Source organism: Lissotriton vulgaris, chromosome 1_1 (assembly GCF_964263255.1).
Source record: "Lissotriton vulgaris chromosome 1_1, aLisVul1.2, whole genome shotgun sequence".
Lineage (NCBI taxonomy): Eukaryota > Metazoa > Chordata > Amphibia > Caudata > Salamandridae > Lissotriton > Lissotriton vulgaris.
In genome coordinates this window covers 1,322,907,177-1,323,051,355 of record NC_141685.1, presented here as the reverse complement: position 1 = coordinate 1,323,051,355, position 144,179 = coordinate 1,322,907,177, and the positions used below count along the sequence as shown (strand labels likewise).

The 144,179-nt window shown below is 48.4% G+C and overlaps 1 protein-coding gene across 1 annotated transcript; it reads left to right on the top strand.

The window, feature by feature from the left end:
- Window positions 1–40,504: 40,504 nt before the first annotated feature.
- On the top strand, window positions 40,505–125,764 carry LOC147749085 (retinol dehydrogenase 7-like). The gene is made up of 4 exons (XM_086965949.1): window positions 40,505–40,933; window positions 43,059–43,317; window positions 105,826–105,989; window positions 125,190–125,764. Exons 1-4 carry the CDS (start codon window positions 40,597–40,599, stop codon window positions 125,393–125,395), a joined length of 966 nt encoding a protein of 321 aa, XP_086822075.1. The 5' UTR covers window positions 40,505–40,596; the 3' UTR covers window positions 125,396–125,764.
- The last annotated feature ends 18,415 nt before the right edge of the window (window positions 125,765–144,179 follow it).

The window sequence follows — 144,179 nt, the reverse complement described above, 5'->3', positions numbered from 1 at the left end:
TGCAAGCAGAGGTGACATAGTCTATGCCACTCAGGAGTGACCAGAAGGCACAAAGACGAATGGCCACCGATGTCGGGTGCTGCAGGAGAGCTGACGGTGACCTTGGAGTTGCAGCTCTGCAGACCAGGCAACACTGTGGAAGACATTAGTGAGCTGTCCCGTTTCAGATGTCAAGGGTTATGGGGTCGGTGTCCGTCGGGAGCACCAACAAGCCTTGACAACTGCAACCAATGTGGAAAGCAGAGAAGGTACAGTGTCTGGACCAGCAAGATCCAGGTGACTCGCCACAAGCAGGTGAGTCAGAGCAGTCCCCAAGCAATCAGAGGAGCTTACTAAATTTGAAGGATACCCTCAAGAGGACCCACAGGCTGGGGGCACTGGAATCGCAAGAGGACCTCGAACATCTCACCAAAGATGCAGGCCCACAATGCAAAGGAGGCTGTGAGGATGAAGATCTTGGTCACATGAGATGCTTGTGGTTGGATTACATGGAGTCTGGATATCTTGGTGGAAGAAAGCCAACAAGCCTTTGCAACAGCAAGCCGAAACAATGCACAGGGGTTCAGTTCCTACAGCTCCGACGAGGGATACTGACCTCAAACTTGGCGAGAGGACAGGGCAGGCCTCAAGGGTTGTGAAGAACCACCACCTGTGTTGCTGAGCCTTTCGGAGTCCGTGGGAGCCCAAGATCAGCAGACTGGTCATATCGTTGCAGTGCCTGCAGATGCAGGGAAGTGACTCCTTCACTTCAAGGGAGATTCCTTCAGGTGTTCTCGTTGTCCGCAGGCCTTGGAAGGTTCCTGTATGGATCAGAAGCACTGACATTGCAGCAGGTGAGCAGGACGATGAGACCAGGAGCAGCAGGAGTCTTCCCAGTTGCAGTCTTGATGCCCAGAGTGAAGTCCACAGTGCCCAGACGGTTGAAGTGGTATCTTTATATGAATCTTGTCCCATGATAAATCTAGGGACCCACCTACAGGTAAACCCTTAAATACCTTAAGGAGAGGGTTTGGACAAATAAGGGTTCCCTCCCAGGGGAGGGGTCGGACAGTGGGGAAGATACACCCATGTCCTTTGTCCAGTTTCACACCAGAGCAGGAGCCAACGGCTCCCTGAGTTGTTTTAAACTAGACTATGCAAGGAGGACACCAAGTGTGCCCCTCAAGCAGAGTGAGTGGCGCTGGCAAGCGCTCCCATATAGCCCCAATACGCTAAACCCTGTCTGAGAGGAGGTCACACCTCCCTGTGACAGGATAACTATTGTTCTGTCTTCCCATGCTTGAGCTTGGCTCAGCAGCAGGAGGGCAGAATTGTGTCTCTGGTCAGCAGCATCCATGTTGTGCTGTCCGGGACTAGAAGACTGGTACAGGAGCACTGAGGGCCTCCAGGAGGAGCTTTACAGTGCATGGAATCATAGCTCCCACATCCTTTATGGTATGGGGGTATGATTCCAACATGTTTGATTCCAAACATGACTGGGTTCGTTACAGCCAGTTTAGAGATGGTCATCACGAAATGACGCAAGGCCACTCTATTTATCATAATGGTTGATGCACTTACAAGCTGGGAGAATGGACTCCGAAGGTTGTAGGGGTGTCCTGCTCATGCAGGGGCACCCCCAGACTTAGAACCAATCACCCTGCCTTCAGGTTTGAAAGGCCTGCTTTAGGGGTGACTTATAGTTTTTAAGTGCATTGACCTTAGATATAGGGAAACCTATATCTGTCATAAGTGGTGCTAGCACCAACTTACACAGGCTGCAATGGCAGGCCTGTAGTTACAATTTGAGCGGTCTTCAATGGGTGGCATAATAGATGCTTCAGCCCACGGGGGACCCCTGGTGTACCTATGCCTGGGCACCTCAGTAGCATATACTAGGGACTTATAAGGGTACACCAGTATCCAATCTGGGGTGTACCTAAGTACTTACCATAACCAATTTAGGGGAGGAAGCACAGAGACTGTGGTCCTGATTAGCAGGATCCCAGTCAGACTAGTCAGAAACAGCACCAGGCAAAAAGGGGGTAACCATAAAAAGAGATCCTACTTTCCTATAGTACCAAACATACAAAAACAAACAAATTAAGGCTTTGTTAAGACTTTTGTAAAGTATAAGATCCAGAGAGGTTGCACAAGTTTGATAATGGGGCATCTCTGAAATCTCTAACATCAAAATGGAAGAGGAGCTTAAAAAAGGAGAGCCTTTCTCAGCTGGGCACATATTTGAAGAATGGGATAACATCTGGTGTATGCCAGTAAGCAATATAGCTGGAAATACTGTAATGAAGAACAGAAGGAAAAGTTAAAAAGAAATGAGAATCTGTATCTGCACAAAGGTGTGATGTCAAGTGGGAATAAGCAAGTACAAGTGAAAGAAGATAAGACAAACAGGGTCGGATAAGATATTCACAACTGAGCACTGGGTTACCCCATAATGGAGAAGAAAAGTGCTAGACAACAACATATTTGTCCGTGTGCAGGCAGTAAGATGCAGTAAGAGCAATTGGATAAGCAGCATAACCAAGATAACTCTGAATCTGTGAGTCCGAAGGGTGCCAAGCTTCTATGAATTGAGTGACCCACCATGTTAATAGCAGACAGAAGATAAACTACAAAGAGAAGAAAGACAGTGTGTCAGGAATAGCGATATTAATTAGTAAACACAAGGAGAGAAGTTCCAGCTAAATGAGTTAAAGTGGAGTCTGATTGTGCAGGTCTTTGAGGACGATGAGAATCAAGGATAATAAATCATAAGGGACTAGGTTCTAAATACAATGAACAAGGTGGAGCCTGAGCCTGTTTATCAGAGTCACAATGTATAAAGTGGTAGTGACAGCGTTCAGTGGTATGTGAATCAATAAAGTGACCAGACCTTTTTTCTGTGTCAAGAAGAGGAAATCCTAAAGGATCATTCTAGGCAAAGTTCAGCTGTTATGAGAAAACTAGAACCTTGCAATGATTTTCCGTGTACATGCTGAGTGCATATATGTACTGTGAATGTGTATTGCATTTATGTTAGTTGATTCTGTCAGTTTAAGTACTGAGCCCAGTGTGATCAATTTTTGGGGCCCCAGATTTAGCATGGCATAAGACTGAGTATGAGGACAGCTTCCCCAGAGAGCATAAGTGTATTTTTGGCATTCCTGTAGCTGGAGGAGGAAGAGTCAGACACTGAAGACTGGAGGATGCGGAAACGGCTACCTGTACGACTTCAATGAGGGCCTTGTTAACATTGGGCTACTGATTATTCCTGAGTGCTGCCATTTTGTAGATGGTGCGGGTCAGTTGTGGGACAGCAGCTTCTGTTGTTCAAGGTAAGTTTCCAGGCATGGCCTGCCCTTCTCTCTGCTGCCGATTACTTCTTCAGGAAGGACGATGACAGCCAAGTGCAAATATTTCACACCACTGTGTCCTTAGTTTGGATACTCCATCTTGGAGCCAGCCCCATTGCTATCACCTTGCACAAAGGCTGTGTCTGAGGCACAGTTGAAAATGACATTGAAAGAAAATCACCCATAACCGTTTCTGTAGCCTTAAACATCGATCCACATTCCATGGCCAGAAAATGTGTATAAAAGTGGGGTCCAAACCACCCCACTTTTTTCCAGGTCCAATTATTTCATGACCAAGAAAGGGACTGCTCTACGGGGTACTTAAACGGCGGCTATGTGACGCAGGCTTGTTCTGCCTGACAGCCAGTCTCCCAGTGGGATGGGACATCACCTGAAGACTGCACTTTCTTCTGGTGGAGCTAAGGTTCTGCCTTGAGCCCTGTCTTTTGAGAAAGAGAAGGAGGGAGACTGGTCGTGAAGAAGGATACACGATTCAGAAGGAAAAGTCTGATGTGCTTCCGGCATGAGGAAGACCCTGTGAAAGTGGACTGTCCGAGAGAAAGAGAAACCAGGAGTGATCTATGATGTTAGAGGTTCCCTTGGCCTCCTCTGGACATTTCCTGAGTGAACTGCACCAAGGCTTTACAACTATGAGTACCACTGTGCCATCTTATAGCCTGCCATGGTTCAGAGAATGTTCACTGCTGCTTGTACCGTCAGAGCGGGGAGGAGAGGGTCAACCTAAGCCACAGAGTGGGGCCTAAACTGTTACCACAGAAGACGCGTGATACTAGCTGACAGTTAAGGGCCGAAGACCACGAGCGGTCTCGCGCCCGTTTATTTATCCCTGAGGGCGGTCCTGCCCCCAGGGTGCGTGCTTGCATGCATGCGTGTCTGGACGGGCCGGGTGGCTCCGTCAGTACATCCCTCCAAACTCACGGATCAAACAGTCCAACCTATGGGGATTCAGCAGCTGCGCCAGGACCCCACTCATAGTCTTTCAATCTCTGATTGGGAGTTGGGTTAGGTCGGAGATTGAACTTCTGGCACTGGGGCCTCTCTGCCAGTCTCTCTTCTCCAGACTGGATTGGTGGATTTCTGGTTTCTTCAGGGGGCCTGTCCCGGTGAATGTTCTGTTCTGCTTCAGGTCTCAGCAGGGGTATCTCCCCTGTGCACTGGCTTGTTGGTGTCTCGTTGTTCATTCCGCCCCAGTCTTCACACTCCGCCTCTTCTGACATCTGCTGTCCGGCACTCCCTCCTTTAGGTACACGTTTGAACCATGACACGTTCCTTGTCACTGCCCTCGTGCCACGGGTCGCAGATATCATGGTACCTTGGACATTCACGTTCCCACACCTCGGGTTCATAGGCAGTACGATATTTCCAGTTGGGGTGTCTGTTTTTGAGAACAACTTTGTCGCCGACCACCAAAGACCTTGGCTGAGCTCTTCTGTCTCGACTGGCTCTTTCATTAGTGCGTCGTCTCCTCTCTTGAGTGGCATGTTGGTCGTGCACTGGTGGGCGCCACGATGGGCCTGTTGGCACGCAGTCTCTTGGCACCATTCAGGACAGCAGATGAGCTGGGGCGCACTTCGTGGTGCAATGAGGCGTTTGTCTGTATGCGCCCAGGAACTTAAACAGGCACTCTTCCGCCCCTTCCCCTTTTCCAACTCCGATCTGCAGGGCTCTGTTCATCGTTTGCATGAATCTCTCGATCTCTCCGTTTGCCTGAGGCCACTGCGGGGTGATTCTTCTGTGGCAGATGCCACTGGCTGCCAGGAAAGTCTGGAAGTCCTTTCCCTGAAAGGGTGGGCTATTGTCTGACCGTATTTCATCTGGGAGGCCCATCATCGCAAATACTTTCTCTAATACCACCTTGACATGTATGAATGCAGTGGAAGGTACCACCTCCACCACTGGGAAGTGCGAATGTGAATCAATTATCACTAGGGTGTGTCATTCATCTGGGAAAGATCCGAAGTCAATGCTCAGTTTGGACCACGGGATGTGGCATGGGTCTTCGGTGATAACTGGATGCGGCACGGGGTCTTGACTCGTAATGGTGCATGAGTGGTAGTTGCGAACTTCTTCTTCCACTGCGGAGTTGAGGCCGGGGAACCACACCTTGCTGCTTGCAACCGCGCTTTTGTTTTAGATGCTCCTTGGTGGCCTTGATGGGCGAGCCGCACAACTTCTCTTTGGAGGCTCGATGGGATCACGATGGCCGCGCCGCGGAGGACCACACCATTGGGTCCTATACTAAGTTCACTTTGGGCCCTCCAGATCTGTTGTTGGAACGCCTGTTCAGCAGTTGTGAGGGCGCTAGCCCCATCGAGGAAGTTTTTCCAGTTGCGGTTTATCAGTGTGGTCTTCACCCGACTGAGACATTTGTCTTCCTCTGTGGCTTTCCCAATATCTTCTAGTGTGAGGGCGGCTGGGCACGCTTCTTGTGACATCATTTTGACAAATTCCTCAACCTCCTCCAACTCTTCCCGGTCCTGAGTATGGGACATAGCGCTTGGGTGGCGTGACAAGAAGTCCGCCGGGTTGTCGGCTCCGGGGCAGTAAATGACCTCAAATTAATATGTTTGTAGCTGGACGGCCCACTTCTCTATGCGCGGCGGGGCAAGTCTCGCCTTCCCAGCGAACAGCGGCACCAGGGGTTTGTGGTCTGTGACGACTTTGAATTCATGGACGTATAAGTATAAATGAAAATGCTGACATGCCCATTTAATGGCCAGAGCCTCCCTTTCGATCTGGGCATATCTCATTTCTGTGGCAGTCAGTGCCCGACTGGCGTAGGTGGTGGGCAGTGCACCCACTCGTGCGCTTCCGTTTCCTGCATGAGGACAGCCCCAAGTCCTACTGGGCTCGCATCCACGACAACTTCTTTGCGTCGGAGAGGTCTAAAGTAGGCCATGATCTTGTCGTTGATCAACGCGTCCTTGACGGCCATAAACGCCTCGTCTTCTTTCGCCGTCCACGTCCATGGGTGTCCTGTCTTGGTCAGGACGCGCAGGGGCTCAGAAAGAGACGCCAGATTCGGGATGAAACGACCAAAGTAGGTGTCCATTCCAAGGAAACTTCTGACCTCGGTTGCTGACGTCGGTTTGGGTGCGGATCTGATTGCCTCTGCTTTCTTCGGATGTACCCAAAGAACTCTACCGACTTTTGGTAGAAGGAGCATTTAGCTTGATGAAGTGTAAGCCCATGATCGGCTAGGCATTGCAAAGTGGTCCGGAGGTGGAAGTGGTGCTCCTCGAGGGTTTTAGAGAAGATTAAGATGTCCTCGCTTAAGTTTATGACACCCAGCAGCCCAGAAAGTGTTTCCTTTATGGCATTCTGAAAAACCTCTGCAGCGGAGGATACGCTAAAACTCAAGCGTTTGTAGCGTCGAAAAGGTGGTAATGTTGCGGCTGTCAGGATGCAGCTCGAGCTGGTGGTAGCCTGCATTGAGGTCCAACTTTGAAAACCACAGAGCCCCATTCAAGTCCGCTACGATATCGTCCATCGTGGGCTTCAGATGCCTTTCTCTCTTGACTGCCTTGTTTGGGAGGCGCATGTCTACACACAGACATATGGCACCGGGTTGCTTTGGTTTGGGCGCGACGACAAGAGGGGAGACCCATGGCATCGGGCCTGACACTCTTTCAATGACGCCGAGTTCTTCAAGTTTTCGCAACTCTTCTTCCACCTGCGGTCATAGGTGAAATGGCACCCTCCTGTGCCTTAAGGCTGTTGGTCGCACCGTGTGGTCTATATGTAGTTTGAAAGTCTTTCCTTTTAGGCGTCCCAGCCCCTTGAAGAGTGCGGGAAAGTCCTTTAACATCATGTCGGCGTGAAGTTCGTGTACTTGATTTGCAAAAAACACCAATTGGAGGTCTTCTGCGGTGTGGCAGCTAAGTAAGGTGCCACGTTTCCCTCCAGTCACATGAAACTTTGTCTTCACTTCCTGGCCGTTGCAGGCCACCGCCACTTCCATAACTCCGCGCAGGGGAAGCGGGTCATCGCTGTCATAGGTGTAAATCTTGGCCTTTGATTGGGTAAGGGGTGGACGTGGAGAGAGCTTGTCATACTGGATGCTGTCCATCACATTCACAGATGCTTCTGTGTCAATCAACGCCTGATTTGGAGAACCAGCGATGGTGACTTCGCACATCGGCGGTGGTCGTCTTCTGGAACCTTCTCTGCCCACGAATGAGACGAAGTAAATTTCGTCATCGTCATCTTCCAGGTGAAATGCGGACCGCGATGCGTCACTGCAGGGTCCAGGATCTTCGAGCGACAGTTGACATACAGCTTGGGTTGCGCCTCTCACGCTTGACCCGGGCTGGCGACGGCCACTGCTGCGGCATACTTTTGCGAAGTGGTTAAGCTTCCCACAATTTGAGCATGTTCTGCCTTTTGTGAAGCATCTTCCACCAGCTGAATGTTCGATCCCACAGTTGCCACACACGGGGGTTGGTGTCGTCGGGGGTGTTCCTCCTCGGCACTGGTGTCCGCCTGCGAATGACATCAACCTTTTCCTCCTTAATGACCGGGGTCCGAGCTGTTACTTCAGGCCGGTTCAGGGCAGCCTGCATTTCATCGGCCAGTGCATTGGAAAGCTCAAGTGACCGGGCTAGTACTAGGATTTCATCAAGTGTGATGCGCGGCTGTCTGAGGATGAGGCGTCTGAGCTGTACTGATCTGCACCCTTGGATAACCTGCGCACGTATTTCCAGCCGTTGATATGGCAGTTCGCAGGCCGTCGCAAACTTCCTGAGTCTCGCATAGAAGGTGTCGATGGACTCCGTCTCTCCCTGGCGCGCTTGGCGCAGTTTGAACCATTCGTAATCAGGATTGACGCGGGGTCAAAGTGGTGATTTAGGGCAGCAACCGCAGCATCATAATCGTTGGCATCACCTCTATCCGGCAGCATCTCAAAAAGCTCGTAAAGCTCATCGCCCCCATAACACATCAGAAGCGAACGTTTAACCTTCCTGTCCGTCTCTCTTACACCCACGAAATAGTGATTGAGACGACCGATCCACAGGCACCATTTCGCCGCCGCCGTAAAAGGGTCTGACAGTTCACTGAAAGGTGGGAGAGGGGCAGCATTGCCATGACCAGGGGGGGCATGCACGTTGATTGTGTCTGGGCCAGGTGCACGTATGCCAAGCTGTGGTGTCCCGACGTTCAGTGGTCCGGCTGGCTGTACAGTGGGCGCCACTACTTCTCCGACATCATCGGTGGCGTGTGTTTGGTTCATCCTGCTTGGTGCTCTTGCACGTGGTTATGCGTGGTATCTCTGAGTGCGCCGGTCCGTCACCCGTGAGAGTAGTGGCCCGCACTGATATACTTGATGTCCAGCAACGGTAGTAGTGCACCTATTAACCACCTATAAAAACGCATGGAACCGTGGGCAGCGTGAGGTAGGCTGCGCGAGGACAGCTGGACATGAGCTTTGTCCTTGTGATTTCCGATCCGACTCTGTTCCCTTTGATGCAGGGAGAGAGACTGCTAGGGAGCACGTGAAGGGAGGCTGGCCCTTTGAGTATGTTGTCACGTTTCGCAACGTGTGATTTCCCTGGCGCGCCTGTGTGTGCTGTCGCTGCAGTCTTGGTGATTGAGCTGGCAGGCAACGCGCTGTGGCAGGGGCAGGCCTGCGCACTAGGCCTGAATTGTTGCTGCGCTTCTCTGATCCACGGGGGCCGACTTGTCCCCCCGAGTGACACAGTGTGTGACTGGTGTGAAACTCCGATGTGTTTCCAGCACTTCGAAAGTGTACTTTGTGGAGCGGGCAGCCTCTGAAGTATTTTTTTTTTTTTTTACCACATGAATTTTCGTTGAGACGCCGCAAGTGCCGACCGTTACTGATTTTCTGCGACGAAACACTCCTCTGGGGGGGCTCACCTTAGCGCCAGGTAGGCGCGAAGACAGTGTCGCTGCGGCGGACAAACCGCCGAGAAGTAGCAGCGGGGTAAGCACCCGCAGCGACTCTCCTCCTGCCACGAACTCGAGTGAAAACGGGCAGGGCTGCTTTTTTTTCCTCTCTGCAGGGGTGAGGTGTAGGAGATCCCGACCCTCGTCGCCAATTGTACCGTCAGAGCCAGGAGGAGAGGGTCAGCCTAAGTCACAGAGTGGGGCCTAAACTGTTACCACAGAAGACGCGTGATACTAGCTGACAGTTAAGGGCCGAAGACCACGAGCGGTCTCGCACCCGTTTATTTATCCCTGAGGGCGGTCACGCCCCCAGGGTGCGTGCGTGCATGCATGCGTGTCTGGACGGGCCAAGTGGCTCCGTCAGTACACCGCTGACTCAGAGGAGCAGCTGCATCATCGCTAGACTGGGAGCCTGGAAAGCCACAATTGCCAAAGACCCATTACCGCTGACAAATCGGTCCGGGGGCCACAAATGCCACGGCTGGGTACCGGTCTGCACTTGACTCGAACCACTGCAGCTGCAGTGCCGAAGACATTGTGCCGCTGAGCAGGACCGGCTACAATGAAACCATCCTCTGATTCTTATTCCAAATGTAGGTAGCTGCAGAGGCCCCTGCAGTGAGAAGCTGCCGCTGGCCAGAGAGGGGTTGCGATCTCCACTACATTTGCAACAACCACTAGCCAGGGTAAGCGTAAGCAACCTAATAACAGATAAAAACAGAACAAGTCTAATGTGAGAACTTTTGTCTGAGTAAATGTCTGGGGTAAGAAACACTGAACTGAGTTCAATCTATGCCTGCAATCTATGCCTGCAATCTATGCCTGCATCATCCTGAGGGACGGTAGACATTATATATATCCAAGAACAGGAAAAGGCTACCGAATGTAGTGTCTTAATGAAGCTCGTAACTAAGATTACAACCCTGTAATCGCGCAAGAAATCACTGTCCACACTTCTTCAAGGAGCAAGAAAGGCCACTTTATTTTAAGACAGGTGCATAATACATTTCTTGAACACATTCATTATTTATTTATATCATAAAATTCCAATCTACACATTATGCCTAAACTCCCTACCTAACAGAACCCGAAACTAACTCTTGACTAATACCCCCAGGATTACCCAACGAGCTACCCTTCAGGATGGCCAACCCGCTCCAGGCTGCCCACCCCACTAGCCAAAACCGCCTCCTAAAAAAAAACAAAGACACCTGTCCTAAAAGTGGCAAGGCCCGAAGACCAGAGCAGCGCCTAGAGCACCGTGAAGTAAAACCTAACTAAGGAATAAAGGGAGGGTGGGTGGGGCAAAAAGAACCTCCCTTCCCTTGCCTCCCTCTAACGCCGTGCCCAACCGCCAGCCTGACTTCCCTTTAATACCTCCCCCCAATCAACCCCACCTGCTTACCTGATTCTCGCGCGAACAAACCCAGGGAGAGACCAGCTCGCGCATGGCTCTCCCTGGGTCCCCCCTTGCGATTCCTATTTGAATTGTGTAATGTTTCGTTTTGTCTTGTTGTGAGTTTGAAGTACTTTTATTTATAAAAAGATAAACACTGTGCTGTTATTACATTTGTGTGTATATTGGCTGACTGTTGAGTTCTGAGCTCTTGTCCCCCCTTCCACCTCCCTGAAAAGTATTTGACTGGTTGCCCTTATATCCCTGGGAGTCTACTGCAGAAATAGTTGCACTGAACCCAGCAGCCGAGCCAGTAAGACACGGGTTGCCTACGATCCAAACACCAACCCACAAGTCGTAGGCGGACAGAGTATCCCTACTATTTTTAAAGAGAGGACTCTGTTCCCCCACCAGAGGACTAAAGAGGTTGGAAAGTGCCACCCTGTGCAGCTGCGTGTATTTTGATATTTTTTAAGGATGTAACATGGCAGCAGGGCGTTTTCAAACCCCCTTGCCACTTGTAGCATCTCCTTTATGTGTACGGTGGTGGACTATTTTTAAATGTCTTAACTGAGAGCGATCTGCGAACTGTACAACATTAATCCCTTTGCCTTCTGATGAACACCCATCACATTTTTGCTCTCTAAACACAGATTAAAGGTTTAATACATTTTTTCACACGTCTTTTTAAAAAGCAGAATTCCTTGCAGCTATTTCTGAGGTGTACTACTAATTGGTACTTGTAAAACTAATGCATGATTTACAAAATCGAAAAATAAACCAAAAATGTTCCTTTAAAATCTCTTTGTGATTATGCTAAGTGCTGTTTTGTAAAATAGGCTGGTTCAATTCTAAGTGGGGAAAATTACATGTGGTTAATAATGCATTTATTTATTTATTTTTTATTTTATTTTTTACATTTGTATGGCGCTCAGCTACCCAACAAGGGTTTCCCGGCGCATATTGTGAGGTCATTGTCTGTGAAATCATGGTGAAGTAAAAATGCTAATTAATTGTTTTTCCCAGGACATGTGCCTCGCCAACACTATGTTTGGGGCCCAATTGCCTCTGTCAGTCAAATCTGAAAGGGGTCTGACACAAAATATGGAAAATCTAAACCCAGAGAGATGGGAATTTTCGAAAAGATAGTTTGCCCTGGAGCAAAAAGGTTATGCAACATTCTTTGAAGTATCCCACAAATTACTACTAAGATGGGAATGATATTAACTAACATTTTTGAGTGCAAAGCCTTTCAGTAAGTCTAATTAATCGCACTCACAAGCTTGCGGGACCAAGTTTATGGGATTTAGTTTATTTTCACAACTTTCACTCTGCTGAACCTGCTTCGATGTGAATGACTAACAGCACTGGCCAAGCAGAGCAGTATGCAGAGATCCTTCTGCACGTTTTATTCATCTACAGTTTGAGTCATGGGGGGAGGTTAAGGATTTCTCAGTAGCCAAAGCCTTAGCTCCCACTTCCATATGCAATGATAGTTTCTGGTTTCCCTGGGACAAAAAGGAAAGACTCAGCAGATTTGCACAATGAATGGAGGAGGAAATGATGTGGTCGAGGTCACGAGACTGCATATACCTTTCCCCACCCATTACACCTGTGCTAAGCAAATTAGAGCTACAGGAGGAGACAAGATAAGGGTTAGTGAAGCTGTCTCTCTCTTCAGAAGCAAGTTCAATAACTTCTATGGAGAGGAAAGGAAGAAAAAAACTCTTTGTAACACACACATCCATTATGCCCCTGGGTCTCTCCGATCCTTCCCTGGTCCAACTCAAGCTGCGCCTTTAGACACGTAGAGCCCCCTATCGATGGTGCATGTCCCCATGGTTGCTTCGAGACGCCGACTATCAGGAGATGATATAGCAGGCAATCGCGGACTATCTCAGTTTCAATGCCGGAACTTCCCCGTCACCAACCACCCTCTGGGAGGCTTTCAAGCCCATGATCAGAGGTGCTGACATCAGTTATCACTCTGGGAAGAAACTACGGCACTTGGCGCAGGTGAGGGAGTTGGAGGATCGTTAGGTCCAACTGCAATCCCAAATGGTGGAGGGCTCTGATTTCAGCGCCCGTCAGAATCTGCTGCATGTTCAGCAACAGCTCCATCAGCTGCTTACAGATAGCGCTAAAGAGGCCTGGTTGGCAACCCAATACAGGATTTATCAATGGGGCGACAAGTCCAGCCAGATGCTCCATAGGCTATGCCAGGCCCGAACGTCCCTGATGAAGGTCCCCCTTCTGAGGACCCCAGATGGTGATATGTGCGCCTCCCCCGAGGCCGTGGTTCAGGTCTTTGCCAATTTCAATGCGGCACTGTATGAAGAGCGCAAGGTAATTGCTGAGTCCCTTATAGATGACTTCTTCACAGATATCCCTCCTCGCCGCCTATCAGATGATCATCGCGACGCCCTGGACAAACCAATCTCTTTAGATGGACTCCGGATGGCGCTGTCCAATACTCACCCGGGCCATGCTCCAGGCCTGAACGGGTTCCCGTGCGACTTCCTGCGCCCACATATGGGAACCCTAGGTCCTCATCTGCTTGAGACGCTTCATGAGGCCTCAGGGCAGGGCATTCTGCCTCCGGATTGGTGACATGATGAAATTGTACATATTTACAAATGGCAGTGGTGGTTTAGTTGGTAGCAAATCTATTCTCTTTGTGCATCATATCTATAGAACCAAGTATTGGTGGCCCTCAAGGTTCCGCTAACTGCACCCCACTACCTAAGGTGCCAATACACTGGTGCCCGTTTGGACCCAGTGAAAACGTGAAATAAAGATATGTCAACCTCAGCACTCTAGTACAATTATAGTATCAATTCATATTATTATTTCGCAAATTTCAAAATACCAGCAGGACATTGATTCTGTTCTGGCTATGACAATTTATTGTAAATATAGCACACAAATTATTTTTCGTTTTTAAAACATGAATTTAAAGTGAAACCACAGTAGCAATGTGATAGGAATAGACAGCTTGGTGTGAAAATCCTCCATTTTAGGCGTTGAACCAGCAGCAGACACGTGTTTCGTTTCTTTGAAACTTTTTCAAGGTTTTAGTTATCATGTTGCATGTGCAAGCACAGATTTTATATAGAAGTATCCACGTCTCTGGTGTTTAAACCCTCTTTGCACTGTAGATTATGTAAAGCAGAAGTCCGAGTCACGCATTGTGCTTACAATGTCCACTGATTATATGTTCATTTAAGTCATCGCACAGTTTTGGGCTGTGATATGCCCTTTTTATGTTTAAATATATCTTGTGGCGGCGTCTTCCCTGAGTTTTGTCATACATACGCCGAAAAAAGAAAATTGTGCTATATTTACAATAAATTGTCATAGCCAGAACAGAATCAATCTCCTGCTGGTATTTTGAAATTTGCTAAATAATCATATGAATTGATAATATAATTGTACTAGAGTGCCGAGGTTGACATATCTCTATTTCATGATGAAATTGTAGTCTTCCTCAAGCCTGGCCGCCCTCCTGACGATCTGGGCTTATATCGCCCCATCTCCTTGCTGAATTTCAAGCCTAAAATTTTGGGGAAGATCCTGGCCGACCACCTTCAGGTATGCATTCAGGATCTGGTACATCCGGATCATTCCGGTGTCATGCCACAACGCTCCACCAGACACAATATCATACGGGCCCACAACGTTGTTGCGGAGGCTCACTGTCTGGGTCGTCCCATGGAGGTCTACTTGGTGGATATTGACAAGGCGTTTACCTTGCTGAGTTAGACCTACCTTTTTAAGCTTTTGGAGGCTGTCAGCCTGGGACCACAATCAGGGCCTATGTGAAACTCTTACATACAGATCTCACCGATTCCATCCGTGCGGCCGGGTGCAGCACTGCTCCCTTCCCTATCCGCAGGGGTACGAGGCAGGGGTTCCCCATGTCCCCTCTGTCATTCGCCTTAGCGGCGCCAGGACTCGGTCCTTCGTGGGCTGGATTGGTCACTAGAGTACTCAGACAGGATTGCGCTATACACAGATGATGCCTTGTTCTTCATGTCAGACCCTTGACCCTCCGAGCCCCGTGTGCTCCAAATCCTGAAAATTTTCAGGGAGACTTCGGGGCTGTGCGCTAACCAGTCCAAACCTATCTTGTTCCCCATTTGGAGCTCGCAGCGGAATCAGGCTTGGGCGTCGCAATTGATCGTCGCAGACATGTGCTTCAAGTAGCACGGGGTATACATCACACGGTGTCCCCAAGCTGCGTGGACGCATAATATACCTCCCCTGCTCTCCGCCATCTGAGACAAGATGACGATTTGGTCCCACGTTCCCCTGTCGCTATACGGCAGATCTGCAACTTTCAAAATGGTATCTCTGCCACGCTGCCTCCATAGGCTACAGAACTATCCTTATCCTATTCCCCCATTGTGGTTTCTCCAAATAAATGCACTCCTGAATAGGTTCCTCTGGCAGGGGGGTGTGATCCGGGTGGCGTTGGCGACGTGCATCCAATACACGTACTGCGGTGGTATATCGGCAGCCGACGTCCGGGCGTACTATTGGCCTTCGCACCGCCTGGTGATTAATGAATGGTGGTATGGTTCTCAGGCAGATCCTGTCTATGCTGTGGAAAGGCTCTTTATGGCAGATACTCTGCTGCTTCATCTCCTATACAGTTGCTTAGAGGTGTTTCCCCCGGCCTGCCGGACAGTTATTCAGATATGGAGGCAGGTGGTTCGGTCCCTGGGGTGGTGGGGTATGTTGACCGGCGCCACTCCCCCCTGGCAGGGAACATGTCTTCGCCCAGTCCAAGCACTAGTGGGGTTTCGCAGGTGGGACGATATTGGGATAGCCACTCACTGAGACATTATGCACGTGTCCACACTTAAATCATTCCAGAGACTGCAGGCGGATTTCGACCTTCATAAGCGCAGTTTTCATTGGTATCTGCAGCTCCGACACGCATTGACCCCCTGAAACGGCATCTTAAGTCACTGCCCGAGTTTCACCCGCTGTAGTGTTGGTTGCTGATCTAGATCTAGGGGCCCACAAAATTCGGCAAATTTATCAAACCCTCACTATACAGTCCAAGACCACTATGCACCGGACCCGGGTGGCGCGGGAGGCGGACCAGCCCGCCTCGACGGATGATGATTGGGCCGATACCCTAGCGAGCCATCTCTATAAGATATAGGCTTATCCAATTTAAATACCTCCATAGAATATATTACACGTGTCTCCGCCTCTGGAAAATGGGGGCTATTCAGTCCCCCACTGGCCTCTGTTGTGGCACGGACGAGGGGTAATTCCTGCATACGGTGTGGAGTTGCGTGGCTTTGCAGCTCTTCTGGTCAGACGTATTATCTTGCATAGGGAGGGTACTGGCATGGGACCTTCCAACGGACCCTAGACTGATGCTCTTACACAGCACAGAAGACACTGGGGGAAACAGATATAAAAGACACCTTCTGTTCTTGGGCCTCACATTGGCTAAGCGAGACATAGTGCAGCATTGGAAGGCTACGTCCCAGCCTAGCATAGGTACTTGGAAAAAGGCCATGGATCTGTGCATGTCAGCAGGGATTGCAGTGTTTCAGGCAAGGGGCTGTCCGTAGACACATGGTATGATCTAGGTTAGGAGGGTCATGTACAGGGGTATCAACTTTTCCTTAATGGTGCAGCCAGTCACCGAGTCCCTGTTGAGAGACTAGTGGTTAATGACTTGCCAGTTTAACGTGCTAATGCTACACAGATGTAGACAGAAACTAATTTGATGTGTCTATATCATGTATTTAAACTATGTAAGGTGTGCATTTACGGGGGTGTTTCTAAGGTCTGATGTTCCGCAGACCTCATGGGTGGGTAATTTACAGTACCTAGAGTTTCTAAACAGTGCCTTTCAAATGTACGTTGCTTGCTGGGCACGGCCCATCTGGTACTATGTAAAATCAATAAAATCTGTTGTTAAACAAAAAAACTCTTTGTAAGGTGTTCTATAGAAGCTTTATGATTTTGAAAAGAAAATAAGCCTCACACGTATCAATCTTCACCAAATTTACAGTTAAGGTACTTACCCCCCACTTACAGATACAGCAGATTCACGGGCCACAGAATTAGGATCAGATTTCATCATGTTTAACCCACAATCGCAGAATTACCACCCACAGCATTATAAGTCTACTTGTGACGAGCTGAGCTGGTGAAAGCACGGTACGTTGCCCACTTGCAGGTATTCCTAATGTTAACTAATGCATCTTGAAAATGAAAGTGTTTGACCTGAAAATACCATCTGTAAGTTGTCTGCTATCGAGGATTACTAATACCAATAACTATTTAGAAGAGATGTCAGATATAAGCAACTACCTAATGCTGGTTTGTGAGTGTTGAGCTACAAGCTGGGCTAGTGTGAACATGCTAAGACCCTATAGAACCTTGGCAATGCCCAACTATCTCATTACCTGGAACAATAAGGTGTTTTGAGCACCAAATCATCCTTCCCGGAAGACTCCAATCACATAAAGATCATCCTTGATGAGGGGGAGGATGCAGCCCTAATCCTTTTAGATTTGTCGAATGGTATCAATACTGTTTTCTTCCTCTTCTTCATCGTCTGTCTGAGTTAGGTATTTGTGGCCTAGCACTTAGATGGGTTTCAGTCTTTTTTGTCAATCAGACAAACAGTTTAGCCACTTTTTCTTCAAGTAATAAATGTCTCACTTGTGGTGTCCCCAAAGGGGTCTTCATTGAGTCTCACCCTGTTCAAAGTTATGTCCCTCTTATATTTTTGATGCACTGATTGAATTGTTTGGTATTAAGGTAATTTCATGTGCTGATGATACCCAGCTGATTTTCTCGCTGGACCCCTCTACTAATGTCTCTACTAAAGTTTCTTTCAAAACATCCCTTAAATGGTCGTTGAGTGGATGCATAACATCATGCTTAAATGCAACTCTGATAACACAGGGATTCTACTCTTTGGCCACAAAGAGAATTGATCTAACTTTTCAGTTGTTGATTGGTAGTCTTAAGATCTGCCTACTCCACGTGCTCCTGTATCCATTGCCAGAAACGTAGGTTTTAAGTTTGACAACGAGCGGTCTAATCGTCCCCCGAGTGCTGGCAGTCCCTGGTCAAATTTTTCTGTCCCGAAAACCCCCAAAAGATCTTGGATATTCATCTGTTCAAGTTCATAAATCAGTGGTACATGCTTTAATTGCCTCCAGACTTTATTTTGCTAATATCTTGTACAGGTTTCCCGAAAGTCTTGTTAAATCGCTTGCATATCACTCAAAAGAATGGCAGCACATCTAGTTCTTGGATTACACTGACACTGATCGATATATCCTCATAACGGATAGCTGCGCTGGTTACAAATAGTGAAACGCATCAAGTTCAAAGCTTTAGTTTTGGCTCAAAGAGCCTTTTATGGCATTGGTGTAGAAAGTTGGCTCTGTATATAGGCCAGTGGAACCTCAAAGGCTTACAGAGGTAAAAGTATATTATACCTTACTCTCTATTTGTGGTAGTGTGGGCAAGCAGTAAGGCTCTATCAGAGGGTAGTGTTAAGCATTTATTGTACACTCAGGCAAGAAATGATGTCACACACTCAAAGAATAAACTCAGACCAATTGTTTGTATCAAAAATATTTCTTTGTTATATTTTATTTTTTAGAACCAAGCCAGACTTGATGCAGGTAAGTAAAATAGTTTTTTTTCTGATAATTCAGTTGAATGCAGTTGAATGGATACTGGCAGGTCAAATGTTCAGAAACTGTTGAAATTATGTTTCAGTTACTTTGAAAATACTTTGTGATTACTTTTTAAGTATTATCTTTTTCTACTCAGTGTGATATGCCTAGATATCGCAGTGGGACATTTCCAGGAATAAAGGTGAGTAAAACAATTTTTATCAAAATACAGGTTATAATTTTTCCATACAAAACACCCTCAACACTTCGAAGTTTTTGAGAGGAAAACAGTCAATGCAATCCTATGGACAAATATGGGGTTATTGTTTTGCAGGTAATTAAACGATCTTGAGTGTTGAGTTTCTGGGGTTAGAACAAGGGTACCCCAGGGCCTGGGATGCACTCAAAAATCACCCTCAGTGGCACTAGGGCAGCTGGGTACAAAGTGGTGAGGACCAATGGGGGATAGGGGGTCTCCGGTTGGTGGCTGCTCATGACCAGGCCACAAGGTTGAGGGAGCAAAGCTCCTGGGGTTAAGCTCAGGGTAAAGAGGGGGGGGAGGTCAAGTTAGCACACAAGGTACACCCACAGCAGCACAGGGGTGGCCACATGCAGTGTGCTGATTTGGTGTTGGGTGTCCTGTTGTTTTCAATGGGGATTGCCATTTTTGGTTTTTAGTTGCAGGCTTGGTCCAGGAAGTCGTCTGGGAGGAACCAACAGCTGTGCAGGAAAGTTGGAGGGCTCGGGGACATAGGTGCACCTCAGGTCCTCTTCTCCAGGGTGCAAGGCGGCCGGATGTTGTGGTGCCTTTTGAGGTTGATTTCACCTTACTGGGCCACTCACGGTTGGGGGTATCTCTGGGCAGAGGCTGCAGGCAGCCGCGATCCGTGCAGGTAACAGGTGGAGCAGCGTGGGAGGGGGGATTGTCAGGGACGATACCAGGGGTATCGACCCTCGAAATCCCCCCCGTACGCAGCCCCAACGCTGTTACCTGCATAGACCGTGGCTGGCTGTTGGCGATGCCAGGGAGTCCTGGAGGAGACAACCCATGGTGGACTCAGAATCTGGAGCCCTGGAGGACCTCACTGGGATGGCTGGGCCACTCAGACTCGGGCCGTAGGCGTTGGGTGCAGTGGTGGTTCTAAGCATTGGGTTTCTTTGTCCTCAGAAAGGCTCGGAGTCTTTCTTTAGTGATTCTTTTCGACAGAGCTGTTCACAGGAGTTCTGGTCTTTGCTGAAGGCAGGCAGTCCTCGCAGGGGTTCTGGAAGTCCCTGGCTGAGAGACAATGTGACTTTTGGCGCAGGATCTCTGGAAACTGAAGATGGGCCAGTAGGGCTGGGCACAGGTCAGCTCTCCTCTGCAGTCCCCTCTGCTGTACGTGTTCTTTCCTCCTTCTTCTTTTCTTCATCGTAGGTTGCAAGAATCTGCCTTCTTGGTTCAGGGCTGCCCCGAATTACTGTATTTAGGGGTGGTTTAGGGATCTCAAGGTTAATGGGCTACTGACCATAGGGTGAATACACCCTTGGTGTGCTCACCCCACGTGGGGGAGAGAGCACAATCCCTAATACTGATTGGAGAGTGCCTGCCATCTGCAAGATGGCGTGTACTGAAGAGTAGGCTTCACCTCGCCTCCCCCACCTGAGGGGTGGGGTTGACAGAGGTGGGCACACCTTCTGGGCTACTCTAACTTGTCCCGCCAGTCTTCCCGCCAAAAAAGTGTTAAGACAGGAAGTGGGCCTTCTCCTGATAGCAGGAGAGGGTGGGTGTCATGTTGCAAAGACAGCAAGGCATTTAAAGCTCCACTGCCACAGATGGCTCTTCCTGACCTGGGGAGGCTTTGTTTCTGGGCCCAGTGAGCAAAAGCTCCCACCTCAGGGGTCCATAAACATGTCTCTTGGTGGAAAGCTAATGTGTACCAGTCAGGGAACCCACCAGAGGCTGGTCATTTTTCAGGGGGCACCTTAAAATGCCCTTTGCGCACATTGTGTAATAAATCCCACACTGGCATCAGTGTGGGTTTATTATGCTGAGAAGTATGCTATCAAACTTCACAGAATTCAGTAAACCCATTAAATACTGACCAAAGCAAAAGTGATTGTCAAAGATAGACCACATGGGCTACAAGCAGTACAAACTCTAATACACTCAATCTGGCAACAATGAGCACCAAACATTGCCCAAAGCAGAAGTAATCCCCAAAGACAGGCGAAAAATGCTAAAAGCAGTGCAAATCCTCAAACTCACCATCAAGTAACACTAAGCCCCAAACATTGCCCAACAGATATCATTCCCAAAGACACACTAAGCCAACTAATGCAGTCCAGAGCCAAAATAGTCCATTAAGCAAATCTTAGCATTTGCAACGCCCATAACTCAAAGTTTAACTAAAGTGAAACCTAATGCATTTTAAATGCTTGTTTAATTTGTCACTTGTGTCTGCCTCTGAAATAGCCATCAAAGCAGTAGTGGGAAGTTGACCGTTCCATGAGGTGAGGTGTAACTAGTTCAGGTGGAGGAGGTGCCTGCCACGCCTGATTTTAACAACAGATGCACACCGTAATGAGCATGCTCTGACCGGGCGCTCAAACAAGACTGACTGTGCTAGCATGCATGAATGAGCAGGCTGATTTTTAAAGAGCAAATAGCTGTCCCTCAAGGTTGACTCAGCACAGAGCCGATAGTTTTGGGATTTTGAGAGCAAGTCAATTACACTGTGGTGCATGAGCACTGTACCCCTACAGTGTCTAAATTCATTCGTAGACATTGTAATACAAAAAGGGCTGCCTTGATCCCAGACAAGCATGACCAAGAAACAAACTCAACGTGACGTCACACAGGAACAGTACATGTTAGAACCAGATTCTGGCTGGTCGGTGAAGAGCCTGGGCTGCTGCGCTTGGCTTTAGTGTGGCCAGTTCAGGCCAGGCCAATGCCCTGCAAGGATGTACAAAGCCATTGCCCAAGAGCACCATAACTGTGCACTGGCGAATGATTAACTGCACATGGAGAGCCGGCCAGGCAAAAATATTTGCTCTGCACTTCCTCCACGAGCAGGGTTTGCGTGTTGCCATTTTGTGCACACCTCTGCTGGCAGAGCTGCAAGGTTACTAGCCTGGGCACAGATGCCCAGGATTAGAGAAACAGGACTAGGACCTGCATCTTGCAGCTGTGCTGTTAGTCCTGCTTGCTACAGCTTTACTGTTTATCACCCCGTAGCATCCATGCTGTGCCGTCGGTCTGTGCTACAGCATGCCTGCTGGCAGTGAACTCTGTGGCTCACAACACTGTGGTGCTGTTTTACTGTCCATGTGATGCCTCCCTCCTCTACCGTGTACCCAGGGCAGCTCAGCGACATGCATGCTGTCACTGCTCTACTGCAGCATGCCTACTGTGCCGCCTATTGGCTCTGCAGACTGCTGTTGTGCTGTTTGATAGCTTTGCAAAACACCCCCATAAGAAAGAGCGAAAACAAATATGGCTTCATTGCTGAGTGCACCGCCCTTCAAAATGTGAACATATTCCAACTCACAAATTGGTCTTGGGCAGCATCCCCACCCCACCCTTTCATTCCCTCAACACGACCCTAGTCCTACTCAAACTTACAATTATGTCTTCACACTGTGTTGTCACTGCCACACTCAAGTGACTATAATTTTGATGATTCTGGCCAAAACCTTGGAGAGGCAGAAACGTCCTTCTTTGTAGTTATTTACGAGGCATTGCATTTTGTTTTAAAGTAAAAACCACCTAAGCAGCTACATTGCGTGTTTCTAGGAGCTACACATGCTAAGATGGCAGAGCGTATGGATCAGTATTTTGCCGCTGCCATGCTGCCTCCTTTTGCCCAATTTCAAAGAAAAGCTGCCTGCCGCCGCTTCAGCCAGAGTCCAGTCTGCCACCATGCCCAGGGAGCAGGGTTGGATTGGGATTAAAAATCGGCCCGGGCACACATAAAAAAATCGTCCCACATTTGAATAATGCCTTCCCTCAAATCACTGCAGCGTAATTTTACATAAAAAGGGGGGGGGGGTAAAAAAAAAATATGCACGCATCAGTTTATACTGGTGAAACACACCTGAAAACAAGTGAGGTCACTTCTGCTCAGGCCCCCGGCCCAGCTCTGTATGCCTACATTAATGGGAGACCCAGCGAGAGAAAAGGGGTGACACCTCTACCTGTTGCTGCTATACGGGAGGTAATGAGCGCCCATCTCCCTCCAGAGAGGCCACTTAGACACCCACTGGCTCCCCCTCTTTTCTGTTAAACAAGCTGCAGCTTATTCAGAATGCGGCGGCAAGACTTCTGCTGGGCATCCCTAGACACATCAGTATAAGATCACAACTGGCCACACTCCATTGGCTGCCAGTGGCCCAAAGAGTGCAATTTAAGGCTCTGGTTCTCACTCACCGAGCCCTACATGATGCTGGCCCGGCGTATCTGAAGAAAAGAGTAACATTTCACGTGCCCAGCCGACATCTCAGGTCGGCTTCTCAACGCAGGCTGGTAATACCACGCTTCAAGCGCTCTAGACTGGGTGGCTCATCATTTTCGGTTAAAACAGCTACCCTCTGGAACGCCCTTCCGTTCACTCTCAGGGACACCAAAGACCTGAACTGCTTCAAAAAGCTGCTCAAGACTCACCTTTTCAATCAAGCCTACTAATACATTGCTGTGCTCTCTCTAGGATTTCTCTGTGGTTATGATCCGCGCCAGGATACTCAAGAGTAGTCGTGCGCGTAACAAATACCCATATAACATAACATAACATAACTGGTCCGCTGGAGGTATAGTCGAACAACAGAGACACCGCCCAAATCGGCCCCCAAGGCTGCTCAAAAGCAGCCCTCAGGTGGAACTGGGACCCCGGCCCCTCGGGAATTGCCCGAATGCCCCCATTACCAATCCGACGCTGCCAGGGAGTTGAGCACCAACACCAAACATGACATTTCCCAGACCTAATTAGGGTGATCAACCATCCATAAATTTCACGGACCGTCCGTAAATTGAACCTCACATCCGTTGTCAGTGAGAATCCCTTTTACAGATGCCTTTTGTCTGTAATTTTGAGCCTTGCAGGAAGCAGAGCTGTCCCCCTGTGAGAGGCCTCGGCTCCCTGCTGGGGTCGCCTCGCATTCCTCCTCTTAGCATAACAGCAGCCCTACACGCCCATTGTCATTCTAAATGAGTAGGGCACTAGGTAATAAAAAGACCAGATGGAGATGCACATAGGAACACACAAACCACTCCAGCCTGGATGGTGCCACCAGCACCGCCCCAGCGTCATCCACACGTACTTTTCCAAGAGCATGGGACAATGTCAGCTTTGCAATCAGGTGCGGGAGAGGCACAAGTTGAACACCCGCAATTTAAAATAAATATATCACGTTTCCATTTGAGGGAGTGAAGCATACAGATCTGTTGTTTATTTTGTGTTTGTTAGATAATGACATTTCTTCTTCACTATACTTCAAAGCTCTGGAAGGGAATTTTAATACTTGTTTTAGGATCCCCTTTGTAAAACTCATGCAAATGCATAAAACGAAATAAAAATAAAACCATCAAGAGAGAACTGAAAGAAGTATGAAAAGGTGGGACAAAAAGCCATGCAGTTAACATACTATGGGGCAGATTTACAAGCCCCTTGCGCCACATTTGCGTCACTTATAAAATGGGAAAAGTGAAGCAAAAGTGGCGCAAGGGGCTTGTAGATCTGCCCCTATTTGTTTATGTTTGATGGTTTTATATAGCGTGCGTTCGACCCAAGGATATTGGAGCACCACATTGCACAAGATCAGTTGATGGTTTTTTTAAGTCATGGAGATTCTATGTGTCTGAACCTCAATACAATTACGTAGCAAAATACTGATGAATTGTTGAATGTCGGTGTCCATTCAGCAATTCATCAGTAACTATATAAATATAATAATAGCATATGAAATACCACAAAAAGACCTGCACAGTTGCTCAAAGCTGCGCGCATACCGAAAAAACGTGAAGTGCATGATTGTCTCAACCTATTATAAACTTATTTTGACTTGCACTTAAGTAGTTGTCTATTTACTTACTTACATAATATCACGCAACCTCCTTTGATAGGTCTACAAAACTTACCTTTTGTCCCAAAGTTTTGTCCTGAATTTTGACCTTCTGTCTTGATTTTTTATCCTTAATTTTGACCCTTTAACCTGAATTTTTATTTTTTTTTTAACTTTATTTTTGGTGCAGACAATGATAGCATAGAACAGTTGCGTCAACAGTTACAAGAAAGCAACGACATTATGCAAAAAGCATACTTCTGTATACACGGCCCATCAGCCCACAACCCAAGGGCCGGGCGGCGGTAGTTGGTAGCATGTAAGCCAGGTCATGAACCCAGCCCTGTAACTGCACGGCAGGATATTCTGATCTGCTTTTCCTTTTTTTTTTTGTTTCTTAAGTACATGTTACCCCCCAACTCCCCAAAGGAACCCCTCCCCCCAAAACTACGGCATTCATGACTAAACATGTGTACACAGGTCGTTCACCTCATTATGGCACTCCTATTGGCAGATATAGCAGCGGTCGCTACGTAAAGTAGGAATGTCGCCTTGAGATACAAAACACAATACTTCCCAGTTGTAACCTACATGTGCGTGTGCGGTCAGGCACTCCCCCAACTCACTGTTCTCCCCCACCCTCCCCTCCGCCCTCACCACCCTCATCCTCAGACTCTGTGTCCCCAGGGGTGAACAACTCCGCACTCGTACCATCCGAATCTTCGGCTTCCTCACTCACCACTCGCATCATTCTCCACGCAAGCAGGTCATCCTGCAGTTTTACATCTCTACGCACGGTCTGCATAAAGGTTTCCTCCGCCAGGGACCATTCCCCCACATCTCTAAGCCAATGTGACATCTCCGGGGCCCTCTGTCCCATCCACGTGATGGCCACCCTCCTCCTTGCCAGTACTAGAAGCAGCTGTAACATCTTGTAGGGCAGAGTACACTTCCTGGGCTTGGGGACTAAGGCTAACAAGCAGTGAAGGGGGGTCAGCTCCATCTGGAGTCCAGTAACTCTACAAATGTGTGCCACCACTGACTGCCAGAAGGCGTAAACCAGTGGGCAGTCCCATGCTAGATGAAGAAAGGAGGCCCCCTGCGCGCCACACCTAGGGCAGTTATCGCGCTTGTCCGGGGCAATACGCCTCAAGGCAACCGGAGTCACATATGTTCGGTGTAAGAAGTTAAAGTGTATCAATTTGAACCGTGCGTTGCACGACACCTTCCGGGTGAGGGTACCAATGCGTTTGCGCTGTGTTGGGTCTACAGCAACCCCTAGGTCAGCCTCCCAGGCCGCCCACGCCGGAGGAACCGGAGGGGTGGAGTCCTGCCTCATGGCTGAATACAATAGTGTTATCAGCCTCCTGCCCCTACCACAGGAAAGGATAATATTGAGGGTATGGGACACAGGGGGCGCATCAGGGAATTGCGGCCAAGTATCTCGTGCCATTGCACGGAGGCCCCTGTAGTGTAGGAACTGTCCCTCCCCGAGTCCGAACGTCTCCGTCGCCCGTTCGATAGATAGGAACGTGTCATCCGGGTAGAGATCTGCCAACAGCTCGCATCCACCCGCTCTCCAGTCGTGGAAAGGCATGTGTACCTCCATGTCCACCACTGGGGCCATGATCCAAATCGGCAACTCCCTGTGAAAGGGGGCCCTCCGTAGGATTTTTTCCACAACACGCTGCCAAATGGCTGCGGTGTGGAGCACTATGTACGGCAGCGCCGCATCCGCGCCCCTGCCGCGCATCAGGGCCATCTGCACCGTCCGTTCATCCGCACTCCCCGCAAGGAGCCGTAGTTCCCAGGTGTCCGCATCCGCGAACCACCTGGCAGCTGGCAACAGCTGAGCTGCATAGTAGTAGAGGTCGAATCTCGGTGCCTCCAATCCCCCCTCCTCCCAGCTGCGGACCACCGTGTGCAAGGCGACTCTACTACGCCTGCCCGCCCAGAGTAAGGACGTAAGGAGAGTATTAAGAGTGCAGAACATCCGCGGGGGAAGAGGGCACAGCGAATTCTGTAACACATACAGTACCCGCGGCAGCATCACCATTTTCGCCACTGCCAGACGTCCCATCAGTGAGAGAGGCAAAGTGTTCCAGAATGCCACTGATTGTTGTAGGGAGTGCACCACCCTATCCGCATTGCGGGCTAGCAATTGTTCGTCCGACGATGCTACCTGCATCCCTAGATAGCGGAAGGCCTCCAGTTCCCACCGCAGACCCAGGTGTGGCAAGTCCCCGCGCGCGTCCCCATTACATCCCGCTAAGGGGAAGATCAGGGACTTCCCTGCATTGATACGCAGGCCCGAAGCTGCGCCAAAACGGTCCAGCAGCCGCAGCAAAACCGGTAACGCGTCCTGTGGAGATGTTAAATAAAACAGCGCGTCGTCCGCATACAAGGACACCGTGTGGACATTACTACCCACTTTGATTCCCCATTGGTCCATTGTGGTACGGACTTCCACCGCCAACGGCTCAATTGCTAGGGCGAACAGGAGCGGCGAGAGAGGGCATCCCTGCCGGGTGCCTCTCTCCAACGCCCAGTCCTCCGAGCGTGCGGCCCCAAGTCTGACCCTGGCTCGAGGCGCCCGATACAGTATCTGGATCCACTTGCGAAACACGGGCCCCAATCCCACCCGTTGAAGCACCTCTGATAGGTATCCCCAGCTAACCGTATCAAATGCTTTGGCCAAGTCTATCGAAACCAGGACCTGGGGATCCTCTCTACCGCGCACCTCATGCATAACATGGGTTAACCGCCGCAGATTCATCGCGGTGTTGCGTCCGGGGATAAACCCACACTGGTCCTGATGAACCAACTGGGCCATGTACGGCGCCAACCGAGCGGCTAAGAGTTTGGTCAGGATCTTGACATCCGTATTAATCATTGTGATAGGGCGGTATGCCGCAGGGTCACACCCATCACCACCCGGCTTTAGAAGCATGCAGATCTCGCCCTGGTACATCGTGGGCGGGAGAGCTCCAACCTCCAGCGCTGTACGGAAGACCTGGAGGAGGAGGGGGCCGAGGACGTCCCCGAATGCGTGGTAGAACTCGGAAGGAAACCCGTCTCCCCCTGGGGATTTCGACGTCGGTAAGCTGGCCATCGCCACTCGCACTTCATGGAGGGTCAAAGCCCCATCTAATTCTTCCGCCACTTCGCTCGGAAGGGCCGGAAGGGTCACTCCACGGAGGTAAGACTGATAGGATGCTTCCGTGACCAGTGGGTCTGCCGTATATACCTGCTGCAGGTGGGATTTGAGAACCCGCAATATACCGGGCTCCGAATGCACCATGGTCCCGTCAGGGCCCCTCAGGGCCAGTATCCGAACCGGTGCCGATTCTTTCCTCAAAATCCAGGCCAATAATCGGCCGGATTTGTCCCCCTCCCTGTGGAGACGCTGTCTGAATTGACCCAGCGTGTATCTGTCGAGGCGCGTAAGTATATCGTGGACTTGCTCCTGGGCTTCCCGCTCCAGGGCCAGTTCCGGCTCCCCAGGATTTGGTGAGGCCTGGCGAGTCCGCAGGGTGTCTTCAGCCTCCCTCAGTTCGCGGGGCAGCTGTCGGCGGACCCCATAAGTAAGAGCCATGCATTCCCCTCGTACCACCGCCTTCAGAGCGTCCCATTTCGTTGACAGAGGCACGTCGTCCCCATCCCAGTTCAGGTCGACGTAGTTAGTGAGTGTTGTCTGCACATGATCTCTACCCAATGGGTCCTGCAGTAAGTCCGCAGGCATCCGCCATGTACGGGGTCGGCAGGGCTGGTCGATGTCCTGCGTAGCACACAACACCGGGGAGTGGTCAGACAGAAAGCGGGCCAGATGGGTGACCTTTAGGGAATATGACGCGTCCATATTCGCGGCGAGGACCCTATCCAGTCTGCTATGGGTGTCGTGTGTAGGAGTGTAACAGGTGTACAGTTTCTGCGACGGGTGACTCTGACGCCACACATCTACTGCTCCCAAGTTCGCCATGACCTCGCGCAGTCTCGCCGTCATGCGAGGTTTCGTCCCCGCTCGGGAAGGATGTCTGTCTAGGACCGGGTCCAAGACACAATTAAAGTCCCCGAACCACAGGAGAGGGCTGTCCACGTCCGACACTAAGACGTCTTGTATTTGTGGAAAGAAGGTCGCATCATCCACGTTGGGTGCGTATGTATTAAGGAGTGTAAGGTCCCTGCCATTCAACTTCACCCTCAGCAGCAGGTATCTGCCCTCGATGTCCGCTTCTGCATACTGTACTGCAAGGGGGACCCCGGGCGCTACCCAGATCAAGACCCCACGCGCATATGTTGAAAAGGAAGAGTGAAAGACCTGACCCCGCCATTTTTTAGCCAGCTTTTGCGCCCCCTCCTCATTTAGATGTGTTTCTTGTAAACACGCAATCGAAATGGCATGCCTCCGGAGGAAAGACAGGACCCTATACCGTTTGGCACAAGTGCCCAACCCCCGCACATTCCACGTTAAGAATTTGTATCCCATTTTTCCAGTAAGTGCCCTGCCGGGCCATGTAGTCTGCCGCCAAAATACCGCCTCCTAGGGGCCTGAACAGTGATACACATGATGCCTATACCAACATTTTTAAACAGTACCCCCCCATCCTCACCCCCCCTCAACGTTGCAACATTTGCAGAACACTCCCCCCTCCCCCCACCCACGAGCAGGATAATGACAACAACCCAACCTGTCAACCCACCCTTCCCCCGCTGGTGCCAGGACGTGCACAGCCTCCCCACATACCCCTCACAACCCATCACACACTCACACAACAACGAACTGCATACACCCCCCCCCCCCCCCCCAGCTCCCCGCAAGACCCAATGCTCACATTGTATATGCCCGGCTCCGGCCCAGCCATAGTCGACCATGCAGGACCAAATCCGACAGTAGGACCCCCGCCTCCCAAATATCAATCAACACCCACATTGCAAATTTACCAGCCCCCGTCTTCTCCCCATTATGTAAAGTCTGGTGGCTCCGGGCACAATGTCACTCCAGTGTCCACCTACAGCCCTCTCCACCCCGGGAGCCACCGCAGCCATCCAAAGACAAAGTACATAGGGCTTCTACCTCACCTCAGGGTGGGCCATTCGCCTCCAGGGCCCCCGCTCCCCCAGTCTCCTGAATCACCAGGTCCGACGGTGCCATGTCCCTCACCGCAGCTTGTATCGTGTCCGGGACCAGGATTTCCGCAGGTTCCAGCGGATTTTGAGACTCCGCCCCGATCCCCCGCAGCAAGGGTTCCAGGAGCATTCCGCCATCAGCCCCAACCGTGACTCTAGGTTCCTCTATGTGTTCCGACGTGGAGCGTCGTCTCCGTCCGCCCCGGGGTCTCCGCTGCCGCTGGGGACGGCTCCCCCAAGTCTCCTTGGACCCACCACGGGCCCCCGGTGGAACCCCATCTCCCCTGACCTCCAGCCATTCCCAAACTTCCTCCGGAGATTCAAAGAAGTGTGCCTTACCCTGAGCCAGCACCTTGAGTTTGGCGGGATATAGCAACATATATTGTAACTCCATCGCCCGGAGCTTCTGCTTAACCCCCAGAAAGGATTTCCTCATCTCCTGAACCTGGTGGGTATAGTCCGGGTATATTGAAATCCGACTATTTTCAATGGCCAGGTCCAGGTTCTCCCTTGCAGCTCGCAGGATACAGTCTCGATCCCGATAATTCAATATCTTGGCAATCAGAGCTCGCGGCGGGGCTCCCGGTTGTGGCGGGGGGACCAGGGCTCGATGAGCTCTCTCGATGACAAACACTTCTGAGAGCCCCTGCGGGCACAGCTTCGCTCTAATCCATGTTTCCAGAAAGCGTTCAGGGTCTCCAGCCTCCAGTCTCTCCGGGACCCCCAGGACTCTAATGTTGCTGCGACGCGCCCTCCCTTCTGCGTCCTCAGCTCTCCGTTCCAGGGCACCAGTCGTTGCTGTAAGATGTGTGACCGTCTTTCGGAGAGAGGCCACCTCCCCCTGTAGTTGCTCGATATTGGCCTCCGCATCTGTGACTTTGTCCGCCACCTTACGGAGGTCTGTTCGCAGGAGGTTGACGTCGATGGAGACTGTTTCGATTTGCCTCTCCAGCGCGGAGTGGGAGCCCTGAATAGCCTTTAGGAGTTCCGCACGGGAGGGCTCACCGGGGTCCCCGGGCTCCTCGTCCTGGCCCGATTGGCGCGTAATCCTTTGGGGCGGCAGTCTTTGCGTGGTGTACTGGGTGATCGTATTGGCCTGTGACGATCGGGACGCCCTGTCTTTACGCATCCTCGGAATGATCCCAATGCGGGGATGGCCCGCCCGTAGAGTAGCAACCAGTCCACCTCTGCCTCCACCCAGCCGGTGGAACGTTCCGCGTGGAGTCGCGCTCGAGCTCCCACCCTTGCACAGTCAGCTGGGCGTCCCCGCTCTCCCAACACTCCCGTCACAGGCAGGGACCGCAGGCACCGCCAGGAAGCTTCTTGCACCGGCAAGGGGGGTTCCGGCAACCACACCCCACCAGCGGGGCGGCGCGATCTCGTCGAGGGTCCCCGTGGCCGCCAGCGGGGACGACCCTGTACCTCTCCGTCCAGCCGGGTCCCACCGGAAGCAGGCCACTCTATGCTTCGCACCCGGCCCGTGCGGGCGGCGTAGTTTTTATGCCCCGATCACCCAGCCAGTAGTTAGGTAGGGGGGGGGCCCTCAAGGCGCTCCACTCCGGCGCCCCAATCAGGAGTCCAGTCTGTACCCCGCAACCAATGTTACCTCCAGCGGCCCGGGGCCTCCGCCAAGAGTCAATGGGGGGATCTCGCCCCCTCCTCCCCGCACTTCAGGAGGCCGGTAGGCCCGGAGCAACCGGGTCAGCCCCACGTAGACTGACCGGGGCTCAGTGGTGGTGCCTGCGCTGTCCGCACTGCTCGCCTGTGCACCTCTGGGCCCCCAGCCTGCTCCAATCCCACTGTCTCACAGTTTCTGCTGGGACCCCGATCGGCCGGCGCCGCCGGTCACTCACCGTCCCCACAGCCCGTAGGCCGACCTCAAGATGGCGGCCCGGTGGGGGGAGGGGCACGCTCCGGCCCTCAGCTCTCTCGTCGCTCCTCCGTTTCCAGGATAACGGACCCTCTCCCAGGCAGGGGCCGGCACAGCTGGTCAAGCGCACTGCAGGGCGCCCTCACGGGTCCGGGGCCCTCTAACCTCCTCTTGGTGCCCGCGGCCTGTTTCTCCGGAGCCGAATCACTTCCCGGGGCGTCCCACGGTCCAGCGCCGCTTATCACGCCCTCGCACTCGGCGTCGTCCCCCGGGTCAAGGTCCAGACCCGAGGCAAGCTCTGTAATCGCCCCGCAGGCCCTCCACAGCAGTCCAGGATATGGCCTCCCCCGGCCGACCAGGCCCAGACCGCGGCCTCGCGTAAGCGTGGTGGCCGCCACCTGACCACCGGAGCTGCTCCTCGGTCACTCCTCTACTCCCGCCGGGCGAAACTCGGCAGGGACGATCCCCGCAGCTTCAGGAATTCCTCCGGTCCATCAGGGCTGCTCACCGGAGCCTGGGCAGGATGTTGCACAGGATTTACGGGTCCGCAGGACGGGAGCCGGCAGAGCTCACGTCCTGTCGGCCATGCTGCTTGGCCACGCCCCCCTTTAACCTGAATTTTTAAACTCACCGTCCTGAATTTGCCCCGCCAGGTGGTCCCCCTAGATCTAATGGACATTTTTAGTTCATCCATCGAGACCTTGTGGTTACAGCACTCCCACAGAATCCGAGCAATTACCCTCTGTGACGGGCGGGTGCTTGCAGAAACAACGGGACCCCCTAAGCCTAACAGAAAATGAACCCACCGTAACCTGGGCCTTTATTGTTAGTAAATACCATAAATGCCTATCTTTAGAGGCAATCAACCCCGAGCTGTGACCCCGGTGGATCATAATGAAAGATAAAGTGTCTATGGCATACTGTGCTTGAAGTGGTGTGTCTCATTGAGCGTATCCTGCCTGCTACAGGGTTTGGCATAGTGAAAGTCACCCTGTGAGCTGTGCGGCCACCATAATGAATGATAAAGGACCTCGGGCATGCCCTACTCTGGGTGCTACTGAGCCTGTCCTGCCTGCTTAAAACCATTTAAGAAATGTGGCTGCCTGAGGCCACCGCAGGAGGTCACTCAAGAGGGCGGCACTTTAGTGCCATCGAGCATTCCACACCCCCATTACTTCCCAAAGGGGCAGGGACTCTCGGGGAGTCCCCGCCTGGGCGCGGGCAGTGCCGCGTCATGTCGGGTGCGCGAGGCGGGGTGAGGGGTATATATTTCCACCTCACCACGCTGACGACCTCTTTGTCGTCGCACCGGACATGCGCGGCCGCTGCCTCGAGGGACACTCCGTCTCCCCGTTTTGCGGTTTGTGATTGCCGTCCGAATTGCCGCTGGGGCACGCGCTGATTGCCGGTGAGTACGCCCTTCCCCCCGACCAATTTCGCGGGGGTCCCGGGCTCAGCTGGGAAGTATGATTGAAGCAGTAGTAGTGGCCTGGGGTCGGGTGGGCAGGTAGCCTCGTGGGTTCCCGTTCACTGGGCGGCCCGCTCCCTGTACTCCTTGCCGGTGAGGGCGACTAGCCCCCGATGGCAGATAGAATAATGGGCTTTGCGTGGGGGGGAGCGCTGGGTGGCGACCCTGTAGCATTTACCCCAAAGATGAGGGACACAGCGTAGGGGGTAACCAAGTGTCTTTATTGAGATCCGTAACTTCAGACACAACAACCTCAGACACAGCTGGCTGTCACAACCGGTGACAGTCGCATTCCCTGCCGCGGCGCTCGCCTTAAAATCCTGGTCGCGGTGACATTCTAAATGATGTCACCGCGAGCAGTGCCATCACGCGCAGTGCATAAAGAGGGGGGGGAACACAGTGTGTGGAAGATACCACACATCCCCCTTCCCTACGAACAAAGGAACAACAAAAGAACAAGGTATGCAGCAAAAAGTCACATCATCACATATTGCTCCAAATGTTTCGGTGGCCTAGTCACTCTCCGGCTTGTCCTGCTAACCGGGTGAGGGATCGTTGCGTGTGCCCTGGGAGGGGGTTCTTTGGCCACCCATGATTTGTTTTCACTCCCTCCCTCCACACTGCTATCCAGCTTAGGAGGAAGATACCTCACCACTCTTCCCAGGTTCCAGATCTTCCCTTACTGGGTTTTTACAGCATTTCTGAACAATTTTACTATCTTTGTGGGCCTGCTGTGTTCTGACCAACTCGCCTTGCCAGTGGGTGTTCTGATTTTAATGTCATCCCCAACTTTGACCCCAGCCTCTTGTGTGGAGTGCAGTCTATCAAACCTTTCTATTCTCTCTGCCATGGTTATGCTCTGTCTCACTAGCCCCCTCGATTCCTGGGAGTGGTCTCACCATCCCTTGTGCCACCCCATCCTACCTGGTGATAGTTTTGTGTTCGGTACCCTCGCTCTGAGCAACTCAAAAGGGGTGACGCCCGTCGTCTGGTGTGGCGTGAGCCTATAAGCTTCCAACCGTTTCCACACTTCTTCCTTCCAAGTCAGGCCGCTGGTCTTTGCCAACTGGGTGCTCTCCTTGCGAGTCTTGTTGAACCTCTCGACCATTCCATTGGTCTCGGGGTGGTACAGGGCGCAACATTTGTGTTTGATCGCCCGCTCTTCGAGGATGTCTTTCATTTCCTTCGAGCACAGTTGAACCCCATTGTCTGTGAGTAGACTGCTTGGTAGCCCCTCTCTGATGAACAGTTCTTGAAGGAACTCAATGACAGTCTTCGTCGTGATTTCACTTACAATTTTCAACTCCGGCCACCTTGAGTATAGATCCATAAGCACCAAGATGTAGGGTTTGCGCACCTCTCCCGTCAGTGGGCCTACAATGTCTAAGGCCACCTCCTCCCACGGCCCTGACGGGGTGGCCTACACACCATGGGCGGTGTCTGTTGTCTCAACACTTTGTCGCTAAAATTGCACGGGATACAGTCTATAACTTTTCTCTCGATTGCATGGTCCATGCGTGGCCACCAGTAGTCTTCTCTTAGCCTTTGTTTGGTCTTGGTGATGCCCAGGTGACCGTCATGAGCTATGTCCACTAGATCCTCTCTCACCGCCGTGGGTGGGACCAGCCTTGTTCCTCTGAACAAACATTTGTCGACCACTGATAATTCGTCTTTGACAATCCAGAACGGCCGTAGGGCTTCGTCCCGTTTATCTTCATGTCTCCACTTGCTTTGTACACTCTTGCACACTTTGAGAATGATCTCGTCTGTCCTGAGCGCTTCTTTCCATGGTTCTTCACCTATGGCTTTCTGGATTATCGCCCATACGTTTTCAGTTTGGTAATCCTCCTTCTCTTCTTCGTCTATTCCTTCTGTCTTGTCTCCATCACTCTCCGTCACTAAGCGCGACAGGCAGTCTGCAGCAAGATTCCTGGTCCCAGGGACATATTCGACCTTGAACGTGTACTCTTGGAGACCCACAACCCACCGCCTGATCCTGCTAGAGATCGCATCCAGGCCCTTCTTTCCGAACACTTCTACCAATGGTTTGTGGTCCGTCCGAAGTATGAACCTTGTTCCCCATATGAAGTCCCTGAATTTGCTCACGGCCCAGAACACCGCCAAGGCCTCTTTTTCGATCACAGAATAGTTGCTCTCTGACTTCTGTAGTGATCTCGACGCAAATGCTATTGTTTCTTCCCCGCTTGCTCCTACCTGAGTGAGGACCGCTCCTAGCCCCTTTGCACTAGCGTCGGTGGTGACTATGGTCACCCGGTTGGATATGAATGACTTGAGGTTGGGAGCCTCTCCGAGTGCTCTCTTCACGTCCTCAAACTCTTTTTGGCACTCCCCACTCCAGCTGAAAGTTGTATCCTTTTTTAGCAATTGGCGTATTGCAAACGTCCTTCCAGCGAAGTTCTGCACGAATTTGCTGTAGAATTCCAGCATTCCCATGAATGACTTTATTTCATCTTTGCTCTTTGGTGGCGTCAAATTCGTTATGGTGTTTTCAAGTTCTGCTTTCGGACGGATTCCTTCTGCTGTCACTTTGTGCCCCAAAAAATCCAGTTCCTTGCAGCCAAACTTGCACTTTTCTCTTCTTACCGTCAGGCCTTGTGACCTAAACCTGGCTAGCACTTGTCTCAACCTCTTGTTGTGTTCCTCATTGTCTTTTGCGAATACCAGCACGTCCTCCTGGTAGCACATTACACCAGGGATCTCTCTCAAAATGTTGCACATTAGTCGTTGGAACACTGCTGCGGCCGATACTAAGCCGAAGGGCATCCTCTTAAACTTGAATGCACCCATGGGCGTCACGAACGCCGTGAGCTCCTGAGACTCCTCATGTAGCTTGATCTGGAAATAGGCCGAGGTGAGATCAAGTGTTGAGAATACCTTCGCGCCTTCTAGCATACTCATCATCTGAGTGATGTTGGGCAGAGGGAATCTGTCGACCACAACCTCTTTGTTCAGGGACCTGAGGTAAATGCACAAACGAACTGACCCATCCTTTTTCTGAGCTGCTACAATAGGCGCCAACCATTCCGTGGCCTCTACAGGTTCGATGACTCCTGCTTTGCACAGTTTCTCAAGTTCAATCTTCACTGCTTCCTGGATTGCTATCAGTAGTTTCCTTACTTTTGCTACAACAGGTGTCGCGTTTTCCTTTAGTTTGATCTTGTGGCAGTAATTTTCCAAACATCCTAGTTCTTCTCTGAAAACTTCCTTGAACTCTGTGACAATATCCTCCCTCGTTTCTTGCACTTCCTGTATTAGGATTTGAGGATCTTTGTTGGGATTTAGATAGACCCCTAATTCTTTCTGTGCCTGCCAGCCCAAGATGTTGTCACCCACTGTAGATAAATAGATTTTTCAAACATTTGCTCTATCCTTGTACTCTACTGTATCCCAGAAGTAACCCTTCATGCAAATAGGACGACCTGCATAGCCCCCCGGTCTTACATCCATTCTGTTCAATCTAATCTTTCCCCTGGACACCCGTGAAAATTCCTTTGCGCTGATGATCGTTGTTCTTGAACACGAATCAAACAATGCTTCTACTTCAGTGCCTTTTACTTTTATGGTGTCTTTGGGGTTGCTGACCTGATCTCCGCCTACTTGCAAAACTATCTTGTCACACACTGTGTTAGTCCTATCTTTGCTCTGCTTGCTAAACCCCTGAGAGCTCCTGCAGTACTGCCTAAAATGGCCCTTCCTCCCGCACTTGTTGCACGTGAATTTGAGTGCAGGGCACTCCTTATCGTTAGCCATGTGACCTTGCTTTCCGCATCTATAGCAGGTACCTTTGAACAACCACCCTGTCTTGTTCTCTTTCTGCTCTTTATGTGCTATCTTCTGGCCCTTGACTTCTGACACCCCTTCACGTTCAGTCAAAACCTTGCTTACTTTCATTTTGTCTTCGCTTCCTTTCCCACCACTGTCCTGCTTTATCTCGCTCACACACTGCAACATGTGCTCTACCTGTTTTGCAATTATTAGGACCTCCCTCAGGGGCAGGTCATCTTTCAGCCACAACTCTTCCCGTACGCGTTCTGTCCTATATCCTAACACAAACTGGTCCCTTATTCTCTCTTCACATGCACCCCCAAACTTGCACGTCGCTGCCAGTTTTCTTAGATCAGACACAAAATCTTCTACTGATTCCCCATCCTTCTGCCCTCTCTTCCCGAAATGGTACCTTTCCATTATGGTGCTGGTCTTAGGAAGGAAGTGTAAGTCTAATTTCTTATGGCTAATTTCCAACTCATTCAACCCTCTTGCTTCCTGCGCACCTAGATCTGGGAGGTGTTCCAACACCTCTACCCCCTCTGCTCCTAAGTAGTATGACAGTAAGGCTACTTTCCTTTCTAACCCTAGGTTTGGGCCGCATACCATTGCATAATTCAAAAACACCCTTTTCCACTTTTTCCAGTGTATTGCAGGCTCCCCAGGGTTAGAGTGAAAGAAAGGTGGAGGTTTCACACTCTGCATCTTAGATACTGTATTTGGGAGTCTACCCTGGGCAAGGTAAGCATGTGCCCTAGATGCACAACGGAATAGCGTTGAATGCCAGCAAAATACTCACTCAAGGAACGCAAAAAAAAAATAGAATTTGATCCCTGCACACATCACCCTTTGCACAAGATTATCCATCAAGCATTGACTGGTGGATGAGAATTGTGAAAGAAAAACATTCAAAATGTATACTGTCCACTAGGTGGCACTGTGGCGCCTTAGTCAGCTCTCCTAGTGAGGAGATGCACTTGAGAAAACGCTGTTGTTTTCACTTGCCAGCCAACCTTCCCACGAAACATCACAAAGATATTCAGGCAGATCCCCTGCGTCAATCCTCTCCTCAAGGGGCCAGGGTGAGTAACACAAGTTCCGCTCACCGGTTGCCAACAGGGTGCACAGTCTCATAGGGTGTGGCATGTATTTTGGTCTGCTCGCCGGCATGAATATGAGTGTCTCCCTCAGTTTTCTTCCTCGATGCGCACATGCGAGCCCCCTTTCGCCGTCATGCCACAACCATACAAATCACTATATTTCCGCTTGTGCCGCTCCCACACCGTGCCTCACTACCTCTTGACACGCGTCGTGCCCATATGTTTTTTCCTAATCGAGTCCATCAGCCACCTCACCTTTATGGCCACACGCTGATACGATTCACACAGTTACACCCCACTGCGGCTCACTGCTGGTCGATTTCTCCCTCCGTAACCTTTTCCTGCCTTACAGCGCACCTCCTACGGCTCTCTCTCCCAGGCTCTGCTTGCTACCACACTGTCCAAGCCGTCGCGTAGAAACGGTCCTTATTTTCCTTTCCTTTAAGTCACTCACCTCGGGTCTAATCTTCCCCCGTGTCCTTTTCCTGCTTCTTTCTTTCCGCGCCACAGGAGGCTACACGTTAAGGGTGTGACTTGCTCACTTCACGTCAAGAATTGATCCTCCGTCAGCTATTTTCTGCTCGTTCCAATTTACTTTAGGATGTTCTTTACTTCTTCACTGGAGCGCTGATTATGCTTCACACAGCACCGCCATGCTGCGACTCACCGCTGGTTTATTTACTGCCTCTGTGACCTTTTCCTGCCACACTCCGCCCTGCCAAAGACTCCTTCGCCGCCGAGTCCACTTGCCACCGCACTTTCACAGCTGTCGCGTAGGCACAGTCATTCTTCCACTTCGTTTTTCTGTCCCTCACCGCTGGTCTCTTCTCTGCCAGCGTGACCTTTTCCTGCCTTACTGCGCACCTCCGATGGCTCACTCTCGTCGGGTTGTTCTTTTTTTTTCTTCCTTACGGTTTGTGTGTTGAGGTCGTTGTCGTGCTTCACCCTCGTCGCCAGTGTAGCATTTACCCCAAAGACGAGGGACACATCGTAGGGGGTAATCAAGTGTCTTTATTGAGATCCGTAACTTCAGACACAAAAACCTCAGCCACAGCTCGCTGTCACAACCGGTGACAGTCGTATTCCCTCGCCTTAGAATCCTGGTCGCGGTGACATTCTAAATGATGTCACCGCGAGCAGTGCCATCACGCGCAGTGCATAAAGAGTGGGGGAAACGCAGTGTGTGGAAGATACCACAGACCCCCTCCCTAGTCTGGGGTTACCATGTGCATGCATCCAGGCGGATGGCAAGTTATATGCCCGCTGAAACTGGGCTAGCGGCGCGGTTAAAAGGTATCACCCGTAAGCGGGAACCAGGCCAGTACTGCCTAGAGCATGACCGCAGAGGCTCTTGCACAGGGCTGTCTGGGTTCGGGCCGTGACCCCCTTTTACAGGGCCATGGGGGGTCAGAGAAGTGCTAGAAGCAGCAGTGCAGTGCACCCTCCCCGCCGACCGCATCTCTGAACAGTAAGGACTTTTGTGCGTCCGGTCGGGGGCATATAGTGGGGTCCTATATGAATTTCAAACTCGGGCCGGCACGCTTACAAGGGGGATTTCACGGGCTGCGTGCCCCTTCTCCTTCCACCACTTGTGTGCGCAGTGTGGTGCAGCGATCTAGGAACGGGCGCTCTGGAGCGAGTGTGGTCGTGTGTGTCAATCGGTATGGTCGGCGTTCGAAGTGCACGATGTTACTTACAGGACGGCGGCAGGGGTGAATTTGGGGAGCTCGCTCAGGGCGGTGCTAGGCCACCCATAACCCCCCCCTGCTTTGGCATCAGCGATACCTCAGCCGCGGTCCTCAGGGTCAGATCTCGCCATGTGGCCTGGAGGCGGGGCTGTATCCGGAGGGCCCGCGAGGTGGTGCCGCTCGGCCGGGTAGCCTCACTGAGACACTCGTTGGGAAGATAGTGGGAATTCTGCTTGCTTTTCCCACCGTATAGATCACCGCCGACTCTTTGCGCCGGTCACGCTCGTAAGGTTGCGTTTTGTTTTGATGGAGGGCAGGATAGTGGGCGGGGAGCTGACCTGTGCCACATACACCCCCCACTTCCTTGGGACATGCCCAGCCACGCTTCCGGGCGGGTCTCCGGCACCACAGCTGCAGAGGCATCTTTAGCACAGGCTGCACAACTGTGACAGAATTGGTAGCTAGGGCCGCCGGCTCAGAACTTTTAGGAAGGATTTGAGATAAAATAAGGGCAATGGACAGCAGGCCACTTGCGCATGCAGCACAATTAGGGCTGCGCACGTGCCCCCCCTTAAAATTGGCAGTAAAAGGACCATGACAAGAGCCAATTAAAAAGATGGATGGAAAGTAGGCGGAACTTCATGCCCATATCCTGAACTGCATGTCTCGAAAAGACAGCGAAAGCGATACCTAGGAGAGACCTAAAAATGGAGGCTTTTCAAGCAATTCTGGTGTGAGGAAAAGAAAAATGATGCAACCTGAGGGAATTAAAAATGGCGAGAAATGCAGTGCTATATTTTTGGAGCTGATCCACCTTCAAGGACTGTTGCATCTACATCATGAACTCATCTCAAAGACGGCAGACCAGGCACGAAGTGGATCGAAATAACAGTGTAATCAATCAGCAGCTCAACGAAGGTGACTGAGGACAAAGCAAAAAACTCACCAAAAAAATGTCAACTGTTCACAACCGTGTAATCTGCATTTGAATGTTTTTTTTAATCTATTGATTCGGTTTTGTTTAGCTTGGACATATTCCTGTGTTATCGTTAAGCAACTGACCGCAGCATTTTTTTTTATCATGAATCCATTCCAGCCACTCCGCCGCCCTCAATGTCTTTCAGAAGGTCCTGGAACCCAGCTCATAACCAGACGTTTTTGTCCATTTATCCCGTCTGCAGGGAGAGTGTCAGGGTCCTTAATGTGGCTATATTTGGAGGCCTCAATGTTACTGTATGTGGCAGCACTGCTGTGTCTGTGCTACCTGTTCCGGTGGTATCGGGAGAAGAAGACGCTCCCAAACCTCCAGGAGAAGTATGTCTTGATCACCGGCTGCGACACAGGCTTTGGGAATCTCCTGGCGCAGCAGCTGGACCGTCGTGGTCTGCGTGTGCTGGCGGCGTGTCTGACGCAGAAAGGGGCAGAGCAGCTGAAACGTTCGTCCTCCGAGAGGCTGCAGACAGTTATCCTTGACGTCGCCAATGGCCAGAGCGTGGCTGCTGCGGCTGACTGGGTGAAACGTATGGTGGGAAACAGAGGTGAGAGGAAGAACTCTACAAACGTTTGAGTGTTTCTAACAACTTATATTTTTTTATTCACACTCAAGCCTTGTTTTTTTACCTCAGTCTCCTTCTCCAGGGACAGATCAAGACTTTATTAACTGTCCTGAGCTCTATTTTCTCTTCTTTACCACATCTACGCCATTCGCTCTAATCTCTTTTCTCACTCACACAGAGGGACCTTATTCCCCTCAAACTTCTCTCTTTTTGCCATCACACATCAGGCCTCCTTTACGCAGTACTGCCAAGTACCACGCATCAGTCGTTAGACTAAAGCATTTCAGTGTTGTGCTTCTCATCTCTGCATTGAAATGCATTGCCACGCATAATCCATAGCGCCTCAGCTGTCAAGACAAGTTGTTTATAGCTCTGCCGAAATAAAACTGTGGAGTGGTAACTGGCAGCGTGCGCTGTGACATGTGCATGCTGGTCCCCAGGCTTGGGGCTAGCTCTGCTGGCATACTGCTGTGCTTAATGCTACCATGTTACATACCATGAGGCGCTGCGGGGACTGGACATCACGTCCTGCTGCCAGGGTTTACTTGTGGAAGGCTGGCAGGCGCTACCTACTTTGCGGCAAATTATCATGGTTGCTGCCGCAGCCTCTGTTGCAGAGAGAGGTACTGGTTAGACTGTCACTAACTGGAGTGACCGGCGTTGAAGTTCAGCCAGAGTCGCACTTCAAGTGAAGTTGGTGAGAGAGTGCACTGCAGTCTAAATAACTAATTTCCTTCAGGCTCGGACATGTGGGGCTCTAACTGTTCTCCATGAGCTGCTTACTCTCACCATTGAGAAGAACCAAGCAGTGAGGCAGAAGGAAGGTAGGTGAACAGAGTAAGTGCGCCAACAGGATCACCTTTCACTTTGATAACCACTTCAAAGCGAGCCCTGTGAGGAAGACAGGTACATCATCCCTCGTTTCCCCATCACATTCAAGCTTGAGCCTTTCCTCTGCCTCCCTTCTATCTCGCCACACAAGCAAGAACTTGTGGCAACAGGAAGAGGCCCCCATTGTAGGCCAAAGCGGCTACATGGCAGCCCTTGGCAACCCTGCGCCCGCCCAGGCCTCTAGTCAGCCGTTGCTGCTGTAACTGTTTAGCTGTAGGTTTGTTGGACGGGTACCCAGTCGAAGCCTGCAGGTCTCAAGAAAGTGTGAATGGTAGGTGGGGCATAGGGGAGGGTCACCCTCCTTTTTGATTTTAACCTTATTGTTGAGTGGATCTGGCATTAGCTGGTCTCTCTGGCCCTGCATATATGTACTGTAGTGGTTCAACTTTTTGGAGACCATCCGAGAGCTCTATCCTCAGTGGGAGGACCTCGGTTTTGAACTGTCATTAGTGTGTGGGTGATGGAGAACCAGGACTGCCAAACACAGAGCTGGAGTTCAAGGAGGCGGGACTTTTTGAAAATGCTCCATCCATCTATACACTCTTGTGGCTGGGCGATGTCACTTGTAGGCATCAGTTGTGTTCCTAACATCCTAACAAGGTGTTTCCCCATATTCTGCTTAGAAACCAGGCTGTCATCAGTAGTACTGGGGTGAGGTTTGGAGCAGGTACAGAAATGGGGACTTCATGCCAAAGGGTACAGCAAGAAGCCTGGTCAATAGTAGTTAACCTATTAAACCAAATATCCAGACATAACAACGTTTAACCCCCAATTAGAATCAAGCCTAAAGCATTAATCCACATCATAAGAAATGATGAAACACATAATAACCCAGACCCTATGCAGAAAGACATATTCAAATCAACAATTTGCTCTTTTTTTTTTACAAATAAGCTCGTACAGATTCTATTTTTGTAGAACCCTTCAGTTGTTCATTCTTTTGTGAGGTGTTTAAGGTCTTTGAAACAAAACTTAATTGAAGCTTTGTTCCTAGCACCGCAGAGAATGATTAGGGACACCTGTCTCTAATGGGCTCCTATATGAGTGCGTCTGCCTGCTTCGACCTATGAAAAGCTCTGCGGTACCTGGCTTGCAGAGATAGCAGTTTGTGACAGATCTTCTTTCTCTCTACAGCTCAATCTATTTGCTATGCATTACCTCCTCTCCTCTGCCGTAGGGGCAATGCTCATCAGCCTAGTCTCCTCTGTGCTTCCAGGGCTCTGGGGCTTAGTGAACAATGCAGGGATTCTTATCCCTGTTGCCCCCAACGAATGGCTGACCAAGGAGGACTTCCTGCGCGTGCTGAATGTGAACCTGGTTGGGATGATTGACGTGACGCTGAGCCTGCTGCCCGAAGTAAGGAAGGCCCAAGGCAGAATCGTCAATGTGGCCAGCATCGCAGGGAGGCTGGGCCTCTGCGGAGGGGGATACTGCATTTCCAAATTTGGTGTGGAAGTGTTCTCAGACTCCCTGAGGTAATAAATGCTGACAGGATTCCTTTTTAATGTGAAGCAGAAACAAGATGCATCTTTACCTAATCAGAAGGCAGCTTCTCAAGCACAACATTGACCAGAAAGGTTCACTATGCCTATGACTTACGTTTCTTCTTTTTGTCCTGACACAAACCCTGAAAATCCTGCTGTGGTTATTTCTCAAATTTGGAAAGCTATGTTTCTGTCAGTATCCATTTTGGAGTAGTTTACCGTAATGCAAGCAGGATGTAACCTAGCAGCAGCCATTTTGTTAACAGCATTGTATTTGTGACAGGTTGCGGTGGTGCTCAGTAGAAATACAGAATTCTGAAGTGTAGTTTGTATGTACTTTAGTTTCAGTAAAAGAGTGCTATGATTACGTATGGTAATCCCCATTACTCTTAGTCCTACTCGTCCTCGACCCAGTCAGCACACATGAGGTATTCCACACGACAGGAAACAAAACAGGAAACGCTTTTAGACTCCACCCACCCTCCTGTCAGGTGCTATAACACACCTCACCACCAGAAGCAAATCCTGATGTACCAAGCACCAAAGGCCTGGAAAGGGAGGGCGGGCTGGATGTATGACTGAGTCGAGGACGAGTAGGACTAAGAGTAATGGGGATTACCATACGTAATCATAGCATTACCTCTACGTCCCTCGTCCTCGACCCAGTCATCACACATGAGGCATACCAAAGCAACGCCCAAACAGGCCTTTGGCAACCCACACACAACAAAACACAGACCAGACATAAAGGAGTGCAGCAAGATAAAGTTGCAAGAAACAACAGAATCACAGCGGAGGGGAAAAACCCCCACAGCCAGCAACACCCCACGACCAAAAACTGGTCCGGTCAGACAAGGCACAACCCCACCATCAGTGCCGCACGAACGCGGACTCGGAGGCCCAGGACCCAGACCGACAAATCCACCAAGAGACACACCCAGGCAAGCAGCCGAGGAGGCAGACACACCCAAGCGGAACGCGCCAGGACACCCGCCGGACAGGGCAAACAAGCACCAAGATAGGCAAGAGCAAAGACCGCCATAAACCAGCGACCCAAAGAGAGCCAGGAAGCAGCCGTAGCCAAACCAGCCAAGCCAAAGGACAGAGAGAGAGAGAGTCAGAAGAGCGAAACACCCCAGAACGAGCCACAGAAATGTACAAGGCACGTTTGAGGCCAAAGAAAGAACAGAAAGCCACCAGGCATGTATTTCAAGGTCCACAGACTCCAAAGGGACAAAAGCGGAAGAATGCAAAACCCCCAACACCAAGGAGAGACCCCAAGTGGGCAGCGAACAGAAGGAGAAGAGAGAAACTCCGAAAAAGGCGAGAAACCCAACAAGCCATCAGAAGGAAGAAAGGAATCCGGGACCCGGAAGGCACGGATTGCAGCCTAAAGGCCCAGCAAAGCAACCAGAGGAGGAACACCACCTCGAAAAAGAAGACAAGCGCTCCGAATAGGAAGACAAGGCAGACAACCTACGAGAAGCCCGCAGCACCAAATCAAGTGGTCGGGCAGACCACGGGTCCCAAGAGACACCCGTACAACCCCCAAACAGCCAAGGAGAGGGGAACCAGAAAGAGGGACGGAGATCTCAGAGGAGAGGGGTGACGGGGCAGAAGCCAAGGAGGCCCCACCGCAAGGCCAGCAGCAGAGGAAACCAGGACCTCCTCGGCCAGTGAGGCAGCACAGCCACCACCTGAGCCCCCTCCCGCAGCAGAAACGCAGGAATCAAAGGAAAGGGAGGAAAGGCATAGAGAAGCCAGGGAGGCCAAAGGAGAGACATGGCATCCACCCCCCATGCGCCCACCTCCGGAGACCTGGAGCAGAACAGGGGCACCAGGGCATTGGACCCCAAGGCAAACAAGTCCAGAGCCGGAGTCCCGAACCCCAGGCAAAGCATCCGAAAGGTCCTGGGAGCCAGACACAGGGACAGAGACGAGGGAAACCTCCGGCTCAGAGAGTCCGCCACCACCTTGTTCACATCCCAGTGCAGCAGGGTGAACAACGCGTCCCGGAGGCACACGTAGGAGCCAACACCAGGGCCCCCACAAGACAAAGAGGCACTAGCGATATCGGGGAATCCAAAGGGGAGGAGCGTGCCCCACAACAGCCCAGCGCTCACAGCCCCAACCCCTACCTTTCCAGCAGGAACATCAAGCAGCAGGAGGAAGATCCACAGCACATCCAGCAGCGTGAACAGAGACCAGGACAGGAAACGAAAATGGAAAACCCACAAAGCCCAGCAGTATGGGTCACCTGAGCCCAGGAGGAGAAAGGGAAGCCCAGCAGCCCCACTCCAAGGAATCCCACGATGGTCCATGGGAGCCCCCCAGAACCCAGCAGAGGAGGATCCATAGGGCAAACGAAGCAGGTAAGCGCCCGGCACTCACCCCAGCGTCTCCCATCAAGTAAACCACCGACAGGAAACAAAACAGGATATGCTTCTGGTGGTGAGGTGTGTTATAGCACCTGACAGGAGGGTGGGTGGAGTCTAAAAGCGGTTCCTGTTTTGTTTCCTGTCGTGTGGAATACCTCATGTGTGATGACTGGGTCGAGGACGAGGGACGTAGAGGTAATGCCTCCCTCCGCTTGTTACATGAGACGTTCCCTTGAAAAGCAGAGTAGAAGGTGATGGCCCCTCACACATTTTTTATCTCAGCGACAAAGTTTAAAAATTCAACTTGGTTAATTAGTCCCTGAATTCCCCAAGGCATCTTATAATGATGGTATCCACAATGTAATATTTTTGCTCCTTTGCTGATGGGCCGAGATAAAGTATATTTCCAGGAATTGCAACCACCAAACACTTTACAGCTTAAGCCATCTCTTTAGCACAGACAGAACCAGGTGGTTTGAAAAATATACTACTTAGTATTTGAACCATTGAATGTTGAGAGCTACATTGAAGACAATGGAGTGCTCCGGGTTTCTAATACCTGGTAGAAGCCTGGAGCATTAACATGCAAAGGGCTAACAAAGCCGGAAGGGATTTCAACTCCCTCAGGCTCAGTGAGACCTTTATTTTTCAAATTAGAACATTCTACCCCTTAAGGGCGGAATGTTCTAATAGCCTTAGAGCCCTCCATAGTGGGCTCTACCGGCCATTAAATGCCCTCTCCCTTGTTAAAGGCCTGAGCAGAAGTGGACCTTTAATGACCGCTAGAGCCTGCTACAGTGGGCTCTAAGGATAGAATATAACAGAAAACACAAAATATTAAGAGCATAGTCAGAAGATTATGTTTCCAAAAAAAACCTACAAATAGAAAATGTCTGCATTCACTACCAAGGACAAGTCCACTTTTTCAAACGTGTATGACTTTCCAGACTCTATAGTCCATTAAACAGCAAGTCAATTCTAATGGGTGATCCATGAATTTCAATTCACCAAAATGGCTGGGGTAGTGGAAGTGACATTGCTCACAATTTGACCTTTAGTTTGACTCACACACACATGCTTACACATACTTACACATTCACACACTCACACACATAAACACACTCTCACCCTCGAGCATGCATACAACAAACATTTAACACAATTGTTTTACCTACTGTAGCTTCCAGATAGGGTCCTATTCCAGCGAATGTACTACATTTTTAATTACACTATAGGGAATATTATTCACTATTTGTATAATAAAAAAATGGACAGAAACCAGGCAAATGGAGCTCGAACCAGCACAGTTAGGAAGAGCTGCCCCTGTGCTCCAGGCACTGATTTTGCCACCTCTGAGGCCAGGGGGTCAGAAAAGCAGTGCCAGGGGTAGCAAGGGCCAAGCCAGCTGCGACCCCTAAATGGCGTCCATAACGGTGATCCTAAAATCCCAATACTTAAAAAAAAATTGTGCAACCTTATTCGTGTAGTTTAACCCCTTCCATGCTGATGACGGCCACCGGCCGTCATGCATCACGGTGGGTGTGTGCTGATGATGGCGGGGCCGTCATGATCCCGCCCACTCTACAAAATGGCCGCACAGCGCGAAAATTCGCCGCGCATGCAAGAAGTTAAATTCTATTTCCTTAAGTCAATAGTAGCAGTAGAAAGACTCAGCATAAAGTATGGCTACAGGGTGTCCATCTATGATTTCTCCCGTCAGCGGGAAAGGCATCAAGGAATAGATCAGGATTGTAAAAGTGTCAAAGTACACATAGCAGGGGATCGAAGAAGTAGTACAGAAGGGGAGTTACCTAAAAGGAAGTGCACAGCAAGCTAAACTGCAAAGATGACGAGATCGGGATGAACAGCGAGAAGGGAGTTGCAAAGCGTGGCTTGCGGTATGGAACGTTGAAAGTTACATGTTGGGAACTTGAGTTAGAACTCGGCATAGCAGCAGCAAGGGACAGAGGTCGTCTGGGAAAAGCAGAAGTAGATAGAAGAATGAGAGATGGGGTGGGGGTGGGGGGGGCGAGGTGCAGGAGACAGGGATGCATAGAGACAAGCAGAGCATAGTAGACAGTGGGTGCAGGGCTTGACTGGGGGGGCAAAAGCAGCCCTGGCAAAAATGTTCAAACCAGCCCCACTCTCTTCTTTTTTTCCCTTCATCTCTTTCTATCCATCAATTATCTCTTTCCCCATTCCTTCTCTGATCTCTTGCTCTCCTCGATTTGTCCCTCTTTTCATCCCTTTCTCTGTCTTTCGCTGTGCCAGCTGCCAAGTATTCTCCGGGAGGTAGGTGACAGAGGCACCAACAGCGGCCCTTGGCCTTCAAAACCAGCCCCCTACGGCTCCAGCCCACAGGGGAAATGATCAATGGAATAAAAGGCCTGTCCAGCATGGGGGAAAGAGGAGCCAAGAGGACAGGTAGTGGGTTGAGCAAACAAATATTACCTCTGCGTCCCTCTCACTTATCTCCATTACGCAATGAGTTCCCTGTGCCTCGTAGTCACAGCCCCTACCAATATACAAGGCCCGCCCCCTCCACAACTCCTGCTCTTTTGTGTCAGTAGACACTGACAGGTGGGTGTGGCATGCTCACTCCAGCGTAAATTGAATTTCTCCTTTTGTAAATGTGGCCGTTTCAGGTTAGTTTTTTTGGGATCCTGTTCTTTCTCTGCCGTACTTTGTGGTTAGTGCCTATACCTGCGCTTCTGGATTGGTCATTACCAGGGATCGAGTCGGGGGTACACGCTGGTACACGGCGTCACACCCCTCTTTTCACAGGGTGGACGCCGTTCCCCCCTGCCAAGAAGCTGGGTCCCACAGAAATAAGATGAACGTGTCCCGGTGTAATTTTCAGACACCGGGACCTATTCAGCACGTGATGCCATGAGGTCATTTGCATATTGCCAGTCCCCCCCACTTCTTTGTATAGGACTTGTGTACTGGTCATTACCCTTCGGCTCGAGGGCAGTTGATTGTTTTCCTTATGCATGCTGCAGGGTCTGGGGTTGTTCCTGCTTGCGGCACAGCAGGATCTGCTACATCCTTTTGGTTTCTCTCTGGCTGCTCTGCCCCTGTGAGGGTCGCAATGGTGAGACTTGGGGTTGTTGCTGCGCCTCCGCATTTTCTTGCTGGCTTGTGCTGTGGTGCAGTGCTTAATTTGTGGTGGTGCTCTCCAATGCTCACTGCCGGCACTTAATTGCCAGCACCGGGGCTTATGAATGTCTGCCACATGGTAGTGGTGTCTGCAAATTTAGGTACGAGCACAACAGCTTCTATTTACTATTTCAATTTACATTTCCAAGTATTAGTATTTGCCTCTAAAGCCATTCTTATAGCTTTGGGGGCCTGCAATAGTATGAATTGTCAAAATTTTAAGATTGTGATGACTATTAGCTTGTTGGTGCTGTCATTGGCAGTGCTGCCAGGGGCAACGGATGGTGCAAGATCTAGTGTCATCCTGTCGAGGGCCCTGGCACTACTTTTTTTTTTTACAAATTAAGCACTGCTGTGAACTTCTAGTGGTAGGTGTCCCAGTGGGTAGCTTTGAGCCTTCTGCAGTTGCTTTTGTATGTACCATTCCCATGTGGTGTGTGGCTGTCGGCTCTGTTGTGATGCTCCTGATGTTTTGGTGTGTATTCACGCATCCATGGGATTGAGCTCAATAGTGCGGGCGCTTTTCTGTGGTTCGGCGTCTGCTTTCAGTCTGGTTGCTTTCCTGTGTTTGAGCCTTGGTCACCCCCTTTCGCTTGGCCTGTAGTCTGCTGTGCCTTTCTCTGGCCTTGAGGCATGTGTGCAGTTGCCGTGGCTCCCTGCTGTTCTCCTGGCTCTGGGTAGTTGTCTTGGGTCTCTGGTGATGCAGTTCCCACTCTGGCATGATTCGTTCTCAGCTGCCAGTTGTTCGGGCGGCGGGGCTCTGTAACTTTGCAGGGTGCCCCATCAAGTTTCATTACGCCACTGGATCTGCGTTGCGCCTCTCTGGATGGTCTGTTGCCGTTGGCCTGTCTGAGCTGTGTCCAATTTTGGTCTGTCTTCAGCGGGCCTGGGAGACTCCTTGGACTATGGAAATCCCTGGGCTTGCGGGGCACTTCAGGGCGGTGCTCTGACAGTTGTCCTAGTAGGATGGGCGTACTGCGGCAGCACAAAGCTGCAGGCTTTCAGCCATTCATTTTCACATGCTTTATGTGCATGCTGGGCCTCTCGGAGAATGCTGTGAGCTACAGCCTGTAGGGGATGCGGTGCTCCTTGCTGGTGGTAAAACGGTTGCTGATGAATATTCCAATGGGGGGCTTCCTTGAACTTGGATGGTCTCAGGTGGGTTTGGTGCTATACATCTCGCCATCCCATGTCTGGTTATGGTCTGTCTTGTGTGTGGCCTCCATTTATGCCCTTCTATTATGTTGTTATCTGTTTGCTCTTATAGTACCATCATGTCAACACACCGCACCCCCTAGCACATAGCATGCATGCAAATAAGTACACACTACACAGATTTTGAATTGGGAAAAACTGCTGCAGGTTTATTACATACAACGTTATGTTATATGGTGGGTTATCTTACAGGCGATCCAAGGGCAGAAAGCATTCTCGCCACCTGCCCGCCTGATGAGCCAAGCAGCATTGGGGCAAACCCAATCTGGGCTGCCCCAACTGGTGATCCTCCTCCCCGATCACGTGACACCTGGCCCCTTATTACTTACGCCCCTTTCAGGGCGGAACGTAGCAAGGCAAGCCCCCGGTTGCTCAGGCCCACAACCGCATTAAGGACTAATGGGGCGCTGACGCGGTTTCCAGGAACCTTCCATGAGGCTCCTGGGCTCTGGCACCCCTATGTGCCATGCAGAGGTACCCTTCTGTACCCATTTGCTTCCAGATCGCCCTGTAACTCCGCCTGCAGCAAGAAAAGTACAAGATTACAACATTCTCACTATACTTCCTACCAGCATCCATGCCGGATAAGCGGTAAAGTGGGAGACGGCGTGTCCCGTGAGGCAGTGGCCATGGTGTGTCCGGTGCGAAAAAGAGGTCGTCAGCGTGGTGAGGGTGACCTATATACCCCTCACCCCACCTCGCGCACCGGACATGACACGGCCTGCCTGTGCCCAGGAAGGGGACTCCACCAGAGACCCTGCCCCCTCAGGAGGAGGGGGGTGTGGGGTGCCCGATGCCACTAGAGGGCCGCTCTCTTGAGTGGCCCCCCGCGGTGGCCTCGGGCAGCCGCATAGTACCACATTGGCATCACTCCCCACCCCCAAGCACATAGCATGTATGCAAATAAGTATACACCACACAGATTTTGTATTGGGAAAAACTGCTGCAGGTTTATTACAAAAACGTTATGTAATATGGTGGGTTATCTTACAGGCGATCCAAGGGCAGGCAGCATTCTCGCCACCTGCCCGCCTGATGAGCCAAGCAGCACTGGGGCGAACCCCATCTGTGCTGCCCCTTCTGGTGATCCTCCTCCCGGATCACGTGACACCTGGTCCCTCATTACTCACACCCCTTTCAGGGCGGAGTGTAGCAAGGCAAGCCCCCAGTTGTTCAGGCCCACAACCGCCCGAAGGACTAACGGGGCGCCAACACGGTTTCCAGGAACCTCCCATGAGGCTCCTGGGCTCTGGCAACCCTATGTGCTGTGCAGAGGTACTCTTCTGTACCCAAATGCTTCCAGATCGCCCTGTAACTCCGCCACAGCTCTGGCGGCGGCCACCGTTACCGACAGAGCCCCCCACCAAAACAGCTCCTTTCTCACCTGCAACTTCTCATTTACCGGTCCCCTGTCAATCCACGGGAAGGAGACCCTATCTATATCCCATTAGCCCTTGATGTTAGACCGCTAGTGTCTCATGAAACCAAGAGCCCTTCTGGCCTATGAACTTGTGACAAGAACTAATCCTCCTATGGGAGAGTTCCACTGCTTCACAAGACTCTGCCCCAAGCCAGCTCTGGGCGGGGCGGATTCAGACACCATGGCTCACAAAGCCCCCTGAATTTGCTGCTCTCACCTTGCTGCCGTCCAACTAGTACCGGGTGTCCTGCACACACTGGTGCCCCACATCTAAGGGACAGCAGCCCACTTGATGCCTGACTGCTTCCACACATGCCTGCCTACTTTAGGCTAAAGGGGTAGAAGGATAAACTTTAGCCTTTGCACAGTCCTTTTGCTTCCTAAATCCGGACGCGGGAAACATCCTTTACAACGCAACTTTCACCACGCAGTGCCTTTACGATGCAACTAATACAACACAAACCATTACAACGCATTGCACTGGGGGGCGCTCTAGGATAGGGAATAGATTTAATTTACTATCCAACACCTTCCCTAGTGTCCACGGGGACTGGAGTTGGAATAGTAAATTAAACTATTCACTATCCAGCACCCCAAAGCGCTATGCGTTGTAAAGGTTTGCGTTGTAATACTTACGTTGTAAAAGCATGCGTGGTAAAAGCATGCGTTGTAATGTCATACATCCCCAGACGCACCTGAGTGTCCATAACTAGAATTCTATGACAATGAGCAAGGGAGGCCCTCCTGCCCTTGCCCGGCATCCCTTAATCCTTATGGGGATCGCCAGCTCAGCTTCCTTTGTGGTGAATCCCCCTAGGCATACCGGCTCAGAGAATGTCTGATTTTATACAGTGCCCACTGCCGGTCATATGGTGCCTAACATGAGAACCTTGAAAAGCACCCAATTTACACCTGGGCATACCCCAAAATGAGACTGGCTTCACGCAGATGTAAGGCCATAGCGACACATTTTAAACCTATTACTGGTTGTTGCCACTTGGCACTTTTCTGGTTGCAGCTCTGTGTTTATGTGAAGCGCGCATGCCCACGGGGCATGCTGTCACTGAATAGCCGGGTGCAACTACCTTCTGTTTCCCGAATATTGGGAATGTCAAATGGTCTAAAATATCCTCTCGCCATATGGCTCTAACTCAGTGTGTACCAAACTTTCTGGACACCAGTACACCTGTTAGCCTACAACTACTACCACCCGCCTGCTGCCCTGGCTAAAGCGCGGGTGAATAACTTAACTGCAACATGTACCTCCCTTGTTTGCAGAGGGCACTATTTCGCTGCCTCGACAAGACGTGGAAATATGGTACAAGTTTGCGAGACCCACTCTCAAACAACTAAACTTAAACTCAGTCCATCGGGGGTTGCAGCCCTCTCTTTGCGTTGTAATTGCCAAGGGTCAGTGTAAGATTGTACTGTCCCCCCCCCAATGGGCTAGTTGACTGGCTGACACCCCGGTGGGGACCTGGTAGTGGTATGTAACCTTTATATCCTTGCTGCCTAGCAACAATCCCGCCGCAAAATTGACATGGTGCGTGAGCATCCTCTGATCGCACTGGTCGATCCCTCAATTATTTTAACTCATAATGCTGTGCATAAGAATAAAACTATGCACAGGTAGCTGAACATTTCACCTGTTAGTCAATGTGAAACATTTTGGATTTGATCATCGAATTAAGCCAGGCACCACCCTGGGAAAGTCTTGCCCTCTCAAACTTCTGCTGCTAAACCAGGGGGCCGGCATGGCAGTGGGAGGAGGGGAACCATATATATCAAAGCCCGCCCTTTCATGAATACTGGGAATGCCAAATGCTCTTTAATATACTGAAGTCTATTTGTGTTTTCACTTTGGCTCACTGCTCCAACCCAGTTGACCCCAAAACGTGGGGATTTTCGCAAAGCCCCGCGATGTATTCTTGGCTACATGGCCGCTAATGCACAATTAAACTACCCCCTACCCATCCAGTGGGGTTGCACAGTACATACAAAGGATGCAGAGGGCAGTTTTCTCCTGAAGCCCCATGCCACTGCACTTGCGGCGCTAATGAAAACGTTGTCGATTTGGTTGTCAACTTGTTGCCTTCTCCACCCCCATTGAATTTGTGCTGGACTCTCGCTTACTACCCTACTGAGTGAGCCCAATGTATTTACCGAATTCCTTAACAATTTCCGCTTCTGACTGTAATTGGGACCCGGTCCCCCCATGGGATCAAGGCGCACCCTCCCATGTTTATTGTTAATCAACTCCCTGGTGCTTGTTTTATCGACCTCAGAAGTGTAAAATGCTAAGTGGGCCTGCCAGGATCGAAACCTGTGACCAAGAGGTTGAACCAGCCACTTACGGTTCTGCCGCTCCCCAGGCCAGTGAATTGTATCCCAGGGCCGACTTATTCGTGCACATCTTACTTTTATTCCCTCTGTGCCACACTAACCCCCTATAAAGTTATGCAGGCAGACTGTAAACTGAATTGAGAGGCATGGGCCGAATGAAACAATGCAGCAGTGCCACCCGGTGGCCAATAGCAGGAGTCGGGAGAGAAGAGTTAGCTTTCCAACAACACACGTTATGAGACAACACATCCATTACCCCCTCATGGGTCCTCCCCGTCCCAGTCCTAACAACGTGAGGCAGTCCTGCCTCCACCCAGCCAATCACAACGCCAGTATTCAAAAGTTACATAAGCCCCTCCCACCTACCGCCATGCCTGTTTTTTTTTCTGCTCCGACGGCTGTCGGAACGCTGGTGCTCCCGGTTCCTGTTTCTGTTTCTGGCTTTCTTCAGGACGGTGCCGTGAGTGTTTCGTTTGCAGTTTTATGCTTTTGCGTTATTTACTGTGTGTATTTCACAGGAGTATTTTATTTGCAGTTTTTTACTTCTGCATTGTTTCCTGTGGGTTTTTCTCTCTGCGCGGCTGCTCCGGTCCCCCGGTCAGCTGTGCTCCTGTTCTGGGGTCAGGGACTCTCCCCGTTCATGTGCTGGGCTGGGGCGGGGAGTTTTCGTGGTGTCCTGGCCCCGGGTCGTTCCGGCGCTGTGGTTCTAGTGCAGCGTCCGGCCCCCACGGTCATGGTCTTTTGACCTGGGGCTGTGGGTGGAGACTACAGGGCTGCCCACTGTAATTTTCACCGGTCTCACGTTGTGTGATTTGGTGATTGGGGGCAGTGTTGCTTGGAGGTTGCTGGGCACTTCCTTTGTTGTGTGGTGAGTTCCTGTTTGGTTCGATTGCTCGGGTTCACTCACCATGTGCGAAGGGTCGTCTTCACCTGTGCCTGCCTGGGCTGTTTCCATGCGGCATAGTTTCCAGGTTCTGCAGGTGGATGACATTTTTGCAGATTCTGGGGCTGCGCTGAATACTGTGAAGGGCTACTGGTGTTCACGAGATCTTCCTGCCTATGCTGTCCAATTGCCTGGGTTGATATAGTTTCAATCTGTGATTTTCCACAGTTGTTGGTATTGGCTGCCCAGTATGTGCTGCCAGGGCCTACTTTGCGTTGTCCTGAGGATAGGTCTTTATTAGGGTGATGCTGGGTTGTGGCCCTAGATCCCTGGATGCTGTGGGGTTTTCCGCACAGTTTGTTTACTCTGTGGTGGTTGACCTTTTCCTTCCATGTTGTCCTGTTGGATATCCTGTCTGATGCATGGCTTGCGGCAGATACGCAGGGTTTTCCTCGTTTTCTGGGATGGTGGTTTCGCCTGGCGGACTTTATTTCTCACTTTCCTGCATTTCCATGTGTTGCTTCTTCTTTTGGGGTGCGTGCTGGCTCTTGTTCGGCCTGTGCTTCACTGTTCCTTCTCATGGGTTGTGTGGAGTTTGGCTGTTTGCGGGCCTTCCTTCCTGTCTTGGCTTGATGGGTTGAGTCTTCTCCTCGGCTGACGTGGTGCTGGCGTCTTGGTCCACTGTCTGTTTTTCTGTGGCTCCTTGGCTTTTTGGCTCCCTCTGCTGACAGTCTGTGTGGTGGTGCTCTGTCTTCCTCTCGGCCCTTTCGTGGTCGGGGGTGGGGGAGGCTGTGTTCCGTTTGGTTCCTGGCCTCTGTTGCGCCTACGGCTGCCCCTGGGTGTTGGTCGTCCAGGGTTTTGGGTATTGTTGTGCCCTGGGAGGGGGGTCTCTGTGACCTGGTGGTTGCGGTTGCGTCTCTTTTTCTTTGGGTCTGTGTCCCACTCCTGGTGTTCATCTGGCAGTGGGTTCCTTGTCTCCGTTGCTGTTTTTGTTACGGTTTTGGGGGCTCGGATCCGTTGTTCCTGGCTTGTTGGTCCGGTCTGCTTTCCGACTGGTGGGTCCTGTCGGTCTTCGCTCTTGGTTTCCGGATTCCATTCCGGGCTGTCCCCCTTTTTGGGCTGTTTTTACGGTTGCTCCGTTGTCCTTTGGCCCGTGTTGCATTTACCTTCTTCTTTGGGCGTCGGTCTCTTTTTGTCTCTGGGCGCTGTTGTGCTGGTTCCGGTGGCGGAGCGGGCCAAGGTTCCTCTTCCTCTTTGTTCTTGGTCCTGGCACCCGTTGGTTCCTTTTTGCACGGTTCTGTGTCCCGGGGCTTTATACCATTTGGTGCCGCTGGTCGGTTGTTCCCCTTGCGGTCTGTCATTCCCCTCTTCCTGGTGGGTGTTTTTTATTTTTAATTTTTTTTGGTCTTCCCTGGATTTGGGTGTTGTCTGTTTTTCACGTTCCATCCGTCTGGCTGGTCCGCGGTTCCTGCTGTTTGCTGTGGATGGGTTCCTTTCTCTGTTTCGGGTGTTGCCTTTCGGCCTCTCTCCTGTTCCCCAGGTTTTTTTCCGTGGTGCTGGCTCCTGCTGTGCAGGTTTTTTGCTGGTTGACGGTTCCGCTCTGCTTGCACCTGTTGTTCTTTGTACTGCAGGGTTAGGCCTGGTCCATACCTGGGTGGGTGACCGCCTGGGGGGTGCTGTTGGCTTTTCCCTATGTGGCTTTTGTCCGGTTTCTGCTTCCACCCTCCTTGTGACTGTTCTGGCGATGGTGGCGTTGTGGCCTTGCTCCGGTTACTGGGGTTCGTTGTGGTTCTGGCCATTTTTCTTCTGGTTCCTGTTCGGGGCCTTCGATTTCTCGGGGCCTGTTCATCACTTTGCAGGGGGTTGTTTTCACCCTCCGGCTCGGTTCTCTTCCCTGTTGGCTCTTTTGTGGGTCCTGCTGGGTCGCCCTTCTGCCCTTTGGGGTTGGTTGCGGTTCCAGGAGGTGGTGGCTGCCTCCACGGCTGTGGTTCCTTGGGTTTGCCTGTTCCTCCTGTCCTTGGTGTTTCTTCTGATTGGCTCTTTGGGTCCTTTTCAGTGCAGGTTACATGGCTCTGGTTCCTCTCTCCCCTGTTCTGGTTCCTACTTTGGCCTGGTGGCTTTGCTCTCCCGACCTGGTGTTTGGGGTGCGTTTTCAGCTCCCTTCTCTCCTCTTCTTGTCCTTGGACGCCTGTCCTTGGGGTTGGGCGCCACGTTGGGGTCCTTGGTGGCGGCCGAGTTTTTTGATTCGTGCTGGCCTTCCCGTGGCTATTTGCTGCTTGGGCCTTCTTGGGGGGACCAGTTGCATGTCTCTGTTCCTGCTGGCTTCCATGTGTTGTTCCCACGACTCTATGGCTCATTGGTGTGTCTTGTGCCTCTGGTGGTTCGGGCTCCCGCAGCTCTCTCTGGGCCGTGTCTCCTCTGTGGGCTTTGAGTTTGTGTTCAGGACTGACTGCGTTTTCGTTTGTAGACGCTGCTTGGGCCGTTTCCTCCTGTCCTCTGTTTTGTGCCCTCTGTGCTCGCTTCAGCGGCGCATTTTCTTTGTTTGGTTCAATTTGGTGTGGATTTGCATGGCCCCTGCACATTTCCTTGGCCTTCGGGCTTTCTGTGTGCCTTCCCTCCTTTTTCTCCTCCTGCATAGTCTGGGGATGTAAGGGGGTGTGTGTAGGTGTCTGTATCGTTAACCTCTCTGTCTTTGATTTCTGCTCCTGCTGCTGCTGGCGGGGGTCAGGTTTGGCCGGACTTCATTGACTCCGGCTCCGCTTTTTGGTCCACAGCTGGTTTTTGCCCTGATGTCACTTGCTTCTGACGGCCTGGCTCTTGTGCGGCTGTGGTTGGCGTCTTTGGGCTGTTCCTCTGTGGTGGCTCGTGGCATCCCGTTGTCTCGTCGGCCTTCGGCCCTTGGGTGCTGTGGTCGTCTTTGGGGTTCTTTTTTCTCTTTGTGTTCTTCCCATTGGGCCGTTCCTGTGCTGGGGGATCCTACCTCTGTGTTGGATTTTCTCAGGACTGTTTTTTTTACAGGGCCTTGCCCCTTCCGGTTTGTCTTCTCAGTGGGCGGCGGTTCGTGCTTGTCGGGGTCCTGGAGCCTCCTCGGTGGTTTTTGCCCCTTTGAAGAGTCGGTTTCTTCTAGGCTTTCGGCTTCGTCGGCCGGTCTCTCCTGTACTCGTGCCTTCTTGGGTTTTTGCCTGCTGTTTGGGGGGGTCTGCTGTTGCCCCCTTTTGAGCTCTTGCTGGTGGCTGTCTTGTTCTGGTTGTCAGCTACTGTGGCTTTTTTGCTGGCCATCACCTCTGCTCGTCGGTTGGGTGCTTTGGGTGCTCTGCTCGTTTCTTTTCCCTGTTGGGAGTTCCTGCCGGATTGGGTTGGTTTGTGGCTTGTTCCGGTCTTTCTGCCTGGGGGTTCTTCCCGTTTCCTTTGGCAGCTGGAGGTGTTTTTCCTGTTTTACCTGCTGGGGGGGGTCCCTTGTTCCCCCTTACTTGGTGGTTCGCTGGACTCTCCGGTTTTTCCCACCTTTGTTCCCTGGTGTTTTTCCATTTTCTCCTGCCCTGTTTGTCTCCTGTGGAGGTGTGACTTGGGGGATATGGTTTTCCGGTTCTGGGTTTGGTCAGTGGGTGCGTTTGGCGGTCTGCCTGCCTTTGCGGTCCTTTGGGTCTGCCTCCTCCGTCTCTGGTGCTGGGTCGTTAGACACGTTCTGTGCCTGCTTCCTGGGCTGGGGCGGCAGGAGTTTTCTATCCGGGAATTTGTTGGGTGGCCACCCGCTGTCCCGTCTCGTATTTGTGCTACCTTCTTGGCTTGTTGTTTTACATGCCTCTGCTGGCTGTTTTTCTGTTGGCGTCTTGGACGTTGCTGTTCATTGATCTTTACTGATTTGTACTCTGCATGGATCCCTGGTGTCCTGCGTTTTTTGTTGGTTCTCTGCTTGTGAGTTCCTCACGTTGTTAGGACTGGGACGGGGAGGACCCATGAGGGGGTAATGTCTTATTACTTACCGGTAATCTTCATTACCCCGATTAGGGTCCTCCCCGTCCCAGTCCTGTACCCTCCCGCCCTCCCGCTGTGTTTGTGTCGGAGTCTTGTTGATAACAGGCATGGCGGTAGGTGGGAGGGGCTTATGTAACTTTTGAATACTGGCGTTGTGATTGGCTGGGTGGAGGCAGGACTGCCTCACGTTGTTAGGACTGGGACGGGGAGGACCCTAATCGGGGTAATGAAGATTACCGGTAAGTAATAAGACATTACCGCTGCGAACCGCAACTTGAAGCGCAGCCAAGGCTTGACTTGACCTCCCAGGGACGGCAGGGGCCTAGCTATGTAAAGAGATGTGTAGGGAGATTCACCAATTGTATGCTAGCAAATTGTAAAGTGTTCAATACTTCGTAGTCGTACACCTACATGGAAGAGCAGACTGCATGCACGAGTATGCATTACTATTGTGCCTTACGGTCTTGAAAGATACGCCCCTGCACACAAAATGGGAGAGGGTTAGTGTAATGTGCTATGTTAAACAATGCTTTTATAAGGGACAACTCTGTGCTAACCCGGATTGGGGAGAAAGCACGCTGATGCTGTTCACGGGCAGGCCCGTGAATCAAACTTTATAACTCGCTTCCCCGCCAGAGTACCAGACCAACGGGCCCTACAAACTTGCCCCCCCCCCCCCCTTTGGGATACACATGGCAGCCTGGAGCTGCTGGGCCCCCGCCGAGGCATTGCACCCCGTATTTTAGGTACTCTAAAAACAACGCCTGCGCTAGGGAGCGCTACACAACTGGACTAGTTCCCCTTTCTTTACCTTCCGTGTGGCTGGCACAGCACTCAGGTAGACCTGCAGGCAGTGACCCGTGACGATGCTAGAGCAGTAACCACTGGGGTCTGCCAAGTTGCTCTTTTTGTCAATAATTTGGTGTACAATTTTTGCGGCAACATTACACAACTACAAACTTAAAATTGTATATGATTGTGGTTAAGGTGTTTTCAAAAACAATCGTTGGTTTTAATTTTAATTTTTGGCAGACCCATTCCCCTTTTTTCTAAACCAGTGGATTCAATCCCTGTGTGTATTAGTAATGCGTTGTTTGAATGTATTGTGTTTGTGAAACGACTGAAGTAGCTTGTATGTTAGCAAGTGAGTGATTGCTGAGCATTTTTTCTTGTGTCCATTTACATTGTTTGTATATTTTGTCCTAAATGTTCTTGAATTCTAAACAACTTTGAAAAATATTTTGATAAATAAAACAGCTATTAAATAGCATCACATGCATTGACCAGTTGTCTACGCATTTTTGTTAGATTTGGACTTTTGAATAAGGTATCAGTATTGGCACTTTTCTTGTTTTTGGAGAGCAGTAACCACTGCAGGCAACCGACTGGGGGAGGGGGAGGAGCACCGCCGGCTTATAGTGCAGGTCAGCTGTGGCAAAGTGACCAAAATCCAGAGCGGCTGCCGAGCTCAGCAAGCATGAGGTCCTATTGCCCACGTCCCGTCTCTGCTGCTATGGGGGGTGGGGGGACACAAATAGATACCACACACGATCCCCCTCCCCTCGCGCGCAGGATACCTGGTTTCGCCTCCTGTGAATTGAGGAAGCCATGCCCTAGATACAGGGAGATAGAGACCGCATGCACTCGCTTGCTCCTACCATAGGGCCCTCCTACATTCTCGACATATTAAAACGTGTGGCTGATTCACAACTAGTAGGTTGAACAAATATGACATACAAAGGTATACAACATATCTGCACATACATAGGCAGACCCCATTTATCCCGTCCAGCAACTCCAGAAAAGTGTCCGCGGACAGTGGACTCTGTGCAGCTCTCAAGGCACTGCGCTGGCACTGCACCGCTCACTCCTCTGGTGCTGAGCTGCACCATGTTTGAATCAGTCAATCACTGCTAGGATCTTCTGGCACAACAAAGCAAGTGTGGGGAGGGAGCAGGCTCCCGCCGAGAACAAGCAGCTTCCATAATCTCAGTCGCATGGACTCAAGCATGGCGCATTGTGACTGTGTTGAGGTCACAGTACTAATAATAAAATACTGTATGAGGCTCAATGTAAATGTAACTCAATTGCCCCTGGGCAACAAACACTTATTACCAGGTGACAGAGAGGGCTGGTTCCACCCGGCACCCTCAGTAAGTAATCAGAGCGCCCGGTCGGACTTTTGATTCCCCGGTTCTTATAGGGTCACAAGAGAACACATAACCCTTTAGTGAAACATAGCTCTTATTTGGCTGGGGGGGGCAAGTTACCGCAGTCGCATATCATTAACGGGGTGCCCGACAGCGACCATCTTCTTTATTCAGGATCAGACTCAAACCCTAAGGAGCTCCGGTGCTGTGCTCCTCAGCTCATCGCGCAATAAACAGACCACGCAATGTGTAAGCGTGAAAGGCCATTTTATTAGACCAGGCTGCGTAATCTTACATAACAATAAACATCAACAGATAAATAACATCAAACCCCCAACTCACACTTCACTTCTCATACGCTACACCCGTTCCACCTTATCACAAACCACTACATGCCCCATACCGTACCTCATTCATATCCACCAATCACCTGTCATCCAGCCCGATCCTTGTGTCCTTCCAGTCATGCCTCTATCCATCATTCAAACTCCCCCCCAAGGGATGGGTGTGCCCGCTCTTGACCCCCCCTGTCTCTTCAAAGTACCGCCTTACCCAGCTCTGGCCTAAACTGGCACGCCATAAGCCAACCCTAAACCACACCCAAACTGCAGGGTGGGTGGGAGGCCTTTTGCTAACCCTCCCGATGGTGCTAGGCGCAGGAAGAGGAAGTTCCCTTCCTCCCCTGCGCTTTATACCCACCCCCTAGCTCCTCCCCTTCCCCTGCCTGCCCTATTATGCGTGAATGACCCCGGGGTAAGACTAGTCTGCAACTGTGCTTCCCCCGGGGCCCAGCAGCCCCCGAGGACACTCAATCATTATCACTGAGTTCAGCCCCGCTCCACCGAAGAGCCCCTTACAAATGCCGACAAGCAGAGGTGCATGGACCCCCATCGTGACCAGCCTTGCAGCCCCGGAGTCACATCTCCACCTCAGCCCTCAAAAGAATCGCCTGCGTCCCGACCTCTCAAAAAAAAGGTACAGGGACACCACACTGCCGACGCCAGAATACTACCTCTAGAAGGTTAGGGAACTTGAACGGCCCCCTGGTGAGCTTCAAGCACCACTGGGAGGCTGGGGCAAGCATGCGGCACCTACGAGGCACTGCCTTGGGGGGGCCCAGGACGTGAGGATCACCCCGGTTCAGCACTCTCCCATGATTTCCTGCATACTGGTTGCACCCCAGCAGGGTGCAGGCAGACTCGATCCCTAACCGTGATGCATGGGATGTAGGACGGGAGGGCCGGGCATCCCAAGTTGTAACCGGACCCTCAACTGTATGAGGAGGTGGGACCTCCCAGTATGCTCACAGCGGCAGGGATCTGGCCAAACGGGCCAGGGAGATTGTCCCACCTTGCCCCCCTCTCGAGCGTTTACCAGGGAGTAGATGCCCGCCCACCAGCCCTGGTACCGCCCAGCCCACTCGGTCCCCGTGGACCTCTGGTGGGCAGCCGGAACACGGCTGGGGAGGGGGGGGCATGCTGTATGAGGCAAAGTGACCCTACAGGAAAACTGCCTCTTAGGGCTGAGACCCAGGGGAGAAGACGTGCCTTGGGTCAACTCACGGCCACTCCTCCAGCGCTAAACCGGACGAGCCCACTGTGGGAGGCTTCAATTAGGCTGACTGCAGGTCCGGGTAAGGCTGCCCCTGCCAGGTGAGGTCAACCTGGTGTCTCGCCCAGAGAAGGGTGGAGATGGGGGCACACTCACCACACTATCTTGATGCTCCCAGATGTGATGCTTACTATTTCGTAACTCAAGTCTGATTTACACAATCGCATGCAAGCTAGCAAGATGGATTTGGCGCTGGCTGGTAGGTTACTTAAGTAAACAGTGGTCAGTCATCATGCTGTTTATTAAAGCGCTAGTGCAGAAAGGAGTATTTGATGTTTTAATGTTTCTTTAAAAGGGGGGAGCCCCAAAAGGCCAAGAGGGCCCGTAAGTGGAGTGGTGTGGCTCACTGGTTAGAGGCGGCAGACCCGTAAGCAGAGGACGGCCCGGGACCAGGGTTCGATTTCCGACTCGGCAGGGTCGTGGACCAGGGTCAGCGGGCTCGATAATTCTCGCCTCGGTGCCTACTCCAGTCAGGGACCACACTCGGCAACTCTGGGCATTAGCTTGCCTCATCTTCACAACGGCCCCCCCAGACCGCCGGGGATGCTTGGTCGCACCTTAGAGATACCCATTAGGGACCATCTCTCAGGGTGAGCCAGGACGGGTTCCCCAGCGGTCGAAGCGCGGAGATACTCCTCCGGGAGTCGATTCTAGCGCTATATAAACCCACAATTAAATTAAATTAAATTAAGTGCCAATCACCATGTTGCCTTTTGTTTACTATAACCATAAAGGGCTCAGTAAAACAACTGCGATGTCTAGCTTACTCAGAAATAGTCCCGCCATGCACGACTCGAACCGCGGATCCTTAGAACCCAAGACGGCCGCTTTGGCACAAAGCCATGTCCTCTCCTCCAGCCGCTTGTTCTTATGGTGCATGTTTCTACAGTGCTGAGGAAGAGGATGGCCGTGCGCTTCCAGACACATAACTCTTATGGGCTCCCTAGCCCATCCTAACCAAACCGAGCTGGTTTTATTGACAGCACTCTGACACCTTTGGGTGAAGTCCGCACTTCAAAAAAAATTGCATTCTATAAATAAAGCGCGGCACTCAGGGCCAGATATAGGTAACATAGATTTACTGATTTTTAAGTACCAAATTTTACCGATTCGGTAATTAAAAATCGGTAAATCTAAGGGGTGGATATGTAGGTATTCCAGATGTGCTGGAATACCGATTCGGAAAAAAACGGTATTTACCGATTCGGTAAATACCGAATCGCTAATGCCCATTCATTGCAATGGGCTTTGAAGCCCATAGGAATGAATGGGCATTACCGATTCGGTATTTACCGAATCTGTAAATACCGATTTTCACAAGGGTGCAGGGGGTGTCACTTTGACAACCCTCTGGCACCCCCAAAACAGGTTCGGGTGCCATGTGGCAGGCATACATGCCTTAAGGGCAGGTCTGCCTGTCACATGGCATAGGTGTGCATGCACACATGTGCATGCACACCGGAATCGGTATTTTACCATCAAATTGGATTTGATGGTAAAATACCGATTTGGTAAGGCCTCTGGGACTCTGAAGAGTCCCACCTACATCTGGGTGCCTCAGAATCGGTAAAATTACCGAATTTTTATTTTACCGAATCGGTAAAATTACCGAATCGGTAATTTTACCGATTCGGTAAAATAATGCCCCCTACATACCTGTCACCCATTTACCGATCGGTAACGGCCAAAATCGGCCATTGCCGCTTGGTAAATGGCCTTAAACGGACACCTACATCTGGCCCTCAGTGTGCCCGAGCCTGGCCCTTCTTGTGCCGTAAATGTGCCACTTAATGTGGTCCGGTCAGAACTGCCCCAAATACCCGCAGACTGGGACAGACTCAGATCATGGGAGGGTCTCATCAAAGATATGGAGGACCAGAGACAATGACAGGATCAAAGGGTGGTGACCCCCCCTATATCACCCGCCCGGAGCCACAAAGCCGCCAGTGCGTGCAACAGCTGAGGCAGGGGCACATCAGTTGCCCCAGAACAGAGAGATTAGGGAAGGCCATGCTGAGGAGATCAACTGGGTGATAGGCAGTGAGGGCCCCATTGATCCGGCATATTCACACTGGATTTACAGGATACTGAGCCAAGCAAGACTCGAACCTGCTTCAGGAGCGCCGCTCTAACCGCTAGGCCACAGTCGCTCCACGAGCGACCTGGCAGTCGGGCCACTGCTCTGGATGCTGCTGCTTGCAGCATCATCTCTATAACCCTGTGGATGCCGAAGCCGGGAGAGACCGTGCCTGAAGTTGGCAGGAGGAGTTAGAGAAAGCTCCTTCGTTTGCGGGACATAGCTGCACTGCTGGATGCCTTGTAGCTTTAGCCTCACCCCCCCTAAACTGCCCCCGTCCCAATCCATCACCACAACCCTGCAGGGCTGGGCCTGGGAAATTGCTCCTGGGACGAGGTCCCACACGGGCCATGGCCAGCGTGGTGGGACCCAACGAGGGGGGTGTCTGGGGTACCACTCACCTCGCTTCTAATGCACTGAAGCACAACCTCAGTGCACCGAGTCCCGCAACAACACACAGCAAGACCACAGACGGTGTGTCCCACGAGGCACCGTCTGTGGCGTGTCCGGTGCGACAAAGAGGTCATCAGTGAGGTGAGGGGGACCTCTATACCCCTCACGCCGCCTAGCGCACCGGACAGGACGCGGCTCGCCCGCACCCAGGAAGGGGACTCCACCAGAGACCCTGCCCCCTCAGGAGATGGGGGGGTGTGGGGTGCCCGATGCCACTAGAGGGCTGCCCTCTTGAGTGTCCTCCTGTGGTGGCCTCAGGCAGCCGCATTGTACAGTGTTTCTGGCCTTTGTCTGGTGCAGTTGGACTTTACCCTCTTTCTACTCCATGGTGGGGTGGTGGTCTCTATCTCCTGATTCTCCCATACATTGGTGGCAGGGGTGACGCTGTTGTCACATTCCTTCTGCTTGTTCTTTCTTGGTCCCTATTGTTTGCAAAGTTTCCTTCATTATTTGAGGTTTGGACTTTAGGTTCCTGTGATTCGTTGGGTGGATGCGGGCCTGGCGGAGTCCTGCGTGGGCTCTAGTTTGGTGCTATGTGCTGCAGGATACGCGGCTTTGATGGCGATGTCCTTGGTGAGGGATTTTGTGCCTCTGGCGGGGGCTATTTCAGAGGTGGAGAGTGTGTTGGCTGTACTGGTTTGTATGGTTCAACATATTGCCTTCCTGACTGTTGGGTCGGCAGTTCTTGTTAATGGCATATGTGGCTTCCTCCTTTGCAGTCATGGATGACAGTTCCTCTGGTTGCAAGCCTGGTATGCAACAATGGCTGTCCCTTCTTCCTTTCTTAGGTTGCTGTTGGGTTACCTGTTTGTTTGGTGTACAGTTGTTCAGTTTATCCAGCTGTCTGGCGTAGATTGGTTGCAAGCCTGGTCCTGATGGTCCTCTCCTAGCACTTTTTTTCCTTGCTTGGCTGCCTAGGTACCCAGGGCTTTCTCATGCGCGTTTCCCCATTCCTATTCCTTCTGTTGGGGCAGTTTCTGTTCTGGTAGGGTTGGCGGCAGGTTATCCTCCCTGATGCAGGTCCCTCGAGCTGGGCTACTGGCTTTGGTTATCCGGTGGGCGCATGACCTGTGGATGGTAAATTGGGGTGTTCCTTCCTGCATAGGGGCTTGCCTGTGGTGGGTGTGATGGTTCGATGAGAGCTGCCTTCTAATCAACTTCATTTTCCTTCCTCATGTTACAGGGTGCCACCCAGCTATGATCGCAAAGCAGGTTATCCCGGTTCTGCTGGTTTTGGTCGCGGTTTTCTGTATACTGAGAGTGTTGGGGTGTGTCCGCCAGTGTTAGCGCAGAGGCGCCATCTCTTGGGTGTTGTTGATTCCATTCACCTGCTGTCCTTCCAGCTACTACTTCCCTTGGGGTCACAGCCTTTCTAGTTCCTGTTGTTTGGGCTGTGGGCAATCTACACTGGTTGCCTGGGTATTGGTAACACTGATGGCTGTTCTGGTACCTCCATTGCGCTATTCCCTGATCTAGTTTCTGGTTGGAAAGGGAGTTTCAGTTTGGGGGTTGATGCCCTGCTGATTTTTTTGGCCGGTAGGCGTATTGTTTGCTTGTTTGTATTCCTCTATTTCCCTTGCTCCAGGCGTTTCTGATTCAGTTGGGGGAGGGAGGGGGGTTGGGGGTTGAACTAGTGACTCTGACATGGCATGCTCCATTGGTTTCCTCTGTTGTTGGAGACGGTGGTGAGTCTGGCATGACATGTTGCATTGGTTACGTCGGCTCGCTGGTTTTATACCCTCCTCATGCTCTCTCTGGTGGTTCCTGAGTTGGCGTCTTGCTGATATGTAGGGTAGGGTATCTTCAAGTTGCATAGTCTCTCGTCTTCTGTGCTGGTGCCTGGTGGGGGTGTGCCTGGTCTTCTTCTGCTTGGCATTGGATGTCGTTTGGGGCTTGGTGTGATCATACACATGTGGTTCTGTTTTCTGTTTCTCTGCCTCAGGTGTTGCTGGTCCACCAGGATGTCCTTTTGAGGCTTTGTTGTCTCCTTGATGGGGTCTGATGGTCAGTCTGGGCCTGATATTCAGGTTCTTTGAGGGGTGGTCCATTATTCAGTTTCAGTTTTAAACTTTATTCTGTTATTAAAAGATAAACAACCATGAAAGTACAAGTAAAAACACAATAAGATTACAATCAAGTTTAAAGGATTTGCTTGTTCTAATTACAATTCATTCAGGTGATCGATTTCCGAAATTTAAAAACAGTTTTAAAATATACAGACAGAGATGCAACTGTTAAAATATTATCAAGCCGTTGTAATTCTAACAAAGCAGGGCGGCACTGGTTATAATCCATAATCTTTAATAAAGGGACAATCCATCTTTTTCTGGGGTTTGTGTAAAATCTACAGAAAAAAAGAATGTGGATGTCTGACTGTTCAGACAGATCATCACAGGGGCACTTAATGAGTTGTTTACACCAAGTGTTCATAACAGGAAAGCTAACAGATCTAAAAAGCAGATTAAATCTAAAGCGCGTCAGTAAAAATCTTTCAAAAACACTCATGGGTAATCTAATATAGGGTTGCATATGTTCTGAAGTCATAATTAATTGATGTGCGGCCACAGTTTTCTTCGACATTTCTGTACTAATTCTTTGGTCGCACAAAAATCTCATACATATATCTTTGAGGGTTTTCCTGGAAACGTGATTCATAGTTGAGGGATCCTTATAATATTCTAGGTGACCTATGTTTACCAAAAAAGTCATTACATAGCTTAACCACCTCAACTTGCCCCCATTCTCTAGACTCATTGCATCCCTAAGTATAGAACGATTAAATGCACATTCCACCGTCGTCCAAACCCTGTGCCTCAAAAGAACAGGAGCAACCCTAATTATATCTTCTAAATAAGGCTCCCCCAGCTCAGAGTGGCAAACGTAAGTTGATTTACTTTCTGGGACTGCTAAGAGGAATCTCAAAAAGGTGTTCTCCACCGTCAGCAACGGTTTTACATTTACGTGTCCCAATAGTCCTGCACCATAAGTGGCAATTGACACGTAAGTTTCTCTATACACAGTTAGAAGTTCCCTAAGTGGTTTTACTGAAGGATTTCAGCACCATGATAGATTTACAAAACAATAAGCGCCTAGTTTGAATCGTATCATTCCATCGACCAGTTTGGTCGAATAATACAAGTGAAGTGAAATGTGGAAAAACACAATTGTTTTTTATATTACCCTCACTCACCCAACTATTGGGTGACATGCTTCATCAAAGGTGCAAACGCTGATCCAAACCAGACTTTAATAAAGATCGGCGTGAGCATCTTGGTAAAAGGGGTGAGATGGATGATGTAGACCTTAAATTTGGGTCGTATCATCTATATCACAAGGTCGACATGTTTCTGCTCTGAGGGCCAACTTGGCCGAGCTTTCATCAGGACCAAAAGGAAACACACTGGGCGGTATGCACACTCTAAGGTGCACCCTAACCTCAGTGTACACGTTTAGTATTTCCAAACTCACGGTTCTCAGTACCGGTTTAAGCCTGGGAATTCCAGGTTATGAGGATATGAAATGGCGATGTTTCTCGCATCAGTGGGTGAGATCACGTTAGGTTCCACAAGGGGAGTCATCGGAGCACTGTGTTCTCTGATGTGAAGAAAGCCCCCACCACTGTGGCCCATGATGCGAGAAACATCGCCATTTCATATCCTCATAACCTGGAATTCCCAGGCTTAAACCGGTACTGAGAACCGTGAGTTTGGAAATACTAAACGTGTACACTGGGGTTAGGGTGCACCTTAGAGTGTGCATACCGCCCAGTGTGTTTCCTTTTGGTCCTGATGAAAGCTCGGCCAAGTTGGCCCTCAGAGCAGAAACATGTCGACCTTGTGATATAGATTATACGACCCAAATTTAAGGTCTACATCATCCATCTCACCCCTTTTAACCAGATGCTCACGCCGATCTTTATTAAAGTCTGGTTTGGATCAGCGTTTGCACCTTTTACCTTTTTCACTTTTTCACTTTACTCACTGTTTTTATATAAACCAGCTCCACTGCAGATGCAGGTGTCGTAGCACACTGGTTAGGTCTTTTACCTGCCCGGTGAAAAACCCAATGATGAAGCATGTCACCCAATAGTTGGGTGAGTGAGGGTAATATAAAAAACAATTGTGTTTTTCCACATTTCACTTCACTTGTAAATATTTTCTTTTTCTAGTCACTCCTTTGTTGTTGTTTATATCTTATTTGGGGTATAGGAGTGTCCTTTGAGCCCTAACTCTCTTGTTGTTGTTATATATGGTCGAATAATACGCCGGGATATGGGAGAGTAGGGGTGTGCTCAAGAGGTTTTTGACCAACATATATTGTTTTCTCCTTTTTTTGTTGCCTGCGGCTGTAAGTCATACTAAACGTTTTGGTGCCGTTTAACTTCAAGTTTAGATTAGACATAAAAGCTGTGAAAGTATTAACCATCGTTTGCATGGCCAGTGGTGTCCTGGCCATCAGTACCGCGTCATTGGCATATAAGAGGGCCGGGACAAATCTCCTGCCAAAAAGCGGCATGTCCCTACACTCCTCTAATAGTACTCTTTCCAGGTTGTTAATATAAATCGTAAAGAGAAAAGGAGCAAGGACACAGCCTTGCCGCACTCCTCTCGCAACACTGAAAGGGTCAGTACACTCTCCATTTTTCCCATATCTAACTCGGGCAATAGCCCCTGCATAGCGTTCCCTGAGGTAATTAATTATGTTTGCATCTACCCCTAAATTCGGTAGCACCAGACATAGCTTAGAGTGGGTGACACAGTCGAAAGCTGACGTCAAGTCAACAAAGGTTAAAAACATACGACCACCCTTGGCTTTAGCATATTTTTCTAAGAGTATATGCAGGTTGAGGCATTACTCAATCGTGCCCAGACCCTTCCTAAAACCGTACTGAAGTCCACTGATTATAGAGTGTTCATCAGCCCAAAATTGCACCCTATTTAAAATTACTCGACCAAAAATCTTAATGGTAGAGTCAAGTAATGAAATGGGGCGATAGCATTGGCAGCTAGATCTATCGCCCTTTTTAAATATAGGGACAATAATTGACTCACACCATGAAGGGAGCAAGCCATTGGAGCAGGTTGCGTTAAAGACCTGGGTAAGCAGCGGGCCCCAAGGATCCATATTGCTCTTATAAAGATCAACTGGAGCGCCATCGGGGCCAGGCGCTTTACCTCCAGCGCTATCTTTTATACTCGCTTTTACTTCTTTTAGAGTGATATCTAGTTCTGTCAAGATTCTAGTCTGTGTCATATCAATCCCCACTTGGTCCTGGCTATGAAGTTGATCTTGATCACTCTCCGCTCGATACAGTTCTTCAAAGTGTCTAACTCACTCATTTTCAGAAATGGCAATTTCCACTATGGCCTTAGCTTTATCAGACAAAAGAGGCGCATTTACAATCTTCCAGTATGCTGCCGAATCTTTATTCTGTGAGGCCTCGCACAATGCTACCCATGCTTCCTTTCTGATAATTTCCTTCCTTGTTTTTAGGGTTCTCTTATAGTCTTTCCTTAATAATTTGACAAGATTAATGTCTCTTGTAGGGGCATTTAAGGCGAGCTTAAGTTTAGAATAACTCGAGGTACAAGCTGTGTCAAACCAGCTCGATAATTTCTCCTTCAAATTTTTTGACTCCACCCAAAGACTATTTTTAATATTTCCAACAATAGTCCTAAAATGTGTAATAACTACTGAATCACCCGCATTTTCACCTAAACATGCTTTAAAACTAGGAAAGCATTTCTTTATCAATCGTGTCAGAAAATCACCCGGTACAACTTTACTCCATTTTAAGGAGTAGCCATTCTGCCGACTCAAGGCATTATCGATAATGTGCGCACTTAGTGCACGTGTCTTGGGCTTATCATTGGTAGACTTTACAATCTCCAAACTTAAGGGGAAGTGATCACTTAAGGGGTTGTCTAAAGTTTTAAACTCCTGGACCTCTCCACCATAGCTGGCTGAAATTAGTACAAACTCTATAATAGTATGAGCACCTCTCCCATTGAACGTTGGGCGAAATGGAACGTCACTCCAACCCACTCTATTTGCAAAGCCCAAATCACATGCAAATATTAACTCATTTAAATAGTTCCCACAGGTAGTGTGTTCAAAATGACTCAAGCTCGTTTCCTTGTTCAGCATTAGGCCACAAGTACCATTTTCCCCACGTTTACTACACAGAGTGCAGTTAAAGTCCCCACCCCATATAATGCAGGCTGCTTTTACACTTCCTTCAAGCAGACATTTAATATTTTTTCCCAAGGTTATGAGTGTTTCTTCCATGGTTTCCGCCGGTATGTTGTTATAGAAATTAACTATAATCACATGGAGATGCGGGTCAATGGCTATCCTAATTATTTGATAGTACCTATTGTCAAATACCATTTCTATCTTACGACACTTAAGTTGGTTTGACACATAAGTACAATGACCCCCTTTAGCGCTTCCATGTAATGAACTAATTGCTGAGGAATGGAACGTTTTGAAGCCACATAAATGTATAGCCTCTAGTGTCCAGGCCTCTTGTAAGCTTACAATATTGTACATATTGACCAAATTAACTTAGTTGCTATTAGATATTTTAGTTTTTAGACCCGCAATATTCCAAAACAATATTGGCCAAGTACCATTCCTTTTTTCAACATCCACTAAGCTGGAGGAACCAGGATTATCTATAACCTCGGGTGTTAATATGTTTGCGCCATTTCCACCATTAATCAACGTGCCTGCACATTCTTTATTGATTTCCCCTAAACATGTTCCCTGTTCCACCCTCGTGTGTTGGGCTATTGCGGGAACTTTACCCTGATTCATACTTTTATTTACAATGGTAGGGTCCGGTTTTTCAATATGTGAACTAAACTCCAGTCAATCCACCCCTTCCAATCCCTGGAGCGTGTCAAAACGGTTAAACAAGGGAATGCCAAAGTCACTATTATAAGCAGAGGTTGGGCTTCTTTGATGCATTACTCTCGCATTTTGTGGAATAAAGGGCATATTAAAAGAAAAACGTGGGTAAAAGTAATTCAGATCAAGACTTTGAATGTCACCATCACCTCTATGATCTTGTCAATTACAGTTATATCTAACCGCCCGCGTGTCTCTAAAATTGACAATGATACAGTCTCCACTTAGCTCCTTCATTCTATGGCCTATCCAACTTACCCTACGCACGAATAAAATGTCTGCATTAACATTACCCGGGAGTGGTCTATTTTTATTAAGCCAGAAGGTAACCTTATTTTTCAATTCACTATGGGTTTCTATTTTACTATTGTGAGTCTCAGGTACCCCGGTCAGTATAATCGTATAAGGGGACGATTCAGGTGGTAAGTTAATACGAGGGAGCGTTATTTTTTCTTTATCTGGGCTCCTAATGCCATTTCCTCGATTAGTTTTTTCCCCAGACAGTATTAATGCTACAGAGTTCTTTCCGACTTTCATCCCTTCCCTCTAGTGTTGTGTCCCTCTTGGGCTTTCCATCTTGTTTTGCAGGCTCTCGGGTGTCCTCCAATTGTCTCTCTGTCATCTGTGGGGGTTACGCCTTCTGGCTTCGCAGGTATTTTTTTCTGGTGATGGTAATGTCAGCTCTCGGTATGTAACTGTTACCACGCATCTTTTAGCACGAAATACTGTTACAACGAAACTATTACCACGCAGGACCCTTTACAACGAATACCTTTACAACGCATTACACTACAACGCAGATACTGTTACAACGCATACCATTACAACGTAAGTATAGGTAAGTTTATCTTTTTTTAAAAACATTTATTAGGGGTATTGGGTTTGGGTTGGTTTCAGGGTTGGGTTTGGGTTTTGGGGTACAGGGGTATTTTTAGGTTTCAGGGCTGGGTTTGGGTTTTGAGGTACAGGGGTATTTTTAGGTTTCAGGGTTGGGTTTGGGTTTTGGGGTACAGGGGTATTTTTAGGTTTCAGGGTTGGGTTTGGGTTTTGGGGTATAGGGGTATTTTTAGGTTTCAGGGTTGGGTTTGGGTTTTGGGGTACAGGGGTATTTTTAGGTTTCAGGGCTGGGTTTGGGTTTTGGGGTACAGGGGTATTTTGAGGTTTCAGGGCTGGGTTTGGGTTTTGGGGTACAGGGGTATTTTTAGGTTTCAGGGTTGAGATTGGGTTTTGGGGTACAGGGGTATTTTTAGGTTTCAGGGCTGGGTTTGGGTTTTGGGGTACAGGGGTATTTTTAGGTTTCAGGGCTGGGTTTGGGTTTTGGGGTAAAGGGGTATTATTAGGTTTCAGGGCTGGGTTTGGGTTTTGGGGTACATGGGTATTTTTAGGTTTCAGGAGTGGGTTTGGGTTTTGGGGTACAGGGGTATTTTTAGGTATCGGGGTTGGGTTTGGGTTTTGGGGTACAGGGGTATTTTTAGGGTTCACGGTTGGGTTTTGGTTTTGGGGTACAGGGGTATTTTTAGGGTTCAGGGCTGGGTTTGGGTTTTGGGGTATAGGGGTATTTTTAGGGTTCTAGGCTGGGTTTGGGTTTTGGGGTACATGAGTATTTTTAGGGTTCAGGGTTGGGTTTGGGTTTTGGGGTACAGGAGTATTTTTAGGGTTCAGGGCTGGGTTTGGATTTTGGGGTACAGGGGTATTTTTAGGGTTCTGGGCTGGGTTTGGGTTTTGGGGTACAGGGGTATTTTTAGGGTTCAGGGTTGGGTTTGGGTTTTGGGGTACAGGGGTATTTTTAACATATATATTTACAAATTATTAAATAAAAATTATTATAATTAATTAAAATATTTAATAATAAAATATTTAATAATTAATTAAAATATTTAAATAATTATTTATTACATTATTTAAACATATTATATACTTACCTATACTTACATTGTAATGGTATGCGTTGTAATAGTATCTGCGTTGTAGTGTAATGTGTTGTAAAGGTATTCGTTGTAAAAGGTCCTGCGTTGTAAAAAATGCGTGGTAATGGTATGCGTGCTAAAAGTATGCGTGCTAACATCATATATCCCAGCTCGTGGGCTGTGGGACCTCGACTCGTCTTGTGTCTCTCCTTTCTTTCCTGTTTTTGGGGCCGGTTTTGGCTCTGTGGTTCTGTCCCCTATGTTGGAGCGGGACTGTCTATCCTGTTTGCTAGCCCATAACTGTGCATCTTGTTTGGGTGTTTCTAAGCTGAAGCTTGCACAGTTGGTCTGTTTTTTTGGGCTTGGAATGTCTCATTGCGTAATCCAGATAAGCGAGGGGGCAGAGGAGGTAATGTTCCCATTACGTACTAGTAATTACATTACTCCAAGTCCTACTGTTGCTTATCTCCATTACGGCCTTCCTTCCCGGTTGTCAGGCCAACTGTGTCTACGGTGGATTAGTCTGTACAGGAGTTGTGGAGGGGGTAGGCCTTTTAATATTGATAGGGGGTGTGTCTACGAAGCACATGGGTATCATTGCCTGTTGTAGATAAGAGAGAGTAGGACTTGGAGTAATGTAATTCCTGGTAAGTATGATAACATTAACAAAGCAACAATTCTCTCCTTTGAAAGAATTAGGAAATATTTTGGCTTAGCCAAATCTTATTTCTGAAGCTATTTATCAATAGCAAAAATAAATAAAAGTGTGTTGCTGATGCCGAACAGCTTTGGCAAAAAAAGTCTAAATAAGTACTGCACGTGCACTGCCATGAATGAGTACACATACGTCATGACGCTGCGGCCATTTTTGTTTTTCTTTTATTTACCATTAAAAGATCAAGGACACCCATCTTGGAGAGTTAAATATAGAAACGTAGGTGACTGATGCACAGAATCTTGAAAGGCCTTGTACTAAGTTGCAGCTGGTGAGCCCTCCAAAAAAGAAAACAATGTTGCAAAGAAAAAGAACGCAACAGGGAGGGACAGAGAGCAACAAAGGATCTGGGCCCTTATTTATGAGGCTTTGCGTCAGTTTTGCGCCGCCGGTGCGTCACTTTTTGTGACGCACCAGCGGCGTAAAATATGCGCCTTGTTGCGCCATATTTAAAAAGTGACGCATCTAGGTAGATGCGTCACTTTTTAAACCCCTGCGCCACATTATACCTGCGTCAGGTATAATGTATGCAGAGGGGCCGTTCCCCCGCAAAAAGCCTCGTAATAGTGACGCAGTGAAATCTATGAGATTTCACTGCGTCACTTTTAGGATGTGGTTGCGTCAAAATCTTGCGCCTGCCTCACAGCAGGCGTAAGACTGACGCAAGCCCTTTCACATGGGGCTTTCCCCATGTGAAAGGACGCATTGCTGGAGTTGCGTCACTTTTGTGACACACTCCAGCAATGCGTCACTTTTGCGCTTACAGATATGTCAGAAATACTGACGTATCTGTAAGTCCTTGCGACATGATGCGTCATACATTAAATATGACGCATCATTGGAGTCGCAAGGAATGCGCAGTGAAAAGTGACGCATCGCTGTTTTCACGCAGCGATGCGTCACTTTTCATAAATGAGGCCCCAGAGGTGGAGGTAGTGCCTCAGAGCTGCATAGGAAGCAATGGAGGAGTTTGGAGTGGGGATTATTTTTAAAGCTATTAAAAAAGCCCAGCACCAAGCAAAGGAACGGAGAAGCATGGAGAAGAGCACAGGTTTGGGGACGTGAAAACATCTTCTTATAGTTAGCTTACAGCTTACAATAGTCAGTCTCATGTGTCTTTTTACCAGATGCATCCTTTTTTTATATTTATTGGAAAGTACATGTCAATCTATAAACAGTACGTAAAAAAAAGAGAAGTAAACAATAAATCAAATTAATGGTCACACAGTACAACACTATGAAATGTTAGCTTCTCAGATTTCTAAACAAAAAAATCATAAAACAGATATCAATAGATAACGAATATTAGACGTTGCAAGGCATGCCATTACATCGCATGCCATTGAAACGCCAAACTTTACCCCGACTTTCTGTCAGGGGAGCGCTGGAAGTTGGAATAGATTAATTTTCTCTTCCAACTACAGTGTGTGCAACAGTAGGGAAGGTGTTGGCGTTGAATCCAACACCTGCTACCCACATTTCTGCACACCTTTTTGGTTGCAATGGCAGGCGGTGTAACTGCATGCGTTGTAATGGTTGCATTGTAAAGGCTGCTTTCCATAGATACAATATCTGTATATTTATAATGCATTCAGCTGTAATTTAGATCAGAGAAGGAAGACCAGAAAAGGAAACCTAGAAAGAAAGAAATAGGGAAGGTGGGCAAAGCAGGGGATGATATAGATACTATGCAATATGCAATGAAACCATATTGTATAGGTAGTTAGAAGATAGTAAAGATAACATCATAAAATATAACATTTCAAATAGAGATATTTCTGCTAATTCAACAATGTCCGATTGGTGAAGAGTAAATTCTAATTAAAATACCAGTGTTAATGTCTAAAACGTCAACAGTCCTAATAATAACAACATGAATATAAATAATGATTATAATGAATTATTAAGGAGAGAAGGTTACGAAAGAGGGAGGGACTCCCTTATTGTATTTCCTAAATAGGAGGAAAACTCTTAAGTATTACCTGAAGTAGACTATGTGTTAGCTAGAAAGGGTTTCCAAATGTGATACAAATTCCATCATTATCCTGCAATCTGTAAATTAGTTTCTCATATGATGCCATTTTCTACATTTCAATAAGCCATTCACCATGTGTAGGATGTTGTGGTGTTCTCCGATGTCGCAATATAAAACCTTTGCTATAGTGTAGGAATCAATTGTCTCATATGGTTTGTTAGATTTGGGAGATCAGTAACAATGTAATAAAACTAATTTTTCCATGAAAGGAATGAACACATGCATAGAGAGGCAGTCATGGAAGACTAGTATTTCTTCAAAACTGACCATTGGAATAAAATGTGTAGAATATCGCAGCCCTCCTTTGGGCATCTCCAATGGGTAGAATGGGTTAGTAAACCTGCTGCATTGAGGTTTTGGGTCACAAGTACCAGTTATGAAGAATTTTGAAAAGAGTAAATTTAATTCTGGCCTATCTGATTCCTTTATCCATGTTCATAATAACATCTGCACTTTCCTACTGGAAAAAGCTACAATAAGTAACATGTTATCTCTTACCACAGGTAGCTGAATAGTTTTTAAAGTAATTCTTGAAAAGCTTCTTGTAGCAGGATAGCAATTATGGACAAATGTCCATTAGCCTGGTGTTTCTTATTCCTCCGCTCCACCAGGAGCAGCCTGCCTACTTCTCAGCCCACCTTCCAACTGTCACTACTCATCCACACAGGCACCCAAGCATTCCAAGCATCACAGTCACACCAACATTCCACAGCCAACACTCATACTGGCTGAGCAGCAGGGAGATAGGTAACCAGGGTTAGATATGATAACATAAGCAGGATATAACATACCCCCTCCATTTAAATGAAAAAATGAAATTAATACATATCTCCCTCCTTTTAAATGAAAAATGAAAATAACAATATAACAGGGGAAGAACTATAAACAAGCATATAAAAAGCAGTGAAAAAGTTAAAAACTCAGGGAAGCAACCTAAAATACAACTTCCCAAGTGTTGAAACACTAGGTAACCTGAAAGGCAAGGTAAATATATTGACAAGCTACAATAATTACATTGGCGTGCAATATAAAACCCATCCTCCCAAATAAAACAATTTTTGGAAAAAATGTGATGTGTAGCAAAGGGTGGACAAAACCCCAAGACAACTAGCCCCAAAGACAGGAAACGAACAGTGTAAACAAGATTTCTAAACAAGCATTTGCAATGCAATAGGTCTCGCATTAGGAAAGTGTGAGCTATTCGTATTGTAAATGACACATTTTTTTAATAGGTGTTGGGTTTGAAAATATAGAAATTATTAGCATTGTTATTCACAAAGCCAATAGCTTACACTTTCCTAATGCGAGTCCTATTGGCTATGGCAATGCTTGTCGGTAGCAAGCAAGGAAAGTGCTGTTGTGATGCTGAGTGATGATGTGGTTTGGCTGAGTGATGTAGTGGTGCCCCTGAGTGATGTGGTGGTGCCCCTGAGTGATATGGTGATGCCCCTGAGTGATGTGGTGGTGCCCCTGAGTGATGTGGTGGTGTTCCTGAGTGATGTGGTGGTGTTCTTGAGTGATGTGGTGGTGTTCCTGAGTGATGTGGTGGTGTTATTGAGTGATGTGGTGGTGTCCCAGAGTGATGCAGTGGTTTCCCCGAGTGATGTGATGGTGTCCCCAAGTGATGTGGTGGTGTCCCCGAGTGATGTGGTGGTGTCCCTGAGTGATGTGGTGGTATCCCCGAGTGATGTGGTGGTGCCCCTGAGTGATGTGGTGGTGTCCCTGAGTGAAGTGGTGGTTCTCCTGAGTGCTGGAGGGTGGAGTTGGAGGATGGAGTTGGAGGGTGGAGGTGGAGTTGGAGGGTGGAGTTGGAGGGTGGAGTTGGAGGGTGGAGTTGGAGTTGGAGGGTGAAGTTGGAGGGTGGAGTTAAAGTTGTAGGGTGGAGTTGGAGTTGGAGGGTAGAGTTGAAGTTGGAGGGTGGAGTTGGAGGGTGGAGTTGGAGTTGGAGGGTGGAGTTGTGGTTGGAGGGTGGAGTTGGAGTTGGAGGGTGGAATTGGAGGGTGGAGTTGGAGTTGGAGGGTGGAGTTGGAGTTGGAGGGTGGAGGGTGGAGTTGGAGTTGTAGGGTGGAGTTGGAGTTGGAGGGTGGAGTTGGAGGGTGGATTTGGAGGGTGGAGTTGGAGTTGGAGGGTGGAGTTGGAGTTGGAGGGTGGAGTTGGAGGGTGGAGTTGGAGGGTAGAGTTGGAGGTTGGAGTTGGAGGGTGGAGTTGGAGTTGGAGGTTGGAGTTGGAGGGTGGAGTTGGAGGGTGGAGTTGGAGGGTGGAGTTGGAGGGTGGAGTTGGAGGGTGGAGTTGGATGGTGGAGTTGGAGGGTGGAGTTGGAGGATGGAGTTGGAGGGTGGAGTTGGAGGGTTGAGTTGGAGTTGGAGGGTGGAGTTGGAGTTGGAGGGTGGAGTTGGAGGGTGAAGTTGGAGTTGGAGGGTGGAGTTGGAGTTGGAGGGTGGATTTGGAGGGTGAAGTTGGAGTTGGAGGGTGGAGTTGGAGTTGGAGTTGGAGTTGGAAGGTTGAGTTGGAGGGTGGAGTTGGAGGGTGGAGTTGGAGGGTGGAGGTGGAGTTGGAGGGTGGAGTTGGAGGGTGGAGTAGGAGTTGGGGGTTGAATTGGAGTTGGAGGGTGGATTTGGAGTTGGAGGGTGGAGTAGGAGGGTTGAGTTGAAGGGTAGAATTGGAGGGTGGAGTTGGAGTTGGAGGGTGGAGTTGGAGGGTGGAGTTGGAGGGTGGATTTGGAGGGTGTAGTTGGAGGCTGGAGTTGGAGGCTGGAGTTGGAGGGTGAAGATGGAGGGTGGAGTTGGAGGGTGGAGTTGGAGGGTGGAGTTGGAGTTGGAGGGTGGAGTTGGAGGATGGAGTTGGAGTTGGAGGGTGGAGCTGGAGTTGGAGGGTGGAGTTGGAGTTGGAGTGTGGATTTGGAGTTGGAGGATGAAGTTGGAGTTGGAGGTTAGAGGGTGGAGTTGGAGTGTGGAGTTGGAGGGCAGAGTTGGAGGGTGAAGTTGGAGGATGGAGTTGGAGTTGGAGGGTGGAGTTGGAGTTGGAGGGTGGAGTTGGAGGGTGGAGCTGGAGTTGGAGGGTGGAGTTGGAGGGTGGAGTTGGAGGGTGAAGTTGGAGTTGGAGGGTGGAGTTGACGTGTTTTGCTGAATGTTTGTTAGCGGCCATTTACAAAGTAGGCATGTAAACATGCTCAACATCTGAAGTTTCATTTAGTAAGACAGTACATGATAAAAAAGCCTGACTTCGCTTATCTGTACTTTTTTTTTTTTACTGAATGAAACTGAAAAATAAAGCAACAGTGAGGGCTACAGAAAGAACGTTGTGTTGGGGCGCATTGAAATGATTTTTGTCGAACAAGGCACTAGCGGGTTTCATTAACCTCTTAGGTGCTGCGCCTATTCCAAAGGCCGACAGCACCACTACCTCAGGAGTGCTGCCTTCGGCCGTTGGACGTTCGAACCTCACCTGCGCAATGGAACGTTCAGCACTAGAGCTGGACGTTCCATAGCTGCTAAGAGGTTAATTCCTTTACAACAGAACTTTACACACTTCGTAAATGATAAAAAGAGCAGGGAAGAGGTAAAGGGTAATTCCACACATTTGTGAAGCGATGAAAGCTAGCATCAGGTAATTGTTTATGCAAGGAGAGCACGTGTGGATGAAACCTCGAGTACGGTGGAAAGACAAAAACACTTAAGTAGTATATTTTCGGCAAAGGAATGAATGGCGGAAGGGGCAGAATGATGTTTCTGCCCGTGGAAAGAGAATGAGGACCAGATTTTCTAACGCATGCAACACAGTGCTGTTTGAAAATCTGCAGCGCTGAGCTTTACGAAGCAGGAGAAATAGTGCAATGCTATATATATTTAATAGGAGTTACTCACTGATCTTACTAGAAAACAAGCTCTCAGCATTGCTGTGGTGGAGCGGGGTGGGAGCGCATTCCTTTGAAGTCTGACGGGGGGGAGTAGGGGAGCGGCAGCCTTTGAATTCTGATGCGAGGCACAGTATAGGCATTTGACACCGTAATTGATTAATGAAGGAGACAGCTCGCTGGAGGTAGGTGAGACAGACATGACCGAGAGGAGGGGATTAGTGAGGGAGACAGCTCGAGCAAACTTTCCCGGGGAGCGGCAGCGGCTGGTCTTATCACAAGGAGGATTAAAAAAACAAGCTCTCGGCATTGCTGTGGTGGGGGCGGGGCGGGAGCGCATTCCTTTGAAGTCTGATGCGAGGCACTGACAAATGGTGAAACATGAACTGGGGCTAATCCGCCGTTTTGGCAGACTTTTTGGACCTCTTACTAGAAATCTCGACAAACAAGCATTGCTAAAGCAATGCTTTAGGTCGAAACCTAAAAAAGGAACATGAGATACACTCTGAAAATGGGAATAAGATATCCATAAGAACACACCCTGTGTGGGGAGTAAATGTAAAACGTGTAAATGGGGCTAACACCCATAAGCACACATCCTATGAAGGGATGTACTGTAAATCAAGTAAATGGGGCTAACACCCATAACCCAACCCTGTAGAAAGGGTATAAACAATGTAAATGTGACATGATCCATGAGACCTACCCTGTGTGAGGGTGTAAAACCAAAGTATACGTGTAGCACAAGGTGAGTTACACACAATGTGTATGGAACGTGAAGCTCGAGGCGACTTACACACGAACAACAACACGTAAGGCGCAAGGCGGCTTACATCCTAGACAAACAAGAGGTGTAGCGCATGACGTCTTACACAGCGACAAGACGGGACATGTAGCGCATGGCAACTTACACAACAAACCGACACGACGTGTAGCACATGGTGACTTACACACAAAACAGACCAAACGTGTAGCGCACAGCGACTTACACACAGTCAACTTCCAACCAAGAAATCAGAACCTCCTTATGTAAGGGAATGCATTGTGAAAATAGAACCTAAAACCATACCCATCCCTCAAGTAAGGGAGTGTAGAACATATAAAGATATGTGAGACCAACATCCACAAAAAGACTAGCTATCTTACGTAAATGCTCCACCGCCAAACACGTAAATCCACATATGCAATGTAGAATTGTAACCATAAATGTAAAGTAAATTCTAGACATAGCAAAGTGTGGCTGGCAAACCAATCGAAACAATAACCAAAAAACATGTACACTGCCACGACCTCCAGGCATAGAACTACATGACCACACGAGTGAATACTCTAAAAGAATTTACTTATGATTTTCAATTTTGCATAACACCAAACTAGAATGAATGAAAACGTCAGTGAACCACACAAGAAAAAGAAGCACACACATTGACTACTTCCTCCAAGCATGTAACAACTTTGTAAGAAAACACAAACTAAACCACTGTCAAAATAGGGAAAATAGGCAAAGGAGGAAGGGGGCACACAGCTGCCGTACATTTTGAACATGTGACGTACCCAGTTTTCATAAAATTCCGGTACTAGAAGGGAAGTACACACACAGACGTCCAGACGTGAAGCGAAGATGATGCTCACCCTTGAAATTGTGGAAAGACAACGTTCCCTGAGCTATGTGTTTTACCGGCAGTATGCGTTTCAGGGAGTATTTATCTCCTTGCCCCTCAATTGTGCGCATGCATTATATCATAAATATGCACACAATTGAAATTAGGGGTGAACACCCATAAATCCGTAATGACCACAAGAGAAGAAATTATGCCACTTGTGCATGGCACTGTACTGGAAGGCCAACACCAAAGTAATCAAACCGAGCTGCTTGTGAGTTGTCAACTTTCCCAAAATGGCGGCAAGCTGTCATGCCAGCGCAGGAAGGCTCATGGTGCATCCATGCAGCGGGGTGTCCCCCAGCAGCACTAAGATATGAAGGAACAATGATGGAGAATAAACTCCACAAAGGATTCCAGGAAGCAGGTAAGGTTGGGTGCGCTGAGAAAGACACATGCTGTTTTTCAAACCGCACCAACAGCGGTTAAACTGCCAATTCTCCAGGGGGCTGCCATGCACAATATTTAAAATTAAAAATAGTCTTACCCTCAGAAGTCTACACCAGCACAGTGAATGTGGGCTCTTTTCTTTACGATCAAACAAACGTCAAGTAGTTTGCTGGCACCGTGTTTGTGCTCCAAAGGGCCCACACAACAGACCGGCTTCAATTTGAAAGCAAGAAAGAGCGAAATTGTTGGGACACTCCTCAGATCGAGTGCTTGCGCTTTCCATGCATCTCCAAAGCACTAAATGAATGCAACCACATCGCTCCTGAGTTGTGCCTTTGAAGTTCTCTCACTGAAGCAGTCTAAGCAACCCCAAAGCAATGTAAATAGAATCCATATTCTGCTTCTGTGCAGGCACTATTTTCTTTCATATCAGATGCATCATAGTGGCAGACACGTTAGGCTGTGGAATTAGTGAGTATCAGACCAAACATCCACTAGCATAAAAGACCTTAAAAGTAGGGGTGGGTGGAATTTGCGGAATCGCGTTACGCAAATCTCCGCGAAACGGTAAAAAATCTCCGCAAACACGCAGAAATTCTGCAAACACCCAGAATTGCTTGTTCGCGATGCTTTTTACTGTTCGCTAGGGGTGGGCGTAGTACGCGTAGTCGCGATACGGGAAGCTACGCGAAGACGTTCTCGCACTACGCGAGCTTCGGGTAGCCTCGCAAGCATGCGTAGTAGCTTCTTGGACCCGTTCGCAGGCCATTTTTCTTGCTTGGGAGTGAGTTGTGCGTGTTCGGGGTGCTGTCTGCATGCTCGGGGGATTGTAGCGTGCAAACTTATCCATGCAGTGGGCTATAGGCGCGACCATCTTGTTTTTTCAATTGTCCCACCCACTCGCGTTGCCTTATTTCCTGTTCCGGGTCGCGCATAACGTGTTCGCGTTGTGCAAGTCATGTTCGGGAACGCATCTACTTGTTCGTGCCAACAAAGTGCGTGTTAGCGAGAAATATCGTGCGAACTTACCCACGTGGTCGTGATGGGCGCGGCCATCTTGTTTTTCACACTCTATGCTATGGTTCTGGGCCTAGTTTTCTATCCAGCTTTTATCTCTGCAATCTTTACTTATTTTCACAGTTTTTCTTGACTTTTTTTTATTTATCATCTATCTCTCTCTGTCCCTAAGTTTATATTTTGCATTTTATTTCTACTTTTCCAACTTTTTTTTCACTTTTCTACTGTTTTATTTTACTTCTTTCTTTAAGGTGCTACTTCTTCCCTCTAACTTTTTTTCCTTTTGTTCTAACTTTTCTTTTCTGCCTCCATCCCAGAACCATGGCAAAGGGCAGCAGCAGTTCCAGCTCGAAGGGCAAGGCGCCTGCGCCCAAGAGCCGGCTGGCTTGTGGCAGAATGCGACCTGCAGGGGTGCAGGCCCGGCAACTTTTTGGGGAGGCGGAGGTGGCCGCCCTTGTTTTTTTCATCCAGCGCCACCTCCCCTTGACCTTGGCAGCAGGCGGCAGGCCAGGCTCCGGTTACCTCACAGAAGAGCGTCACCGCCGGTGGGCGAAGGTGCGCCGGGCAGTCTTCCGCTGCTCGGGTATCCGGCGCACCCACCAGCAGCTGGCCCACTGGTGGGCAGACATTCTGGACTGGGAGCAGGACCTGTTGGACCTGCTAGGTGTCGCGGTCGTGGGGCTTGGTGAGTAGCTAGTATATTTATGGTAGTATAAGTATTGTGTATAATTCTTGGACGAATAGGTAACACGATTACTGGTGCGCTTAGTTACATTGCAGATCAATTCTGTTTCAAAATCTTCTGTGATTTATGACACAGGTTCTGCTCTGCACTTCTCTTACTTGTTTGTAACTTTGCACTAGCTTTGGATGATTATTGGTGTTAGTGTTTACTTTAGAGAACTGAAGTTATTTAATGCTATTGCTAGAGTCTAGTCCTTCCATTGTCCTTCAGTGAAATAGTGGTGGATGGATATAGGTTTACTTAGTATTAGTTCATATTTTTTTTACGGTCTGCATGACGCCTCCTCTGTCAATGAATGCTTAGTTAGTTCTTACCCCAGTCCTCCATAGAACCTTTTTGTAGTTTGTCTAGTGAGTGGTAGGCTTATCAGCAATAGCATTATCAGTCGGTAGCAGAACAACATATGACGCAACCAACCAACAATTTGGTGTATGCACAAATTTATGCATGTGTCCTCCATCTCATCTATGCATTTTTGCTGGCAAAAATAAAATGGAAATGCAGACTTACTGAACAAATTGGCCCGTCTGGAATAGGTGGTGTAGGTCAGGAGTATTCTGCAATCAGAATGATTATGGAACATTTGATTAGTGTTCTAAAAGTAGACGGTCCGTGAATCCTGCAAGGCAGTAGTCATTTAGATAGGTCAATTTTATTGCAATTGTTGTTTCCTAAAATGTTTGAGCGTTTTTTTTAATGATGTATTTGTTTCACAGCACTCAATGTTTTTCTCTTTCTTTATTATTTCTTACATGATCAGCACCCAGGTGCAAGAAGACGGGTTCCGAGTCGGCGGGACAACCACCAGAGCGCTCCTCTACCGAGGATCCTGCTGCTGTCCCCAGTAAGTTCTACAGTGCTCCTATTATTAACAATTATATTTCCCTAACTTTTTAATGCACCTTATTTTTTCCAACCTATTAATTAAGCTTTCTTTCATAATTCATTTTTAACAAAAGCATCTTTGATCTTCATTATGTTTTCCAAATTTTGGGTATCCATCCCTGCCTTTCAGTTCCTTCAAACTGCCTCTGCTATGACTCTCTGTGCTACTACTATTAGACTGTCTGTAGCTAAGCTTTCCCTGTTGGCCACTCTTTAGTTAAGGTATTCTTTTGAATAAAGCTGTGATAGAATAGCTGTAGCCACTGGGTCCACTCCTGTCTTTTGCGTTGTCCTCTGTAATCTCTAGGCTTTGTCAATTCCCACCAACAAAATGCGCAACCAGATGTTTGTCTAGTATTTTTAGTTAGGTTAGTATACTACTACTACTCTTGTGGGTATTCTCTGCGCAGCCACATACAGAACTATGCACAAGAAAATAGGATGTTGGTGATAGGGAGGTTGGACCTTAATTACACCTCAGTCACAGAACTCAGAAGAACCCACAATTCACTGACCGACTACCTATAGTGTCTCAGTCATTAGTCATTTGTCTCACTCCTGACCCACCCCACGAAGATAGTGATACCCAATGATTTAATTACACAACCCAGAACATAAGTAACACCCTTTCGCTCACTCACTCGTGTAAGTCCACAACACCACAGACACTCAAAATATACCACAGAGTCTATGTCCAAGTTCAAAAGCTTTATTTTTTTTAAATAACAACAAGCTTTGTAAGTTGTTCCATGAAATACATCCATCTCAACCATGCAAAATAAAGAAGATTAAAAGTATACACTTGCACTACTAGTGCACGATAAGGAACTGTGGGAATTGTGGGAGACCCCTCACCGTTAAACGTATTCGGGTTATACATGCATCTTTCGAAGCTCTTCAAAATCTCTGGTTCGTAGAAGGCAATCTTCTCATCTGCCTATTAAGAGAAAAATGGTGCACATTAGACAGTATTAAATACAATTATGCAAGCTTTTTGCAGTCATGCCAAAAGGTGTAACATTAATGGATAAGCAATAGGGACTAACCAAACTCCATACACAAATGTGCCTTGTTTTTCAACCTCTTCAGTTGTATGCAACACTCATGTGGCCTCAAAGGTGTCTTACTGCGCAACAAGCTGGGATGTAACATGCGCAAAACAGTAAACATGGATCTAAAATGGTTACATGGCTCAGGCTAACTTTCCAAATACTAGAGTAGGAGTAGAGATGAGATGAGCCTAGGGACCATATAATAAATTAATACTAATATCTGTCTACTGACTCTGCTGTAGTACGCAATTTGGACTAGTGATGATTTATGTTGTACTTAACTGGTTTTTCAATCTTCCTTCCTGGTGAAAAAACTAGTAAAATAGGGGGAGGTATGCAGGCATCTAAAAAGGTGTGCTTGTTTTTATAGGTGTACAACCACTACCAACAACCAGTGCTGACGGGGCCAGCGGCGATGCAAATGTTGCCATCCAGGAGGGGACAGGAGTTGCGGCACCTGCAGGAGCACCAGTGGGGGAGGAAACATCAGCGGTGGCGGTGGTAAGTTATATTAATTACTTATTCGCATTACTAGGTGGAAGGGTAACATTTCCCTCACTGTACTCTGAGACTTATTAAGTAAGTATGAACTTGAAGTTGTACTGGACAATATACAATGGTTGAATGAGACACCCTTTACTTGGCATTACCAATGCATTAGCAATAGCATTACCAACGTGAGTTGAGTAAACAAGGACTCTTCTATCAGACTCCAACTCAGCTGTGAAAGTTATGGAGAAGACTAACAGTCAGATCAAATAACCTTGATGGATGTGTTGAACAAAATGGGAAAGAAGTGAATTAGGGTGGAAGGAGGAAGGACGAAAGAGATGTAATACGACTACCATAGAAGGATACTTTGGAAGCAGCATGCAGGTGGCTGATAGGAATCCGATGCATGGGTTGTTGAAGGATGGGTGGAAGGTGAAAAAAAATGCCTGCGTGGGTGGGCGACACAATATGGGTGGATAGATATAGTGGATAGCAATAATCATCAGGAGTGTTTGTGTCAAACAAAAGCCAAGGCAAGGAAGGAGTGGACGCATGGGTGGTTGTTGGTGAAAGTGAAACCAGCTAAGGTTTGTAGAGCGATAATAAAAAATGATAGACATTTACTTGTAATGAATGGATGCCCCCTGGATGTATTGTATTCATCTTCGGTGGACACCATCGCTGGAAGTAAGTCTTACTTTGAAAATAATATAAAAGGCGATACGAAAAAGACTGGTGTTCTTCTGTGTACTGAAGTCCACCCATAGTACTAGGGCAAGTATAATGCTGGAAAAAAGCTCTAACAAATGTTACAGGCCGGGGAAGCAGGAAGATAGATAGTTAAAGTTACCACCAATGTTATGTACTGCGCATGCTAGTGCTGCTGTGCCACTGTGTTGAATTAATTTTGTTTTACTGATTTGCTAAGAGTTTCGGTTACAATTCTGTTTCTTTCTTGACAGATACTCCTTCCCAAAAACCATCCCGGAAGGAGTTGGCAGCCAGGGCCTGGCAAAGGAAACTGCAGGCCATCGTGGAAGAATACCGCCGGCTGGTGGCTCGGGCCGAGGAAAGAGGAGGAGGAGGTGGCAGCAGCAGCTCCTGCCTCTTCCAATGCCCCGGGCCCCAGCCAGGCCCCGCCTGCAGGAGTACGGCGCTGTGGTCAGGCAGCCGGTCACCGCCGGCATTTCTCAACATCAGCCCCCCCCCCCACATCATGGATGCAAATGTAGGTGCTGTGCATTTCGGCAACAAATTCTCCTCCGGGTGGCAAAGCTGGAGGATCAATTATAGGAGAGTGTGAAGATATTAGTGGACAAACACCTCAAAGCCCGCCGATTGTAATGGACCCTAGTCATTTGCCCCTTTTTTAATACTTTTGTTGGTGGGTGGGAATTGGGTGTTGGGGTTTTTCTGGGACATTCTTTGGACTTGGACATTGGATGGGGTTAGGGAGAAGGGTGGGTGAGGTGTGGGATAGGATATTTTTTTAGGACATGAATAAATGTTATTTATTTTAAACGTACACATATGATGTTAATGTTTTGAGGTGGGGTTACTTTTTCATGAATTAATGTACGTCACAAGGTTTACTTGCAGATGCAGGGCAGCGGCCAGTATTTGATTTGAACAATTTATTAATTGGCCACATTTGTAACATGCAAACAGATTGATGCGGTACCCCTCACTGTGTTATATTTGTCCTATTAGTACTACCAGTCTCTCCTCCATCATACCTCCCAGCAAACTTATCTTACCTGTGATTGATGATGGTTAAGTTTGGCACCGCAAGGGCTGCATGGTTTCCCAAGACAATGGAGAAGATGCCGTGGTTGTGTGATGGTAGTAGTAGACACTGGCACTAGCATTAGCAAGCAAAAACAAAGAGACAGTCATTTGCCTGAGAGACAACGTGGGAGTAGTAGAAAAGTACAGTACGTAACAAGACTGACAAAAAAGAATATTGCAACTGCTAAACTAAAAGAAAACAATGGTGTCGGTGACGGCCAAGTGCAAGAAGATAAAAAAGAAGTTCAACTGTAGTTGTGTTGAAGGAGCCACTTCAACACAATCCTAATGCATAAACTTTAATGCAGCAAAATTAAATCCAAACAATGCCGGCAATTATTGAGATGTATTCGGTGGGTCCCTTTGGAAAATTAATTGGCTTGTACATACACAGAGCTTGGGTGGGCAAGCAGAAGAAGATCCTGGCCCTGCTTATTGACATTTAATTAGTGTTGCTTTCACCACATCTGCCCCAGCAAGTGTGTGATCAACTGTTGGTGTAGATTTAATGTAGTCACATCACATCTCAATATAAAAGCACACAGCCCGGGGGAAGAGGGTTAGGGTTTGATGAATAGATGGGAACGGGGGTTTGGGGAAAGGGTTGACAAAGAAAAACAGTACGCATGGAGATAACAAAAGCAAAACAATGAAGACGATGATTGATGATCCACTACCCAATAAATCTAAAGTAAAGGTAGAAAAAGGAAATGCATGCATGATGAAGATAAGGTATAACTTGATGGTTAATAATAATGAGTGGTACTTAACTACTACTACACAATTCGACAGTACAAGGAAGTATTTCTTATATATGACATTTGCCTCGGCTGTATGCCCTCAGAGAAACACTAATACCTGCTGTAGCGGGCTGAAAGCTAGCAAAGAAAATAAAGAAATGGTTTTAGGGAGCAATTACCAAACAAAGTCACACAAGCGTAAAATAAATGAAGAGGAAAAAGGAATCAAATAAAATACGGAAATGATACTAAAGTTACAGTATTATCCAGGTCCAAATGTGTAGTTGTATCTCGTCATTCATCTTGGTCCTCCCTTCCATTGACACTCTGAATATCATTCTTGGGTGCCACTACCTGGATGATGAGTATTGGTAAGGTAAGTGTGAGTTGTTGCTCCAAGTATAATAGCTCCGGGTAAAAGGCCTGTAAGTGTTGATGGAAAAAGAAAAGGGGTATTTCAAAATAACTGAATGAAAAAATAATATTCAATTACGGTGTAGTGCAAAAAAACAAGACTCGTGAGCGAGAAGACTTTTAGACTGAGGCGGCTTGGATACATTGTGTCTAACTCTACTCTACTAGTTGCACAGCATTAATCTAGAAGGACAACAAGATAGGAGCCAGCACAGAACAGGCCCACGACACCGGGCCGTGAGTCCGTGACCCAAACTCCATTTACCTTAATTTTTCACAAAGCCAGACAAAAGGCATATTCACCAACCTAGAATTTTCCAAATAAAGTAACTAAATAAATGCGCCATTGTCAGTCATCAATCATACTACTATTGTATTCCACCACTGCACACACATGTAGCTTAGGTCTGCTGTGGTTCTTGTTGATTGGTTGTGTTTACCTTGTATTCCACTTCCTGAAACAAATTCCATCAATCATCTCAGATCCAACTGACTGACAGCGTGCAAAGATAGTATGGTGGTCATCATCATCAGGTGTGGCACGTGTACGTGTTGTCCAACAGACCAATTGCAAATCAGTCTGTAGTGAGTGACTACGATTAAGTAAGTCCAGACTGCACCTGCAGTAGTAGGAGTACAACTGGTTAATATTATTAAACAACATGGAAACATTGACTATCACTTGAGTCACAAGTACTTGGTTATTATTAAACTAATAGTATAGTTCTACTTCATGCACATTTGCTCAGAGTCAGCAAGCATCCAATGCAATGCATGGCATCATTCATTTCATATACCTGTCTTGCTCTCTCTTTGGCTGTCAGATCACAGATGCTGTCGAGCCTTCTGAAAGTGATGACGAGTTTACTTTAGTTTTGGATACCTGTTCAAGTTCTGACATTAAAGAGTTGTGTATGCCTGCAGACAGAGGTGGTAGCCTTAAGACAGTGATGAGTTTCAGATTGGAAACAGAAGATGGCTATAGTCACATACCTTTCACTTGTTATGGAGGGACTGTTAGAGGCTACATTATTTACTATTCTCCATCTCCATCCAATGTATGGCAAGATGGAAATGTATTTAGGGAGAGTCAGGAAGATGGAGCAGGTCTCTTAGGAGTGGAGTGGACAGTTAAATGCACAGACATGCAACTCCAATAGGTAAATAAAAATAAGAGAAGGTGGTGATGGATTTGTTGTGGTTTGATTTGAACCAGAAAGACAGATATACACACAAATAAAAGAAGGGAGAAACTAACAATTTGAAAGCCTAGTTGTCAGGGAAGAGGAGCTCGTCCTCAAACCCTGGTGGTTCGGACAGAAGTAGGTCATGTAACCCACTAGTTATGTCTTCAAACTTGCTCTCCTCTTTCTGCTGTGATGTGATATTTTGGAGTCTGGTGGTATGAAGTGCTGATTCATTTTGATCATGGTTAACCTCTCCACCCTTTTGGGCGAGAGACTGGTCATTTTCACAGTTACAATGGCACCAGCAGCACTGAAAACACGCTCAGAAGAGACACTTGCGACAGGGCAAGCCAGATACTTTATCGCCAGCCTGCAGAGCACTGGCCATTGGCTTCTTTTCCCATACCAATACACCAATGGGCTTTGCTCCATGAACACCTCTGTTGTGTCATCCGGATAGGCCTGGACCATCCGCTCAATGTTCAGTGGTGCTCCGATTTGCTTGGCCTCTTTTGGCTTTGCGACAGCAACGGACTTACCCATCCCTTTCTGTAGAAACCAAGCAGTTATTTTTTTGGTTGTGTCTGATGAATCAGATTCTGTTGGTGCTGTTGTTGTTATTGGTAGTGTTGGTGACTGTTGGGAAGCAAACGCACTGCTCTCATGCTCTGAAGAAGAACTTGACTCTGGAGGATGCCCTGTAGTACTTGCACTGTCCTCGGCTGGCTCTGGCAGGTCTCTAATTGAGAGCCGTTTGTTTCCTAAATCAGTGGCTTCCTCAGCTATTAAAGTTTTGTACTTGGCAACATCCCCTTCTGAAAAAGGAATTACTGCGTTACTGTTCAGAAATAATTTGTACTGTGGATCCAAAATTGTGGCAGTAATGTAATGTCGATGTGACACAAACTTATTTTGAATCCTTGTATTGTCAGATAATCGGGCGACTAAGGCGTTCGCCAAATAACATGCGTGAAGTTTTTCTTCCACAACTTCGTATGTTTCAGACTCCTCCTTCAGCTCTTGCTTTAGCATGTACAACAATGAGATAACTTGGCCCATAGTACAGTCCTCCCTGCTGACTGCACGTGTGAAGACCTCAAAAGGAAGTAGCATCTCTGTCAGGCATTTAATGAGGTCCCATTGCCACATCTCAACGGTCATGGCTTTAACAGTAGGATCCCCTAATCTTCTTGTCATGACATAAGCATTAAGTGGTATGTACTGCTCAAACAGACGATCAAGCATGTAATAAGTTGAGTTCCATCGTGTTGGGACCTCCTGGATGAGTGCTTTGACTGGCATTTTATGCTCACTTTGAATGACCCGTAGCTGCTTCCGGGCTTTAACCCCTTCGCTGCTCATGACGAGCTCAGCTCGTCATGAGGCACAGTGGAGCTGTGCTTATGACGAGCTGAGCTCGTCATGAACAAAGGGGTTCAGTAAGGATCAGCACAGGAGGGGAAAACCATTAGCAGCCAAGGTGTTAAAAGAATGGTTGAAATGCATGCATATTCTTCTGCAGGTGGTCAGTAAGTTGCTGACTTTGCTTTCATTTTTTCAGAAAGTCTTGAACAACAATGTTAATGCAGTGTGCCAAACACGGGACCCTGAAATAGCCACCATCTTTCATGGCCTTAACTACATTACTGCCATTGTCGGTGGCAACAAAACCAATGTTAAGGCCTCTTGGTCGCAGCCATTCAAAGACCTTACTGTTCAACTCAGCCAAAAATTTAGCAGCAGTATGACATTTCTTCATAGCAAACATGGCTACAGTTGCATGTCTGCGAGTCTCAGTAAAAATCTCAACTGTGTCAACGCCTGCAGATAGCTTCTCTCTAACACCTGAAAAAGAGATCCAGTGTGCAGTGATGCACATGTAATCAGTGGCTTGGCAACTGGTCCACATGTCTGTTGTCAGGTGGATACTATGAACAGCACTCTGATGTAAGGATTTTCCAAGCAATTCCAGCACATCTTGGTGTAGTGCAGGAACAGCAACTCTGGCAAAATAGTAGCGGCTGTGAACGTTCCATTTTGGGCAGATGGTTGTCACAAATTCCCAAAAACCCACCCCTTCAACAAAAGAAAAAGGGGAAGGTCCAGTGCTAATATTTTAGCATGCTTAGCATTGTACAAACGTGTTATTGGGTGGTTGCGCTCGTACTTTCCCTCCTGCCTAAACATGCTAATAATGGTACGCTGCTGGTATTTCTTTCGGTTATGCTCGACGCAGCACTTTGCATCGCAGACTTCGCAGCAGTACTCCTTGGTGTCTCCAGCTGACTCTTACTCTAGTGCCACTGAGATGTTGCTGATGCGGAGGATGTGGGCTTTACCACTGCAGTGCTGGGGCCAGGGATACTTTGTGTACCACTACCGGATAGAATTTCCTGTTCGACCGTGAGTGGACCTTCTACTACTTCCCCACCAATATTAATGGTTCCTGCTTTTATGCTACGAAGGTGGTCCTCCCACTTGATTGCGTGGTGTTTTTTCAAATGGGTCATTTGGCCTCCGGTACCATAGTTTGTACCAAGCTTACCACGACTAACAGAGGAATGACAAATGGATCATATAGCAATGTTGTCCTCATTTGCGCTAACCCTAAAGAAGTCCCATACTGGGAAGCTTTACTTTTGTCTCCTGCTAGAGGTGCCACTTGCAATGTCGGATGAACTGGAGGGTGTGTGTTGAATTTCACTATGTGGCTGCGCAGTAGTACCAATAACCTTCTTCTGCTGAGGTGGAGCTTGTGCTGGATGTAGGACGCTGCCGGCCCTTTGCTAATGTAAAAATGGAAACTGGAGGTTGTTTTGGTGTTGCCTGTGTTGGAGGTATGCGTGCTACATCCCTACTAGTCGCAGCCATTCGGGATAGGGTCAAAATGTTAGTCTCCATGTCCTCGGGGTCAGGAGTAATGCTTGTGATGACTGGGTCTGACTCATCATCATCATTATACTGCGGTTCTACATCGACCTCCATAAGTGTAAGGATTGCTGGAACCTTCCTTTTCCCTAGCCTGGTCTTGAGTTGTCTCTCCCTCTCATGCTCAGATTGTTGTGGCTCCCAATTGAGATCTAGATCATCAGAAGGGATGCTTGGCGAAGAACTCGATGGACTAACCTTCCTTTTCCTTGGTGGGGATTTGGAAAACAATAGATCTCCTGCATGAGTGGCTTCCTCTTCTTCTTGCTCTGCATGAGGCTCAATTTCCTGAACTGCCCCGACTTCGGGAGGAACAACAACTACTATTGCGGGCGGTGGTTGTGGTTGTTGTTGTTGTTGTTGAACATCTACTATTGCGGGCAGTGGTTGTGGTTGTTGTTGAACATCTACTATTGCGGGTGGTGGTTGTTGTTCACCACTTTTCTGCTGTGTTCCCTCTTGCGTTGATTGTGTGCTACTTTGAGATAGCGATAAGTTTAGGTCAGGCTCAGTATTACTGCTTTCCACCATTAGGCTGACTACCTCTTCCACACTCATCTGCTTGGGCCTAGGTGGGTGGCTTGGCCCCACTGATGCGGAGGTGCTGGCCCCAGCTTGCATCCCGGACACTTTTGCTGCAGGCGTACTTTTGTTTTCCCAAAAACGGTTTTGGGGTCAACACCAGACTTAAGTGTCACTTCCTTCTTCTGTTCTTCCTTCTTCTTCTCAGCAACTTTCTTGGTCTTGGAGGACCTGGTACCTGCTTTCTTTGGGCCCATCTTCTTCAGATGTCAGCAGCAGCACTCAGTTGCACAAGTTGCAGAGATGTCTGGTCAGGTGAGTCACACCACATGTGACGTAGAACAGAAAGACGTCCGTCTGGCAGTACAACAGGTGATGAATGATGAGAGCCACCACCTCCTCCTCAGTCTTTTGTGTACCTACAAGCAAAGAAGGCAGAAGAACATCAGTCAAATGTGGAATTATTTAGCTTTTTGAACTAATAATATTAGTACACTCAGTAAGAGTAAGAATAGCAAAGAACTAAAATACAAATGTAGTGGAAGTGGAACTTGTTTATCCTTAATTTGTCGGATGGATGTAGCATCAGTGACCTGCAGCAGATAGAAATGGGGATGTAAACAACAGTAAGCCAACAGGAAGAATGGAAAGACACTAAGGCCTATGTGTCAAAAACAAAACAGCACACTACTACTACCACCAACACAGCTCCCAGCCACATGGGCACTCATCACAGGCACATGGGTAAAGCCCAGAAAACAATAAACTCAAGCAGGCCTATATGTCCCTATATGGCCAGAAAAAGGAGGCTGCCTGTTACACATCAGAGCTTAATGCAAAAAAGAAAATCCCCATGGCTAAAAGGTTGGAAAGTTATACAACAACAACACATACAAAGGCATTTATTAACACACACCCAAAAAGTTAACTACACCCCAAACACCACATTTGGAAATTCAATCCAATGCCATCCATGCCCTAAATGATGCTAAATTCAACAGACAAAAAAATTGAAACAGCTACATCAAGCACCCCCACTGACTACCTCTGGAACTCTAGGCCTACTGGCAGAATAGACAACAAGTTTGGAGGCCTATGGCAAAAGCACGAAGGAAGGTCACACAAAATGGCCGCCACCACATGGCATGGCCACTCCCAACAACATGAAAAGAAAGAAAAGACAGACAATACATGCCTATGGCAAAAGGACAATGCGTGGCTTCACAAAATGGCCGCCTCGCCACCCTCATGGTCAGCCCACCCTCAAATAGCAAAGTACATAGAGTACAGAAACAGGAAGTGGTCCATGCTCCAAAAACTACAACCAAATGACAACCTGAGGAGGTTTTGTTAGCAAAATGAACAGAATCAACATTTTCGAGAAGGTTTTATGCAACTCGAGACATATTGCTTGCGAGATTGCAGATTTGGCGTGTTCGGCAGTGCGAATTGTAAAAAACTTCGTTATCGTGTGCCGAGCACGCAAATTGAGCAAGGGAAGAAGACAAAAACTGTAAGGTCGCGTTGTTGCACTGTGCAAAGTTACCAAAACTATGCGAGCTGAATTCCTGGGGTTACCTACTGGCAGAAAGTGGCATATTATTTAACACACACCCAAAACCTGAAATTCCACACCAAAAATCACATTTTGAAAATCAATCCAAAGCCATCCATGCCATACATGATGTTACAAATTAAAGTTAGACTACAAAAACAGCTGATTAACTTTCATGCACCCATAATGAATTCAGAAGTACCTCTGGGCTACTGGCAAAGTAGGCCACAAGCTTGGAGCCTATGGCAAAAGCACAGTGGCTGGAAACACAAAATGGCCGCCACCACGTTGCCAGGCCACCCACAAATAGTAAATACAATGGGGCAGATTTACAATAACTGTCGCATCCCCAGGGAGGCAGCAGTTATTGTGCGCCACAGTTCCGCCACCCATGGTGCGCTGCATTTACAATGCGGCGCACCATGGGGCAAAAACTGGCACAGATGCGTGACGCATCTGTGCAGTAAAGGTGGCGCATTGCTGGAGTTGTGTCGCAAGCGCGATGCAGCTCCAGCAATGCTCTGGGGGGGCCATATCTGTCCAATGCTGCGTCAAGCCTTACGCCTGCTTCAAGCAGGCGCAGGGTTTTGATGCAGCATTGGCCTAAAAGCACCTGCGTGAAATCTTGTAGATTTCACGCAGGCACTTTTGCGAGGCGCACCTGCCCCGGAACGCCCACCCTGCGCCGGAACGCCCACATGTGGCGCAGGGCTTTACAACGTGACGCATCTACCTAGATGCGTCACGTTGTAAATGGGTCGCAGGGATGCGCCACGTTTACGCCGCCGTTGCGTGACGCAACGGCGGCTTAAACGTGGTGCAAGTCCGACATAAATCTGCCCCAATTAACTCAAGCAGGCCTACACTAACTACATGAACTACTAGGGTTAGCTATTGGCTGAAAAAAGCCAACATTTTATTACACACAAAAACTGAAATTTCACTACAACAGAGTTTGCAATTGAATCCAATGCTATCCATGATGTTTAAAAACTTGAAATTTAACAGACACCACAGAAACATGGTTGGACGCATGGATAGGCCTACTGGATGAAATTTCAAAGAAATACAACTTGGCCCCTCATGAAAGTACAGGCCTCACTCAATGATAATTTGTAACAAGGATTGAAAAGCCCAGAAAACTGTAGTTAAAAAAAGCCCAAATCAAACAAACATGTACACCAATTCTCCAACTTACTTGTAAAAGAAAATTTCAAATCCAAAAGTTCTCAATAAATCCAATCACATGATATGATGCAGCAGACATACACAAAAAGTGATCGTTCCAGCTCCAAATCCAAATGAAAGTGAAAAGCACACGGACAAAGCACTGGGAGGAGCCTGGTGGACAGGAACAGGAAGTTGGAGAATCAGGGGCACTACCTTACTCTTGAACAAAAGAGTAGAAACAAAAAGAGGACTCTTCGCACACAAAAATACAGCCAAATGACAATCTGAGGGTTTTTCCTGAGCAAAATGATCATTTTTGAGAAGGTTTCATCATGCGCGAGAGATATTCTGTGCCAGATTGCAGTTTCTGTATGTTCGGAAACACGATCTTACCAACATGGCGCCGCACGGAAGATCGCGCGTCCTAATGACGTGATTGTGCATCCGAATGACGTGATCGCGTTCGCACAGTCGGCGGGATTGTGCGGCCGGATTCCAAACATCGTGGTGCACAAGACCAGGAGAGAAAACCGAGAAGGCGAACGCAGAACCACGGTAAGTCATTCCCGCGCACGCGAGAACGCTATTGCGCGCGCGAGGAAGAAAAACTACTACGCTACGCTGTAGATTGCGAAGTAGGCGACAACTTCGCGCTCACTGCTAAGTGCGAAGTTGTCTCTACTTCGCAGACTCCGCGAACGGAGCGTAGTACAACGCCCAGGGTTACTGTTCGCAATCGCTGTTTGCGTGCTTGGGGGATATATCTCACAAACACGCATTTTGTGAACACGAACAAGCCAAAAAATTCGCGAAGCCGCGTAATGCAGAATTTTGGGCAATTTCGCACTCTCCGCGGAACGCAAAATTAGCCAAATTCCACAAGCGGAACGGAATTTACCGCCCAGGCCCACTTAAAAGAATGCAAATGAAGCATATCCAGGCTTGGGCTGTTCGTTGACAAGGACATTGGTGGGGCTTGCTTGCCTGGAGCTCCATACTTGACGCTTTACTCTTTGCTACTCTTGGTTTCTTTGGGCTCTTCGTGTCCAAAACATGGACATGTTCTTGAATCATGTAGCACGCTTGAGTCTTGGTCCAGGTCGTTGCCAAAAATATGCTGTATCTTACCACAGGTAGCTGAATTGTCTTTTAAGTAATTCTTTATTAACTTCTTGTTGCAGGATAGTAATTATGCACAAATGTCCATTAGCCTGGTGGTCCTTATTCTCCAGCTCCAGCAGAAGCAGCCTGTCTGCTGCTCAGCTCTGTCACCACTCATGACACAGGCACCCAAGCATTCCAAGCATCACAGTCACACCAAATTTCCACTGCCAACACTCATACTGGCTGAACAGCAGGGAGATAGGTAACCAAGGATAGATATGATAATATAAGCAGTATATAACATAACCCTTGCCATTTGATGTGGAGTTGTGCTAGTAACGGGCACGAGTGCAGTTTATGCACTATGAGATTATAAATTCCAGAGACTGTTCCTTCAAATTTCCCCACAATTTATGGTATTGCAACACTTGGGAATCCTCAAGCATCTACAGATATGGTCCGAGGGCCAGATGTATGACCCTACCTATTTGCATCTCTCAAATTGTGTTGTTTTGCGACTCGCAAATAGGAATGTACAACAGTGTCTCAGACACTGTTTGTGATTCCTAATTTGGTCGCAAATTGCCTGACTCATTATTATTCATGAGGAAGATGCAATTTGCTACCCCATTAGGAGTCGCTACCACTCCCAGGGATGATGACTATGTCTGTGACTACTTTTAAAATAAAGCAGCTTAAAAAACAAATGCAACCTGTTTTCCTTAAAGGAAAACAGGATGAATTTAAAAAGAAACATGAAAAGTTACTGTTTAATTTTTTAAGAGTAGTCAGTTGTCCATGAGACCACTTAAAAAATATTTTGAATGCCAGTCACAAAGGGAATGGGGTCCCCTGGGGATCTCTTCCCATTTGCGAGTGGGTTACCACCCGTTTGAAGTGGTTGGTAAACTACAAGTGTTTTATGGCTTCAATTGCGACTGCAAAATAATCTTACATTGAAGTGCGAGACGCTATTAGGAAGAGACGCCCGTGGCACACCCCTTTCTAGCTCACCTTCTAAAGTGAGTAAGTGATCCAACATTAGAATACCTGCTCTCTCGCATGTATCCCAGGAAATAGTTTGTTTACCTATTCTAATATCAGATTATGCCATATGGGAGCCTTTTTTTGTTTTTTCGGGTTACTCTTAAGGAGTTTATCCACATGTATCCAAATCTTAAGCATAGATTGCATAATAGGATTGGAAGTTTGTAAAGCAGGCAATTTATGATTATAAAACATTCATAAACTTGAAGTTGCCTGTACAGATTGTCTTTGAAAAAGAATCCATATTGGGGATCATCCTGTCTGGTCCAAAGTTAAACCTATTGAGATCAATGGAGGGCTCTATAGTGATGCTCAATGCATGGTAAACTAAGACCACCAAATCGCCTGTGAGCATTCAATTTGGAGATTTTGAGTCTAGGTCTCAGAGATCCCCTAATAAAGGTTTTAATACCTCTGTCAGTGTTTCGCAATATTGATATTTTAACTGTCAAAGGCAACATACCTAACACATAAGTGAAACAAGGCACTATAATAATTTTCACTGCCTATACTCCAACCCAAAAGGACAGGTTAAAATGGGATCATTCTCCGACTTTCTTTTTGGCAATATGCGGGTCTAAGTTTTCTTGATTCACACTTTCTAAACCTGTGCTGAGATAAATACCTAGATACTTCAGGCGATCCGCTTATCATTGAAAATGCTAGCCTAAGATAGCCTCTTTCACTGTACCCTAGGACAACTGAAGAGCTTCACTCTTATTCCAATTGACTTTGTAGCCAGATATTGTCAGGAAATGAGAAATGATAGACATGAGGGCCGGGAGTGAAGTAGGTAGATCAGTAAGTGTGAGTAATATACCATCTACATATAAAAGTGTTATGAGATGCCTTCTAGGGTAGGAATGCCCGCTATTTGCTGCAGCCAGTGATTCAAGTGAAAGAAGCAAAAAAAGTGGCGATAAAGGACACATCTGGCAGGTTGCTCTTTTCCCCACAAAAGATTTTGAAAGCAAACCCCCACAATCCACTTGTGTCTCATATAAGCATTTGACCTTAGAGATATATCCATTACCTAATCTCAACCTATGCAATGTAAGGAAATTATAGCTCCATTCAATACAATCAAAGGCCTTCTGGACCTCTAAGGATAACACTACTCTGTCTTCTCCACTATCATTGCGAAGCCAGAGTATGTGAGCCAAAATGTGGAGAAGTCTACAAGACATTTTGCCTGGCATGAATCTAACTTGTGAATTATGTATGAGTTTAGAGATAACTTGTTTGAGCCTTTTGGCGAGAATGATGGCTAGAATCTTGGAATCTGAATTCAGAAGGGGAATCAAATGATAGTTACTGCAGTATAATGGATCATTCTTAGGTTTAGTAAGGAAAATTATGATAGCTTCATTTGAGTGGGAGTAGAGACTACCAGTTACCTCTGCTTCGTATAGGCCTCATAAAGGGCGTCTATTGTTTCTGTTTTTCCCAACAGTAAAATTCCCTAGGAACACCAACTTCTCTGTGTGCCTTATTGCATGGAAGATTGGACATTGCTTGCACTATTTCATCCTTTGTTATTTCACCCGTCAGTATGACCCGCTCCTGTCTATAAAACATATATTCTGCTTTTGAAAAATATAGTGTATCAAGCTCTGTCTTAGCGCTTTCTAATCTACGTCTGGAAGTTTAAGTTGGATTGTTAAAATGAGCATGTGTTAGTGTTTTGATATAATTTTCTAAAATGGTCTGTTGACCTGTTATACATTTAGTGGCTATGGCAGAATCCACTAATTGCCTACTAATGCTGGCTTTTGCGGGCGGCCCGTAAAATGTGTGGAAAAGAAGCAGCCTTTATTGGCTTTCATAAAAGTTGACAAATGTGATTGTAATTGTGTCTTTTCTGCCAGTAGTTTGTATCAAGATATGTTTAAATGTCATGGTTTCCTACAAAGGCATTTCAGCCCCTGCTCAAGCTGGAGACTGATGGGAATATGATTTGAGAGCGCAATCTCAAAAATGTCACAATCTAGTACTTGTGGTATAATAGAACGTGAAATACGAAATCGTTTTTTCTATAATGGGTTTCATGAACTACCAAGTGATATTTAAACCACTTTTCTGATGGATGTAGTAAATGCCAGATGTCAATCAAACAATAATCTTCTCAGATGTCTCGTTGTATCTCTCTATCTCAGATGTGTGTCATATCTAGGGGGCCTGTTCAGTCTAAAATCACATGTGGTGCCAGAGTCCATTCGCCATCCAGACTATTTTGGAAATTCCTGGAAGAATTCTGTTTAGATGATGGAAAAAAGGGGCTTTGGTCCCAACAGGGGCATAAATGGAACCTACTGCTAACATGATATCACTGAGTTTAAGCTTGGCTAAAACAAATCATCCATCCTCATATGACCATGGCTGTAGTTTTTGACATTGCAGTGTTTTTGTATTAAAATATTGTTAATACTGGGCAAGAAATAGCGGATATCGACACTGAGCTGGGGGAAGAGGGGAAGACCGACCCGAAACTGAGACATAGGCTGAGTCTCAAGCAAAGAGAGCTTAAAGACCTAGAAGAAGACGCGGCTCACGTACATCCGGTATTCACGCAGAGACGAGTTTACGACCTCGGTGACAAAGCTAACAAATTGATAGTCTGGATAGAGAAGAGAGATAGGAGCCGTAACTGGGTCCCCGAGCTGCAGACTCCTGATGGCCCCAAGGAGGTCAAGTACGGACGTAGCGGAGGCCTTCGCAGCCTACTATGAGGGGCTATACCAATCGGTCTCTGGGAGGTCAGGTAATGACAGTATCGAACTGCTCAGCAACATTCCATTGTCGGTACTCTCGACTGAGGACATGGAGGCAGTTGACAGCGATCTGACGAAAGAAGAAATAGTTGGGGCTATTGGGGACCTGCAGTCTGGGAAGGCAGCAGGCCCGATTAGGATCCCTGCAGATCTTTACAAGTGCTTAGCAGAGAGCATAGCCCAACACATGTTAAATATGCTCCTTACTGCAAAGGCAGAAGGGCAGCTGCCAGAGAATCTGAGGCTTGCGACCATCGTAGTCATCCCAAAAAGGGGAAGCCTCCGAGCTATGTAGTGAGTAAAGGCCCATTTCCCTACTCAACTTTGAGGTCAAGGTACTGGCAAAGGTGCTAGCCAACCACCTTTGCCCGGTGATGCATACAGTAGTCCACCCTAATCAGTCAGGATTTATGCCAAACAGAAGCACCAGACTGAATCTTCGCCGCCCGTATGGAGTAATGCACATGGTAACAAATCAACCGACTGAGGCTGCCACGCTCCTGTCACTAGACATGCAAATGGAGTTCGACAGTATTGAGTGGCCGTATCTCTTCGTGGTTCTCTCCAGAATGGGTTTTGGGCCGCAATTCTGGGCTTGGGTCCAACTCCTATATTGTGCCCCGCTGGCAACGGCCCATGTGAATGGGGCAATCTCTAGGCCATTCTTGCTGCACAGGGGCATGCAACAGGGATAACCACTGTCCCCTCTGCTCTTCATGCTGGCACTCAAACCACTGGTGGTATAGGTACGGGGGGGACCCGCTTGTACAAAGCATTGCCGTAGAGGTAGCTTGGAGGAGCGAGTATCCCTCTACGCGGATGACATTCTGCTCTATGCCCATAAACCTTGTCAAACTTTTCACAGACTTATTCACATTTTTCAACTGTTTGTCAGTTTTTCGGACTACCAGATAAATTGGGACAAATCCCTGGTATTCTCTCTTACAGGCGAGATTCCTGCATTGACTTCAGCATGTGCAGCCCTAGTCCACAAAGAGGAGTTCAAATATCTAGGTATCTGGGCCACTAAATCAGAGGATTTTATCAAACGTAATGTGAATGCTCTACTGGAGAGGTTGCGGTAGGACAGGGCCCATTGGTGGTATCTGCTGATCTCCCTCATGGGCAGAGCGGTCCCGTTTAAAATGATGGCTCTTCCCGGCCCGCTGTATGCTTTGCAGAACACTCAGTACCAGAGGCCTTCTTCCGGGGGATTGAGGCAGAACAATGCACCCGCAGTGCGGGGGCAGCAGCCCACGCATCGCACTGTGTAAGTTGCAGCAGGGGGTCTACGAGGGTGGCTTGGTGGCAACGGACATCAGGAATTACTATTTGGTGGCCCATCTCATTGATATTAATGATTGAGTTTTCACTCCAACCTCTGAACCTGCCTTTTGAGTACACCACCTGGCTGGGGGAGTAGGCAGCTATCAAACCTTGTTATATAGTAAGACATGTTACAAGTCGCTCCTGACCACACACAGACGGTAGTGCGTGCATGGAAGAAAGTCACGGAATCGTTAGGGTAGGGCACTAGGTTAACGTTGTAGACTCCACTCTGGGACTGCGATATGCTGAGTGAGGTTTGGTATCTGAAAGGTTTCCAAAAGTAGGGGCTCATCGGGATAGAACATTTGAAAGATGTCTGGCGCGACGGGACAAGCATCGACTTTGGGAACTTACAGACGAATATCAGATGGGGGGGGGGTAAACTTCAGACACTCCCTCAGATGCCATGTGTAGGAAGGGGGAACTACTTCCAGAATACTCCACTCTAGAATACAGACGCCTAGTTGATCCAATGATCAATAAAGCTGTCTCCCAAATATACCAAATAATTATGAATAACTCCCCCGACTAAATGGGCCCCTTAAGGATGGCATGGGCATTAGACATAGAGCTTCTCAAGAATGATGATTGGGCAGAAGCCATACAGAACCCCAGGGAAATTGCTATAAGGGTGCGGTTCAGACTGATCCATCTTCGATCCAACGCAGATCATATGCCCCTAGGACATTGCAGCATTGTATGGGTGCGCTAGAGGGTGCACTAGAGGGTGTGGCGAGATGGGCACCTTCTTCCACATTCTATGGTCCTGTCCCAAAATTCAACAGCATTGGGTAGGAATTGCCTGAGATATGACAACAATAGTGGGCCTACAGGTCCTGGTTGATGCACAATGGCATATACTAGGGGTGATGGGAGAGATAGTCTGGTCGAAATACGCTTAAATATGGCTTAGACTGGAAGATAGAGTGGCAAAGAGTAATATTGCGCGAGCATGGGGAGCGGGTCAGGCTTCAAATATTGGGGACTGGAAAAAAGACCTAGACTGATGCTAAAGGGTGGAGAAGACCATCTATCAGAGTAGAGGTTGCCCTCACAAATGGGAAACAATCTGGGACGCTTGTATACAATATAGGATTTAACTCAGAGAAGGACAACTTGGAAGGGGATGAGAGTTAGGTTGTATTGTTGAGATTTAGAAGGTTGAACTAGATAGCCCTATGTAATGACTGTATATTGCATTGTAAATGGTCGCAGTATGAGCTCTTTAAACCTCTACTTGCCATGTTTCATTCTATTTATGAATTGTATTGCACAGTGTCTGAAGCATTTCTTTACTAAAAAGGAAGTTAAAAAAAATAATATTGTTAATACTAAACTCTAAATGGTGTAAGTACAATGTTCTAACTGCTAGAATAGAAAAGAACACTACAGAACAAAGAATGTTTATCTTTCATTGGTGGATCTAAACCTCAATTCGAGACCCAGACTCCGTAGGAGAGAAAAGAATACTATTCATGGCAAATAAACTATGAGAAAGCAGCAAGCCATAGAGTTATAAAGTGCATCCAGGAGAAAGTCTGCGTATACAAATACAGTATCAACTAAACATGGTATATTAAACAAAAATTTATGAGACAAGGAGAGAATCATATCCATCAGAGGTAACAATTGCAGTAAAACAATAATACAATTATATTAAACATAGCATGTACATATGTATGTAGCTGGAAGAAGCTGCAGTGGAATGTTTATCATAAGTTACTTTATCAAAGGACGTGAATGACTTTAGAGGTTATCTCAATTTGTCTATGAAATTTTCCTGTGTGAGTATCTCTACACAGCGGACCAATTTATTACTGTCCGTCTGTTTCTTAAAGGGACAGACGTGTAATCAACCAGTATGGTGGATTTGTGGATCATTCTGTAATTGAAGTTGACTGTTCATAGAAGTTTCATTCAGTGGTGGTGGTGTTAAATCCATGAGTTGGTCATCTAAACTCTCCAGGAAGCATACCAGATCCTCAGGCTCTGTGTAATCCCCTTGATTTCCCATCTATTGGGAGCCACATTGTGGTAGGTTCTAATTTCTAAAAGACTATATTTTATATCCCATTTATGAAGTCTTGACCTAAGTTGCAGGAACGCTTTTCATTTGGCATTGATTTCAGTGGGGAAGTCTGCAGAAATGAATACTTGATGGCCTTCTAAGTCGTGAGAGTCATGTTTATGAGCAGCTGATAGTATTTGGAAAACTTATTCATGACATAGGAGGTATGCAATAATCGGTCTAGGTCTAGATTCAAAGGTTGAGGTGGACGTTCTTGACTGAATCCTGTAAGATCTCTGCAACTCAAGGGAATGCTCAAAAGATATGTTCAGTAGCCATGGTAATAATATTAGTAGCAAGCTCTTCACATCATTATTCACTTCCATCTTTTCAGGAATTCAAGAAAAACAAGCTTTATTCTTTCGGGCCCTATCTTCCCAATCTATTACTTCTTGTTATATATGGCAGAAATCCGTGCCACTTCAGTTATAGGTGGTATTTGAACGGGTATTCCCTCTCTGCAATAAGGAGTGTGTAAACAGGTGCTCTAGTTCCTTACATCTAGTGGAAGGCAATCTCACTCCTTTTCTTTCTTCTTTTGGGGATAGGCGTGAGCTTTCAACATTTGGGGTGAAGGTGTCCATCATTGAGCCAGATTTCTTCAGGACAAATATTCTGAATCCAGAGAACCTTCGCAGAAGCCTAGAGCACGTTTGGAAAGCTGTTCCAGTGGAGGTGAAGCAAAGCTACGGGCTGTCGTACTTTGAATCCTGTAAGTGCTTTTTAATTTGAAGTGGGACGTTGATGGAAAAGAAGCTTCTCATAGTCTTTTTACCGGTGTCCTGAACTTTATTTAGCAGATGAAAGTCAACAAGGTAGGGGAGTAAAGTGGCTTAATTTTCTATGGGAGGACAATTCCTAAAATCTGAATGGAGACCATTAAGTGATAGACTTCCAAACTGGGGCACAGTTTCAGCTACAAAGAGTCTAAACAATTGGGATACACTAAGGTAAAAAGTATAAGGGAGTTGTGGTAAATTTAATATTACCCGGACATAGTTTCTATACATTAATAAAGAATAAGGATAGCTCATACAATGAGAGGCAGAGTCCGTGGTGTCCGAGTCAAAAGGGCTTTATTACAATGACTCGAGTCACTGGAGAATCGGGTTCCATCACCACTAAGGCTCAGGAAGGATCGTCATCTAACGTTTTATTCACATAACACATTATATATAGTAAAGCCATACAATTGTAATGAATAGAGAAGGCGGTACTCTCCAGGCGGAGCAAGTGAAAGAGAGAGATAAGAACACATGGGTGTGAAAGAAGGCATGTAAGGAGGCGTACACGTAGGTGTGCACTTGATGAGTCATAGATGTGTCATAGGTGGGTGGATGCATAGAGGAGGTCTGCAGGGTCAGCAGAAACCTTTACCTTACTTGTTCGCGCAAAACTGGTCATGACGTGAAATTGACGTGTAACTGGGGAGAGCTGGGGGGGAGCTGACTTTAGCACTAGTAGAGGAGTCTGGGATGTCAGAACGACCTGTACCTTTGGCATATCTGATATCTTGTGTTTGGAGGATGTATTGTCTGAAGTAAAGGTCTCCCGAGCAAAAGCTGTTCATCACTAAATGCTAGTGTGTGCATATATTTCTTCATGCATTGCGTGGGGGCCATGGGCTTTCCATGGCAACGCGTTCAGTAAATCACTCACATGGAGACAGAAAGGCTAGGCCCTATGCTCTGCAGGCGGAATATGTTTACCCCTTTCACTAGACTGGAATGTGTTTTTGCGGAGCTGAGCAGATAACTGTAGGCAAAATACCGTCTTGGCAGGCAGGCCAGGCCGGGCCGGGCACCTCTTGGCTGAGCAGGAAGTGAGGGAGAGGTCAGGGATACATAACTAACCTGCAGCTTTCAGAGCAAAAAAGAGGCTCAGAGCCTGAATTCAGGGTCTGGCTCGACTGGGCCACGAAAACGTGTGCTTCTCGACTTTTAAACGTGTACCATGTAAATGCATTGGCAACATAGGCCTCAGTGCGGAATTAACGTTTCATTCATGGAAGGCCTAATAACTGACATGCTAATGTTGAACGGAAATGCAGGGGCATTATTATTACAGGCACGGGATGGGAATTACATGATAACATGGACATACATGGGGCATAGGTACATGGATAGGGTGCGAGTGGGGGACACACTGGTCACATAAAATTTTCTGTTTCCTCATTCCCTCCTTGTCCCCTACTGTGCCCTTCAGGACACATCTATTTTCATGAGACCGTCTATCTGTTCATATAGCATCATTTGCTCGTCTTTTTTCATTTGTGCACGGGAACGGGAATGTGGACGGGGAATACAGGCAGTGGCACACAAGCCGCAAATCGCTGGGCCACATTGCAGACAGAGACAGCAACTGAATACTATGAGCAGTATTATTCCGAGGAATGACAGTACTGTCCATCCCCATCCTGTTATTACACTCCAGAGCCAGCCGGACCAAGACCATGGGTCCTGATGCATCTCACGGGCTATCTTATGGAGTCTGTTTATTGCTGCATACACTGATGGTGCGTTATTAGGAATAAACACACAACAACTGGAGCCGATCACTCTACAAGCTCCGCCCCTATCGGCCAGGATGACGTCAAGAACAAGGCGGTTCTGAAGAACAACAAGTCTCATAGCAGACTGCTCTTCAGTTAAGTTTCCTAAGGCAAAAGTAGTCTCGTTCACTACTGCTTCCAGTGTTCTTGTTAACCTACGTATTAATTTACTATTTTGGACGGGACCTATGAACCAGAAATATCCTTTAATATAATCCTTATACTGGTCCCAAGCTGACTCAGTCTGATCGATAACTGGGGGAATGTCCCTCTTATGTCTAACATGTACGAGTCGCGAATCTCGATGATAATGGGATGGGGCTAGAAAAACAGGTGGCAGTAGGAACGCAATATAACACGTTCCACCCCAGTCTAAGGGCAGACGTACGTAAGCTGTCTGACCGCAAACGAAATAGGAATGGCGGGAAGCTTTGAAAGTAGACTTTCCTTTATCATTGAATTCAACCACAGTATTACAATCACTGTGTCCCAAGTGCACTGAACCATTTTTCCTAACGCATAATTCACCTTTCACTGGTAAGACTGTTATAAACGGTGAACCTGTATTGGTCTCGGACTGGACGTTCAGAATCATGAGATTAAGGGAAACATTCCCTAATTCGTACACTTCATTTTCTAGATCTGTTCCTTTCCTTTGGGGAAAACCAACTTTATCGGGAAAACATGCCTTATTCATTACTATATTCAGGTCCCCCCAAATCCATTCACTCTGGGAATCTGTGGACTTTCTGTCTTGTGTTGATGACATTAAAACAAACCAGGCTCCGCACGAACCATTGTGCGAAAACGGATAAGGAAAGAGGGGCAGAACTCCCTTCATTTTCTGATAAGGTGGGAGTCGGCCACATACCCAGTAATTCGTAACATTGCTGGTCTGGTGAGAATGGTGTAACATACGAATAAAAGTATTGTTGCGCAGTGCTAGTCGATATGACAATTCATGTGGTGGCAGATGACTGAATGTGTGCTCTACAGTATCATTGAAGGAAGAATGTATATGTGAACCAAGAGGAGGAAAGAAAACATGTAGCCTCAAGCTTATACATATAATCGATATACTTAGAAAAAACATAATGATCAGAGTTACTATGCATCTACTGCGTAAACTTTTGCAGTACTTTTCTTTCATCTTTTTCTGCCTATCTCTCTGGCTATTTGGGTCTACGATCTTATACATGTCAGGAACCTGTCTAACCGCTTCACCCGAGGGGGACTTAAACAATTAAACGCTGTCTGACTTACTAGACCGTAGTTTTTGTCTATATTTCTTGTTGCGAAGTCTTTTCTAGCAAAGGGAGTTTAGAGTCAATGTTTTCGGGACAGTTCTCAGAGTCCTTTACTGAACCAAGTCCATGGAAACGTTTCACGTGATGGGCATGGAGCCATCCTTTTCGTCCCTCGACCTTGACGGCAGTCCTCGTCGTCAACAAGACCAATTTGGGCGCGCGCCAGCGGGGCTCCAGAGGGCTTGAGCGGTCGAAGTTGCGGACAAACACCAGGTCTCCCGGAACAATTGCATGAGTCTTCACCTGGGTGTTGTCGGGGAAGGCAGCTGCAACCTGTGAACGACAAGAAAGGAGTGCAGACATCAAGGAAGCCAGGTAATCTGTCAGCATAGTACTGTCGACATCAGTAATTTTTCTCGGCATAGGCGTACCCCACATATTCGGCGGTCTACCAAAAACCACCTCGTACGGCGATAGTCCGGTTCTGGAATGAGCTACCATACGTATGTAAAAGAGGGCAACCGGCAAGGCTACCATCCAATCCACGCCTTTTTCTGCACAGACCTTCGCTAACTTGGTTTTGAGTGTCTGATTGTGTCTCTCTACGAGGCCTGCTGCCTCTGGGTGTCGTACGCAATGGAATTTCCACTGGTACCCTAACAGAAGAGATACTTGTTTCATCAGTTCAGAAGAGAATGGCTGCCCATTATCTGAGTATACGACACGGGGCAAGCCGTATCGCGGAAAGAATTCTCGGACCAACTGCTTGGCAGTGGTCACGGCAGTGTAATCTGGGACTGGGTACGCTTCTGTCCATCTGGATAGGGCACATACAACTACGAGGACATACTTGAATCCTCGACATCTGTCCATCTGAATATAATCCATCTGGAGGACTTCAAAAGGGTGATCAGGAGGATGAAATCCACCTTGTTCCACGGGAATGCCTTTGCCTGGATTGAACTGACAACAGATCATGCAGGTACGCACTTTCTGTTTTGCTGCTGCACGTAAATGGTTGTTGAACCAGATGTTCTGTAAACTGTCTAACATAGCCTTTTCTCCTAAGTGGGCTGGACTATGTGCTGTATTAATGATAGCTTGAACCATGGAGTCAGGGAGGAACCACGTGGCTTTGCCCTTTGTCATCCATCCCTGATCTGTCGGGACCCCTCCTTGTTCAATCCACTTCTTGATTTCGTCTGGAGTGGCATGTGTCTGTATGTCAAGTACATCTTGTGAGGGATCCTTGACTGTCATACAATTTGTCAGTGATAATGCTTCTGTCTTTGTCGTGTCAGTTGGAATGCCTGGTTGAGTCTGAGCTGTAAGTTTAGCTGTTCGGTCTGCCAGGTCGTTACCCTGGGAAATGGTGTCCGTGACTTTAGTATGTGCTTTGCATTTCATGATGGCTATGGCTGTAGGTAAGTATATTGCATCTAACAGGGCTCGAATGAGGGGACCATGCTGAATCTTGGCCCCATGAGAGGTCAGAAAACCTCTCTCCTGCCAGAGGACTCCAAAGTCGTGTACGACTCCGAATGCATACTGTGAATCTGTGTATATGTTTACTTTCAAGTTCTTGGCTCGTATACAGGCTTGGGTCAGAGCGATGAGCTCTGCTGCTTGGGCTGCAGGGTGTCAATACGATGTTACAAAAAGGGGGTGGGGTCGCACACTACTCACACACCGGCGGAAGTTGCCCCTAAGGACTCTGGTCATTGTAGTAGAGTGTTCGCGATGCATCATCTTTCGATCTTGCTATCTTCGCTGTCTTCGCCATCCCTGGACACGTGTTTCGGGTTTTCAACCCTCGTCAGCAGGGATAGGCAGTGTTCTGGGGTCGCCGATGGCTGCCAATATCTGCCAGGTATAGTACCACTCCGGCGCGTATGTGCGGGATCCCAGGCTCGTCAGCCCGCTGCTCAAGGGAGCTTAAAGTTACAAAAAGGGGGTGGGGTCGCACACTACTCACACACCGGCGGAAGTTGCCCCTAAGGACTCTGGTCATTGTAGTAGAGTGTTCGTGATGCATCATCTTTCGATCTTGCTATCTTCGCTGTCTTCGCCATCCCTGGACACGTGTTTCGGGTTTTCAACCCTCGTCAGCAGGGATAGGCAGTGTTCTGGGGTCGCCGATGGCTGCCAATATCTGCCAGGTATAGTACCACTCCGGCGCGTAGGTGCAGGATCCCAGGCTCGTCAGCCCGCTGCTCAAGGGAGCTTAAAGTTACAAAAAGGGGGTGGGGTCGCACACTACTCACACACCGGCGGAAGTTGCCCCTAAGGACTCTGGTCATTGTAGTAGAGTGTTCGCGATGCATCATCTTTCGATCTTGCTATCTTCGCTGTCTTCGCCATCCCTGGACACGTGTTTCGGGTTTTCAACCCTCGTCAGCAGGGATAGGCAGTGTTCTGGGGTCGCCGATGGCTGCCAATATCTGCCAGGTATAGTACCACTCCGGCGCGTAGGTGCGGGATCCCAGGCTCGTCAGCCCGCTGCTCAAGAGAGCTTAAAGTTACAAAAAGGGGGTGGGGTCGCAAACTACTCACACACCGGCGGAAGTTGCCCCTAAGGACTCTGGTCATTGTAGTAGAGTGTTCGCGATGCATCATCTTTCGATCTTGCTATCTTCGCTGTCTTCGCCATCCCTGGACACGTGTTTCGGGTTTTCAACCCTCGTCAGCAGGGATAGGCAGTGTTCTGGGGTCGCCGATGGCTGCCAATATCTGCCAGGTATAGTACCACTCCGGCGCGTATGTGCGGGATCCCAGGCTCGTCAGCCCGCTGCTCAAGGGAGCTTAAAGTTACAAAAAGGGGGTGGGGTCGCACACTACTCACACACCGGCGGAAGTTGCCCCTAAGGACTCTGGTCATTGTAGTAGAGTGTTCGTGATGCATCATCTTTCGATCTTGCTATCTTCGCTGTCTTCGCCATCCCTGGACACGTGTTTCGGGTTTTCAACCCTCGTCAGCAGGGATAGGCAGTGTTCTGGGGTCGCCGATGGCTGCCAATATCTGCCAGGTATAGTACCACTCCGGCGCGTAGGTGCAGGATCCCAGGCTCGTCAGCCCGCTGCTCAAGGGAGCTTAAAGTTACAAAAAGGGGGTGGGGTCGCACACTACTCACACACCGGCGGAAGTTGCCCCTAAGGACTCTGGTCATTGTAGTAGAGTGTTCGCGATGCATCATCTTTCGATCTTGCTATCTTCGCTGTCTTCGCCATCCCTGGACACGTGTTTCGGGTTTTCAACCCTCGTCAGCAGGGATAGGCAGTGTTCTGGGGTCGCCGATGGCTGCCAATATCTGCCAGGTATAGTACCACTCCGGCGCGTAGGTGCGGGATCCCAGGCTCGTCAGCCCGCTGCTCAAGAGAGCTTAAAGTTACAAAAAGGGGGTGGGGTCGCAAACTACTCACACACCGGCGGAAGTTGCCCCTAAGGACTCTGGTCATTGTAGTAGAGTGTTCGCGATGCATCATCTTTCGATCTTGCTATCTTCGCTGTCTTCGCCATCCCTGGACACGTGTTTCGGGTTTTCAACCCTCGTCAGCAGGGATAGGCAGTGTTCTGGGGTCGCCGATGGCTGCCAATATCTGCCAGGTATAGTACCACTCCGGCGCGTAGGTGCGGGATCCCAGGCTCGTCAGCCCGCTGCTCAAGGGAGCTTAAAGTTACAAAAAGGGGGTGGGGTCGCACACTACTCACACACCGGCGGAAGTTGCCCCTAAGGACTCTGGTCATTGTAGTAGAGTGTTCGCGATGCATCATCTTTCGATCTTGCTATCTTCGCTGTCTTCGCCATCCCTGGACACGTGTTTCGGGTTTTCAACCCTCGTCAGCAGGGATAGGCAGTGTTCTGGGGTCGCCGATGGCTGCCAATATCTGCCAGGTATAGTACCACTCCGACGCGTAGGTGCGGGATCCCAGGCTCGTCAGCCCGCTGCTCAAGGGAGCTTAAAGTTACAAAAAGGGGGTGGGGTCGCACACTACTCACACACCGGCGGAAGTTGCCCCTAAGGACTCTGGTCATTGTAGTAGAGTGTTCGCGATGCATCATCTTTCGATCTTGCTATCTTCGCTGTCTTCTCCATCCCTGGACACGTGTTTCGGGTTTTCAACCCTCGTCAGCAGGGATAGGCAGTGTTCTGGGGTCGCCGATGGCTGCCAATATCTGCCAGGTATAGTACCACTCCGGCGCGTAGGTGCGGGATCCCAGGCTCGTCAGCCCGCTGCTCAAGGGAGCTTAAAGTTACAAAAAGGGGGTGGGGTCGCACACTACTCACACACCGGCGGAAGTTGCCCCTAAGGACTCTGGTCATTGTAGTAGAGTGTTCGCGATGCATCATCTTTCGATCTTGCTATCTTCGCTGTCTTCGCCATCCCTGGACACGTGTTTCGGGTTTTCAACCCTCGTCAGCAGGGATAGGCAGTGTTCTGGGGTCGCCGATGGCTGCCAATATCTGCCAGGTATAGTACCACTCCGGCGCGTAGGTGCGGGATCCCAGGCTCGTCAGCCCGCTGCTCAAGGGAGCTTAAAGTTACAAAAAGGGGGTGGGGTGGCACACTACTCACACACCGGCGGAAGTTGCCCCTAAGGACTCTGGTCATTGTAGTAGAGTGTTCGTGATGCATCATCTTTCGATCTTGCTATCTTCGCTGTCTTCGTCATCCCTGGACACGTGTTTCGGGTTTTCAACCCTCGTCAGCAGGGATAGGCAGTGTTCTGGGGTCGCCGATGGCTCCCAATATCTGCCAGGTATAGTACCACTCCGGCGCGTAGGTGCGGGATCCCAGGCTCGTCAGCCCGCTGCTCAAGGGAGCTTAAAGTTACAAAAAGGGGGTGGGGTCGCACACTACTCACACACCGGCGGAAGTTGCCCCTAAGGACTCTGGTCATTGTAGTAGAGTGTTCGCGATGCATCATCTTTCGATCTTGCTATCTTCGCTGTCTTCGCCATCCCTGGACACGTGTTTCGGGTTTTCAACCCTCGTCAGCAGGGATAGGCAGTGTTCTGGGGTCGCCGATGGCTGCCAATATCTGCCAGGTATAGTACCACTCCGGCGCGTAGGTGCGGGTTCCCAGGCTCGGCAGCCCGCTGCTCAAGGGAGCTTAAAGTTACAAAAAGGGGGTGGGGTCGCACACTACTCACACACCGGCGGAAGTTGCCCCTAAGGACTCTGGTCATTGTAGTAGAGTGTTCGCGATGCATCATCTTTCGATCTTGCTATCTTCGCTGTCTTCGCCATCCCTGGACACGTGTTTCGGGTTTTCAACCCTCGTCAGCAGGGATAGGCAGTGTTCTGGGGTCGCCGATGGCTGCCAATATCTGCCAGGTATAGTACCACTCCGGCGCGTAGGTGCGGGATCCCAGGCTCGTCAGCCCGCTGCTCAAGGGAGCTTAAAGTTACAAAAAGGGGGTGGGGTCGCACACTACTCACACACCGGCGGAAGTTGCCCCTAAGGACTCTGGTCATTGTAGTAGAGTGTTCGCGATGCATCATCTTTCGATCTTGCTATCTTCGCTGTCTTCGCCATCCCTGGACACGTGTTTCGGGTTTTCAACCCTCGTCAGCAGGGATAGGCAGTGTTCTGGGGTCGCCGATGGCTGCCAATATCTGCCAGGTATAGTACCACTCCGGCGCGTAGGTGCGGGATCCCAGGCTCGTCAGCCCGCTGCTCAAGGGAGCTTAAAGTTACAAAATGGGGGTGGGGTCGCACACTACTCACACACCGGCGGAAGTTGCCCCTAAGGACTCTGGTCATTGTAGTAGAGTGTTCGCGATGCATCATCTTTCGATCTTGCTATCTTCGCTGTCTTCGCCATCCCTGGACACGTGTTTCGGGTTTTCAACCCTCGTCAGCAGGGATAGGCAGTGTTCTGGGGTCGCCGATGGCTGCCAATATCTGCCAGGTATAGTACCACTCCGGCGCGTAGGTGCGGGATCCCAGGCTCGTCAGCCCGCTGCTCAAGGGAGCTTAAAGTTACAAAAAGGGGGTGGGGTCGCACACTACTCACACACCGGCGGAAGTTGCCCCTAAGGACTCTGGTCATTGTAGTAGAGTGTTCGCGATGCATCATCTTTCGATCTTGCTATCTTCGCTGTCTTCGCCATCCCTGGACACGTGTTTCGGGTTTTCAACCCTTGTCAGCAGGGATAAGCAGTGTTCTGGGGTCGCCGATGGCTGCCAATATCTGCCAGGTATAGTACCACTCCGGCGCGTAGGTGCGGGATCCCAGGCTCGTCAGCCCGCTGCTCAAGGGAGCTTAAAGTTACAAAAAGGGGGTGGGGTCGCACACTACTCACACACCGGCGGAAGTTGCCCCTAAGGACTCTGGTCATTGTAGTAGAGTGTTCGCGATGCATCATCTTTCGATCTTGCTATCTTCGCTGTCTTCGCCATCCCTGGACACGTGTTTCGGGTTTTCAACCCTCGTCAGCAGGGATAGGCAGTGTTCTGGGGTCGCCGATGGCTGCCAATATCTGCCAGGTATAGTACCACTCCGGCGCGTAGGTGCGGGTTCCCAGGCTCGGCAGCCCGCTGCTCAAGGGAGCTTAAAGTTACAAAAAGGGGGTGGGGTCGCACACTACTCACACACCGGCGGAAGTTGCCCCTAAGGACTCTGGTCATTGTAGTAGAGTGTTCGCGATGCATCATCTTTCGATCTTGCTATCTTCGCTGTCTTCGCCATCCCTGGACACGTGTTTCGGGTTTTCAACCCTCGTCAGCAGGGATAGGCAGTGTTCTGGGGTCGCCGATGGCTGCCAATATCTGCCAGGTATAGTACCACTCCGGCGCGTAGGTGCGGGATCCCAGGCTCGTCAGCCCGCTGCTCAAGGGAGCTTAAAGTTACAAAAAGGGGGTGGGGTCGCACACTACTCACACACCGGCGGAAGTTGCCCCTAAGGACTCTGGTCATTGTAGTAGAGTGTTCGCGATGCATCATCTTTCAATCTTGCTATCTTCGCTGTCTTCGCCATCCCTGGACACGTGTTTCGGGTTTTCAACCCTCGTCAGCAGGGATAGGCAGTGTTCTGGGGTCGCCGATGGCTGCCAATATCTGCCAGGTATAGTACCACTCCGGCGCGTAGGTGCGGGATCCCAGGCTCGTCAGCCCGCTGCTCAAGGGAGCTTAAAGTTACAAAAAGGGGGTGGGGTCGCACACTACTCACACACCGGCGGAAGTTGCCCCTAAGGACTCTGGTCATTGTAGTAGAGTGTTCGCGATGCATCATCTTTCGATCTTGCTATCTTCGCTGTCTTCGCCATCCCTGGACACGTGTTTCGGGTTTTCAACCCTCGTCAGCAGGGATAGGCAGTGTTCTGGGGTCGCCGATGGCTGCCAATATCTGCCAGGTATAGTACCACTCCGGCGCGTAGGTGCGGGATCCCAGGCTCGTCAGCCCGCTGCTCAAGGGAGCTTAAAGTTACAAAAAGGGGGTGGGGTCGCACACTACTCACACACCGGCGGAAGTTGCCCCTAAGGACTCTGGTCATTGTAGTAGAGTGTTCGCGATGCATCATCTTTCGATCTTGCTATCTTCGCTGTCTTCGCCATCCCTGGACACGTGTTTCGGGTTTTCAACCCTCGTCAGCAGGGATAAGCAGTGTTCTGGGGTCGCCGATGGCTGCCAATATCTGCCAGGTATAGTACCACTCCGGCGCGTAGGTGCGGGATCCCAGGCTCGTCAGCCCGCTGCTCAAGGGAGCTTAAAGTTACAAAAAGGGGGTGGGGTCGCACACTACTCACACACCGGCGGAAGTTGCCCCTAAGGACTCTGGTCATTGTAGTAGAGTGTTCGCGATGCATCATCTTTCGATCTTGCTATCTTCGCTGTCTTCGCCATCCCTGGACACGTGTTTCGGGTTTTCAACCCTCGTCAGCAGGTGCCTTTGTGTGGTACTATACCTGGTAATATTTGGCAGCACACAGCAACCCCAGAAGATAAGAAGATAGCCTAATCCCTGCTGATGAGGGGTAAATACCCCGAAACACGTGTACAGGGATGGCGAAGATTTGAAGATACGCGAGAATTCGAAAGAAGATACATCGCAGAGAACGGTACTACAATTACCATAGTCCTTAGGGGCGATCCCGCTGGTGTATTAGCAGTGTGCGACCCCATTCTGGTGAATATTTATGCTCCTTGGAGTTTGGGCTGACGAGCTCGGGACCCCGCACCTGCGCGCCTTTGTGTGGTACTATACCTGGTAATATTTGGCAGCACACAGCAACCCCAGAAGATAAGAAGATAGCCTAATCCCTGCTGATGAGGGGTAAATACCCCGAAACACGTGTACAGGGATGGCGAAGATTTGAAGATACGTGAGAATTCGAAAGAAGATACATCGCAGAGAACGGTACTACAATTACCATAGTCCTTAGGGGCGATCCCGCTGGTGTATTAGCAGTGTGCGACCCCATTATGGTGAATGTTTATGCTCCTTGGAGTTTGGGCTGACGAGCTCGGGAGCCCGCACCTGCGCGCCTTTGTGTGGTACTATACCTGGTAATATTTGGCAGCACACAGCAACCCCAGAAGATAAGAAGATAGCCTAATCCCTGCTGATGAGGGGTAAATACCCCGAAACACGTGTACAGGGATGGCGAAGATTTGAAGATACGCGAGAATTCGAAAGAAGATACATCGCAGAGAACGGTACTACAATTGCCATAGTCCTTAGGGGCGATCCCGCTGGTGTATTAGCAGTGTGCGACCCCATTCTGGTGAATGTTTATGCTCCTTGGAGTTTGGGCTGACGAGCTCGGGACCCCGCACCTGCACGCCTTTGTGTGGTACTATACCTGGTAATATTTGGCAGCACACAGCAACCCCAGAAGATAAGAAGATAGCCTAATCCAAGCTGATGAGGGGTAAATACCCCGAAACACGTGTACAGGGATGGCGAAGATTTGAAGATACGCGAGAATTCGAAAGAAGATACATCTCAGAGAACGGTACTACAATTACCATAGTCCTTAGGGGCGATCCCGCTGGTGTATTAGCAGTGTGCGACCCCATTCTGGTGAATGTCTATACGATGTGTCTCTATGACTTCAGTATCAGTGGTCACTGCATATGCGGCCACTAGCTCTCCTGTGCTTGTTCTCATGCATGAACCATCCACATAAAGTGTCAGGTCTGGGTCGGGTAATGCAATGTCTGTCAAGTCTTGTCTCGGCTTCGTCACTGTGTTAATTACTTCCACACAGTCATGTGGTGCAGGGTCTGCTGTGCTTGAGGGCAAAAGTGTAGCAGGGTTTAACGTGTTGCATCGTCTGATCTCTATGTGTGGCTGGAACAATGTCAGTTCATATCCTGTCAGTCTTGCTATAGTCAGGTGCTGTGTCTGTGTCCTGTTCAAGAGAACTTCCACTGAGTGTGGAACCTGTACTGTCAGGGGATGTCCTAACACTATGGAATCGCTTTGTCTGATTGCTAGAGCTGTTGCTGCAACTGATTTTAGGCACGCAGGCAGAGCCTGGGCCACTGGATCCAATGTACTAGAAAAGTAAGCACAAGGCTTGTGTTTTCCTGCTTGATCCTGTGTAAGGACAGATAATGCTGTGCCATCGCGTTCAGTGACAAAAAGTGTAAAAGGTTTGCTGTAACATGGTGTCGCTAAAACTGGTGCTTGACATAGGGCTTTCTTCAATTCATCAAATGCAAGGGTATGTTCCTGAGTCCAAGGGAGGGCAGTCAAAGTCGCTGCCTCCTGTGTTGTCAACTGTATGAGTGGTTTGGCTAGATATGCGTACTGAGGAATCCATTGTCGGCAGTAAGAAGTGAGGCCGATGAAGGCCCGTACTTCCTTTTGTGTCTTGGGCTGTGGAAGATGTGCAATTAACTGAATGCGGTCAGGTGTCAACTGTCTACCCCTCTTGGACAGCAAGTGTCCAAGGTACACCACTTGCTGTGCACAGAATTGTAGCTTTGAAGGGGACACTTTGTGCCCCTTCTCTGCCAGGAAGTATAAGACCGTCAGTGATGCACGTTCACAGTCTCGTTCTGTTCGTGCTGTGATCAAAAGATCATCAACATATTGGAGCAGTGCAGTGTCAGTAGGCATGTGAATACTGTCTAGTTGTCTTTTCAATGCTTGACTGTAAATACTAGGACTTTCTGTGAACCCTTGAGGAGCCCTCGTAAATTTGAAGCTTCGGCCATTTAAACAGAATCCGAAGAGGTATTGGCTCTCCGGATGGATCGGGACACTAAAGAAGGCGTTCTTGAGATCAATTACAGTAAAGAACGTCGCTTCAGAATCAATTGCAGTCAATAGTGAAGAAATGTCTGGGACCACTGGGTACTGTGGTATTATGCATTTGTTCAGTTCTCGGAGGTCAATCACTAGTCTGTAGACCGGAGATGCATTTGGGTCAGTTCGTTTAAGAATCGGAATGATAGGAGAATTACATACATTGGAGTTAGTTTCTACAACCACTCCCTGTGCAATGAGTTCGTCAACAATTTTCAGTAATGCAACTACAGCATCAGGTGGCAACTTGTATTGTCGGATTCGTGGCAGTACAACTCCTTGCTTGAGTGTGACACGGTATGGTGTAATGTGCATGTAACCTACATCAGTCGGACCTCGCGCCCATAAATGCTGTGGTACATTCTGGAGTCTGGGGTCAAAATCTCTCAATACATAATGTCCTTTAAAATCACGTAAAAACAATCTCACTCCTTCCGGAGAACAACAAATCACTGCTCCTAGTTCTTTCAATGTCTTTATACCAAGCAAGTTTTCTGGACATGATTTCGTAAGCAACAAGTCTGTAGTACGGGACAATGGACCAACTTCTAGGGAAACTGGCTTTGACACTTCGTTAACAATAGGCTTTCCTGAAAATCCCAGGGAAATATTCTGTGAGCCTGAGAGGGGTGCCCCTGGAACCTCGTCATGACTGATGGTAGTTCTGCTCGCCCCTGTGTCAATCAGAAATTTTCTGTCTTTCCCCAATACATGACTATGTACATAGGGACCCTCTTGATCTACAGGAACCTCAATAAGGGGCAAGCCAACCTCCCTCTCTAGGCTGTTTCATGAATACTGTTGATAATCTGGGTAGTCTGACTGTGCATACTGGTACATTTGTTGTGTGACATGTTGTGTGGCAGCAATGGGTTGGGGTACAGCTACTGTCTGTTGCGTATTCTGTGGCGTTTGCGTGTTCTGCGGAACATTATCCTGTCTAGGAGGACGCGGTCTTTCTTTCGTCTTGCCTGTAGCTATATTGTGTTTCAGGACAGCACATTCATTTATATAGTGACCTGGCTGTTTACAGTAGTTACAGTTCCCTTTGACAGGTGCCGTGCCCTTTTTCTGGCCATCAGCTGGAACTGATTGAGCAACTAGTACTTTCATTTTCGTATCTTTCATGCGTCTCTTTTCGTGTTCCTGTTCTTCTCTAATTCGGTTCTGGTGGTACTGTAACATTTGTAACATTTGGGAAGGGCTATTTGCTTGCCAGGTACTCTCGACCTTCAGTACTCTATTTTTGATCTGGGGTAAGGAATTCTCTACTAATTTGCTCACAAAAAGATGTGGGTACGATTCACTACTTGGCTTCAGGCCACTGTTAATAGTAAAACATTTTTCGAATCTAGAATAAAAATCACTAGTGTCTTCATCTTGTTTCTGTTTGCAGGCTGAAATAGCATCCCAATCTTCCTTTTTAGTAGTCAATAATCTCGGCAAAACCTGTATCAGTAGTTCGGGTAGTTCCTTAGCTTTGTCCCCAAGACCAACACCCGGGCCTCGGAGTTTATCCTCGTCTTCTAATTCTGTCCAGCTGATCTTTTTCTCTCCCACCTCCCAATCTTTTTCTTTGAGTTTTTCGTAAATGCCTGCTGGTAACAGTACTTTCAATAATTTAATGGTATCAGCGTATGTATACTCTCCCATGCGGAGCATGTCTTTTAATTCGCGGTGGAACCCCCCTGGGTCTTTATCGTGACAGGGCAGTCATTTTTTCATTTCCAATAATTCCATTTTCTTCAAGGGTGTGTAAACGTATACTCGTTGAAGCTCACCCCCTGCAGTTCTAATGGGATGAACCTCTCGTAGGGGATTCTGTCTATCTATATAGAAGGTCTTCCTTTCTCGATGTGGGGCAGGAACCAAGTGCGGGGTCAGAAAAGTCAAGTACTTATGTCGTTGATCTAGAATAACATTAATTAATTCGGTACCTAGGCCTCTCCATCTTGCTAGGAGTAAATTGTCCAATAATTTTAACAAGGGACCTGGATCAGAATGCTGACTCTCGAAAAATGTGATGAGATGTTGAATCATGTAAATACCAGCTAAACGCTGTTCTTCCGGAGGGAGATTCAAAAATGTTTGCGCTACTATGTCATCCTTATATATGTTAGAATTACAAGCCCATTGAACTGCTGACCGGGCTAGTTCCTGTTCATGCAGAGTACTAAGTTCACTACTCCCTACTCGTTTTTTCAGTGCATGTTCAGTAGCTTGGAATAGGTGTTCAAGGGAATATTTTTCTGGTATTGGAGAGAGGGAACGTTTATGGTAATCTAGGCCTATGGGTCTATCAAACGGTCTTGCCCTACCTACGTAATTCATTTTATTTATTTCCTCTGATTCTATATCATCCTCATCTGAGACTTCGTCGTCTTCTTTCTCGGCTTGCTTCTCGGCCTGTTCTTTCTTGTGTATATCAAGAATTTCTTTACGAATTTTCCTGTACATGCTTTCTATTCTGTTCTGTGTATCATCTTTACCAATAGTTATATTGTCACTCCAAGTCTTCATACCTTTAGTTACTTCTTTATCTGGCTGGTCTCGTTCCCTAATCAAACAATTAATCAAAAACTGTAAGAGCATGCGTTGAAGCTCCACTTTTCTATTTGCCATGGCCTCATGTATACTTTCTGGTCCCTCCCCCGTTCTAATGAAATGGTATATTCTGTCTAAATGTTCCTTCATGTCTGGTAAAGTAATCAAATAGTCTGCAACGCGTCTTAAACGTATTGAGTATATGAGCATTGCGCCCTCACCTGGTACTGGATCATATATACAATCGGTAAGGGACTGTCTAAGAGATGCTGGTGTCATTGGTTTTGGCGTGTGTTGTAGTGCTAATTCTCGTAATGTTCGTGATAGTGGTGGTGGGGTGTGCGGTGTGTGTGGTATGTCTCTAGTGGGCCCCCCTCCCGATGCCCCTTGACTTGAGTCGCCTAGGCTTGAGTCGGCTTTCACTGCCAGCGTTGCCGCTGGTAATGCGGGTTGATCTTGTACTACTGGTGGTTGGTGAAAAGGATTTGTAGGGATGGTGACAGGAGGATTGGTAGGGTTGGGAGGAGTAAAATCTTCATTTACATACTCCGGAGCAGCGTCGTCTAAATAGGAGGAAAGAAAAATGTCCGCGGCTGTCTGTTTATGACCATGGACTTTTGTCGGGATCAGTGGTGGTGGCAAGTTAATGGGTACTTCCGGGGTTACTTTAGGTAGGCCCTCAGCGAGGAGGGGATACATGCCTTTAATAAGGGCATTTCTTTGTCTATCAATTTGTTCTGCCTTAACCCGTTCACCTTCTTCTTTTAGTTCTTTTTCTTTGGCTTTTTCTGATGCTTCCCTACTTCTCTCTGCTTTGTGAATTTCTTTCTCTGTTCTTCTATGCGCTTCTTTATGCCACAACTCTATGGCATCTTTCTGGGATTGTCTAGCTTTCTTTTTCCACAGTGCTTCTTCTACTCTCATGATGCAATCAGCATCCCATGTCCCTGAGACAGGCCATCTATATTTCTCTTCCAGATCCTTCGTGTAATCTACCCATAAATCTAAAAACAGTATGGCATCTAGCCCATGTTTCTGGTACATAAAATGTCCAGGAGTGTCCCTAGGCGGGACGGGAACTGCCTCTTCGAGTATCCCTTTCCTGGTCCCTATCTGACGTAATTTCGAAAACAGCGGCATGTTTGACCTAGCTTGAACGAAAACACAGTAAGTACAATAATAGACTAAGAACAATCATTCATACCACGACATTAAAACATTTGAAACAGATACCAACTAGTACATAGAAAAACACAATCCTAAAATAACCTCGTTTACTGTATGCACTGCTAGAACAGTACAGTCATACTGGTCTCATAAAAAGACACGTCTTTACCGCATCCACCTAAATGGACACGTCTGTACCGGATCTGTGTACCCAGACCCGTCTTGACCGGGCTCACAATAAATTAACCCGTCTATATGCGTTCCCAACAACGGTACTCACCGGGAAGCAAAACTGAAGGCCTCGGGAAACTCGATACTGGACTGGACTGCTACGGCTTCTTGCTGCGCATGCGCCTCGGAACAGGTGGGCCTCGGGATACCTCGGACCTTGCTCTCTCGGCTTGGGCACTGGTCGGGATGGTCCGCAATCCTCACCGCCTCGTGTGGATGCCTGGTCGCAGTCTCCGTCTCCTCCGTGGGCCTGAGGGAGTTGGCAGGAAATCCCGCTGACGTGTACACTAGAAGTCCGTCACGGCTATAGAAGGGGTCAGGGGGCTGCGCCTACATCACCGGCGCGTGGGGAAGGGGACTAGTCCCTATTCGGGTGCCAAATTATGTGGTAAATTTAATATTACCCGGACATAGTTTCTATACATTAATAAAGAATAAGGATAGCTCATACAATGAGAGGCAGAGTCCGTGGTGTCCGAGTCAAAAGGGCTTTATTACAATGACTCGAGTCACTGGAGAATCGGGTTCCATCACCACTAAGGTTCAGGAAGGATCGTCATCTAACGTTTTATTCACATAACACATTATATATAGTAAAGCCATACAATTGTAATGAATAGAGAAGGCGGTACTCTCCAGGTGGAGCAAGTGAAAGAGAGAGATAAGAACACATGGGCGTGAAAGAAGGCGTGTAAGGAGGCGTATACGTAGGTGTGCACTTGATGAGTCATAGATGTGTCATAGGTGGGTGGATGCATAGAGGAGGTCTGCAGGGTCAGCAGAAACCTTTACCTTACTTGTTCGCGCAAAACTGGTCATGACGTGAAATTGACGTGTAACTGGGGAGAGCTGGGGGGGAGCTGACTTTAGCACTAGTAGAGGAGTCTGGGATGTCAGAACGACCTGTAACTTTGGCATATCTGATATCTTGTGTTTGGAGGATGTATTGTCTGAAGTAAAGGTCTCCCGAGCAAAAGCTGTTCATCACTAAATGCTAGTGTGTGCATATCTTTCTTCATGCATTGCGTGGGGGCCATGGGCTTTCCATGGCAACGCGTTCAGTAAATCACTCACATGGAGACAGAAAGGCTAGGCCCTATGCTCTGCAGGCGGAATATGTTTACCCCTTTCACTAGACTGGAATGTGTTTTTGCGGAGCTGAGCAGATAACTGTAGGCAAAATACCGTCTTGGCAGGCAGGCCAGGCCGGGCCGGGCACCTCTCGGCTGAGCAGGAAGTGAGGGAGAGGTCAGGGATACATAACTAACCTGCAGCTTTCAGAGCAAAAAAGAGGCTCAGAGCCTGAATTCAGGGTCTGGCTCGACTGGGCCACGAAAACGTGTGCTTCTCGACTTTTAAACGTGTACCATGTAAATGCATTGGCAACATAGGCCTCAGTGCGGAATTAACGTTTCATTCATGGAAGGCCTAATAACTGACATGCTAATGTTGAACGGAAATGCAGGGGCATTATTATTACAGGCACGGGATGGGAATTACATGATAACATGGACATACATGGGGCATAGGTACATGGATAGGGTGCGAGTGGGGGACACACTGGTCACATAAAATTTTCTGTTTCCTCAGAGTGATTGAGAGCCATATTCCTAGAACCTTGCCACAGTAAATAAAACATTTTTTTTTCAGTTAATCAAATTCACATTAGAAATATTAGAAAATATATTCTCATATAACAAATGATCAAATCTGGCCAGGTAAGTCAAAAGTTTCCAATATTGCTTATATCTCTGAAAGATCTATGGGAAAAACACTCATCATTGAGCATTATCCCCCCCCCCACCCAAAGATTTCTTAATCGTTTGGTGCACACTGGCTCATCACAGTTAGCCATCTTCTTGTTTAGTCTATGTAGTGGTTTAACATATTCTTTTTAATCTCCACAGACTGTAAATACATGCATGAAATGACGCAGTTGACCACACCCAAGCTGCATCTGGTCACGGACAGTATGGAACATGCCCTGACGGCAGTACATCCGCGAACCCGTTACTCTGCTGGCTGGTATGCGAAGTTGTACTACATTCCATTGTCCTACATGCCAACATCGTGGGCTGACCCACTGCTTACCTTCTTACCAAAGAAGGACTAAATCATGCCCAATCATGGTCAATGTTGGTTTTGTGAAGAAAAATCGATGAAGATACCAACGTATGTCACTGTAGCCTCTGATGTTTCTGCAATAGGTCTGCATTTGTTTGCAAGAAGAAAATCATAGATTTGAATACATGCCCTGTAAAATTCAATTTTCAAAGTAACTGGTACATGCATGCTCACCTGAAATTTCCTGTTTCTATATTGTAACACACCTTTGTCTCTCTTCCTTCGTTTCCATTGTACCTTCAGTGGCTTGTCAACAAGCCATGATGTCGCAGATGTATGTCTATTATGAGCACTGTTTATGCAAAGTATCTTGTAATTAAGAAAATGCAAATAAAAACGAGCTAAAAAACAATAAAAATACAGCCATAAAAATACATCTGAAACGTAGGAGGACAAGGAGATTTATTTTGGACAGTCCAGTATACAGTCTACTAAGTGATTTCAACAATAACAATGGGGAACACCATTACGATATAGAAATTCTACGTCACATATTAATGGTCTAGAATGTCACTGGTCAGTAGGAGCATCTGCTCTTGGAAGCAAGTGGCTTCACCCACCTGAAGGTGGCATGCTGCATCATCAGGCCTGCTCCTCTTTGGGCTGGCGCTGCGATGCCCAACAGGCCCCACGACGTAACAGCTAGCTGGAGATCTTTTTGATTTGCCTGAGGAGCACTGTGGATATTAGTTATGTTAGATATTTTTGTATAGCGCTTGGCTGCCCCAACACCAGGGCGTCCCAGCGCTGGTGGACGGAAGGCTAGGGAAGGTGAAGCTAGACAGATGAAAAGACGGCCAGGTATAATCAGTTCCTGAATGCCCAAGGGACATGTGCGAAAACAGTTAGTATATCCACGTGTATGAGTAGGGAGTTTTGGAATAGAACTGAGTTAAAATTAACCTATTTCAGGGCTTCCGACACCACATAGTCCTCTGTCAGCTCCTACTCCCCCTCTTTCGATGCTCTTGAACAGCCAGCCTGAATGCCTCAGGAATCCTGCTTGTTTGAGTCCCCTGTGGGAAGTAAGTAAAAATAATAAGGGAACTGCTGAGGCTAAGGTTTAGCCCTGTAGGGGGAATAACAAGGCACATTCCGACACAAACCACAACTGGAAAAAAATCAAGTACAATACACTTTGCTTACCCTGATATAGGGGTGGGTAGTTACACATAGGTGGGTGGGATAATCCTCGCCTCCGAGTACTTAAAAGAATTTAAACTTTCCATTACGATAGCTAGTACATTTTTCATTCTATGTCAGGACTGGAGGTGAGGATTATGCTTGTTTAAAGCTTACTCACCACCAAGTGAGCCATATCAATCACCGGTTTGAAGTAAAACCACTTGAAGGTAGAGTCTGAAGACCAATTTGCAGCGTTCAGAATTTCTTCCAGATGAGCTGCCAGGGTACATGCTTTAGAGGCCAAAGCCCCACTAGCCGAATGGGTGCCTAAAACCCGAAGGTCGATGCCCGCTTGTTGCATCATCCAACGGACCCAGCGGGCTATTGTTGGGGAGGAAACAGCTTTGTGAGGCCTCTTAAGGGCGATAAGCAGCTGCCGCTCACCCGGAGGGCGGAATTCCTCCGACATTTCTTCAAACGCCTTAAGGCAAGATAACACGCAGAGCTTAGGAGAATCCGGGAAGGCAGGGTAGGAAATAGTTTTCATGCCCATTTTAGTCCTCCTATGGATTGTGAAAGTAACTCCAGAAGGGGAAAAAAATCTCCCAGACAAGTCCAGCGCCCGAAAGTCCGACACTCGCTCACTAGGCACAGGAGCATGACTAACTTCGCCGAAAGCTCCTCGCGGGAAAGGAATCTATTCAGCTGCCAGGACAGGAACAAGTTCAGGACTTGATTTACATCCCAAAGGACAGAGTTGTTTCCAGTGGTAAGGAAAGGCGAATGCCTCGCAACAACCTACAAACCAGAGGATGCTCCCCAACTGGTGAGCCGTCCACCATGGACTGTCCTGCCTAGATCGCAGAACGGAAGGTATTGATCAAGCGATAAGCTAAACCTTCTTTTGCCAGGCCAGCCCAAAAATTTAGAACAGCAGTCACATCGGTTGCCACAGGATTGAAACCCTGACGAAAACACCAACGGTACCACCTTCTCCAAGTGGATCGGTACCGCTTAGTTGTACTGTCGGCCCAGGCCTTGGACATGAATTTCTCAGCTGCTCCCAAAAGGCCTGGGATGGCCCAACATCCCCGGTAATCCTCCATGCCATCTGGGCAAGGGAGCCCTGCACAATAAGCGGGTGAGTATCCTTGTCTGGATTGAGCAGGAGGGCTGGAAAACAGGGGAGTGGGATTGGAGAATCTCAAGAAAGTTCCAGCAGAACTGGAAACCATACTTGCGGCCTCCATATTGGGGTGACCAGTACCAAGGTCACCCCTTGTCAGCGAACTTAGGCTGAGACTCTTGTTATCAGGGCGAATGGGGGAAAAGCGTAGCCTGTTTCGTTCTGCCAATCCTGGAGAAACGCATCCGTCTTCTCTGCCAAGGGATCCGGTCTCCAGCTAAAGAAGCGAGGAAGCTGGTGATCCAGGCGGGAGGCGAACAGATACACTGAGAAGAGGTCCCAGACGTTCTGGAGATCCAAGAAAACCCCCGGGTGAAGCTTCCAAAGGCTCGCATCGTGAAGATGGCGAGAGTGGAAGTCTGCCACCTGATTGTCCTGTCCGGGAAGATACTCCACTGTGACAGAGATCTGGTGGGCCAGGCAGTATTGCCAAAGGTGCGCCGCTAGGTCCGAGAGGGCCCTTGATCTTGTGCCACCAAGATGGTTTATGTAGCGGACCACCAATACGTTGTCAATTTTGAGGAGGACACAGGATCGTATCGAGTCCCTGGTCCAGCACTGGTTCACAAAAGAGCCCGCTAAGAGCTCCAGACAGTTGATGTGATGTTGTTCTTGAGGAGACCACACACCACCCGCAGTGAATTCTCTACACCTCGTGCCCCAGCGGGGTCTGCTGGCATCGGATTCGATAACAATATTCAGCGTGGATCCAAAGATCGCTCTCCCGTTCCAAGCCTCCATGTTGGCAAGCCACCATTGAAGCTCTTCCCTGGCATCCTCGGACAGTGGAACTTTTTGCGAAAGGCCACTACGAAGATTCAGTGCCTTGAGGCACTGGAGGTCCTGGTTTTGCAAGGGGTCAGGGAAGATGGCTTGGATTGATGCTGAGAGCAGGCCGACAATGCAAGCCAGCTGTCGGAGGGAGGTTTGTGACTGAGTCAGAGTCCTCCGAATCTCGTGACAAATTTTCATCAACTTGATGGAGGGAAGGCTGAGGGAGGATGCTACCAAGTCAATCAGGCAACCCCAAAAAAATGACATTCTGTGCAGGCACCAAGGTGGACTTGGTTTTGTTGATCACGAAACCCAAACCCTGCAGGAGGTTCACCGCTGATTGGAGCTAAGCCACCAAAGTTCTGGGGCACTGTGCCATCAGAAGAATATCATTGAGGTAGATGATGAGGCGGACTCCCGATGATCGAAGGCATTCCATGACTGGCTGGAGGAGCTTGGTGAAGCACCAAGGGGCAGACGAATGGGAGAGTGGTGAAATCGAAGGTCTTGTCCTTCCCAAAAATCTGAAGGAAATGCCTGTGAGGCAGAAAAATGTGAATTGCCAAGTAGGCCTCTTTGAGGTTGAGGCAGGCAATTCAGTCGTTTGGGCGAAGAATATCCTGGAGAAGATGGATCCCTTCCATCTTGAAGTGGCGATATACAAGCCACTCGTTGAACTCCCGAAGATTGATTACAGGCCATTTGCCCCCATCTGGTTTGTCCACCAGGAAGATTTGCTGATGAACCCTCTGGGATGAGGGGAAGTTTCCGGGATAGCCCCTATTTCTAAGAGGGAGCTCACTTCGAGAATCAACCAACGTGGCGACTGCTGATGAAAAACAGAGGGCCTTGGTCGGACTGGCTGCAACGGATCCCCCTGGAACTCGATGTGGAACCCTTGTACAGTCTGAAACACCCAGGCATCACCATGATGGAAGTCCAAGACTGGAAAAAACACACCAGACGTGCTCCCACACTTAGACGGGAAGAAGGGAGAACACTCACCGGAAGAGTTGGAGGCTCCACCGCCTCTGCTACCTCGACCTTTGCCGCGCCGACTTTTTGTTGGGTAGAAGTTCCTAAATCTCGCTTGATCTTGGTAATGGCCTTGGTTGGAGCCTTGTCCTCTGTTGTTATAAGGGGGGCCCTACGAGCGGCCCATACTTCGTCCAGCCCCGTGTAAAACCCGAGGGTGAAACACTCTCTTAATCGAAGACTGGGCTTTGTCTAACGACGTAAAAGTGTTGCCAAACCGCCCCAGCTCCTTAATGAAAGGTTCCCCAAACAAGCCGCTCTGGGCGACCGGGCCAGCTTCCGAATCGGCAAGGTCCCCAAGTTTGGGGTCTATCTTAATGAGGAGGGACCTCCGCCGCTCAGTAGACAGGGGGCAGTTGGCATTTCAGAGAAAACCACCACCCTCTGTGCCCAAGAGGAGAGGTGATTAGGGGAAATAAGGAAACCTGAGGATTTCACCTCCTCAGCCATATCTAAAATTGTTGTGACAGGGCACAAAGCATCCAACAGCTTGTCCTGACAAGTCCACGAAGACCTGTCTATATCCGTTTTAGGATCCTTCACAAACTTCTGTAAGAAAGTAGCCATGCGGGGATCTATATCTGGGGTGGCTGCCACCTTCATCTCCTGTGATGGGCGAGGGCACTCCGCCCAGAGGCAGTTATGAGCTCCTGGCTCCAACAGCTGCCGAAAAAGGCTGTCCACATATAGGGCTACCTTCTCTGAAAGGGCCAAGTCCGATGGCCAAGGGTGTAGGATGTCATCGGGGTTCAACATATCAGCACATAGGCCATGGTCACCAGAGTCTGGGGTCAGTCGAGTAGGACGCCAGGGGCGAGAGGGACCAGCGACATCGTCAGCATCCCCTTGATCATCCGCCCGCCCTGATCATCCACCCCGTGGGTAGCAGGTGTTGCCGCAGGAGGGGTTGTGGGCGCCTGAGAACTGGCCAGGAATACCTGCTTAAGGCAACTGAATGTATCAGTGTCGACGTCTGAGTCTCGGGGCCATTTAGAAGGTGGGGGCTGAGCATCAGTCATGGCATTCCCTGGTGTAGGGATTGGTGCAACTTGCGCAGATTTGGTTAATAGCTCACAAGCCTTATCAATCTTACGTGCCAGGCGATACTCTAACGGCACCATTGTCTCTGTGACCGCAGTGTGGATGTAACTGTCCACTGCGTTATAGAAGGAATCATCCCAAGGTAGGGCGTTAAGGGGCTCCTCCTCCCACGGTCATCCTGGTAAGTCTCCTGATAGGAATCCATGCCACCAGGCAGAAAAAAACCTTCAGGGTAAGTGGGCAATTCGGGAGACCTGTATGTCAGTTAAGGGGGGGCTGGGTGTCAGACTACACTTTGGGGAAGCAGAGCCTGCATTTAAATAGGGCTACAGCCCAGGACCCAACAGCCCAGGGGCAAGAAAAATATTAATGGGCAGTCTGCCTAACAGAAGTGGGCCCCTGGAATTCTAAAATTCCAACATAACAGACTCCACAGGAGCGTAAAACAAAGCGGCCTATTACTGACCACCTTGATTGCAATAACAACTGCCTAATGGCAGACTACAGACCCGAGGAATACGGGCGTTAGAAGGGGCGTGCACAAAAAAAAATTCTTGCCTAATGGCAGAGTACAGACCCAAGCGGGCGTGAGAGGCAGATCAAGGCTCCACTACGACACTGCTCATCGGCTGAGGAATGCGTGGAATGCGCCAAATGCCGTTAGAGCGCGCGCTGCGGGACCAGGGCACATAGGCTCCCCCTAGCGTCCGGAGGAGCGGACCTCGAGCCAGCACCAGTAGGGACCGTTAGGGAGTCGACGCTCCCACGGCCGTAAACAAACCAGCCCGAGTAGCGGGAATATTTGTAAATCAAAACCTGTCAGGAAAAAAATCAACAGTGAAAACATTTCCGACAAACACGCAGCGGTAAAAGGGAAGAACCGCTAGGGCATTCGTCCGAATGCCTGTCACCGCTTAAGGAAAACAGCGTGCAGCGGGAAAAACGGCAGTAGCGAATATCCTGCACAAGTAACACGACAATGAAGGCAATACAACAAGATCTTAATGGCAATGCACAGTCAATGGCAGAGTACAGACCCAAGCGGGCATGAGAGGCAGATCAAGGCTCCACTACGACACTGCTCATCGGCTGAGGAATGCGTGGAATGCGCCAAATGCCGTTAGAGCACACGCTGCGGGATTAGGGCACATAGGCTCCCCCTAGCGTCCGGAGGAGCGGACCGCGAGCCAGCACCAGTAGCGGCCGTTAGGGAGTTGACGCTCCCACGGCCGTAAACAAACCGGCCCGAGTAGCGGGAATATTTGTAAATCAAAACCTGTCAGGAACAAAATCAACAGTGAAAACATTTCAGACAAACATGCAGCGTTGAAAGGGAAGAACCGCTAGGGCATTCGTCCGAATGCCTGTCACCGCTTAAGGAAAACAGCGTGCAGCGGGAAAAACGGCAGTAGCGAATATCCCGCACAAGTAACATGACAATGACGGCAATACAACAAGATCTTAATGGCAATGCACAGTCATAAGAGTGACATTAACAATCCAGATATCCTTGAGATATAATAGTACAAAAGCAGTCTCAAAACCAATTAAAACAAAAACATTCTCTGAGAGAAAAAAGAGAAGGCACTTATCTGGCTGCAAGCAGCGAAGAAAGAGGGGGAGTAGAGGCTTAAAGAGGACTATGTGGTGTTGGAAGCCCTGTGATTGGTGGATTCCCACGGACACTGTACACGGACTACATACTCGATTGTTCAAAAGCTTATTCCATTCCCTTTGGTTCATGGGAATGTTAGTTTTTTACCAGTTGTTTAAAATGGCTGCTTGTAAATAAAGTGGGGAAAGTAAACCATAATCCTTGCCTCTGGTCCTGACATAAAATTGTTTAGATACTACACTTACAATGGTAGGTGTAATTTCATAGTACTAGTGACCTGGTTTCGGAATAAAAGAGACAAAGGACAAACATTACAAATGAAACATATAGAGGTACCACTCCAGTACATACTTTATCTCTACTGCGGTCGGTGTAGTAAGTTCTAAATAATAAAACATACCACACTCATTCATAGGTAATGTTCCAACTGATGTAGGAGAAAAAGTGTAAAGAGCACACTCATGCTGGATTGTCAAAAGAAGAGAGTTTCTTACCCTCCTACAGTACGATACGGGCCCCTTACAGATCGTGGACATCACAGTCTCAGATATTCTGGGTGTAAAACATGGTACCATATTAATTAACATGATGATAAAAGTGCTCCCACTGGGCAAGCGGTCTCTAGTCTTCTAAAAAGATGTAAAGAAGAAACACAAGGTCTCCTAGTGGCAAAGAACTGAGGGCTGCCCTGCTCACAGGGAAAGTGCAGGAATGCGCTGTATTTGTCCAATACGGCGCATTACCAATACAGCACATTCCTGTCCTTTTCCCTTGCCTGGTGCCGTTTTGGCAACCTAGCCCCAATGCAAACACCTTTGCACCATAGTGCAAAGGTGCATGTTTTGTTGGCAGGATTCTTTTAGTGAAAGGGGCACTTTCCTACACAAAAATAATCCAGAGCGGCTTTTTTTCTTTCTATGTGTGCTGCAAAATGCAGCATACAAAGAAAGAGGCAAAAACGAGGAGAAATACATATATTTCTCCTTGTTAAACCTCCTCTGGGGAGCATGTCTTATTGGCGCATTCCCAGGTTTACAAGGTCTTGAAAATCTGGGAATGCATCAAAAACCATGGGGATTGCGTGGGAACACCCATACGGCTCTCATTAAACATCTACATGGGGCAGAGTAATGCAACACAGTGATTTGCGCTCCATTGCATGACTTCATATTTTTGGAGCCATGCAAAGTAGCTTTGCGTGGCTTCAAAAATATGACTTACGGTTTGCATCACTCTTGCACCACATTGAGTGGTGCAAGAGTGACACAAACGGTGTCCTAAATATGGCCCTTACTTGCTAAAAGTTAGATGGCGGTTGATTAGCCTAACCTCTATCCACGATCCTGGAAGTAAAGCTAGGCTAACGCACATCTTTTATCTGTTAGTGGATGTAGTCAGAAAGAGGGTGTGGAGCGCCGGAGGGCTGCCACGTCACTTCGGCACCAGGAGAAGAAACGCCCCTCATTTACGGTGTATGTAGTGTAACCCACAGGGACAACAGATGTGGTAGATACCGTTTTTCATCTTCCATTTGGTGTGTTTTAACAGTTTCCATTTCCCTTCGGTACCCATGTTGACATCTTTGGATATCTCCGTTAAGGGGCACATACTGCATTGGTTGTAGGGATAGTGTCCGGTAACGGGGGGGGGGGGGGGACCCCAACTGGAAGTGATGCTCAGGGCTGGCGCTAGGCATGGGCAGCGTGGGCAGTTGCCCAGGGCCTCGCACCAGCATGGGGCCACGCACTGGTGATGTGTCCTGTCGTTTCCCTGGCGATCCATTTCAAAGAAAGGTGTCCCCTTTCTTTGAAATGGAGGGCCCCCCTCCCTTGGCCTCTCAGGGATGGTATCTGGATACGTAAGGGAGGAGGACGCTCCCTTCAATTGAAAGGAGACCCATTCACAGACACTGTGGGAGGACCATAGTCCATCATTTTGGCGCCCCCATAGTTTTAACTTTTAGCCCACAAGCAATTCTCACACCTATCGGACTGAAGGTGTGAGAAATGCTTGTGGGCTCAAAGTTAAAACTGTGGGGGGCGACAAAATGCTGGACAATAGACCTCCCACAGTGTCTGTGAATGGTCTCCTTGCAAGGGGCCACTTATCTACATTAGAGGGGCCTCGCACATTCCCTTTTAGCCCAGGGCCTCGCAAATCCTAGAACCGGCCCTGGTGATGCTGTCTGGTGTGACAGTACGTCATGGTCTTGTATGGGCTACTAGATCCCGTATGTTATTGGTTCTTTTGAACGCAAACAAGGGTATACGATTTCCGAACCCCCTGTACACTTTGGACCACCGTTTATTAATAATTCTCTTAATCATGTTAGATGATGGAGTTTAAGGGATTACACATGTGAGTCCAGGTTGGTCATCACTCGTATGGGTTGCTAAAATCTCACCTATGTGGTTATTCCGAGCCCTCTTCTGTGCAGTATTTAGGTCCTTAATGCAGGGACATCAATAGGATTTGGGGGTCCTGGGCCAAACGAATTGTGGTTGCCCCTTTTCAGAACAGCATTCAATTTATGTTCCAGTTTCAGCTCTTTCATGCACACTGTGGCCAGGTCACTTACAGTGCACAGTCACACTGGTCCAAATACTAAACATGTTTACATCTAATATTCAGGGACCGTGTGTTTTCAATATTGTAATACAGTAGCGGCTCACTAATAATACTGCAAATAATCTACGTGACACCCTCCCATTTCTCATATGTGAGGTCCTGTTTTCATCTAAAAGAACTTTTTACTGGATATTGTATTAATCAAAAACAAAAAAATGTATCTGCAAAAGTCTGTAATAGACTCTCATACTTCACCCACATTAAAAATAAATAAGGGGAAAACAGTATTTAAACCAATATGTTTTTTTTAAACAAAGTTTATCGAATTTTCTCTGCCAAAGACATGATCCCGGAGCCTTTTTATACATGTGAAACAGGACATAATATTGGCATACATAAGGGAAATAACATTTTTGTATATTAATAACAGGAACCAAAGAGAAAGAGAAGAAAAATGTAAAAAAGGAGAAAAAGAACAGGCTGCGGTAGTAATGGAAAAAGGTAAAATGTTGAGCGTATGATCATGTCCCTGGATGCTGACCCAGGAATCATCTACTTCATCAAATTGTTAGCGATACATGCGAATATTACACTTTACATGAGGCGAAAATCACGGATCCAACAAAGCGGGCTGTAGGGTCGGTGGAGTCAGAACAATACCCCTGTAGTCTGCCCAGCGTTGACATATGTGGGTATGTTTTATGGGGCACCTCCGGTCCCTAAATCACGGTTCTTCCAACCCCATGCAAAAATGTAGACCTCCCTTCCAGACCTCCAACAGGGGAGGGGACTGTGCTTTCCAGACGCAGGCTATTTCGTGCTTGGCCAAGGTCAAACCTCAAAAACAGTAAGTGGCGTTTATGGGCCAGATGTAGGTAAATCTTATTTACCGACTCTAAAATACCGAATTTTACCGATTCGGTATTTTAGATTCAGTAAATAAGATGTAGGTAATTATTCGGTAATTTTTACCGAATCGGAATGATTTGGTAATTACCGAATCGGTATTTACAGATTCGGTAACTGCCATTGATTCCTATGGGCCTTGAGGCCCATAGGAACCTATGGCAGTTACCGAATCCGTAAATACCGATTCGATAAAATTACCGAATTGACAAGGGGGACAGGGTGTCACTTTGACACCCTGTTGCACCCCTGATTCTGGCTTGTGTGCCATGTGACACACATACATGCCCTTAGGGCATGTATGTTTGCCACATGGCACAGGTGTACATGCACAGATGTGCATGTACACAGGAATTCGTTATTTACCATGCAATAGTATTAAATGGTAAATGACGAATTCTTAGGGGCCTGTGGCACTGTTTGCAGTGCCACCTACATAATAGATTTACCGATTCGGTAAAGTTACTGCATCGGTATTTTACGGAATCGGTAAATTTACCGAATCGGTAAATTTACAGATTCTGTAAGATTTAGGCCCCCTGCATCTCATTCACCAAATACCGGTCGGTAACGGCCGAAATCGGCCGTTACCGACCGGTATTTGGTGACCTACATCTGGCCCTTAATCTGTTGCCCAGAATGTCTTCTGTGATGTGTAGTAATGCGAGCCGTGGTGTACAGTGTATTTTCCATCTCAGCACCTCCGCCAAACATCTATGAATGTCCTTCCAAAACCTGTCCAGAACTGGATATATCCATACCTTGTGGATGAAAGTGGATCCCTCCACCTCACAGGGAAGACGTACTGGGGAATCAATGAGACACGCACCATAAAGCCTCACTTGAGTGTAATATGTTCTGTGTAGATATTTCAGTTGTGTAAGGCGCTGGTACGAGGAGATGGCAGCCTACCTGGGGGACTTCAGAGCATCCCGCCAGTCATCATTATCAATGTGTCCTATGTCTGTTTGCCAGCTCACCTGAAGGGATTCAAGTGCTGATGTGCTGTCGATGATCAGTGATTGATATATTTTATCTATATATATTTATAAAGCAACGGATCCACCAGTACCAGTAAGCAATCTCTCTAAGCTATCTGCTGGTTCAGTCCTCGGGCAATACCATCAATCAATGAGAACTTGTAGATGGGAGACCACATAGTATAATTGTATATCGGTGGCTGCAATGCCCCAGCAGTGTGTAGAGAGAAAAACATGTGCGAAGCGCCAGTCTAACCGCCCTCCCCCCCCTTACAGGAATCCATTTAGCAGTGAATTGATCTGTCTGAACCACATCTGAGGGGTGGGATATGGGTGATTCTGAAGTTGATATAAAAGCCTAGGAAGAGAGATCATCTTGAATATCGCTGAGCAGCCAAACAGGGATTAAGGCAACCCCGCCCAGGACTTCAACTCTATTTTAACATTAACGAGAATCCTGTCAATGTTACATGCCTGGGATACCTCCTGTCTATCTGCTACAAAGACCTTCAGGAATTTTATGTGGTACAGAGTCTGGAAAAGACATGTGGCCCATCTGTAATCCTCTGAGGACCCATGAAGTGGCCATATTGTGGATTTATTTACGTTCATGAAAAGCCCAGAGGTATCGCCAAATATTCGCATGATTTGAAGGATTCGGGGGCCAGATCCACATGGATCTGTCAGGAAGAAAAGGACGTCATTGGTGTAAAGGGCCAATCAGTCAGACCCGGATCTGGGCATCTATACGAACCCATGAAGCTAGTGCTCGATAGCTAAAGCAAATAGTAATGGAGCGAGTTGGCACCCCTGTCTAGTGCTCCGGCTGATTGGAAAAGGTGATGACACCCTTCTGGCTATGTGCACTGATGCAGTCAACCCCTGATACAGCATCCATATGTATGAGATGAATTTTGGGGAGAAATATAGGTGCTTCAGAAGAATGAAAAGGTAAGTCCAGCTGACAGAGTCAAAAGCACAAACACAGTCAGCTAGCAAGAGGGCCGAAGGTTGATCAAGGCAGCCAACAGGGGCGATCGCCTTGTGCACCCGACATATGGTGTTGTGTGGCACACTTGGGCTGGAATCTTGCTTGATCTGGGTGACTCAGGTCAGGGAGATGACCCAACAGTCTAGTGGTGAGCGCCTTAGCCAAGAGCTTAGCCTCGACACTTAAAAGAGAGATTGGCCTATAGGAGGTGTGGAGTTCTGGGAGACGCCCCGGTTTTAGGAACACTACATTCTCTTCATGTCTCCAGTCGGGGGGCATGAATATGGTTTGAGTTGCTTCTTGGATTACCGTATGATAATGGGGGCCTAGCAGGGCCATATAGGCTTTATAGAATTCACTGGGGAGACCATTAGGGGCCTCCAATGACTTCCTGGCCTCCTCAGAAAGGGCCCACGAAGGAAGGTCATCAAAGAATTGCTCAATCTCAGAGGCTCAATCTCAGAGGCTTGCAGGCAGTGTATAAGGAACAGTAGTAGTCCGCAAAGCAATCAGCCAACTCTACCAGCTCTGTCACGGGAGTGATATCAGGGGCATGGAGTCCTGGAAGTGGAGCGTATCTTTGCACTTGTTGACACCGTCTGTAGAGGAGTTTACCGGATTTGCCCCCCCCGCACTGATAGATCCTACTTGTGTAGCGAGCCATGCGCCCTTGCCTCATCACACTTTGGTACTGCTGCTGGACCAGACGGAATTGCTGATGAGTCGCAGCACCGTCTTCATCAGGGGCTCGACGTTCCAGTTGCATGATTTGCGCCTCTAGCTGAATGAGCGACTGTCGCCACTGTCTGTGTTCCGCTGTGCAGAAACTAATATCAACCCCCCACAACGTGGGCTTCATGGCCTTCCAGAAAGTTCAGGCTGAAGACACAGTCCCCACATTGGATGAAATGTATTCCCAGAACATGTTGTGGATATGGGCGCGGTATGCCGGGTTTTGTGAGTGCCATGCCAAGAGCCGCCAGAGAAAAGGGGGTAGGTTCGGGCCTATCAAAAGATGTATGGCCACAGGGGAATGGTCTGACAGACCCCTGGGGAGGATTGCGCGGTCAGTATTCTGTGAGCGAAAGCATGGAGGACAAATATGTAATCAAGCCTAGCCTAGAAAGTGTGAGTGTGAGAGAAGTAAGTGAAATTTGTCTCAGTTGGGTTATGTGTTGTCATGTATCGACCCACCCAATCATATCCACCAGGGTCCAAAGTTTGGAATCAGGGGGTCCCGCCCAGCCCCGTGCTGAGCGCTACCTATCCACCCCCGGGGACATTACATCATTCCGATCTTTAACTATCACTGAAAGTCCATCTGACAGGTTACCCCAAATCTCAACCAAGCAGTCTAGGAAATTCTGACCAAGGGGCGGTGGGACATATATACTACCAAGCAATATGTGTTCGTCACCTACGGTCCCATACACAAATATATAGCGGCCGTATATATCGGTCCATTTTTGTATCCGAGTGAGCGCTACACTGCGGTGGATCAGGATGGCAACTACCCCCCTGGAGCCCCTTGTGAACCGCGTGTGGAAGGTGTGCACAAAGCCATAACAAGAGAGACAGAGAGCCTTTGTGCCGAGCAGGTGCGTTTCTTGTAAAAGAAGAATATTAGCGCCTATGTATTTGGCCAAGCAGAGAACCCCCACCCCCCTTTGATTTTGTCAAGCAAGACCCTCGTATTCCAACTCACAATGTATAGCTGCCCAGGGGAGTTCCCTGCGGGTTCTGTCGCATTATGTCAGAGGATAACAGTATATGGACATGAATGATCGGGGAAAAGGTGATTGCAGTGACATAAAAGCTACATAGCCAGAACAAATCAGAACGTGAGCACAAATCCACACCCCACCCATTCGACCCCAATCCCAATAAGTATCTGTTGCGAGAAGCCTGGTATCCCACCACCAACAGGGGGGCAATACACTGACACCCCACTGGATCCCCATAGACCCTATATATCCCAAATCCTGTGGGGGGACTGGAGCAAACCCAATTTTGTCCTGAACACAAGCTTGTATACATGAGGAATACCCAGACGATCTCTCCCGGGAGACAGAGTTCTATATCAGTCATTGTTATTTCTTTGGGGAGGCAAGCTTTCTTGATCTTTCCTGTTAGTTTTAGACCGCCGTGAGGATTTGGATCTATGACGTCTTTTATCTATTGGTTTCGTCTGTGTCCTGGTCGAATCCCCCATCGAGGAATCAGAGTCTCTGTGTGGCAGAGTGTGTGGCTTAAGAGGCTGTTGCTTATCGGTCCAAGTGAAGACCTCTACCGGGGTATCGAAGAATATGGTGTGAGAGTTAAAGACCGCTCTCAGGCAAGCCAGATACAGGAGCATGTATGGAATTTTGAGGTCATGGAGACGTGCCTTGGCCGCGGTAAAGAACTGACACTGCTGTTGCACCATTTTCGTGTAATCTGAAAAGTTCATGATCCGATTGGATTCATATACCAAATCTGCTCGAAGCCTAGCCTGCTGCAGGATTATGTCTTGATCCATGAAGTTTAAGATTCGTGCAATCATAGGTCGAGGTCGAGCCCCAAGTGGAGGCCTCTGCTGCAGGGCCCTGTGTGCGCGTTCATCAACAAAGCACTGTGACAGAACGTTGTTCAGGAGCCAGGAGGTGAGCCATTGTGTGAGTAACATTCCAGCATCGTCTCCCTCGCAATTTTCAGGGAAACCCACGAAGCAGACATTATTTCTCCTAGTCCATCCTTCCTTATCTTCGACTCGTAGGGCAAGGCCCTTGGTCAGCTTTTCCACAGAGGTGACTTTGTGTTGCAGTGTGGTTATTGCAACTTTGACCTCCGAGACCCTTGTCTCTGTCTCTGTGATGCGTTCGACAGCGTTGTGTAGATCCTGGCGCAGTAGAGTGACTTCCGTCCCCAACATGCCAATGTGAGCTTCTAATGCCTGCCTGGACTGGGTAATAACCTGCTAGAGGGCTGCATTATCCGGCAAGCTGGGCACGGCTTCTGCGTTTTCAGTGGGAGTAACCGCTGTGGCTGTAAATCTGTCCTTAGTGCTTTGTTTTGGGCTGGGGGCTTGTCTTTAGACATTCTGTGTGGGTTATTATGTACAGGCAGCCTGCGACAAATTATGGCAGCAATCTCCTTATATAAGAGCTCTAATATAGCCTCTCTGATTATGCTAGGGCTCATACCATAGTAGTGTTTGCATACTAGCAATCTCCTTATTGTGCCACGTTTCCGCAGATCTGCATATTGGGGCTGAAGGTAGAAGTAAGACATAGTTCCAGGATTGGAATGCCCTGTTGAGTCTGTGCAAACTTACTAACTTGCATGTTTTAAGGGTTTTCAACAACTCTTCTCTAATCATTTCTCTTACTAAGAAATATTGGAGAATTTACTCCTGACAATGGCTGACGTAAACCTTCCAGATGTGGGAAAAAATTGGTTGGAGGGAAAGTGAACTTGCAAACACTCGGATTTTCGCATGAGCAAATCTACATATGCATATTTGCTCATGCTAAAATGCAGTTCACAAATATTTTCTAAGAGGACTATTTCTTGCCCTACTTCTATAAATTCTTGTGAATTCATGAAAGCTGTATAGCTCCACCTAATGCAAGGACATATACCATGGGTGCATGTTTGAGTTTTTTTCAATATTTGGGCCCCTAATTAGGTCTGCTTTAACCATGACCTTTTGTGTTTATTAAAAGTCTTTCTCTCTCTCAATGTATCGGCTGGCTTCACTGTGACAGCATGCTGCACTTTCACAGGAGCATATTAGCACACAAAGAGGTTTTATTCAGGGCTAGTAACTACTGTGGCAGTGTGTTATTTTTGAGCCCAGCAGCTCCCACACCAATAAGGTATTAGAAAAACCATGCCAAAACAAGTCACACATTGCCAAAACTAAAATGCTGACCACCAATTTCAGACCTACTGGCTTTGCCAATGCTTGTTTATTTTTATGTTTCTCATAATCTTATTGAAACTGGTTACACAGATTTTCCATTAAGAATATTTTTTGGAAAAACTAGCATGCATCAACACATTTTACTAAATTATGCTGCAAAGAAATAGTACCTGAACTTTTACAGTAGTTTAGCACATTTTTTTATTTTCCTCTTTTCACTTTTTTCTGAACATTTTATTTTGAAAGCAAAGGATCATCAATCTTGCTTTCAAGCTTCTGCAAATATTTGCATCTAATCAGAAAGCATTCTGGGAGTATTATACATATCCTCAGATTGCTAAACTTTGAAAACGTGTGCACACATTTTTATGCTGGAACCATTGTCAGTAGTGCAGTCAGAGCTTACAACATTTACTTAGAGCGCTCACCATAGTAATAAAGGTTTTTAATTAATGAACCATAAATACAAGTTTGAACAGCATTAACTTATGGACACAAATATGACCTTAACAGCAGACATAACCCTTCCCTGATCCATAATGTGGTACTGCACACTGGCAGCCAAAGGGTTTGTGCTGCAGGGGGTTGGGCCTACTTGTCCCATGGACAAAATACACATAAAACAAGCATTTGCAATGCAATAGGTCTCGCATTAGTGACATTTTGACCTATTGGCATTGCAAATGATAATGCAACGTTAATAGCTCAAACTTTAAGTTTTGCAAGACCTATTGCATTGCAAATGCATTGCAAAGCAAGTCTGCCGGTGCAGCAGCTGTAGGCATAAGAAGAAGGTTGAGCTGTTACACTGAAAGGTCAAGGGGTGACGTCATCTAATAAAATATGCACAAGCTAGGGAAAATGTTTGGCCAACGATAATCAACAGGGCTGTATGGCAGCTGCTCTTGGTTTGTTTAAATGTGCTGTCAGCCTCGAACAGGGATTGCAATTCCCACCGAGTCCTGCAACTGTCTGCAGCAGGCATGGAAGCATGCACAGCGGGAGGCAGGGAGACTGCATCCCTACCCCAGAGGGATCCTGCAGCTGCCTCGCTGCACAGTAGTGTCCACATCTGCAGTTGGGCACTCATCGCTGGTTTCGTCCTGCAGCTGCCTGCATCAGGTACAGAAACATGCATAACAGGAGACGGTGCCCCACCCAGGAGGGATTCTTCAGCTTCCTCGCTGCTCAGTTGTGTCCACATCTGCAGTCAGGCACAGACCATAGGAATACAGCCCCGGTAAGAGGTAACGCTGGAGGGGGCATGGCATGAATCTGAATCAGACAAGAAAAGAAGAGTCAAACTTTATTAAACTACAGGCAGAATTGGTAAGAGAGGGCGGTCGGAGATTGCAAACCAGTCATCCAAGGGATAATTGTTTGTGGTGTTGCAGGGAATGAAGGAAGTTGTGCGAGCTGGCCTGAAAAAAAGAAAGTCCGGCCTCTAATGATGCTAACTAAGAGCGAGCTGTGTGCTTAGTAAAAAAACATATAACAAGCCAGCGAACGGTGCGAGTGGTGCGCGTGCGCCACTGTGGCACACGTGACGGCCTATTAGTGTCTATTACGCTTACCAAGCGCCTAATAGACACCAATAGGCCATGGGCGGAGCAATGCGCCTGCCTGTGGCCTATTGCGTGCAGTCTTTCATTAAAAGACGCACGCAAAGGCCAATAGCTGCCCACGGAAGGTAAAGCACACGCACAAGCGTGTGTGATTCCTAGGGCAGCTTACAAACCCCGTTTTTCGATTACAAATTGTGCTCACGCTGCGAAGCACTGCTGCGCAGTGCAACGCAGGGCGCAAACCCTACAAATGTGTTGCCCTTGAGCCCAAACAAAATGTCCTGGGCGTTGGGCTACAGGAATTCCACAACCCTGCCCCTGCAGCACCACCAAATCCGTTACTCCAGTAAACTTATGTGCCCGGGTTACCAGCTCCGACAGCCACTCGGGCCCTCGGCACTGACCACTTTATTGCCAGAAGTCTCAACTGTAATTGATGCCTCCAACCGGGAGATGTATGTACCCCTGGGTCTCCAACCATATGCTTCCTCTCAGGTGTCCACACTAAATAGGGCCCCAAATGTGAGAGGAAGAGGGAGCCCACCCAATCGCATGGCACGCCGGAATCTAATCCAGCCAATCACTCCCCACCGCCCCCTAAAGGGCACCTCCCCTCTTTGCCGCTCTAGTTGCCTGTTCCGTGTACTCGGATGCTGCCGACCGGTGCGCTCCGTGTCTTCCTCGACGTGTTAGGTCCACACTCTAGGCCCCGGCCTGTCACCGCATACAAGCCTCGGATCCGGCCTGAACCCAGAGGCGCTTGTAGGACTTCACCCACAACGGGGCCTACATGTCTCCACAAAGCCAATCTAGGCTCACTCCAACCAGCTGTCAACAGTCTCGGGAGCGTCCCCAGCCGCCGCACACAGCTCCGCCCACCCAGCACTCCAGGACCCGACGATCTCCGGGGTGTAGTCGTAACCCTCATCAGGGCTGGGAAGCACCAGTGGGCATTGGCCGATGAATTTCACCTCCGACGGGGCACTTAATATTCCGCGACGCTGCCAAGTCATCACAATGATAGCTGTAATTCCTGGATGTAAACGGCATTAGGCGCGCTTGCACCTCCACGGGGCATCCCCA

Coding starts and splice junctions, on each gene's coding strand:
- LOC147749085 (XM_086965949.1), top strand. CDS start 40,597: ATGTGGCTATATTTGGAGGCCTCAATGTTACTGTATGTGGCAGCACTG. Junction 43,318..105,825: donor GTGTTCTCAGACTCCCTGAG/GTAATAAATGCT, acceptor TTTTGGGGATAG/GCGTGAGCTTTCAACATTTG. Junction 105,990..125,189: donor GCTGTCGTACTTTGAATCCT/GTAAGTGCTTTT, acceptor TAATCTCCACAG/ACTGTAAATACATGCATGAA.